The sequence below is a fragment of the Pseudophryne corroboree genome, chromosome 1, assembly GCF_028390025.1.
Source record: "Pseudophryne corroboree isolate aPseCor3 chromosome 1, aPseCor3.hap2, whole genome shotgun sequence".
Lineage (NCBI taxonomy): Eukaryota > Metazoa > Chordata > Amphibia > Anura > Myobatrachidae > Pseudophryne > Pseudophryne corroboree.
The window spans coordinates 52,541,276-52,662,154 of NC_086444.1; the positions used below are offsets into that span (position 1 = coordinate 52,541,276).

General features: G+C 49.1%; 1 protein-coding gene across 1 annotated transcript; it reads left to right on the forward strand.

The window, feature by feature from the left end:
- The first annotated feature begins 19,186 nt into the window (after positions 1-19,186).
- Positions 19,187-83,442, forward strand: NARS1 (asparaginyl-tRNA synthetase 1). Its single transcript, XM_063959629.1, has 15 exons — positions 19,187-19,321; positions 48,041-48,123; positions 50,468-50,533; positions 51,288-51,380; positions 51,467-51,556; positions 64,914-64,992; positions 66,964-67,034; positions 67,144-67,230; positions 68,673-68,894; positions 69,214-69,413; positions 69,838-69,973; positions 70,752-70,865; positions 79,805-79,936; positions 81,124-81,255; positions 82,717-83,442. The coding sequence occupies exons 1-15, from the start codon at positions 19,282-19,284 to the stop codon at positions 82,846-82,848; spliced, it is 1,677 nt and encodes a 558-aa protein (XP_063815699.1). The 5' UTR covers positions 19,187-19,281; the 3' UTR covers positions 82,849-83,442.
- The last annotated feature ends 37,437 nt before the right edge of the window (positions 83,443-120,879 follow it).

Genomic DNA, 120,879 nt, shown 5'->3' on the forward strand with positions numbered 1-120,879 from the left:
TATTCTCCTCAGCACACAGCGCCATTTTCCTGCTCAGCTCCGCTGTGAGGAAGGCTCCCAGTACTCTCCCCTGCACTGCACTACAGAAACAGGGTAAAACAGAGAGGGGGGGCATTTTTTGGCGATATACTGGATATATTTAAGCTGCTATAAGGAACAACACTTATATAAGGTTGTTCCCATATATATTATAGCGCTTGGGTGTGTGCTGGCAAACTCTCCCTCTGTCTCCCCAAAGGGCTAGTGGGGTCCTGTCTTCGATAAGAGCATTCCCTGTGTGTCTGCTGTGTGTCGGTACGTGTGTGTCGACATGTATGAGGACGATGTTGGCGTGGAGGCAGAGCAATTGCCGATAATGGTGATGTCACCCCCCAGGGAGTCGACACCGGAATGGATGGCTTTGTTTATGGAATTACGTGATAATGTCAGCACATTACAAAAATCAGTTGACGACATGAGACGGCCGGCAAACCAGTTAGTACCTGCCCAGGCGTCTCAGACACCGTCAGGGGCTGTAAAGCGCCCTTTACCTCAGTCGGTCGACACAGACCCAGACACAGACACTGAATCTAGTGTCGACGGTGATGAAACAAACGTATTTTCAAGTAGGGCCACACGTTATATGATCACGGCAATGAAGGAGGCTTTGCATATCTCTGATGCTGCAAGTACCACAAAAAGGGGTATTATGTGGGGGGTGAAAAAACTACCTGTAGTTTTTCCTGAATCAGAGGAATTAAATAAAGTGGTTTAACCCAGATAGAAAAATGCTAATTTCAAAAAAGTTATTAGCATTATACCCTTTCCCGCCAGAGGTTAGGGCGCGCTGGGAAACACCCCCTAGGGTGGATAAGGCGCTCACACGCTTATCAAAACAAGTGGCGTTACCGTCTCCGGATACGGCCGCCCTCAAGGATCCAGCAGATAGGAGACTGGAAACTACCCTAAAAAGTATATACACACATACTGGTGTTATACTGCGACCGGCCATCGCCTCAGCCTGGATGTGCAGTGCTGGGGTCGTCTGGTTGGATTCCCTGACTGAAAATATTGATACCCTGGATAGGGACAGTATTTTATTGACTATAGAACAATTAAAGGATGCTTTCCTTTATATGCGAGATGCGCAGAGAGATATTTGCACTCTGGCATCGAGAGTAAATGCGATGTCCATATCTGCCAGAAGGAGTTTATGGACGCGACAGTGGTCAGGTGATGCGGATTCCAAACGACATATGGAAGTATTCCCGTATAAAGGGGAGGAATTATTTGGTGTCGGTCTATCGGATCTGGTGGCCACGGCAACTGCCGGAAAATCCACCTTTTTACCTCAGACCCCCTCCCAACAGAAAAAGACACCGTCTTTTCAGCCGCAGTCCTTTCGGTCCTATAAGAACAAGCGGACAAAAGGACAGTCATATCTGCCTAGGGGCAGAGGAAGGGGTAAGAGAGGGCAGCAAGCAGCCCCTGCCCAGGAACAGAAGCCCTCCCAGGGTTCTGCAAAGCCCTCAGCATGACGCTGGGGCCTTACAAGCGGACTCAGGAACGGTGGGGGGTCGACTCAAGAATTTCAGCGCACAGTGGGCTTGCTCACAGGTGGACCCCTGGATTCTGCAGGTAGTATCTCAGGGTTACAGGTTGGAATTCGAGAAGTCTCCCCCTCGCCGGTTCCTAAAGTCTGCTTTGCCAACGTCTCCCTCAGACAGGGCGACGGTATTGGAAGCCATTCACAAGCTGTTTGCTCAGCAGGTGATAGTCAAGGTACCCCTCCTACAACAGGGAAAGGGGTATTACTCCACGCTATTTGTGGTACCGAAGCCGGACGGCTCGGTAAGACCTATTCTAAATCTGAAATCTTTGAACCTGTACATACAAACATTCAAGTTCAAGATGGAGTCACTCAGAGCAGTGATAGCGAATCTGGAAGAAGGGGACTTTATGGTGTCCCTGGACATAAAGGATGCTTACCTGCATGTCCCAATTTGCCCTTCACATCAAGGGTACCTCAGGTTCGTGGTGCAAAACTGTCATTATCAGTTTCAGACGCTGCCGTTTGGATTGTCCACGGCACCTCGGGTCTTTACCAAGGTAATGGCCGAAATGATGATTCTTCTGCGAAGAAGAGGCGTATTAATTATCCCTTACTTGGACGATCTCCTGATAAGGGCAAGGTCCAGAGAACAGCTGGAGGACGGAGTAGCACTAACCCAAGTAGTGCTGCAACAACACGGGTGGATTCTGAATTTTCCAAAATCTCAGTTGACCCCGACAACACGTCTGCTGTTCCTGGGAATGATTCTGGACACGATTCAGAAAAAGGTGTTTCTTCCGGAGGAGAAAGCCAGGGAGTTATCCGAACTTGTCAGGAACCTCCTAAAACCAGGGACAGTGTCTGTACATCAATGCACAAGAGTCCTGGGAAAGATGGTGGCTTCTTACGAAGCGATTCCATTCGGCAGATTCCACGCACGAACTTTTCAGTGGGATCTGCTGGACAAATGGTCCGGATCGCATCTGCAGATGCATCAGCGGATAACCTTATCGCCACGGACAAGGGTGTCTCTTCTGTGGTGGTTGCAGAGTGCTCAGCTGTTAGAGGGCCGCAGATTCGGCATACAGGACTGGGTCCTGGTGACCACGGATGCCAGTCTGAGAGGCTGGGGAGCGGTCACACAAGGAAGAAACTTCCAGGGAGTATGGTCAAGCCTGGAGATGTCTCTTCACATAAATATACTGGAGCTAAGAGCGATTTACAATGCTCTAAGTCTGGCAAAACCCCTGCTTCAGGGTCAGCCGGTGTTGATCCAGTCGGACAACATCACGGCAGTCGCCCACGTAAACAGACAGGGCGGCACAAGAAGCAGGACAGCAATGGCAGAAGCTGCAAGGATTCTTCGCTGGGCGGAAGATCATGTGATAGCACTGTCAGCAGTATTCATTCCGGGAGTGGACAACTGGGAAGCAGACTTCCTCAGCAGACACGATCTACACCCGGGAGAGTGGGGACTTCATCCAGAAGTCTTCCACATGATTGTGAACCGTTGGGAAAAACCAATGGTGGATATGATGGCGTCCCGCCTCAACAAAAAACTGGACAGGTATTGCGCCAGGTCAAGAGATCCTCAGGCAATAGCTGTGGACGCTCTGGTAACACCGTGGGTGTTCCAGTCAGTGTATGTGTTCCCTCCTCTGCCTCTCATACCAAAAGTACTGAGAATTATACGGCAGAAGGGAGTAAGAACGATACTAGTGGCTCCGGATTGGCCAAGAAGAACTTGGTACCCGGAACTTCAAGAGATGCTCACGGAGGATCCGTGGCCTCTACCTCTAAGACGGGACCTGCTTCAGCAGGGACCGTGTCTATTCCAAGACTTACCGCGGCTGCGTTTGACGGCATGGCGGTTGAACGCCGAATTCTAAAGGAAAAAGGCATTCCGGAAGAGGTCATTCCTACACTGGTAAAAGCCAGGAAGGAGGTGACTGCACAACATTATCACCGCATTTGGAGAAAATATGTTGCGTGGTGTGAGGCCAGGAAGGCCCCCACGGAGGAATTTCAACTGGGTCGATTCCTACATTTCCTGCAAACAGGATTATCTATGGGCCTCAAATTGGGGTCCATTAAGGTTCAAATTTCGGCCCTGTCGATTTTCTTCCAGAAAGAATTGGCTTCAGTTCCTGAAGTCCAGACTTTTGTAAAAGGAGTACTACATATACAGCCCCCGGTTGTGCCCCCAGTGGCACCGTGGGATCTTAATGTAGTCTTGGATTTTCTCAAATCCCATTGGTTTGAGACGCTCAAATCGGTGGAGCTGAAGTATCTCACATGGAAAGTAACCATGCTACTGGCCCTGGCTTCAGCCAGGAGAGTATCAGAATTGGCGGCTTTATCATATAAGAGCCCATATCTGATTTTCCATACGGACAGGGCAGAACTGCGGACGCATCCTCATTTTCTGCCTAAGGTGGTGTCAGCGTTTCACCTGAACCAGCCTATTGTGGTGCCTGCGGCTACTAACGAGTTGGAGGATTCCAAGTTGTTGGACGTGGTCCGGGCATTGAAAATATATATTTCAAGAACGGCTGGAGTCAGAAAGTCTGACTCACTGCTTATATTGTATGCACCCAACAAGATGGGTGCTCCTGCTTCTAAGCAGACGATTGCTCGTTGGATTTGTAGCACAATTCAACTTGCACATTCTGTGGCAGGCTTGCCACAACCTAAATCTGTCAAGGCCCATTCCACAAGGAAAGTGGGCTCATCCTGGGCGGCTGCCCGGGGAGTCTCGGCATTACAACTCTGCCGAGCTGCTACTTGGTCAGGGGCAAATACGTTTGCAAAATTCTACAAATTTGATACCCTGGCTGAGGAGGACCTGGAGTTCTCTCATTCGGTGCTGCAGAGTCATCCGCACTCTCCCGCCCGTTTGGGAGCTTTGGTATAATCCCCATGGTCCTGACGGAGTCCCAGCATCCACTAGGACGTCAGAGAAAATAAGATTTTACTTACCGATAATTCTATTTCTCGTAGTCCGTAGTGGATGCTGGGCGCCCATCCCAAGTGCGGATTGTCTGCAATACTTGTACATAGTTATTGTTACAAAAAAATCGGGTTGTTATTTGTTGTGAGCCGTCTGTTCAGAGGCTCCTACGTTTGTCATACTGTTAACTGGGTTCAGATCACAAGTTATACGGTGTGATTGGTGTGGCTGGTATGAGTCTTACCCGGGGTTCAATATCCTTCCTTATTGTGTACGCTCGTCCGGGCACAGTATCCTAACTGAGGCTTGGAGGAGGGTCATAGGGGGAGGAGCCAGTACACACCACGTGATCCTAAAGCTTTATTTTTGTGCCCTGTCTCCTGCGGAGCCGCTATTCCCCATGGTCCTGACGGAGTCCCCAGCATCCACTACGGACTACGAGAAATAGAATTATCGGTAAGTAAATTCTTATTTTCTGCCAGCCTCACACAGGCCCATAATACCCCTTCATATCAGCCTATCAGGCCCATAATACCCCTTCATATCAGCCTATCAGTCCCTATAAACCAGGGGTAGCCAACCCTGGTCCTCGAGAGCTACCAACAGTGCACGTTTTCCAGGTCTCCTCACAGAGTCACAAGTTAAGTGATTAGCTCCACCTGTGGATCTTTTAAAATGTGTCATTGAGTAATGACTGCATATGTGCACCTGCCAGGCGAGCTGGAAAACGTGAACTGTTGGTAGCTCTCGAGGACCAGGGTTGGCTACCACTGCTATAGACTGTCAGTCATTACGGACAGCTCCCTCTTCCATTGTTCTCTCCTCCTAGCACTATCCCTGTTTCCAGGGTCGGACTGGCCCACAGGGGTACAGGGGAAACCGTCGGTGGGCCCCACTGCCTGTGGGCCCACTCCCTCCTCTAAGGAGGTTCTAGACTGCGCACTTGTATTATACATGATAGATATGTTGCACTACACTGCACAAGACAATAGTGTGTTTCAAGCCTCTGTGAAGGCTGGCCACACCAGTAAGTATTGGCCCCCTATCACAGCATTCCCCCGGTGGGCCCTTCATGTCCCAGTCCGACACTGTTTCCATCTCCCTTTCCCCCACCAGAAACTCTGAACCTGTCTGATCACCCATCAGCGGGTACAGGCTCATTCGGTACATTCTCACCCCTCCAGCCCATCACTGCTGCTTGTACGACCTCCTCTACCTCCCCATACCTCATTGCCCTGCCTTTGGTTGTATCGCTGTGTTCTAGTTATCCTGTGTATTTATGGACACTTTGCTTATTACTGTACGGCACTGCAGACACCTTAAGCATACTCTATAAATAAAAGATAAAACTACAATTGTTGGTAATCATCGTCATCATTCTCATCAGTTACATGTGTACCAGCCCTCCACCAATGGCAGGACATATTCCCGCTGACAGGTGTAATAGTATATGCAGCGGTGTGTAACTGAGACGTCATTACATGAACACGCTCTTACCGCTGGGAGATGCTGGTTGACCTCCAGGTTTCCTAGAACCGCGTAATGGCGAACGATGTTAACTAAACACCTGAGCAATAAAGGTTCATTTTGAGTTATTTTTATATGTAATGCATACTGAAATCAATACAAAAGTCTTGGATATTGAAAACACCATTGAAATAAATGTCACTGTTTTAGGCAATCATTGGTGAGTTTATTTTTTGAGATGTAAAAGGCGATTTACTAAAATGATCTTGGTTACATTTACTATAGTCCCCAATCAATACCTTACACTGCAGAAAATGCTGATTCCAGTGAATTGCCTTTACTAAATTTAACAGAAAAAAAGAACAATTGGGGCCTGAACCTGAATCGGGCGCTGCAGTGTATGCGTTGTGCGTCTTTTATTGGTATTGCTTCTGTAGCTATCTGCAAATACCGCTACAAGCCCTTCCCAGGTGTACATCCGTGCGTCTGACTCTGCAAGGACTGAGTTGTCCAGACCTGTGGCCGGTGCAGATTCTCCATATAAATATGGCCCCTATGTGAATGATTACGCGTCACGTACACAAATAACACTGCAGCGACACTACCATAACACTCCCACAAGGCGGGCCACCTATGTGCTACCGCTAACCCACCTCCCTGTCACCGGCCAGGAACACCCAATACATTTGCACAATATTTCTGAGAGCGCACGTCTCCTGTGGATCTCAATGACAGCGTATGGAATCAGTGCGACTTAGACACCTGTGCGGAATAAAAAGAACGCTTCAATGCATCCAACATGAAAAATTCTCTGAGATTTGCGGCAAGTGGATTCGAGGGACAGAGCTTTATCGCAAACTCAGGGGCAGATGTATTAACCTGGAGAAGGCATAAGGAAGTGATAAAGCAGTGATAAATGCAAGGTGATAAACACACCAGCCAATCAGCTCCCATATGTAAATTAACAGTTAGGAGCCGATTGGCTGGTGCATTATCACCTTGCACTTAACACTACTTTATCACTGGTTTATCACTTCCTTATGCCTTCTCCAGGTTAATACATCTACCCCTCAGTCCCAGCATGCGATAATTCAATTATTTCGTAGCGGATATGGGGCCAGATGTAATAGTGCCCAAGTTCAGCGGCATCCCGCACGGCCGCCGAACTCGGGGCGCTATTACATCAGACCCTTGGTCGTAGTTATCACATCCTGTCCACATCTGAGATATGGATTGTGATAAATATGCACTTAGTACCCCTTTCACATCAGCAAAATAATCCGAGTCGAGGTGCGGTGTGAAAGGGGTATGTTACATTTTCCCAGGTTGACTTACCTGGTATTTCAACCCGGGACTAAAGCAGAGTTATTCCAGGGCTGAAGTGCAGCGTGAACAGGGTTACCAGGTCGATGCAACCAGGGACCTGTTCACACTATAGGGAGAGGCAGCGCTATAGGTAGAGGCAGCGCTTGAAGATCATCTGATCTCCAGGCGCCGCCTCCGCACACGTCACCGCTGACGCCACCAACCAAGCAATATACCAAGTTGCTGCCGCCCGTCGGAAAGGGGTCTCAAGCGGGTCGCACCTGGGAAGGAGACGTGCACAAGTCCCGGGTGCGACCCGCTATTGTATAATGAAATAAGTAACTAGCGATAACACTGAGGCTCCGACACATGAGAAAATATGTAAGATGAAGAGTGTCATATGTATGATATGCCACCAAAAAAGACTTAGGGGGAGAAGTTGACCATGGCAACCAATCAGCTGCTCTGTATAATGTTATAGTATGCAAATTATAAATGTTACTTCAATGCTGATTGGTTGCCATGGGCAACTTCTCCACTGGCTCACTTCTCCACTTTTATCACTGCTTAGTACATCTCCCCCTTAGAGGTCTATTTACTAAGCCTTGAATGGAGATAAAGTACCAGCCAATCGGCTCCTGCCATGCCACAGGCTGAATTTGAAAAATGACAGTTAGGAGCTGATTGGCTGGTACTTTATCTCCGTCCACTTTATCTCAATCCAAGGCTTTAGTAAATAGACCCCTGTACAGTACTATGGGCCGTATTCAGTTTCGGTTGCAAAATTGCAAATGGACCAATTATCAGACAACTCCACATACATCGCAAGTCCGATAGTCTGATATGTATTTGAAATGCGATTGCATGGTCAGCAAAGTGCGATCGCATAGAGAATTCCAGGAAGTGATCGTTTGTGGGAGGTCACATGGCATTTGTGGGGAGCGGTTGGGAAAACGCAGGCGTGCCATGGGCGTTTTTGGGGCATGCATCAGATGTCAGGTGCAATTGCTGATTAAAAATATGGCGCCACTGCGACTGCTGCCGCTTTTATCCTGCGTATGCATGTGTCAACCTGTATTATCGATGGTGCTCGATTTCTGCGTATGCATCGCAATTATTAGACTGTATACACAAATTTGCTAATGCCTCGGTGGACGCCTTTTACCTTTCTGGGCGGCTCTTCACAAGCGTTGTAGCAAAAGCAGGACTGAGAAAATCGCACTTTCTGTCTCAATAGCGATCAGGCTGAATGAAGTCCAATATTATAATCACACACATACAATGATGCAATAATAAACGGTTTATAAAGTGTCATAAAACCATCAAAGTCATATTACATAAGAACCATTAGTGTTTGCCCTCCCTTTTGTACTGCACTCACTCGACAGATATGGATTATGATGCTTCCTGTATTTGCTATTCCTCCCCCTCACACGTAGCCAGATTAAGGGGGGGGCCTCAGAGGATACTGTACCCTGTGCCCCCCTCTGTCAGGGGGGCCCCCTGCTGGAGCACACCGACATCACTAGCTCTGTGTCATGTGTGGCAGCAGAACCAAGTAGTCCTCCTGAGTCCTGTCCCAGTGTGTAAGTAGTACAGAGGCTGCTGCTATTCTTGCATGTGACAAGATAAATTATAGATTTGAATTTTCTATGTGTATTTAAAGTTTAAGTTGTCTTTGTTCCACTACAAGAAAACTTTATAAAATAGGTGGCTCTCAATTAGGTGGAACTATAACCAGTATCCAGGCATCATTAAACTATTCGTTTCAATCTAATATACACCATTGGTTTAAATTGAATATACACAACCCATTCCTTCCAACATGACCCATTCCAGGAGGGACAAAATGATCTCTACCTGGAATTTCCTCTTAATATTATGATTGTAATCACCTGTGCTGAAACACCTTTCTTATCCATTAAATAGTTCAGCACAGGTGATGGCAATCATAATATTAAGAGGAAAGTCCAGTAGCAGAGTATTTGGTCCCTCCTAGAATGGGTCGTGTTGGGAGGTATGCATAATCTAATACCCCCCTTGCCCTGGGCCCCCTTCTCTTAAGTGCACCCAGCCCACCTAAAGGTGGGTACACACGGAGAGAGCCCTGCTTAAAATCTAAGCAATCTGACTAGATTTAGCGGGTCGCTCACTTCAGCGCTGTGTGAAGTAAGCGCCCCCCGTCCCATCCCCCCTCGCTCAGCACACATCTCGCTGAGTGGCGGGGGGGGGAGATGTGTGCTGAGGGGTCTGTGATAGATCGCTCAGCACACATCTCTCTAGTGCAGGGGTGAGGAACCTCAGGCCCGAGGGCCGTATAAGGCCCGCAGAGCCACTTGATCCGGCCCGGCCAGGCTCACCTAGCCAGATGCCCGCTGAGATTTTGTTACTAGCGGGTGCCTGGCTTCTTACCCTCAGTAGCAGCCGGAAGCAGGAGCTCACTCCTGAGCTCCGGCTTCCGTCTCTGGCAGTGTGCGTGTGCTGCTGTGTGATGTTATGGGAGAGACGTCATGACTTCTCTCCCATTGTTCTGAGGAGCGAGCGGCCAGGCGGAGGGCAATGGTCTGGAAGCAGGAGCGGGGCTGGTGAGTATTGTGTTTTTTTTTTTTTTATGTGTGTGTGTGTGTGTGTGTGTGTGTGTGTGTGTGTAGGCGTCGCTACTAGGGGGCATATCTAATGGGGCATAACAACTGATGGGTGGCATATCTAATGGGGCATAACAAGTGACTGGGCATATCTAATGGGGCATAACAAGTGACTGGGGGCATATCTACTGGGGCATAACAACTTACTGGGGGCATAACTACTGGCTGGGGGCATATCTACTGGGGCATAACTACTGGGGGCATATCTAATGGGGGCAGGCTCATTTTTAAGTTGATAATTTTTGTATGGCCCCCAAAGGATTTTATAAATATCCAAATGGCCCTTGGTAGAAAAAAGGTTCCCCACCCCTGCTCTAGTGTGTTCCCCCCTTAAGGCTTAATCCGGCCCTGCCCTCACAGGTAGAATGTGGGAATCTCTCGGCAATCCTTTTCTGACAGACCCGCCTAACCAAAGTTCCGGGTTCTTCTTAATATTTGCTCAATTAAAAATAGTAACAGAGCATTTAAGTGAATACACATATAAAATATTAAACCACAAACCTCCCCTGAAAGTATTCCTACCAGACATTCATGGAAAATAACTTTTCAAATAAAGATATATTTATATTCTATCAGTTATGTATACAGTGTGCAGCCAATATACCAGCTGTGGGGAATCCAGCGTTTAGGAGACCGACGCCGGAATCCTGGCGGCCAGTGAAATACCTGCACTGGGTATTCCCACCGGGTTGGTGGGTCCACACCACCAACCGAGTGGGAATAGAAATTGTGGTGAGCAAAGCTCGCCGTGGGGCCCAATGTGTGTCTCACACAGCGCGCGCGAGGAGACTCGCTTCCTCGCTGCGGGGATTCGCTGTCGGTATACCAACAGCCTGCATCCTGTCTGCCAGTAAAACATACCAGACGCATTTATACAGTGCACACATATTATGCAGCGCTTTCCAAATAATTTGTCAGTCATTCACATAAGTCCCTCCCACAGCGAAGTTTACAATCTATGGGGGTTATTCAGGTATGTTAGCAAACCAAAGAAGTTAGCAATTGGACAAAACCATGGTGGTCATTCCGAGTTGTTCGCTCGTTATTTTTTTGTCGCATCGGAGCGATAAGTCGCTAATGCGCATGCGCAATGTCCGCAGTGCGACTGCGCCAAGTAAATTTGCTATGCAGTTAGGTATTTTACTCACGGCATTACAAGGTTTTTTCTTCGTTCTGGTGATCGTAATGTGATTGACAGGAAGTGGGTGTTTCTGGGCGGAAACTGGCCGTTTTATGGGTGTGTGCGAAAAAAACGTTACCGTTTCTGGGAAAAACGCGGGAGTGGCTGGAGAAACGGAGGAGTGTCTGGGCGAACGCTGGGTGTGTTTGTGACGTCAAACCAGGAACGACAAGCCCTGAACTGATCGCAGATGCCGAGTAAGTCTGGAGCTACTCAGAAACTGCTAAGAAGTGTCTATTCGCAATTCTGCTAATCTTTCGTTCGCAATTTTGATAAGCTAAGATACACTCCCAGTAGGCGGCGGCTTAGCGTGTGCAAAGCTGCTAAAAGCAGCTTGCGAGCGAACAACTCGGAATGAGGGCCCATGTGCACTGCAGGTGGGGCAGATGTATTAGCAGAGGCGGATTGGCCATAGGGCCTACAGGGAAGATCCTCGGTGGGCCGACGCACCCGTGGGGCCTGTTTTGATTGAGGACATGTGGTCCTTTTTATAGACATAATGAATAAGATGCAAAATAATTTGCTTATATGAAAATGTATTTGCCACTTAGCCTGTGATTGCAGATGATCTAGTGCAGGCATGTCCAAACTGCGGCCCTCCAGCTGTTGAGAAACTACACATCCCAGCATGCCCTGACACAGCTTTAGCATTATCTGACAGTAAAACTGTGTCAGGGCATGCTGGGATATGTATATGCTCTGTCTGCCTGCTTGGCTGACATATAAGATTGAGTGAATAGTGATTGGGATACGCGGTTGGTGTAATAAGCAAGAAAATATATCTTTCTAAAGAATGATATCGTTTCCTAAATTCTGAAGGTGTATCATATAATGTGCTCATAATATTTAGTTTTATTTCCTTTTAACTTCCCCCTTGATGTTGGACATCCCCACTATCTGGAAAGTCTTGGGGGGAGGGTGCTGCTGCCATGGCCCATGGCTAGACCTTATACCTCTGGTGCTGCCCATGTGGGGCCACTAGTACAAATTTCTCTTACGTCCTAGAGGATGCTGGGGACTCCGTAAGGACCATGGGGTATAGACGGGCTCCGCAGGAGACATGGGCACTATAAAGAACTTTAGATAGGTGTGCACTGGCTCATCCCTCTATGCCCCTCCTCCAGACCTCAGATCCTGTGCCCAGAGGAGACTGGGTGCACTACAGGGGAGCTCTCCTGAGTTTCTCTGAAAAAGACTTTTGTTAGGTTTTTTTATTTTCAGGGAGCACTGCTGGCAACAGGCTCCCTGCATCGTGGAACTGAGGGGAGAGAAGCAGACCTACTTAAATGATAGGCTCTGCTTCTTAGGCTACTGGACACCATTAGCTCCAGAGGGTCGGAACGCAGGTCTCACCCTCGCCGTTCGTCCTGGACCCGCGCCACCGTCCTCCTCACAGAGCCGGAAGATAGAAGCCGGGTGAGTATAAGAAGAAAAAATACTTCAAAGGCGGCTGAAGACTTCAGATCTTCGCTGAGGTAACGCTGCGCACCATTGCTCCCACACACACACACTTACAGCGGGCACTGAAGGGTGCAGGGCGCAGGGGGGGCGCCCTGGGCAGCAATAATAAACCTCTAGGGACTGGCTAACATATGGATATGCGGCGGAGGCAGTATATTAAATAATCCCCCGCCAGTATTGAAAATTTGAGCGGGACCGAAGCCCGCCGCTGAGGGGGCGGAGCTTGATCCTCCAGCACTAACCAGCGCCATTTTCTCCACAGCACGCTGCAGAGAAGCTGGCTCCCCAGACTCTCCCCTGCTGAACACGGTGACAGAGGGCAGAAAAGTGTGGGGGGGGCACAATTAATTGGCGCAGTGAGTGTATATACATATAGATTTATATAAAAGCGCTGTTAACTGGGAATTTGGTTTCCAGTGTCAGTTGGCGCTGGGTGTGTGCTGGCATACTCTCTCTCTGTCTCTCCAAAGGGCCTTATTGGGAAACTGTCTCCATATAGATATATCCCTGAGTGTGTGGGAGTGTCGGTACGCGCGTGTCGGCATGTCTGAAGCGGAATGCTCATCTAAGGAGGAGGTGGAGCAAATGATTGTGGTGTCTCCGTCAGCAACACTGACACCTGATTGGTTGGATATGTTGAATATTTTAAATACATATGTGTCTTTATTACATCAGAGATTGGACAAAGCAGAGTCCAGGGATAGAACAGGGAGTCAATCCATGGCTTTGACTGTGTCACAGGGCCCTTCAGGGTCTCCGAAACGTCCCCTGTCCCAAGTAGCAGACACTGATACCGACACGGATTCTGACTCCAGTGTCGACTACGATGATGCGAGGTTACACCCAAGGGTGGCCAAAAGTATTCATTATATGATTATTGCAATAAAAGATGTTTTGCATATCACAGATGACCCCTCTGTGCCTGACACGAGGGTGCACATGTTTAAGGAAAAGAAACCTGAGGTAACCTTTCCCCCATCTCATGAGCTGAACGCGTTATTTGAAAAAGCTTGGGAAACTCCAGACAAGAAACTGCAGATTCCCAAGAGAATTCTTATGGCGTATCCTTTCCCGGCACAGGACAGGTTACGGTGGGAATCCTCACCCAGGGTGGACAAGGCGTTAACACGCTTGTCCAAAAAGGTGGCGCTACCGTCTCCAGACATGGCAGCCCTCAAGGATCCTGCTGATCGCAGGCAGGAAACTACCTTAAAATCACTTTATACACATACGGGTGCCTTGCTCAGACCGGCAATAGCGTCGGCTTGGGTTTGTAGCGCTGTAGCGGCTTGAACGGATACTTTGTCAGCTGACATTGATGCCCTGGATAGGGATACCATTTTATTGACCTTGGGTCACATTAAAGACACAGTCTTATATATGAGAGATGCTCAGAGAGACGTTGGTCTGCTAGGTTCGAGAGCCAACGCCATGGCGATTTCTGCTAGGCGAGCCCTGTGGACCCGCCAATGGACGGGTGATACCGACTCAAAGAGGCATATGGAAGTTTTGCCTTACAAAGGTGAGGATTTATTTGGGGAAGGTCTCGCAGACCTGGTCTCCACAGCTACCGCAGGTAAATCTACTTTTTTGCATTATGTTTCCCCACAGCAAAAGAAAACGCCGCAATATCAGATGCAGTCCTTTCGGTCGCATAAGTCCAGAAGAAGTCGGGGCTCTTCCTTCCTCGCCAGAAGTAAGGGTTGAGGGAAAAGACAGCCTGCTACGGCTAGTTTCCAGGAGCAGAAGTCCTCCCCGGCTTCTACTAAATCCACCGCATGACGCTGGGGCTCCTCTGAGGGAGTCCGCGCCGGTGGGGGCACGTCTTCGACTCTTCAGTCACGTCTGGGTTCAGTCAGACATGGATCCTTGGGCAATGGAAATTGTATCCCAAGGTTACAAGCTGGAATTCGAAGACGTGCCTCCTCGCCGGTTTTTCAAATCGGCTCTACCAGGGAGATATTTTTAGCTGCAATTCACAAACTGTGCCAACAACAAGTGGTTGTCGATGTTCCCCTAGTTCAACAGGGGATGGGGTACTATTCAACCCTATTTGTGGTCCCAAAGCCGGATGGCTCGGTCAGACCCATTCTAAATTTAAAATCCCTAAACCTGTACTTGAAAAAGTTCAAATTCAAGATGGAATCGCTCTGGGCAGTTATCTCCAGCCTGGAAGGGGGGGATTTTATGGTGTCACTGGACATAAATGACGCATACCTTCATGTCCCCATATATCCCCCTCATCAGGCGTACCTGAGATTCACTGTACAGGACTGTCATTACCAGTTTCAGACGTTGCCGTTTGGGATTTCCACGGCCCTGAGGATTTTCACCAAGGTAATGGCGGAAATGATGGTGCTCCTGCGCCGGCAGGGAGTCACAATTATCCCGTACTTGGACAATCTCCTGATAAAAGCGAGATCGAGAGATCAGTTGCTGAAAAGCTTGGCGCTCTCCCTGAGAGTGCTGCAGCAACATGGCTGGATTCTGAATCTACCAAAGTCACAGTTGGTTCCAACAGCTATCTTTCTTAGGCATGATTCTGGACACGGAACAAAAGGGGGTGTTTCTCCCCAATGGAAAAAGCCCAGGAACTCCAGAACATGGTCAGAGACCTGTTAAAACCGAAAAGTCCATCAATGCACTCGAGTACTGGGAAAAATGGTGGCAACCTACGAGGCCATCCCCTTCGGCAGGTTTCATGCGAGGACGTTTCAGTGGGACCTTCTGGACAAGTGGTCCGGGTCCCATCTTCAAATTCATCAGAAAATAAGCCTGTCCCCCAGGGCCAGGGTGTCTCTCCTGTGGTGGCTGCAGAGTGCTCACCTTCTCGAGGGTCGCAGATTCGGTATTCAAGACTGGGTTCTGGTGACCACGGATGCGAGCCTCCGAGGATGTGGAGCAGTCACACAAGGAAGAAACTTTCAGGGACTATGGTCAAGCCAGGAGGCTTGTCTACACATCAACGTACTGGAATTGAGGGCCATATACAACAGCCTACGTCAAGCGGAGAATCTTCTTCGCGACCTACCGGTTCTGATTCAATCAGACAACATCACAGCCGTGGCTCATGTAAACCACCAAGGCGGGACAAGGAGCAGAGCGGCAATGGCGGAAGCCACCAGGATTCTTCGCTAGGTGGAAAATCACAGTGGACAACTGGGAAGCAGACTTCCTCAGCAGACACGATCTCCATCCAGGAGAGTGGGGACTTCATCAAGAAGTTTTTGCAGAGATAACAAGTCGTTGGGGACTTCCTCAAATAGACATGATGGCGTCACGCCTCAACAAGAAGCTTCGGAGGTATTGTGCCAGGTCAAGGGACCCTCAGGCAGTAGCAGTAGACACCCTGTTGACACCGTGGGTGTTTCAGTCGGTCTATGTGTTCCCTCCTCCTCCACTCATCTCAAAGATATTTAGAATCATAAGACGAAAAAGCGTGCGGACAATACTCATTGTTCCAGATTGGCCTCGAAGGGCCTGGTATTCAGATCTTCAGGAAATGCTCACAGAAGATCCGTGGCCTCTTCCTCTCAGAGAGGACCTGTTGCAACAGGGGCCCTGCGTGTTCCAAGACTTACCGCGGTTACGTTTGACGGCATGGCGGTTGAACACCGAATCCTAGCTGGGAAAGGCATTCCAGAAGAAGTCATCCCTACTCTGATAAAGGCTAGGAAGGAGGTGACGGCGAAACATTATCACCGTATCTGGAGAAAGTATGTATCTTGGTGTGAAGCCAAGAATGCTCCTACTGAGGAATTCCATCTGGGCCGTTTTCTCCACTTTCTACAGACAGGAGTGGATATGGGCCTAAAATTAGGCTCCATTAAGGTACAGATTTCGGCACTATCAATTTTCTTTCAGAAGGAATTTGGTTCTCTCCCAGAAGTCCAGACTTTTGTAAAGGGAGTGCTGCACATACATCCTCCTTTTGTGCCTCCAGTGGCACCATGGGACCTTAACGTGGTGTTACAGTTCCTAAAATCTCACTGGTTTGAACCTCTTCAAACGGTTGAATTCAAATTTCTCACTTGGAAGTTGGTCATGTTGTTGGCCTTGGCATCTGCAAGGCGGGTGTCCGAATTGGCGGCTTTGTCTCACAAAAGCCCCAATCTGATTTTCCATGTGGATAGAGCGGAATTAAGGACTCGTCCTCAGTTTTTGCCTAAAGTGGTTTCATCGTTTCATATGAACCAACCTATTGTGGTACCTGTGGCTACAGGTGACTTGGAGGATTCCAAGTCCCTTGATGTAGTCAGGGCCTTAAAAATGTATGTAGCCAGGACGGCTCGGTTTAGGAAAACAGAGGCACTGTTTATCCTGTATGCAGCCAACAAGGTTGGCGCTCCTGCTTCTAAGCAGACCATTGCTCGCTGGATCTGTAACACGATTCAGCAGGCTCATTCTACGGCTGGATTGCCGTTACCAAATTCGGTAAAGGCCCATTCCACTAGGAAGGTGGGCTCTTCTTGGGCGGCTGCCCGAGGCGTGTCGGCTTTACAGCTTTGCCGAGCGGCGACTTGTTCGGGTTCAAACACTTTTGCAAAATTCTACAAGTTTGATACCCTGGCTGATGAGGACCTCATGTTTGCTCAATCGGTGCTGCAGAGTCATCCGCACTCTTCCGCCCGGTCTGGAGCTTTGGTATAATCCCCATGGTCCTTACGGAGTCCCCAGCATCCTCTAGAACGTAAGAGAAAATAAGATTTTAAACCTACCAGTAAATCTTTTTCTCCTAGTCCGTAGAGGATGCTGGGCGCCCATCCCAGTGCGGACATATTTCTGCAAGGCTTGTATATAGTTATTGCTTACATAAGGGTTATGTAACAGTTAAGATCAGTCTTTTGGCTGATGCTGTTTTTGTTTATACTGTTGACTGGTTGCGTATATTCCAGGTTATACGGTGTGGATGGTGTGGGCTGGTATGAATCTTGCCCTTAGATTAACAAAAATTCTTTCCTCGTACTGTCCGTCTCCTCTGGGCACAGTTCTCTAGCTGAGGTCTGGAGGAGGGGCATAGAGGGAGGAGCCAATGCACACCATCTAAAGTTCTTTATAGTGCCCATGTCTCCTGCGGAGCCCGTCTATACCCCATGGTCCTTATGGAGTCCCCAGCATCCTCTACTGACTAGGAGAAAAAGATTTACTGGTAGGTTTAAAATCTTATTTTTTGCAGGGCCGCTTTTTGTTCCCAATCCGCCCCTGTGTATTAGCATTCAGTTTGCAATCCATTCACATTCAGCCGGCACCAGTTCCCCATCCTTGTACTGTGTTATGCCTGTATTGCAGGGCCGTAACTACGTGTGTGCCAAGTGGGCTTGGCACACAGCGCAGTTGCCCTGAGGGCGCACGGCCAGCGGCATGTAATGAGTCAAATTGACTCATTACATGCCGCCTCTGCTGTGTGCGCCGCGCTGTGGAGGGAGAAGAGGACCAGCGCCGGGCAGCGGAGAAGGAGGAGGAGGGAGCAGGGAGCCGCAGCAGCGCTATGTCATTGGTAGTAAGCGCCGCTGCAGCATCCCCCTCTCCTTCTGTATTGGCTGCCCGGCGCTGCTGTGGATGCTGGGATGCGGTTCCTCCATCCCAGCATCCACAGCAGCGCCGGGCAGCCAATACGGAAGGAGAGGGGGATGCTGCAGCGGCGCTTACTACCAATGACATAGCGCTGCTGCGGCTCCCTGCTCCCCCCCCCCCTCCTCCTTCTCACCTCACTGCCTGCACCGAGGGAGCTGCACGAGGAGCCTGACTGCCAGCAGGGAGATGGTAAGTTTCTCTCTCTCTCTCTCTCAGGGGGTCACCGTCTGCCGCAATGTGTAAAAAGGGGGCCTGGCTGCCGCAATGTGTAAAAAGGGGGACTGGCTGCCGCAATGTGTAAAAAGGGGTACTGGCTGCCGCAATGTGTAAAGAGGGGGCCCGGCTGCCGCAATGTGTAAAGAGGGGGACTGGCTGCCGCAATGTGTAAATAGGGGGCCTGGCTGCCGCAATGTGTAAAAAGGGGGACTGGCTGCCGCAATGTGTAAAGAGGGGGCCTGGCTGCCGCAATGTGTAAAAAGGGGGACTGGCTGCCGCAATGTGTAAAAAGGGGGACTGGCTGCCGCAATGTGTAAAGAGGGGGCCTGGCTGCCGCAATGTGTAAAAAGGGGGACTGGCTGCCGCAATGTGTAAAAAGGGGGACTGTCTGCTGTAATGTGTAAAAAGGGGGACGCTGTCTGCTGTAATGTATAAAAGGGGCTCTACCTGGTGTAGTGGCGCTCGCTACTGTGCAGCGTAATTTGAATAATGTAGACTACTGTGCACCGTAGTATGAATTGCTATTATTTTGTGGCCACGCCCCTTCCCCATGAAGCCACGCCCTATAAAGTTTTCGCGCACCTTCGGCGCGCACTGCCCCTATCTTACATGGGGGGGCGCCACTGCCGTTTCTTGCACACAGCGCTAAAATGCCTAGTTACGGCACTGGTGTATTGTATCATGCACGACTCCTCTGTCTCTGCGTCTCTCCTCTATCTCTTTATTGAACCGTTGTGTTCTCTATATACTGCCCTCCAACAAAATGGCCGACAACGTCGCCGCACAGGCGACACTATTGCGCCGATTGCCATAGAGTGCTCAGGCCCGCGGCGCCGTGCGTACGGGAGCGTGACGTCAGAGGGGCGAGTCCGCCAGCCTTCTGCGCCTGCGCACTCCGCCGCAGGAAGCCAGACTGATGCAACCGGCTGCCAGCAGCTGCTCTGTATGAGACATGGAGGAGATCAATGCGGGGACAGCGCAGCTGGGGATCGGTGAGAGATGGGACTGGGGACCGCTCAGAGCAGAGTGGGGCCTGTGTGTATGTGTGGGGGGCATACACAGCATTAATATCCCTGGTGTCAGTACTTGCAGGCTGTCATCACACTGTATGATGGTTGACATGTGTATAACATATAACATGTATGTGCCATGCCCTTGCCTGGCCGCCTGCTGCCATGCCCTTGCCTGGCCGCCTGCTGCCATGCACTGTGATAGCCATGTCACACATCCATGAGCACAATTGTCATATATTTATATTTACTGGGACAATGTAGTGTCTGTGTCCTCTGTCTGCAGAGCCATGTGCTGCCTCACCCAGCCCTACCTATATATATATATATATATATATATATATATATATATATATATATATATAAACACAGCTTCTATGGGTTCCTTCATTTACAGATTTACACTTTACTGCAGAATCCCCCCAACCTTGTTTCATCTTCCATTCCTGTATGTTGCTTACAGACCACCTGGCCTGTCGGTCCTCAGTCCTCTGGGACTATTGCAGTATGGCAATCAGCCATCTTCTACTGCAGTGTTGGCTTTCACCTTCTGGGTAGAATAGCCCATATAAAGGGTGAAACATGGCAGTCGCCGGTGCGCCTCCAGTTCTTTGTTAGTCCGTTACGTTTTTGCCACTTCTACATACTGGGAGTCACCCACAGTGATATATCGCTAGCGATTTATCATTGCTCCTATATGCGCTAGAACAACCCTCATACCACGCCATTCTAGGGAGCGACATAAAGGTTGCATCAGAACGGTCCGATGTATCGGTTGTCATCCGGTTCGCCGTACACTTGGCTCGATAGGCACAAAATCGCTAACGATACCGGTAGGTTTGATGTGCAGCACAGACTATCAGCGACGGTCGCCAGCGACCGGTGGGAGCACGCAATCATGCATACACACACACCGAGCGACGTAGGCGATATGTCGTCTTCCTGACATCTCTCCAGTGTGTACCCAGCTCAGTGATGGTTGTAAGTGGCCACTGTCCCTGTGGGAAGTATGGTGGCGGCAGCTGCGGCTATTGCGTATCATAGTGATAACCTTTTTATGTACGTTACCACGTATTGGTTGCTATACCAATGTGGCCACCAGTGTGCCAGCTTTGTGCCCTGTGTTTTGTGTTGTCTAATCATATGGTAATCTCAGGACATCACCATAAACAGTGATTTGTAACATGATGGGCCAGATGTACTAAGCCTGAAAAGTGATAAATATCACAGTGATAAAGTACCAGCCAATCGGCTCCTAACTGTCATTTTTCAAACACAGCCTGTGACATGACAGTTAGGAGCCGATTGGCTGGTGCTTTATCACAGTGATATTTATCCCTTTTCAGGCTTAGTACATCTCCCCCGATGTGTAGAAGTCACGCTATGATTTTTGTGCCACTCTGGGGAACCAATCAGCTTCTTATTGTCATTTCAAACACAGCCTGTAAAATGACAATTAGGAGCTGATTGGTTGGCACTTTATTTTTTTCCACTTTATCTCTCTCTAGGGTAATGGTTATTTATTGGCAAGTACACACGGAGGGCCTGATACTAAGTCACACATTTTGCAAATTTTAGCAAACTGGCATGCGCTTAACCATCTTTGTGTTCATTCTAGCACCCTGCACCTTTTGCAACCCATGCAGTTCCTCTTTCCTGCCTGGAGTGTCGATCTGGTGCTTCTGTCACACTCTGGTCTGTATCTCAGTGACATGATACAGACCAGAGTGTGATAAAAGCACCATAGCAGAAAACGACACCCCAGGCAGGAATGATAAACTGCATGGGTTGTGACAGCTGCAGGGTGCTAGAATGAACACTAGGCTTGGTGGAACTGCCTATACTACTGATGACAGCTGTGGGTGGGAAAACTGTGGGCGCTGCGACTATACGCAGGAAGCCACGTGGATACTGAGATTAGTATAAATCTGACTACTGCAGCTGTCTGCACTTGTTTCCCGCTTTGCATGCGGCTCAGATTCAGACCCTTAAAGCGTAGCCTGTAATCGCTCCTAATTCAAATCACTTACTGTGGGGAGGAGAATAGAGCTGGTGTCACACAAGCACTTCAAAGTGTTAAGCGTTTTGTAAAACGCTGACCGCAGCATTTTGTTTGGACCAGTGGTGAAGCGTTCCATGCAGACTCCTTTCGTTTGATACATTTGGTTTGTACAGATCATTGTCATCGTTCAATATAAAATGGAGATTGATGCTCTGCATTTTTGTAACACTGATATAATTGCTTTATTTATTAATTCATTTTTCTCTAACGTCCTAAGTGGATGCTGGGACTCCGTAAGGACCATGGGGAATAGCGGCTCCGCAGGAGACTGGGCACAAAAGTAAAAGCTTGAACTAGCTGGTGTGCACTGGCTCCTCCCCCTATGACCCTCCTCCAAGCCTCAGTTAGATTTTTGTGCCCGAACGAGAAGGGTGCATGCTAGGTGGCTCTCCTGAGCTGCTTAGAGTAAAAGTTTATTTTAGGTTTTTTATTTTCAGTGAGTCCTGCTGGCAACAGGCTCACTGCATCGTGGGACTAAGGGGAGAAGAAACGAACTCACCTGCGTGCAGAGTGGATTGGGTTTCTTAGGCTACTGGACATTAGCTCCAGAGGGACGATCACAGGTTCAGCCTGGATGGGTCCCGGAGCCGCGCCGCCGGCCCCCTTACAGAGCCAGAAGAACGAAGAGGTCCGGTGAAATCGGCGGCAGAAGACGTTCCTGTCTTCAACTAAGGTAGCGCACAGCACTGCAGCTGTGCGCCATTGCTCTCAGCACACTTCACACTCCGGTCACTGAGGGTGCAGGGCGCTGGGGGGGAGCGCCCTGAGACGCAATAAAAACAGAAATACCTTAGGATGGCAAAAGAAATACATCACATATAGCTCCTGGGCTATATGGATGTATTTAACCCCTGCCAGTTTTCCAGAAAAAAGCGGGAGATAAGGCCGTCGTGAAGGGGCGGAGCCTATCTCCTCAGCACACAAGCGCCATTTTTCCTCACAGTTCCGCTGGAAGGACGGCTCCCTGACTCTCCCCTGCAGTCCCTACAGAATCAGGGTAAAAACGAGAGAGGGGGGGCACTATTGGCAGCTAAATTATAAACAGCAGCTATAAAAGGGAGTAACACTTATATAAGGTTATCCCTATTGATATATATAGCGCTCTGGTGTGTGCTGGCAAACTCTCCCTCTGTCTCCCCAAAGGGCTAGTGGGGTCCTGTCCTCTATCAGAGCATTCCCTGTGTGTGTGCTGGGTGTCGGTACGATTGTGTCGACATGTATGAGGAGAAAAATGATGTGGAAGCAGAGCAATTGCCTGTATTAGTGATGTCACCCCCTAGGGAGTCGACACCTGACTGGATGGTTGTATTTAAAGAACTACGTGACAATGTCAGCACTTTACAAAAAACTGTTGACGACATGAGACAGCCGACAAATCAATTAGTGCCTGTCCAGGCGTCTCAGACACCGTCAGGGGCGATAAAACGCCCGTTACCTCAGTGGGTTGACACAGACCCAGACACGGATACTGAGTCCAGTGTCGACGGTGAGGAGACAAACGTAATGTCCAGTAGGGCCACACGTTACATGATCACGGCAATGAAGGAGGCATTGAACATTTCTGACACTACAAGTACCACAAAGAAGGGTATTATGTGGGGAGTGAAAAAACTACCAGTATCTTTTCCTGAGTCAGATGAATTAAATGAGGTGTGTGATAAAGCGTGGGTTTCCCCCGATAAAAAAGTGCTAATTTCTAATAAATTATTGGCACTATACCCTTTCCCGCCAGAGGTTAGGGCGCGTTGGGAAACACCCCCTAGAGTAGATAAAGCGCTCACACGTTTATCTAAACAAGTAGCGTTACCGTCTCCTGATACGGCCGCCCTCAAAGAACCAGCGGATAGAAGGCTGAAAAATATCCTGAAGGGTATATACACACATACTGGTGTTATACTGCGACCAGCAATCGCATCAGCCTGGATGTGCAGTGCTGGAGTTGCGTGGTCGGATTCCCTGACTGAAAATATTGATACCCTGGATAGGGACAGTATATTACTAACTATAGAGCATTTGAAGGATGCATTACTATATATGCGTGATGCACAGAGGGATATTTGCACCCTGGCATCAAGAGTGAGTGCTATGTCCATTTCTGCCAGAAGAGCGTTATGGACGCGACAGTGGTCAGGGGATGCGGATTCCAAACGACATATGGAAGTATTGCCGTTTAAAGGGGAGGAGTTATTTGGGGCCGGTCTATCGGACCTGGTGGCCACGGCAACGGCCGGAAAGTCCACCTTTTTACCCCAGGTCACCTCTCAGCAGAAAAAGACACCGTCTTTTCAAACTCAGTCCTTTCGTCCCCATAAGTACAGGCGGGCAAAAGGCCACTCATTTCTGCCCCGGGGCAGAGGAAGAGGAAAAAGACTGCACCAGGCAGCCTCTTCACAGGAGCAGAAGCCCTCTTCTGCTTCTGCCAAGTCTTCAGCATGACGCTGGGGCTTTACAAGCGGACTCGGACACGGTGGGGGCCCGTCTCAAAAATTTCAACGCGCAGTGGGCTCACTCGCAAGTGGACCCCTGGATTCTGCAGGTAGTATCACAGGGGTACAAACTGGAATTCGAGACGTCTCCCCCTCGCCGGTTCCTGAAGTCTGCTCTACCAAAGTCTCCCTCCGACAGGGAGGCAGTTTTGGAAGCCATTCACAAGCTGTATTCCCAGCAGGTGATAATCAAGGTACCTCTCCTACAACAGGGAAAGAGGTATTATTCCACGCTGTTTGTGGTACCGAAGCCGGACGGCTCGGTGAGACCAATTTTAAATCTAAAATCCTTGAACACTTACATAAAGAGGTTCAAATTCAAGATGGAGTCACTCAGAGCAGTGATAGCAAACCTGGAAGAAGGGGACTATATGTTGTCTCTGGACATCAAAGATGCTTATCTCCACGTCCCAATCTACCCTTCTCACCAAGGGTACCTCAGGTTTGTAGTACAAAACTGTCATTATCAGTTTCAGACGCTGCCGTTTGGATTGTCCACGGCACCTCGGGTCTTTACCAAGGTAATGGCCGAAATGATGATTCTTCTTCGAAGAAAAGGCGTTTTAATTATCCCTTACTTGGACGATCTCCTGATAAGGGCAAGGTCCAGGGAACAGTTAGAAGTCGGAGTAGCACTATCTCAGTTAGTGTTACGTCAGCACGGGTGGATTCTAAATATTCCAAAATCGCAGCTGATTCCAACGACACGTCTCCTGTTCCTAGGAATGATTCTGGACACAGTCCAGAAAAAGGTGTTTCTCCCAGAGGAGAAGGCCAGGGAGTTATCCGAGCTAGTCAGGAATCTCCTAAAACCAGGCCAGGTGTCAGTGCATCAGTGCACGAGGGTCCTGGGAAAAATGGTGGCTTCTTACGAAGCGATTCCATTCGGAAGATTCCATGCAAGAACGTTTCAGTGGGATCTTCTGGACAAATGGTCCGGATCGCATCTTCAGATGCATCAGCGGATAACCCTGTCGCCAAGGACAAGGGTGTCTCTTCTGTGGTGGCTGCAGAGTGCTCATCTACTAGAGGGCCGCAGATTCGGCATTCAGGATTGGATCCTGGTGACCACAGATGCCAGCCTGAGAGGCTGGGGAGCAGTCACACAGGGACAAAATTTCCAGGGCTTGTGGTCAAGCATGGAAACATCTCTTCATATAAACATTCTGGAACTAAGGGCCATTTACAATGCCCTAACTCAAGCAAAACCCCTGCTTCAGGGTCAGGCGGTATTGATCCAATCGGACAACATCACGTCAGTCGCCCACGTAAACAGACAGGGCGGCACCAGAAGCAGGAGGGCGATGGCAGAAGCTGCAAGGATTCTTCGCTGGGCGGAGAATCATGTGATAGCACTGTCAGCAGTGTTCATTCCGGGAGTGGACAACTGGGAAGCGGACTTCCTCAGCAGACACGACCTTCACCCGGGGGAGTGGGGACTTCATCCAGAAGTCTTCCAAGAGATGGTAAACCGTTGGGAAAAACCAAAGGTGGACATGATGGCGTCCCGTCTCAACAAAAAACTAGACAGATATTGCGCCAGGTCAAGGGACCCTCAGGCAATAGCGGTGGACGCTCTGGTAACACCATGGGTGTACCAGTCAGTGTATGTGTTCCCTCCTCTGCCTCTCATACCAAAAGTACTGAGAATCATAAAAAGGAGAGGAGTAAGAACTATACTCGTGGTTCCGGATTGGCCAAGAAGGACTTGGTACCCGGAACTTCAAGAGATGCTCACGGAGGACCCGTGGCCTCTACCTCTAAGAAAGGACCTGCTCCAGCAGGGACCTTGTCTGTTCCAAGACTTACCGCGGCTGCGTTTGACGGCATGGCGGTTGAATGCCGGATCCTGAAGGAAAAAGGCATTCCAGAAGAAGTCATCCCTACCCTGATAAAGGCCAGGAAGGATGTAACCGCGAAACATTATCACCGCATTTGGCGAAAATATGTTGCGTGGTGTGAGGCCAAAGAGGCCCCTACAGAGGAATTTCAACTGGGTCGCTTCCTACATTTCCTGCAAACAGGACTGTCTATGGGCCTAAAATTAGGGTCCATTAAGGTTCAAATTTCGGCCCTGTCGATTTTCTTCCAAAAAGAACTGGCTTCTGTGCCTGAAGTCCAGACGTTTGTCAAAGGGGTACTGCATATACAGCCTCCTTTTGTGCCCCCGGTGGCACCTTGGGATCTCAATGTGGTTTTGGGGTTCCTAAAATCACATTGGTTTGAACCACTCACCACTGTGGAATTAAAATATCTCACATGGAAGGTGGTAATGCTGTTAGCCCTGGCTTCAGCCAGGCGTGTCTCAGAATTGGCGGCTTTATCTTATAAAAGCCCTTACCTGATTTTTCACACGGATAGGGCAGAATTGAGGACTCGTCCTCAATTTCTCCCAAAGGTGGTTTCAGCGTTTCACGTGAACCAGCCTATTATGGTGCCTGCGGCTACTAGGGACTTGGAGGACTCCAAGTTACTGGACGTAGTCAGGGCCCTGAAAATATATATTTCCAGGACGGCTGGAGTCAGGAAATCTGACTCGCTGTTTATCCTGTATGCACCCAACAAGCTGGGTGCTCCAGCTTCTAAGCAGACGATTGCTCGTTGGATTTGTAGTACAATTCAGCTTGCACATTCTGTGGCAGGCCTGCCACAGCCAAAATCTGTAAAAGCCCATTCCACAAGGAAAGTGGGCTCATCTTGGGCGGCTGCCCGAGGGGTCTCGGCTTTACAACTTTGCCGAGCAGCTACTTGGTCAGGGGCAAACACGTTTGCTAAATTCTACAAATTTGATACCCTGGCTGAGGAGGACCTGGAGTTCTCTCATTCGGTGCTGCAGAGTCATCCGCACTCTCCCGCCCGTTTGGGAGCTTTGGTATAATCCCCATGGTCCTTACGGAGTCCCAGCATCCACTTAGGACGTTAGAGAAAATAAGAATTTACTTACCGATAATTCTATTTCTCATAGTCCGTAGTGGATGCTGGGTGCCCATCCCAAGTGCGGATTGTCTGCAACACTTGTATATAGTTATTGTTACAAAATTCGGGTTATTATGGTTGTGAGCCATCTTTTCAGAGGCTCCTTCGTTTATCATACTGTTAACTGGGTTCAGATCACAGGTTGTACGGTGTGATTGGTGTGGCTGGTATGAGTCTTACCCGGGATTCAATATCCTTCCTTATTATGTACGCTCGTCCGGGCACAGTATCCTAACTGAGGCTTGGAGGAGGGTCATAGGGGGAGGAGCCAGTGCACACCAGGTAGTTCAAGCTTTTACTTTTGTGCCCAGTCTCCTGCGGAGCCGCTATTCCCCATGGTCCTTACGGAGTCCCAGCATCCACTACGGACTATGAGAAATAGAATTATCGGTAAGTAAATTCTTATTATTAACAGTTTCCTATATATTAGCTCCGTTGCGCTTTACAATTGGAAACAGTGATAAACAAAACAGAGTAATAACAGTCCTAGAGGTAGGAGGGCCCTGTTCGCAAGCTTACAATCTATAGGGAAATAGGCATTGATACACAAGGATAGGCGCTATCTATTGCATAGTAGTCCACCAGATTGGAAAGGTTCTTGGTGGGATGTATGATAAGGTCGCACAGCAATGTTGGTCTGGGGTCAGGAGTACGGGATAGTATAGAGAGAGAAAATGTGAGGTTATGTGTGGACTGTAATGTGGGGATATAATCGGATAGGAAAGCTTATGAAAGTTATGTGGGTGGTTCCGGAGTTTACTAAGCTTGCCAGAAGAGATGAGTTTTCAGGGAACACTTGAAGGTTTGGAGACTAGAGGAGAGTCTTATTGTACGTGGTAGGACATTCCGCAGTGGGTGCAGCTCGAACAAAATTCTGCAATCATGCATGGGAGCAAGTAATGAGTGCAGATGAGAGACGCAGATCTTGTGCAGAGCGGAGAGCAGGGTCGTTTCTAACTAATTTGTCTCCCAGTGCGAGATTTAAAAATCCCCCCCCCCCCCCCATTCACATAAGAGAAAATGTGCCCCCCCCCCCATAGATATAAAGAGGAAAAGTATGCGCGTGTCGGCAAGGGGGCGTGACCTCGTTAAAATGGGTGTGGCTTTGTTAAGATGGGTGTGGCCTCATCTGATCTCATCATCACGGCCACCACAGGATAAAAAAATAAAAAAAAGTCCTCATTTTACACATTGCGGCAGGCACGCGACCCCATTTTACACAGCACGGCAGGCAAGTGTCCCCATTTTACACAGCACGGTAGGCAAGTGTCCCCATTTTACACAGCACGGTAGGCAAGTGTCCCCATTTTACACAGCACGCTAGGCAAGTGTCCCCATTTTACAAAGCACGGTAGGCAAGTGTCCCCATTTTACACAGCACGGTAGGCAAGTGTTCACATTTTATACATTGCGGCAGGAAAGTGTCCCCATTTCTCTGACGTCCTAGTGGATGCTGGGGACTCCGTAAGGACCATGGGGAATAAACGGGCTCCGCAGGAGACTGGGCACTCTATAGAAAGATTTAGGACTATCTGGTGTGCACTGGCTCCTCCCCTATGACCCTCCTCCAAGCCTCAGTTAGATTTCTGTGCCCGGCTGAGCTGGATGCACACTAGGGGCTCTCCTGAGCTCCTAGCAGAAAGTATAGTTTAGGTTTTTTATTTTACAGTGAGACCTGCTGGCAACAGGCTCACTGCAACGAGGGACTAAGGGGAGAAGAAGCGAACCTACCTAAGTGGTGGTAGCTTGGGCTTCTTAGGCTACTGGACACCATTAGCTCCAGAGGGATCAAACACAGGACCCGACCTCGTTGCCGTTCCCGGAGCCGCGCCGCCGTCCCCCTTACAGAGCCAGAAACAAGAAGGTGGTCCGGAAAATCGGCGGCTGAAGACTTCTGTCTTCTCCAAGGTAGCTCACAGCACTGCAGCTGTGCGCCATTGCTCCTCATGCACACCACACACTTCTGTCGCTGATGGGTGCAGGGCGCTGGGGGGGGGGCGCCCTGAGCAGCAATAATAACACCTTGGCTGGCAAAACTAACACCATATATAGCCCCAGAGGCTATATAGGTGTATATTAACCCCTGCCAGAAACGATAAAATAGCGGGAGAAAGCCTGCTGAAAAAAGGGCGGAGCCAACTCCCTCAGCACACTGGCGCCATTATTCCCTCACAGTTCCGCTGGAAGGAAGCTCCCTGGCTCTCCCCTGCAGTCCTGCACTACAGAAAGGGTAAAAAAGAGAGGGGGGGGCACAATTTAGGCGCAGTATATATATATATATATATATATATATATATATATATATATATATATAGGCAGCTATATGGGAAAACACTCTGTATAGTGATATCCCTGTGTTATATAGCGCCCTGGTGTGTGCTGGCATACTCTCCCTCTGTCTCCCCAAAGGGCTTTGTGGGGTCCTGTCCTCTGTAAGAGCATTCCCTGTGTGTCTGCTGTGTGTCGGTACTGCTGTGTCGACATGTATGATGAGGATAATGATGTGGAGGCGGAGCAAATGCCTGTGAATGTGATGTCACCCCCTGCGGGGTCGACACCAGTGTGGATGGACTTATGGAAGGAATTACGTGACAGTGTCAGCTCCTTACATAAAAGGTTTGACGACATAGGACAGCCGGCTACTCAGCTTGTGCCTGTCCAAGCGTCTCAAATGTCATCAGGGGCTGTAAAACGCCCGCTACCTCAGATGACAGATACAGATGTCGACACGGATACCGACTCCAGTGTCGACGATGATGAGACGAGTGTACCCTCCAATAGATCCACCCGTTATATGATTGAGGCTATGAAAAATGTATTACACGTTTCTGATGATACCCCAGGTACCACAAAAAAGGGTATTATGTTTGGTGAGAAAAAACTACCAGTAGTTTTTCCTGCATCTGACGAACTAAATGAGGTGTGTGAGGAAACGTGGACTTCCCCAGATAAGAAATTGATAATTTCTAAACGGTTAATGGCTGCGTACCCTTTCCCGCCAGAGGATAGGTCACGCTGGGAAATACCCCCTAGGGTAGATAAAGCGCTGACACGCTTATCAAAGAAGGTGGCACTACCGTCTCCGGATACGGCCGCCCTAAAAGAACCTGCTGATAGAAAGCAGGAAAGTACCCTAAAAGCTATATACACACACACTGGCATTATATTGAGACCCGCTATTGCATCAGCTTGGATGTGCAGTGCTGCTGCTGCGTGGTCAGACTCCCTGTCGGAAAACATTGATACCATGGATAGGGACAATATTTTGCTAACGATTGACCATATAAAAGACGCGGTCTTATACATGCGTGATGCACAGAGGGATATTTGCCGGCTGGCATCAAAAATAAGCGCTATGTCCATTGCCGCCAGACGGGGGTTATGGACTAGGCAATGGTCAGGTGATGCCGACTCCAAGCGGCACATGGAAGTTTTACCCTATAAAGGGGTGGAACTTTTTGGGGAAGGTCTTTCAGACCTCGATTCCACAGCTACTGCTGGGAAATCGACTTTTTTGCCACAGGCTACCCCACAGCAAAAGAAGGCACCGTATTTTCTCTATCGTCCTAGTGGATGCTGGGGTTCCTGAAAGGACCATGGGGAATAGCGGCTCCGCAGGAGACAGGGCACAAAAAGTAAAGCTTTAGGATCAGGTGGTGTGCACTGGCTCCTCCCCCTATGACCCTCCTCCAAGCCAGTTAGATTTTGTGCCCAGCCGAGAAGGCTGCAATCTAGGTGGCTCTCCTAAAGAGCTGCTTAGGAAAGTTTAGCTTAGGTTTTTTATTTTACAGTGAGTCCTGCTGGCAACAGGATCACTGCAACGAGGGACTTAGGGGAGAAGAAGTGAACTCACCTGCGTGCAGGATGGATTGGCTTCTTGGCTACTGGACATCAGCTCCAGAGGGACGATCACAGGTACAGCCTGGATGGTCACCGGAGCCTTGCCGCCGGCCCCCTTGCAGATGCTGAAGTAAGAAGAGGTCCAGAATCGGCGGCAGAAGACTCCTCAGTCTTCTAAAGGTAGCGCACAGCACTGCAGCTGTGCGCCATTTTCCTCTCAGCACACTTCACACGGCAGTCACTGAGGGTGCAGGGCGCTGGGAGGGGGGCGCCCTGGGAGGCAAATGAATACCTATTTTGGCTAAAAATACCTCACATATAGCCTCCGGAGGCTATATGGAGATATTTAACCCCTGCCAGAATCCGTTAAGAGCGGGAGACGAGGCCGCCCGAAAAAGGGGCGGGGCCTATCTCCTCAGCACACAGCGCCATTTTCCCTCACAGAAAGGCTGGAGGGAAGGCTCCCAGGCTCTCCCCTGCACTGCACTACAGAAACAGGGTTAAAACAGAGAGGGGGGGCACTAATTTGGCGATATGCTTATATATATATTAAGATGCTATAAGGGAAAACACTTATATAAGGTTGTCCCTATATAATTATAGCGTTTTTGGTGTGTGCTGGCAAACTCTCCCTCTGTCTCTCCAAAGGGCTAGTGGGTCCTGTCCTCTATCAGAGCATTCCCTGTGTGTGTGCTGTGTGTCGGTACGTGTGTGTCGACAGGTAGGAGGACGATGTTGGTGAGGAGGCGGAGCAATTGCCTGTAATGGTGATGTCACTCTCTAGGGAGTCGACACCGGAATGGATGGCTTATTTAGGAAATTACGTGATAATGTCAACACGCTGCAAGGTCGGTTGACGACATGAGACGGCCGACAAACAATTAGTACGGTCCAGACGTCTCAAAAACACCGTCAAGGGTTTTAAAACGCCCGTTTACTTTAGTCGGTCGACACAGACACAGACAGGGACACTGAATCCAGTGTCGACGGTGAATAAACAAACGTATTCCTTATTAGGGCCACACGTTAAAGGCAATGAAGGAGGTGTTACGTATTTCTGATACTACAAGTACCACAAAAGAGGGTATTATGTGGGATGTGAAAAAACTACCATAGTTTTTCCTGAATCAGATAAATTAAATAAAGTGTGTGATGATGCGTGGGTTCCCCCCGATAGAAAATTATGGGCGGTATACCCTTTCCCGCCAGAAGTTAGGGCGCGTTGGGAAACACCCCTTAAGGTGGATAAGGCGCTCACACGCTTATCAAAACAAGTGGCGGTACCGTCTATAGATAGGGCCGTCCTCAAGGACCAGCTGACAAGGCTGGAAAATATAATAAAAAGTATATACACACATACTGGTGTTATACTGCGGCCAGCGATCGCCTCAGCCTGGATGTGCAGAGCTAGGGTGGCTTGGTCGGATTCCCTGACTAAAAATATTGATACCCTTGACAGGGACAGTATTTTATTGACTATAGAGCATTTCTATATATGCGAGATGCACAGAGGGATATTTGCACTCTGGCATCATGAATAAACGCGATGTCCATAACTGCCAGAAGATGTTATGGACACGACAGTGGTCAGGTGATGCAGATTCCAAACGGCACAGTATGGCCGTATAAAGGAAGAGGACTTGTTTGGGGTCGGTCCATCGGACCTGGTGGTCACGGCAACTGCTGGAAAATCCACCGTTTTTTACCCTAAGTCACATCTCTGCAGAAAAAGACACCGTCTTTTCAGCCTCAGTCCTCTCGTCCCTATAAGATCATATCTGCCCAGGGATAGAGGAAAGGGAAGAAGACTGCAACAGGCAGCCTATTCCCAGGAACAGAAGCGTTCCACCGCGTCTGACAAGTTCTCAGCATGGCGCTGAGACCGTACAGGACCCCTGGATCCTACATGTAGTATCCCGGGGGTACAGATGGGAATGTCGAGACGTTTCCCCTTCGCAGGCTCCTGAAGTCTGCTTTACCAAGTCTCCCTCCGACAAGGAGGTAGTATGGGAAAAAATTCACAAGCTGTGTTCCCAGCAGGTGACAATTAAATTACCCCTCCTACTACAGAAAAGGGGTATTATTCCACACTATATTGTGGTACTGAAGCCAGAAGGCTAGGTGAGACTTATTCTAAAAAAATTTTTTTTTGAACACTTACAAAGGTTCAAATTAAGATGAAGTCACTCAGAGCAGTGATAACGAACCAGGAAGAAGGGGACTATATAGTGTCCCGGGACATCAGGGATGCTTACCTCTATGTCCCAAATTTGCCCTTCTCACTAAGGGTACCTCAGGTTCGTGGTGCAGAACTGTCACTATCCGTTTCAGACGCTGCCGTTTGGATTGTCCACGGCACCCCGGGGTCTTTACCAAGGTAATGGCCGAATTGATGATTCTTCTTCGAAGAAAAGGCGTCTTAATTATCCCTTACTTGGACGATCTCCTGATAGGGGCATAGTCCAGGGAACAGTTGGAGGTCGGAGTAGCACTATCTCGGATACTGCTACAATCAGCACGGGTGGATTCTAAATATTCCAAAATCGCAGCTGATCCCGACGACACGTCTGCTGTGCCTAGGGATGATTCTGGACACAGTCCAGAAAAAGGTGTTTCTCCCGGAAGAGAAAGCCAGGGAGTTATCCGAGCAAGTCAGGAACCTCCTAAAAACAGTGCATCATTGCACAAGGGTCCTGGTAAAAATGGTGGCTTCCTACGAAGCAATTCCATTCGGCAGATTTCACGTAAGAACTTTTCAGTGGGATCTGCTGGACAAATGGTCCGGATCGCATCTTCAGATGCATCAGCGGATAACCCAATATCCAAGGACAAGGGTGTCTCTCCTGTGGTGGTTATAGAGTGCTCATCTTCTAGAGGGCCGCAGATTCGGCATTCAGGATTGGATGCTGGTAACCACGGAGCCCAGCCTGAGAGGCTGGGGAGCAGTCACACAAGGGAAAAATTTCCAGGGAGTGTGATCAAGTATGGAGACTTTTCTCCACATAAATATACTGGAGCTAAGGGTAAATTTATAATGCTCTAAGCTTAGCAAGACCTCTGCTTCAAGGTCAGCCGGTATTGATCCAGTGGGAAAAACATCACGGCAGTCGCCCACGTAAACAGACAGGGCGACACAAGAAGCAGGAGGGCAATGGCAGAAACTGCAAGGACTTTTCGCTGGGCGGAAAATCATGTGATAACACTGTCAGCAGTTTTTCATCCCGGGAATGGAAACTGGGAAGCAGACTTCCTCAGCACGACCTCCACCCGGGAGAGTGGAAACTTCATTGAGAAGTTTTTTCCACATGATTGTAAACCGTTGGGAAATACCAAAGGTGGACATGATGGCGTCCCGTCTGAACAAAAAACGGGACAGGTATTGCGCCAGGTCAAGGGACCCTCAGGCAATAGATGTGGACGTTCTGGTAACACCGTGGGTGTACCAGTCGGTGTATGTGTTCCCTCCTCTGCTTCTCATACCTAAGGTGCTGAGAATTATAAGACGTAGAGGAGTAAGAACTATACTCATGGCTCCGGATTGGCCAAGAAGGACTTGGTACCCGGAACTTCAAGAGATGCTTACAGAGGTCTTATGGCCTCTGCCGCTAAGAAGGGACTTGCTTCAGCAAGTACCATGTCTGTTCCAAGACTTACCGCAGCTGCGTTTGTCGGCATGGCGATGGAAAGCCGGATCCTAAGGGAAAAAAGGCATTCCGGAAGAGGTCATTCCTACCCTGGTCAAAGCCAGAAAGGAGGTGACCGCACAACATTATCACCACGTGTGGCGAAAATTTGTTGCGTGGTGTGAGGCCAGGAAGGCCCCACAAAGAAATTTCAACTCGGTCGTTTCCTGCATTTCCTGCAAACAGGAGTGTCTATGGGCCTCAAATTGGGGTCCATTAAGGTTCAAATTCGGCCCTGTAAATTTTCTTCCAGAAAGAATTGGCTTCAGTTCCTGAAGTCCAGAAGTTTGTCAAGGGAGTATTGCATATACAAACCCCTTTTTTGTGCCTCCAGTGGCACTGTGGGATCTCAACGTAGTTCTGGGATTTCTCAAATCACATTGGTTTAAAACCAGTCAAATATGTGGATTTGCAGCATCTCACATAAAAAGTGACCATGCTCTTGGTCCTGGCCTGGACCAGGCGAGTGTCAAATTGGTGGTTTTTTCTCAAAAAAGCCCATATCTGTTTGTCCATTCGGACAGGGCAGAGCTGCGGACTCGTCCCCAGTTCTCTCCCTAAGGTGGTGTCAGTGTTTCACCTGAACCAGCTTATTGTGGTGCCTTGCACCTACTAGGGACTTGGAGGACTCCAAGTTGCTAGAAGTTGTCAGGGCCCTGAAAATATATTCCAGGACAGCTGGAGTCAGAAAATCTGACTCGCTGTTTATACTGTATGCACCCAACAAGTTGGGTGCGCCTGCTTCTAAGCAGTCGATTGCTCGTTGGATTTGTAACACAATTCAACTTGCACATTCTGAGGCAGGCCTGCCACAGTCTAAATCGGTTAAGGCCCATTCCACAAGGAAGGTGGGCTCATCTTGGGCGGCTGCCCGAGAGGTCTCGGCATTACAACTCTGCCGAGCAGCTACGTGGTCAGGGGAGAACACGTTTGTAAAATTCTACAAATTTGATATCCTGGCAAAAGAGGACCTGGAGTTCTCTCATTCGGTGCTGCAGAGTCATCCGCACTCTCCCGCCCGTTTGGGAGCTTTGGTATAATCCCCATGGTCCTTTCAGGAACCCCAGCATCCACTAGGACGATAGAGAAAATAAGAATTTACTTACCGATAATTCTATTTCTCGGAGTCCGTAGTGGATGCTGGGCGCCCATCCCAAGTGCGGATTATCTGCAATACTTGTACATAGTTACAAAAATCGGGTTATTATTGTTGTGAGCCATCTTTTCAGAGGCTCCGCTGTTATCATACTGTTAACTGGGTTTAGATCACAAGTTGTACGGTGTGATTGGTGTGGCTGGTATGAGTCTTACCCGGGATTCAAAATTCCTCCCTTATTGTGTACGCTCGTCCGGGCACAGTACCTAACTGGCTTGGAGGAGGGTCATAGGGGGAGGAGCCAGTGCACACCACCTGATCCTAAAGCTTTACTTTTTGTGCCCTGTCTCCTGCGGAGCCGCTATTCCCCATGGTCCTTTCAGGAACCCCAGCATCCACTACGGACTCCGAGAAATAGAATTATCGGTAAGTAAATTCTTATTATCAAGTACAGTCCTTTCGGCCCCAGAAAAATAAGCGGGCTAGAGGCTCATCCTTTCTGCCGAGGGGCAGAGGAAGGGGGAAAAAGCTGCAGCACACAGCTAGTTCCCAGGAGCAGAAGTCCTCCCCTGCGTCCGGTAAGTCCACAGCATGACGCTGGGGCTGCTCAGGCGGAATCGGGAACGGTGGGGGCACGTCTCAGGTTTTTCAGCACACAGTGGGCTCTCTCACAAGTGGATCCCTGGGTCCTTCAAGTAGTATCTCAGGGGTACAGGCTGGAATTCGAGACGTCTCCCCCCCCGCCGTTTCCTAAAATCTGCCTTGCCGGCAACTCCCTCTGCCAGGGAGGCAGTGTTGGTGGCTATTCAAAAACTGTATTCACAGAAAGTGATTGTCAAAGTACCCCTCCTTCAGCAAGGAAAGGGTTACTACTCCACAATGTTTGTGGTACCGAAACCGGACGGTTCGGTGAGACCCATCTTAAATTTAAAAGCCTTGAACACTTATATCAAAAGGTTCAAGTTCAAGATGGAATCTCTCAGGGCGGTTATTGCGAGCCTGGAGGAGGGGGATTACATGGTATCCCTGGACATCAAGGATGCGTACCTGCATGTCCCCATTTACCCTCCGCACCAGGAGTACCTCAGATTTGTGGTACAGGACTGTCACTATCAGTTCCAGACGCTGCCATTTGGGTTATCCACGGCACCGAGGGTCTTTACCAAGGTAATGGCCGAAATGATAATACTCCTTCGCAAGAAGGGAGTTTTAATTATCCCATACTTGGACGATCTCCTGATAAAGGCGAGGTCCAAAGAACAGTTGATGGTGGGGGTGGCACTTTCTCAGGAAGTGCTACAACAGCACGGCTGGATTCTAAACATTCCAAAGTCACAGCTGGTCCCGACGACACGTCTTCTGTTCCTGGGAATGATTCTGGACACAGACCAGAAAAGAGTGTTTCTTCCACTGGAAAAAGCCGAGGAATTGTCATCTCTGGTCAGAGACATCCTAAAACCAGGAAAAGTGTCGGTACATCAATGCACACGAGTCCTGGGAAAAATGGTAGCTTCATACGAAGCAATTCCATTCGGAAGGTTCCACGCAAGGACGTTCCAGTGGGACCTGTTGGACAAATGGTCCGGGTCCCATCTCCAGATGCAACAGCGGATAACCCTATCGGCCAGATCCAGGGTGTCGCTGCTGTGGTGGCTGCAGAGGGCTCATCTACTAGAGGGCCGCAGATTCGGAATACAGGACTGGGTCCTGGTGACCACGGATGCCAGCCTTCGGGGCTGGGGGGCAGTCACAAAGGGAAGAAATTTCCAAGGACTGTGGTCAAATCAGGAGATTTCTCTTCACATAAATATCCTGGAGCTAAGGGCCATTTACAATGCCCTAAGCCAGGCAAGACCCCTGCTTCAAAACCAGCCGGTACTGATCCAGTCAGACAACATCACGGCGGTCGCCCATGTAAACAGACAGGGTGGCACGAGAAGCAGGATGGCGATGGCAGAAGCCACAAGGATTCTCAGATGGGCAGAGAATCATGTGTTAGCACTGACGGCAGTGTTCATTCCGGGAGTGGACAACTGGGAAGCAGACTTCCTCAGCAGGCACGACCTCCACCCGGGAGAATGGGGACTTCATCCAGAAGTCTTCCAAATGCTGGTCAACCGGTGGGAAAAACCACAGGTAGACATGATGGCGTCCCGCCTCAACAAGAAGTTGAAAAGATATTGCGCCCTGTCAAGAGACCCTCAGGCGATAGCGGTGGACGCTCTAGTGACACCATGGGTGTACCAGTCGGTTTATGTGTTTCCTCCTCTACCTCTCATACCCAAGGTACTGAGAATAATAAGAAGGCGAGGAGTGAAAACCATACTCGTGGTTCCGGATTGGCCAAGAAGAGCTTGGTACCCGGAACTTCAAGAGATGCTTACAGAGGACCCTTGGCCTCTGCCGCTCAGACAAGACCTGCTGCAGCAGGGACCCTGTCTGTTCCAAGACTTACCGCGGCTGCGTTTGACGGCATGGCGGTTGAACACCGGATCCTGAAGGAAAAGGGTATTCCGGAGGAAGTCATCCCTACCCTGATCAAAGCCAGGAAGGATGTCACCGCAAGACATTATCACCGCATTTGGCGAAAATATGTTGCTTGGTGTGAGGCCATGAAGGCCCCGACGGAGGAATTTCAACTGGGTCGATTCCTGCACTTCCTGCAAGCAGGGGTGACGTTGGGCCTCAAATTGGGGTCCATCAAGGTCCAGATTTCGGCTCTGTCGATTTTCTTCCAAAAAGAACTGGCTTCACTGCCCGAAGTTCAGACTTTTGTCAAAGGAGTACTGCATATTCAGCCTCCTTTTGTGCCCCCAGTGGCACCTTGGGATCTCAATGTGGTTTTGGCATTCCTGAAATCACATTGGTTCGAACCACTTAAGACTGTGGATTTAAAATATCTCACGTGGAAAGTGGTCATGCTGTTGGCCCTGGCGTCGGCCAGGCGGGTTTCAGAATTGGCGGCTTGTCTTGTAAAAGCTCTTATCTGATTTTCCATATGGATAGGGCAGAATTGAGGACTCGTCCTCAGTTTCTCCCAAAGGTGGTCTCAGCTTTTCACTTGAACCAACCTATTGTGGTGCCTGCGGCTACTAGGGACTTGGAGGATTCCAAGTTGCTGGACGTAGTCAGGGCCCTAAAAATGTATATTTCCAGGACGGCTGGAGTCAGAAAGACTGACTCGCTGTTTATCCTGCATGCACCCACCAAGCTTGGTGCTCCTGCTTCTAAGCAGTCTATTGCGCGCTGGATTTGTAGCACTATTCAGCTGGCGCATTCTGCGGTAGGCTTACCGCAGCCTAAATCTGTAAAAGCCCATTCCACACGGAAGGTGGGCTCATCTTGGGCGGCTGCCAGAGGGGTCTCGGCTTTACAACTTTGCCGAGCAGCTACTTGGTCGGGGGCAAACACGTTTGCAAAATTCTACAAATTTGATACCCTGGCTGAGGAGGACCTGGAATTCTCTCATTCGGTGCTGCAGAGTCATCCGCACTCTCCCGCCCGTTTGGGAGCTTTGGTATAATCCCCATGGTCCTTACGGAGTCCCCAGCATCCACTAGGACGTCAGAGAAAATAAGAATTTACTCACCGGTAATTCTATTTCTCGTAGTCCGTAGTGGATGCTGGGCGCCCATCCCAAGTGCGGATTGTCTGCAATACTTGTACATAGTTATTGTTACAAATATCGGGTTTTGTTGTGAGCCATCTCTTCAGAGGCTCCAGTTGTTATCATACTGTTAACCGGGGTTCCTATCACGTGTTACATGGTGTGATTGGTGTGGCTGGTATGAGTCTTACCCGGGATTCAAAAATCCTTCCTTATTGTGTCAGCTCTTCCGGGCACAGTTCCTAACTGAGGCTTGGAGGAGGGTCATAGGGGGAGGAGCCAGTGCACACCAGATAGTCCTAAATCTTTCTATAGAGTGCCCAGTCTCCTGCGGAGCCCGTCTATTCCCCATGGTCCTTACGGAGTCCCCAGCATCCACTACGGACTACGAGAAATAGAATTACCGGTAAATAAATTCTTATTTTTACACATTGCGGCAGGCACGTGCCCCCATTTTACACAGTACGGCAGGAAAGTGTCCCCATTTTACACATAGCATCAGGAAAGTGTCCCCATTTTACACATTGCGGCAGGAAAGTGTCCCCATTTTACACATTGCGGCAGGAAAGTGTCCCCATTTTACACATTGCGGCAGGCACGTGCCCCCATTTTACACAGTACGGCAGGCACGTGCCCCCATTTTACACATTGCGGCAGGAAAGTGTCCCCATTTTACACATTGCGGCAGGAAAGTGTCCCCATTTTACACATTGCGGCAGGAAAGTGTCCCCATTTTACACATTGCGGCAGGAAAGTGTCCCCATTTTACACATTGCGGCAGGAAAGTGTCCCCATTTTACACATTGCGGCAGGAAAGTGTCCCCGTTTTACACATTGCGGCAGGAAAGTGTCCCCATTTTACACAGTACGCTGGCAAGTGTCCCCATTTTACACATTCCGGCAGACAGGTGTCCCCATTTTACACATTCCGGCAAACAAGTGTCCCCATTTTACACATTCCAGCAGACAGGTGTCCCCATTTTACACAGTACGGCAGGTGGTGGTGGGGGGGAGGGATAGAGAGAGAAGGAGAGGGGCTGACTTACATTTGAAGCGGTTCTTCCCGCTCTTCAGCCGCCTCTCCCTCGTCTGCGCAGCGCTGGCTGTCTTGACTCCCCCTTCTCCCTCCTCCCGAGTGCCCAGCTCGGGGGGCGGGGTTTCGCGGAATGACGCCAATGCGTCGTGACGTCACGACGCAAACGCGTCATTCCGCGAAATCCCACCCCCCGAGCTGGGCACTCGGGAGGAGAGGGGAGGGGGGTTTGAAAGTGCTCAGGAAGTGCCGCGGCGGGCGCCCCGTGCGGTTGCACGGCTCGCCCGCCGCAAGAAACGGCACTGGCGGAGAGGTCGGGTAGGGAGATATTTTGAGATAAGAGAAGAGATGTACGTTGGTGTAGTTTGGTTAATGGCCTTGTGTGTGAGTAAAAGTATTTTATATTGAGTACGGGAGAATACAGGTAACCAATGGAGGGACTGACAGAGTTTAATAATTCTGTGTGAGTGATACTGAAGCTGGAAAAGTGTCACACTTGTCATTACATCCTGAGGAAATCTGTAAGTGTAGCAATGTGTAATAGTTGTATGAACATAAGGTAAATCTCACAAGGGTGTACAAAAGTAGACGGTCTGCCAAGTGCATTCAGAAAGTTTAAGTGGGGTATAGATGTGTGCCAGAGATGTGTGCTGAGCGAGGGGGGGGAACCGCTTACTTCACCCAGCGGTGAAATGAGCGTTCTGACTAGATTTGGCATGCATGCAGGCCAATTTAGAGTCAGCGATAGCGATTCACAGGGCCGCACATCACTATTGCTGGGGGGGCATACACATGGAGAGATCCGTGCTTAATTTCTAAGCACATCTCTCCGTGTGTATCCCCCTTTACACTTTGCCATCACCAAGATTGCCAGTTTTCCTTTGCACACCATAGCGGTGCTCATGACATTTGCAGATGTTGGGATACCATATTCTTCTGATGAGACAGCTTATTAAATACCTCCTAAAAGGAAGATTAGTCACCAGATTGTGCAAGAGCCCCGCTGGTTCCGTCTTCACCACGTATGTCTGGTGTGAAACATCATTGGGGTTGATTGAATTCGGCAATTTATGAATAGCGCCGTGCAGTGGCGTAACTAGAAATTTTTCTCCCCCAAGCCAAAAAATCCTTCGGCGCCCCCCCCCCCCCATACACCCCGTAATTGGCACTAGCAAAAGTAGAAAAATGCGCGCGCCGCAGGCGCGCGCTGGCAAAAAGGGGGTGTGGCTTTGTCGGAATGGGCGTGGCATTGCGTGGAGGGCGTGGCATTGCAGGAAAAGACTACCGTATACCCCAGTTTTGCAACCTGCACGCCCAGACGTTGGCCACCACAGGAAAGAAAAATAATCCTGATTCATGCCCCTTACATTATTTGTCATTTTTCCTCCTTATAGTAATGCCCAGTATACATTATTCCACATACTGCAATGGCCCTTAGACATTATTCCACACACAATCAGTGATCGCGCTGAGCCCAAAAAAAAGTGGGTCCCAGGGACCCTTCACTTTTAAAAATTGGGGTCCTACCGGTCTTTTTCTGGGTCCCATCGGAATGAAGGTTCTTATTAATTTTAATCTTGTTTGGACACTACAAAAGTGTTGCAAGATGGGGGGGATGGGGGTGACAATGCTGCTGGGCTGTGTAGCATGCAGGACACCCTGCACCAGAGCTGTAACTAGACATTTTGGTGCCCTTAGGCAGAAAGTGAATTGGTGTTAGACCATAAAGAACAGGTAGTGCGCGCCGTAGGCGCGCTGCAAAATTTTAGGGGCGTGGCTTCATAGGGAAGGGGCGTGACCACATAATAGTGTCAATTCACATTACACCACACAGTAGTGGCGCTTATACACATTGCACCAGGTAGAACCTCCTATGCACACTGATCCAGGTAGATCACGTCATACACTTTGCTCCAGGTACAGCACGTCATACACTTTGCACCAGGTACAGCACGTCATACACTTTGCACCAGGTACAGCACGTCATACACTTTGCACCAGGTACAGCACGTCATACACTTTGCACCAGGTACAGCACGTCATACACTTTGCACCAGGTACAGCACGTTATCATACACATTGCCGCTAGGTAGAGCACGTTATCATACACAGTGCGCCAGGTAGAACACGTTATACACACTGCGCCAGGTAGAGCATGTTATCATACACATTGCGCCAGGTAGAGCATGTTATCATACACATTGCCGCTAGGTAGAGCAAGTTATCATACACATTGCATCAGGTAGAACACGTTATTATACACATTGCGCCAGGTAGAACACGTTATCATACACATTGCGCCAGGTAGAACACGTTATCATACACATTGCGCCAGGTAGAGCACGTTATCATACACATTGCGCCAGGTAGAACACGTTATTATACACATTGCGCCAGGTAGAACACGTTATTATACACATTGCGCCAGGTAGAACACGTTATTATACACAATGCGCCTGGTAGAGCACTGAGGCACATTGCAGTAACCACTCACTTATCACCTCCAGTTGCACGAAGGGGCCGTTTGACACAAGTGGTTCCGCCCCCAGCAGCAACTCACTGACACTCACCATTTTTTCTGACAGCACAGTGCAGTGAGTGCACTGGCACAAGTAGCCAGCCTGCGCCTGTAGTAGCCGCAGCCTGGAGGAGCTCTATGTGAAATCGCAAGCAGAGGCTGTTCTCTGGCAAGAAGGAGCTCGTCCAATCGCTTCCCCTGACGGGCTGGCCACTGCTAAATATACCGATAATCAGTTCCAACTGTGTAAAGTAGTGGAGCCCCAGGTGCAATGGGAAAGTCAGTGTCACTGCACAGCTGTACTGATTACTGGTATATTTAGCAGTGGCCAGCCCGTCAGGGGAAGCGATCGGAGGAGCTCCTTCTTGCCAGCCGCTGCTTGCGATTTCACAGATAGCTCCTTCAAGCTGCGCCGGCTGGCTACTTGTGCCAGTGCACTCACTGCACTGTGCTGTCAGAAAAATGGTGTCAGTGAGGCCCTGACACTCTGAGCGGCCTCACATTGCACACACGGAGCTTGCAGCCCCCGGACATCCCGCATCTGCACCAGCTACTCCAGGTGAAGCGGGGCGATGCAGCACTGTCTACTGCTTACCTACAGCGGGAGCTGCGCAGCCCGGCCGGCTCCTGCTGGAAGGTAGTTGTCGGGTCTCGGTGGGGCGTTGAGCGGGTCCCGGGTAGGGGGGTGGCGGCGGGCAGATCCGGAGCTGTACTCCCAGTCGCAGAGGAGGGTGCTGGCGGGAGAGCGGCAGTGGAGCCGGATGAGCGGGGCCAGTCTGTCAGCCCTGCAGCACAGATTCATGTGCTGGCGGGGAGCAGGATTCAAAGCGGGAGATGCTGCAGGCTGTAATTGGATGGAGACTACAGGAGGTGATTGGCCGAGGAAACAGCCAGTCACCTCCTGCATTCCGCTGACAGGCTCAACACATGCAAACACATATTCAGATGAGCGCGTCCGTTATACATTATGCTACACACTGCAATGCCCCTGATACATTATAGCACATACAATGTCTGTGACACAGTATGACACACACCACAATGATCCTGAGACATTATACCACATACCACAATGCCCGTGACATAGTATGCAACACACCGTAATGCCAGATACATTATGACACACACTGCAATGTCCGTGATACATTATGCCACACACCGTAATGCCCATTACACATTTAAGTTCTACAGTAAGGCTTCTAATTACTTTTAAATTACCTGCTCGTTGCCAGGGGTTTCATGCTCTTGGTTCCATGCACGGTGCCAGGATGTCATGCTCGTTGCCAGGGGTTTCATGCACTGGGTGTCATGCTCATTGCTAGGGGGTAGTGCTTGTTGCTAGGGCCGTGCTCCCAGTGCCACATATGCTCCCAGTGCCAGATATTCCCCCACAGTGCCAGGTATATGCACCCAGTGCCAGATATTCCTCCACAGTGCCAGGTATATGCACCCAGTGCCAGATATTCCCCCACAGTGCCTGCTTCCCCCCCCCCCAGTGCCAGGTATATGCCCCCCCAGTCCCGGGTATATGCCCCCCCAGTGCCGGGTATATGCCCCCCCAGTGCCAGGTATATTCCCCCAGTGCCAGGTATATGCCCCCCCAGTGCCAGCTATATGCCCCCAGTGCCAGGTATATGCCCCCCCAGTGCCAGATATTCTCCCACAGTGCCAGATATTCCCCCCCAGTGCCAGGTATATGCCCCCAGTGCCAGGTATATGCCCCCAGTGCCAGGTATATGCCCCCAGTGCCAGGTATATGCCCCCAGTGCCAGGTACATGCCCCCAGTGCCAGTTATATGCCCCCAGTGCCAGATATTCCCCCCCAGTGCCTGCTTCCCCCCCAGTGCCAGGTATATGCCCCCAGTGCCGGGTATCTGCCCCCCCAGTGCCAGGTATATGCCCCCAGTGCCGGGTATATGTCCCCCCAGTGCCAGGTATATGCCCCCAGTGCCAGGTATATGCCCCCAGTGCCAGGTATATGCCCCCAGTGCCAGGTATATGCCCCCAGTGCCAGGTATATGCCCCCAGTGCCAGGTACATGCCTCCAGTGTCGGGTATAAGCCCCCCCAGTGCCAGGTATAAGCCCCCCCAGTGCCGGGTATATGCCCCCAGTGCCAGGTACATGCCCCCAGTGCCGGGTATATGCCCCCCCAGTGCCAGGTATATGTCCCCAGTGCCAGATCTGCCCCCCCAGTGCCAGGTATATGTCCCCAGTGCCGGGTATATGTCCCCCCAGTGCCGGGTATATGTCCCCCCAGTGCCAGGTACATGCCCCCAGTGCCAGATATTTCCCCCCAGTGCCTGCTTCCCCCCAGTGCCAGGTATATGCCTCCAGTGTCGGGTATAAGCCCCCCCAGTGCCAGGTATAAGCCCCCCCAGTGCCGGGTATATGCCCCCAGTGCCAGGTACATGCCCCCAGTGCCGGGTATATGCCCCCCCAGTGCCAGGTATATGTCCCCAGTGCCAGATCTGCCCCCCCAGTGCCAGGTATATGTCCCCAGTGCCGGGTATATGCCCCAGTGCCTGCTCCCCCGGCCCCCCCCTATGTGTTGGAGGGACACGAGCGCATCGCGCGTCTCTCCTGTGTCCCTCCTGGCTCTCCCCCGGCTGGTCTAATAAAGGAAGTGCCGTTCGTGAGCCAATCAGAGCTCACGAACGGCACATGCTTCCTTAGACCAGCCGGGGGAGAGCCAGGAGGTACACAGGAGAGACGCGCGATGCGCTCGTGTCCCTCCAACACATAGGGGGGGGGGGGGGGGAGGACGGGGGAGCAGGCACCGCAGCAAGGAGGGAGAGGAGACCGCAGATTGACATGCGTCTGTTCTAAATCAGTGGCGCCCTCGCCCCCAAGCCACCGCGAGGACTGCGGGGGCAGTAGTTACGCCACTGGCGCCGTGAATTAGCTCCCGACGCTATTCAATTCCGCTCCAGTTAAGTCTGCGATGGCCCGTTCTCGCCGACTAAATAGGTTGAATTGTCGGGAGAACGGGCATTCTCCGACTTAACTCCCCAGCGCGAGGCTGATTCCCGACAGAATCAGCCTCGCGCCGGCCGCGAGGCAGCACTTTTGTCGGGTTTCTTCTCTCATCCCCCGGGGATGAGAGAAGAATTCCCGACAATTGTGGGTAACTAGCAGCTGAATTGAATAGTGTCAGGAGCTAATTCCCGGCGCTATTCATAAGTTGCCGAATTGAATCGACCCCATTTATTGTGCAGTATAAGCAAAATTAAGTCACGTTTTCTGTACTGTTCTAACCGGAAATGTACTGGACCTCGTGCTTAAATAAGTGTAAATAAAAGCCCCCCTTACCTTGCAGTGACTTTATAGTATATTGATTTCCTAATATGTGTCTATGGCTATAGGACAGACTGACCGCCACATGGCAGTGAGCGCTGTGTAACCTGTAATAGGCCCTGCACACTCGGCGATGTGCCGCCGAGCTGCCCGACCGCCGATACGGGCGACCCCGCGGTGGGGGGCAGTGACGGGGGGAGTGAAGTTTCTTCACTCCCCCCCCCCCCCCCCCCCCCGTCACCCGGCTCCGTAGACTTGCAGGCAAATATGGACAATCTCGTCCATATTGGCCTGCATGCACAGCCGACATGGCACCAGCGCTAGACGAGCGCGGGGCCGCGCATCGTTCATCGCTGGTACCTCCACACTGCACGATATGAACATTATCTCGTTCATTAATGAACGAGATCGTTCATATCATGCAGTGATATCGGCCAGTGTGTAGGGCCCTTAAATGATCATAGTTTTCCTGGTAAAGGAAGTCGGACCGTGCAGCTCAGCCTGTTCTACTGCATGTGTGCACAGTGTGTTTTACTTTCTCTTCCTCTATAACTACAATGACTGCTCGCTCCCATTACACCCAGAAGCTAATAAGTTAGAAAAGCAGATAGAATATTAGGGAGTGTGATGGACGCGTTTCTGCATGATTATAGCTCGGTAATAGTCTGTGTATAATGTACAAATATAACTATATAATTCATGGGCAGTGTTAATATCTGTATAATCCGCTTTGACAGTTAACATTTGCTTTTTACAATTTCTTACATCACTATTAATCAAAGATAGTAGATTTCTCTGTGTCGGCCTGATTCCACCGGAGGTAAGGACAGCACAGCTGAAACGAATTAGTCAGGGAGATTAAGCTGCACTACCTAGTAACAATATATAATTAAACCCATCAAACCTAGGACAAACTTCATGTGGAATCCTGTGGACTGTGGGGCAGATGTATTAAACCTGTAGAAAGGATAAAGCTGTGATAAGTGCATGGTAAAGGGCCCTACTCACTGGCCGAGCTGCCCGACGGCCGAAACGGCCGACGAGCGACCCGGCGGCGGGGGGGGCAGTGACGGGGGGAGTGAAGTTTCTTCACTCCCCCCGTCACGCGGCTGCATTGAAGTGCAGGCAAATATGGACGAGATCGTCCATATTGGTCTGCATGCACAGCCGACGGGAGACCAGCGATGAACGAGCGTGGGGCCGAGCATCGTTCATCGCTGGAGTCTCCACACTGAAAGATATGAACGAGTTCTCGTTCATTTATGAACGAGATCGTTCATATCTTTCAAAAAATCGGCCAGTGTGTAGGGCCTATAACAATGCACCAGCCAATCAGCTCCCAACTGTCAATTTACATATTGGAGCTGACTGGCTGATGCGTTATCACCTTGCACTTATCACTGCTTTATCACTTCTCCTGACTTAATACGTCTGCCCCTCAATGCTTTACCCACTGGGGTATTAAGGGTGTAACACCGACTTGTTTTCACGCAGAATATCCGCAGTATAATAGCCTGTTTCTTGGGCTGCACATGCTTATTAGTGTTCATTCTAGCACCCTGTACCTTTCCAAACCTGTTCAGATCCTCTTTCCTGCCTGGGGTGTCGCTTTCTGCTGTGGTGCTTCTGGTACACTCCGGTCTGTGTCTCGTCACGGATATGCAGACCAGACTGTGCTGGAAGCACCAGAGCAGAGAGCAACACCCCAGGAAGGAAAGAGGAACTGATGGGTTTGGAAAGGTGCAGGGTGCTAGAATTAATACTATGCACTCAGGAGTCCTACAAAGGGTGGAAGAGGTCAGGTAAATGTTCTATGTGCAGTCACTTATGTATACTTGGTTCCGGCATTCACGCAGAGTAAAGACTCGCAGGAGACACACGGCAAAAGGGCTTGCATTAATTATGCGTAAGCCCGCTATTGGGTAAGGCTTTGGATTAAAGTGGTGCCCAGTAATTGGGATGTCCCTGTATGATAGCGCCGTATGATGGCAAACAGACCACGCAGCTGTTAGCACCATGTAACACTGCCGACAGAGGGGCAGCTGCCGGAGCTGTCACCATTGCACTAACCTGGCACTAACTGCACATTGTTCTCCCTTCCACAGCAGAAATGTATGTGTCCGATCGGGAGGGTGATGACGCTACTGGCGATGGAACCAATGAAAAACCGTTTAAAACTGTCCTAAAGGTAATTTTCTAATTGCTAGCAATGTAGCCAAACAGCCAGGTTAATGATAATGTTAGCTGACAAGGAAGCTGTGCACTTTTCCTGTTTCCATCTCATGCATGACGCATCATAGGAAGAGGCGCGCTTATTGGGCCTAATTCTGAGTTGATCGCAGCAGCAAATTTGTTAGCAGTTGGGCAAAACCATGTGCACTGCAGGCGGGGCAGATATAACATGTGCAGAGAGAGTTAGATTTGGGTGGGGTGTGTTCAAACTGAAATCTAAATTGCAGTGTAAAAATAAAGCAGCCAGTATTTACCCTGCACAGAAACAAAATAACCCACCCAAATCTAACTATCTCTGCACATGTTACATCTGCCCCCCCTGCAGTGCACATGGTTTTGCCCAACTGCTAACAAAATTCCTGCTGCGATCAACTCAGAATTACCCCCATTATACGTTACCATGAAGCCCCTGGCTGGCGGTGATTCCAAGATCAGTAGAAAGTCTTCCTGTCTGTTGTGTGATATTTCCGTGGTTATATCGGTAGAAGGTTTTTGGATATATTTTTTTTCCTTCCAGCACCTCGGCAACACCCTGTGTGCTGTCATTTTAAAGTGTTAACGGGGTATGTAGTCATTATATCGACGGTGAACATATTAAGCCCCGTACACACGAGATGTGTGCTGAGTGATCTAGCACAGACCGCTCAGCACACACCTCTCCCCCCACTCAGCGCGGCGTGTGCTGAGCGAGGGGGGGGCTGCTCATTGCACCCAGCGGTGAAATGAGCGATATAACTAGATTTGGCATGCATGCCAAATCTAGAGTCAGCGATAGCGACGCGTAGGGGCGTGCATCGCTATGGGCATACACACGAAGAGATCCGTGCTTAATTTCTGAGCAATCTAGTCAGATTGCTTAGAATTTAGATACGGATGTCTCCGTGTGTACCCCCCTTTAGGTTAGGGTTCTAACACTGGAAAAATGCTACGTGGACATGTCACATATTGACAGTATCCATGGCGACATTACATACCACACACACACACACGGATACACAGTGTACGTTTGTGGAATCTATGAGCCGCATGAGATAATTGGAGATGGGCAGTTATCCCAGTCGTAGACTCTGACACACATTTTTGTTTTGTTCTCGCTGTGAACGGTGGCTGTGGTTCTCCTGCGTGGACCAGTACCATGTGATCAGGAATTGCCTGGGGTCTGCCGCCTGTGTTATCCCACCCAGCAACACAGTGTTCTGCAGGCTCATTCCTAACACAGCATCCTTTAGGGCACAGGGGCTAAATCAGACCGGTTCGTTGCAGCGGCAGCGATCGCAGTCTGAATTACTATGCGCAGTGCGCTAGCGCAGCTAGAGGCATGTCCGGACTGTTGGGGTGGTGGGCTGCGGCGGCGGCTGCGTGACGTCACATGCAGCTTCTGCGACCCAGGACGCGGCCAGTCAGGTACAAAAGCATTTCCGCCGGGGGGGAGGGGGGGTTAGGGCCTGACGTGCGGGGCGGACTAGCCCTGTTCTGGGCGTCCCCCCGCATGTCAGAGTAATTAGCACATCTACGATCAACTCTGAATTACCCCCACGGTTAGGTGGCCCACTCTGAAATACATTGTTTTTCCTCACTCACCGCCCTACTGGGTAATAGTCCAAGCAAGAGTATTGTGTCGCCTGCTCCGGTGGACCAGGGGAGGAGCAACCTGAGCAGCGACAAAAAGTGTCTCGGGGACATCACTGGTTTTTAGGGGCTTCATACCTTGTATTTTCTTTATTATTGGTTATGCTCACAAACCATCTGCCTGTGTTATGTGTGGAACAGATGCGTCCTATAATTATTTTTGTTGAATTTTATCTATTAATTGCACCTGATCTTCATACTGGAGGGCAGCTATTATTTTAGATGTATGTGTGTGTATTCGTGTGACGTGTGTGTATGACATGTGTGGGTATAGGAGTGTGACATGAGAGCAGCCTGGCAGCCCTGGCTTGTAGAATGCCAGGGCAGACCGGGCTGATGTCTGAAAGGGGTCACCCGGGGATTTATCTGGTCTCAGGTGTAATGTGACAGGGAGACAGAAATGAAAAACCCGGTTTGTACGGGGAACTTCCTGGTCGCATGTTTGAAAGTGTACGGGAGTAAGAGCCACAGCCCGTGGTATATAATATATACTTTAAATAATTGTTAAATCACTAGATAAAGGTTGTACAGCGCTCCTGCTTAGGGCAGGCAGTGTCACAGTTTTGCACTTTGGTCCTCCAACCAATGGGGCAGTACTGACACTCTCCTCACACACTGTATTTGGAGGATGTACCCACACACCACTAACCGTTGTCTATTCCTGATTTCAGGCTATGCTGACCGTGGGAAAAGAGCCCTTTCCAGTCTTTTACGTTGATTCCCAGAAGGAGAATGAGGTTGTGTGCCCTATAGTAATCTGTGTGTTTGTATTATAATAATAATAGATATTAATATCTGTGCTTACTCTCATTAAAGCTGACATATCTGTTTCTTTTAAAAAATGTAATTAAACGAAGCACTTGATTTTTAATATTATGGCATTGACTTTTTAGCCACTGGCAAATGTGCAATTTGCCTCCGTAGAGAAACGCTGTATACAGCACCAAGTAGGATATACCACAAGTGGGAGAATGTCACACTGCATCTGACTACATGTGCTGTGCTAGCGGCATCGGCTTGTTCTCCTGACACCAAAGCCACCCCACAGCCTAACTTGATTACATTAATATTAGGGCATGTTGGTAACTGGGGTCTGAGTCTATCGGCTATTTAACCTGCACTAACAGGCACCAGTGAATCCTGGCAATATCTGGCTGACTGGCCCGTGTTGCGAATGTAGAACCCCGTCCAGCTTTACCACCTACATCTGCTTCCTATTTGGGCTGAACTGCTGGACTACCATGCGTGGCCGTAATTTGGCTGTGGCAGTAATTTTCTGCTGCTGAAATCACTCATTATATTCAGTCGCTGTAAGTAGCCGCAGTCAAACAAAGCTGCTATTGAGCTGTGAGTGAAGAATAGACGTGAAAACTGCTTCCCTTCTGCTGCTCTGTATAAAGCCCATTCCGCTAGCATCATATAAATAGTACAGATAGGTTTAGATGCGACTGCTCTTACTAAACTTGTGTATCCTTCATGTGCGTCTTGTAGAGGTGGGACGTGATCTCAAAGACCCAGCTGAAGAACGTCAAGAAGCTCTGGAACCGGGAGCAGATGAAGAACGAGGCCAAAGAAAAGAGAGAGGTGAGAAGGCGCGTCCGCTGGGCTGCAGACACTCCAGGTTCTTCTGTGTTCTTGTTTTGCTGACTGTTATATCCTGCTCCTTACAGGCTGAGGACAACCTTAGACGGGAGAAGAATCTGGAGGAGGCTAATAAAGTAGTCATCCAAAATGACCCCAACCTCCCAGAACCAAAAACTGTAAGTTAGCTGCTTGCTTTTTGAACTTCTTGAGAACTTGTCTACCCTATTTTGTACCTTTGCTCTATAAGGCACAGCGTATCTTTGTGTATATATACATTAAAGCAGAATTTCCTAAACTCCGCCATTACATACCAGGTTTTAAGGCTTGCGTCTGGATGATTAAATCAAATTGACTGAGGCACTAATTAACGTGTGCCCTATCGTGGATATCCTTAAAACCTGGACTGTAATGGTGGAGTTGAAGAAACTCTGCATTAAAGGCTAATAACAGCTTACAGAGAAGAATACTGTGCATATATGTTACATAGTTACACAGTTAATGAGTTTGAAAAGAGGCAAAATGCCCATCGGGTTCAACCTGCAATCTGTCTTAAGCCGAGTTCATTATAATGTCCCAATTGAAATAATGATTTATATTTAGTAAACAACTGGAAATCATGTTCCTCCCAGATTAAAAATGTCAATATTTTAAATGTTATAACCTTGGATATCTTTTTCAGTCAGGAATTTATCCAGTGCGTTTTTAAATGCATATATAGGGGTATATTCAATAAGATTCGGATCCATTCCGACATGCATTTGTCGGAATGGATCCGACACCCCTTATTCAATGGACGGGCAAATCCGACTGTCGGATTTGGCCGTTCCCTGTCAGCGGGGGAGGGGGGAGCTGTCAGCGGCTGGAGATGTTTGCTGCGGGGAGGGGGTGGGTTGCTGACAGCGATCGGCGATGTCTGCCTCGGGGACTGGGGGTGACTCTGCGGCGGAAGATCTCAGCGATCTAAGATGTCTGCTGTGGGGAGGGGGGGGGGTGCGCTGTCAGCCGGATGCTGCGGGAGATCTGCGGCGGGGGGAGGGGAGCTGGCAGCGATCAGAAATGTCTGCTGCGGGGAGGTGGGGTGCGATGTCAGTGGGTGCTGCGGGAGATCTGCGGGGCTGGGGGGGTGGAGCTGGCAGCGATCAGCAGCTGCTGCGGGAGATCTCTGCAGCGGGGGGGGGGGGGGAGCGGGCAGCGCCGGGACCTTGATGTCTGCGGCGGGTGTGATGTCTGGGGTGTGCACTGTCAGCAGCGGGGGGAGATATCTGGGGTGGGGGGCTGCAGCAGGATGTCACTCTGCCGCCCGACCTCACGGCAGCTTCCACCCGGCTCCAGCAGCGTGCTGGAGCCGGGTGGAAGCTGCCGTGAGGTCGGGCGGGTGAGTGACATCCAGCTGCAGCGCTGATCTCCTGTATGCCCGCCACCTGTCCCCCCCCCATCTCCCTACGCCCCCCCCCCCCCACCTCCGGGTCCATCTCATTCCGACATCATTTTCATGTCGGATTGAGATAATCGATAAGGGGGACAAAACCTGTCGGATTTGGCCCCGTTTTCGACATCAACACGTGGATCGGCAGCTATTCCGCCGATCCACATGCTTTTCTCTAACGTCCTAAGTGGATGCTGGGGACTCCGTAAGGACCATGGGGGGGGGTAGCGGCTCCGCAGGAGACTGGGCACATCTAAAGAAAGCTTTAGGACTATGTGGTGTGCACTGGCTCCTCCCCCTATGACCCTCCTCCAAGCCTCAGTTAGATCTCTGTGCCCGAACGAGAAGGGTGCACACTAGGTGGTTCTCCTGAGCTTCTTAGTGAAAGTTTTAGTTTAGGTTTTTTATTTTCAGTGAGACCTGCTGGCAACAGGCTCACTGCATCGAGGGACTAAGGGGAGAAGAAGCGAACTCACCTGCGTGCAGAGTGGATTGGGCTTCTTAGGCTACTGGACACCATTAGCTCCAGAGGGACCGAACACAGGCCCAGCCTCGGAGCTCGGTCCCAGAGCCGCGCCGCCAGACCCCTTACAGAGCCAGAAGACAGAAGAGGTCCGGAAAATCGGCGGCAGAAGACGTCCTGTCTTCAACAAGGTAGCGCACAGCACTGCAGCTGTGCGCCATTGCTCTCAGCACACTTCACACTCCGGTCACTGAGGGTGCAGGGCGCTGGGGGGGGCGCCCCGAGACGCAATAAAAACACCTTGGATGGCAAAAAATGCATCACATATAGCTCCTGGGCTATATGGATGCATTTAACCCCTGCCAGAATACATAGAAAAACGGGAGATAAGGCCGCCGATAAGGGGGCGGAGCCTATCTCCTCAGCACACTGGCGCCATTTTCCCTCACAGCTCCGTTGGAGGGAAGCTCCCTGTCTCTCCCCTGCAGTCACTACACTACAGAAAGAGTTATAAAAGAGAGGGGGGGCACTAATTACGCGCAGTATTAAAGATACAGCAGCTATAAGGGGAAAAACACTTATATAAGGTTATCCCTGTATATATATAGCGCTCTGGTGTGTGCTGGCAAACTCTCCCTCTGTCTCCCCAAAGGGCTAGTGGGGTCCTGTCCTCTATCAGAGCATTCCCTGTGTGTGTGCTGTATGTCGGTACATTTGTGTCGACATGTATGAGGAGAAAAATGATGTGGAGACGGAGCAGATTGCCTGTAATAGTGATGTCACCCCCTAGGGGGTCGACACCTGAGTGGATGAACTGTTGGAAGGAATTACATGACAGTGTCAGCTCTGTATAAAAGACAGTGGTTGACATGAGACAGCCGGCTACTCAGCTTGTGCCTGTCCAGACGTCTCATAGGCCGTCAGGGGCTCTAAAGCGCCCGTTACCTCAGATGGCAGTTATAGACGCCGACACGGATACTGACTCCAGTGTCGACGGTGAAGAGACAAATGTGACTTCCAGTAGGGCCACACGTTACATGATTGAGGCAATGAAAAATGTTATTACACATTTCTCTATCGTCCTAGTGGATGCTGGGGTTCCTGAAAGGACCATGGGGAATAGCGGCTCCGCAGGAGACAGGGCACAAAAAGTAAAGCTTTTTCAGATCAGGTGGTGTGCACTGGCTCCTCCCCCTATGACCCTCCTCCAGACTCCAGTTAGATTTTTGTGCCCGGCCGAGAAGGGTGCAATCTAGGTGGCTCTCCTAAAGAGCTGCTTAGACAAAGTTTAGCTAGGTTTTTTATTTTACAGTGATTCCTGCTGGCAACAGGATCACTGCAGCGAGGGACTGAGGGGAGAAGGAGTCAACTCACCTGCGTGCAGGATGGATTGGCTTCTTGGCTACTGGACATCAAGCTCCAGAGGGACGATCACAGGTACAGCCTGGATGGTCACCGGAGCCGCGCCGCCGGCCCCCTTGCAGATGCTGAAGTCAGAAGAGGTCCAGAATCGGCGGCTGAAGACTCCTGCAGTCTTCTAAAGGTAGCGCACAGCACTGCAGCTGTGCGCCATTTTCCTCTCAGCACACTTCACACGGCAGTCACTGAGGGTGCAGGGCGCTGGGAGGGGGCGCCCTGGGAGGCAAATGAAAACCTATAAAGGCTAAAAATACCTCACATATAGCCCCTAGAGGCTATATGGAGATATTTAACCCCTGCCTGATTTTTCTAAATAGCGGGAGACGAGCCCGCCAGAAAAGGGGCGGGGCCTATCTCCTCAGCACACGGCGCCATTTCCTCTCACAGCTCCGCTGGTCAGGACGGCTCCCAAGTCTCTCCCCTGCACTGCACTACAGAAACAGGGTAAAACAGAGAGGGGGGGGCAAATTTATGGCGATATTTTGATATAACAAAGCAGCTATAAGGGAGCACTTATTATAAGGCTATCCCTGATATATATATAGCGCTTTTGGTGTGTGCTGGCAAACTCTCCCTCTGTCTCCCCAAAGGGCTAGTGGGTCCTGTCTTCGTTAGGAGCATTCCCTGTGTGTCTGCTGTGTGTCGGTACGTGTGTGTCGACATGTATGAGGACGATATTGGTGTGGAGGCGGAGCAATTGCCAAATATGAGGATGTCACCCCCTAGGGAGTCGACACCAGAATGGATGCCTTTATTTATGGAACTACGGGATAGTGTCAACACGCTAAAGCAGTCGTTTGACGACATGAGGCGGCCGGACAATCAATTAGTGCCTGTCCAGGCGACTCAAACACCGTCAGGGGCTGTGAAACGCCCTTTGCCTCAGTCGGTCGACACAGACCCAGACGCAGGCACTGACTCCAGTGGTGACGGTGACGATTCAACCGTATTTTCCAGTAGGGCCACACGTTATATGATTTTGGCAATGAAGGAGGCGTTACATTTAGCTGATACTACAGGTACCACTAAACAGGGTATTATGTGGGGTATGAAAAAACTACCTATAGTTTTTCCTGAATCAGAAGAAGTAAATGACGTGTGTAATGAAGCGTGGGTTGCCCCTGATAAAAAGCTGATAATTTCAAAGAAATTATTGGCATTATACCCTTTCCCGCCAGAGGTTAGGGAGCGCTGGGAAACACCTCCTAGGGTGGACAAGGCGCTAACACGCTTATCTAAACAAGTGGCGTTACCCTCTCCTGAGACGGCCGCACTTAAAGATCCATCAGATAGGCGGATGGAAAATATCCAAAAAAGTATATACACACATGCAGGTGTTATACTACGACCAGCTGTAGCGACTGCCTGGATGGGCAGTGCTGGGGTAGTTTGGTCAGAGTCCCTGATTGAAAATATTGATACCCTGGACAGGGACAATATTTTACTGTCGTTAGAACAAATAAAGGATGCATTTCTTTATATGCGTGATGCACAGAGGGATATCTGCACACTGGCATCACGGGTAAGTGCTATGTCCATTTCGGCCAGAAGAGCTTTATGGACGCGACAGTGGACAGGCGATGCGGATTCAAAACGGCATATGGAAGTTTTGACGTATAAAGGGGAGGAGTTATTTGGAGTCGGTCTATCAGATTTGGTGGCCACGGCTACAGCCGGGAAATCCACCTTTCTACCTCAAGTCACTCCCCAACAGAAAAAGGCACCGACTTTTCAACCGCAGCCCTTTCGTTCCTTTAAAAATAAGAGAGCAAAGGGCTATTCATATCTGCCACGAGGCAGAGGTCGAGGGAAGAGACAGCAACACGCAGCTCCTTCCCAGGAACAGAAGCCCTCCCCGGCTTCTACAAAAGCCTCAGCATGACGCTGGGGCTTCTCAAGCGGACTCGGGGACGGTGGGCGGTCGTCTCAAAAATTACAGCGCGCAGTGGGCTCACTCGCAGGTAGATCCCTGGATCCTGCAGATAATATCTCAAGGGTACAGGTTGGAATTAGAGACAGATCCACCTCGCCGTTTCCTGAAGTCTGCTTTACCAACGTCCCCCTCCGAAAGGGAGACGGTTTTGGAAGCCATTCACAAGCTGTACTCTCAGCAGGTGATAGTCAAGGTACCTCTTCTACAACAAGGGAAGGGGTATTATTCCACTCTTTTTGTGGTACCGAAGCCGGATGGCTCGGTAAGGCCTATTCTAAATCTGAAGTCCTTGAACCTGTACATAAAGAAGTTCAAGTTCAAGATGGAGTCACTCAGAGCAGTGATAGCGAACCTGGAAGAGGGGGACTTTATGGTATCCTTGGACATCAAGGATGCGTATCTCCACGTTCCAATTTACCCCTCACACCAGGGGTACCTCAGGTTCGTTGTACAAAACTGTCACTATCAGTTTCAGACGCTGCCGTTCGGATTGTCCACGGCACCTCGGATCTTTACAAAGGTAATGGCCGAGATGATGATTCTTCTTCGAAGAAAAGGCATATTAATTATCCCATACTTGGACGATCTCCTAATAAGGGCGAGGTCCAGAGAACAGCTAGAGATGGGATTAGCACTGTCTCAAGAAGTGCTAAAACAGCACGGGTGGATTCTGAATATTCCAAAATCCCAGTTAATGCCGACAACTCGTCTGCTGTTCCTAGGGATGATTCTGGACACGGTTCAGAAAAAGGTTTTTCTCCCGGAGGAAAAAGCCAAGGAGTTATCCGACCTTGTCAGGAACCTCCTAAAACCAGGAAAGGTGTCTGTACATCAATGCACAAGAGTCCTGGGAAAAATGGTGGCTTCTTACGAAGCAATTCCATTCGGCAGATTCCACGCAAGAATTTTCCAAAGGGATCTGTTGGACAAATGGTCAGGGTCGCATCTTCAGATGCACCTACGGATAACCCTGTCTCCAAGGACAAGGGTGTCTCTTCTGTGGTGGTTGCAGAGTCCTCATCTATTGGAGGGCCGCAGATTCGGCATACAGGATTGGATCCTGGTGACCACGGACGCCAGCCTGAGAGGCTGGGGAGCAGTCACACAAGGAAGAAACTTCCAGGGAGTATGGACGAGCCTGGAAACGTCTCTTCACATAAACATTCTGGAACTAAGAGCAATATACAATGCTCTAAGCCAGGCAGAACCTCTGCTTCAGGGAAAACCGGTGTTGATCCAGTCGGACAACATCACGGCAGTCGCCCATGTGAACAGACAGGGCGGCACAAGAAGCAGGAGTGCAATGGCAGAAGCTGCAAGGATTCTTCGCTGGGCAGAGAATCATGTGATGGCACTGTCAGCAGTGTTCATCCCGGGAGTGGACAACTGGGAAGCAGACTTCCTCAGCAGACACGATCTTCACCCGGGAGAGTGGGGACTTCATCCAGAAGTCTTCCACATGCTGGTAACCCGTTGGGAAAGACCAATGGTGGACATGATGGCGTCTCGCCTCAACAAAAAACTGGACAGGTATTGCGCCAGGTCAAGAGATCCGCAGGCAATAGCTGTGGACGCGCTGGTAACGCCTTGGGTGTACCAGTCGGTGTATGTGTTTCCTCCTCTGCCTCTCATACCAAAAGTATTGAGAATTATACGGCAAAGAGGCGTAAGAACGATACTAGTGGTTCCGGATTGGCCAAGAAGGACTTGGTACCCGGAACTTCAAGAGATGATCACGGAAGATCCGTGGCCTCTACCTCTAAGGAGGGACTTGCTTCAGCAGGGTCCCTGTCTGTTTCAAGACTTACCGCGGCTGCGTTTGACGGCATGGCGGTTGAACGCCGGATCCTAAAGGAAAAAGGCATGCCGGAAGAAGTCATTCCTACTTTGATTAAAGCAAGGAAGGAAGTAACCGTGCAACATTATCACCGAATTTGGCGAAAATATGTTGCGTGGTGCGAAGATCGGAGTGCTCCGACGGAGGAATTTCAACTGGGTCGATTCCTACATTTCCTGCAATCAGGATTGTCTATGGGTCTCAAATTGGGATCTATTAAGGTTCAAATTTCGGCCCTGTCGATTTTCTTTCAAAAAGAATTGGCTTCAGTCCCTGAAGTCCAGACCTTTGTTAAGGGAGTGCTGCATATACAGCCTCCTGTGGTGCCTCCAGTGGCACCGTGGGATCTCAATGTGGTTTTGGACTTTCTAAAATCTCATTGGTTTGAACCACTAAATAAGGTGGATTTGAAATATCTCACTTGGAAAGTGACCATGCTTCTAGCCCTGGCTTCTGCCAGGAGAGTATCAGAATTGGCAGCTTTATCTTATAAAAGCCCATATCTGATTTTCCATTCGGACAGGGCAGAACTGCGGACTCGTCCGCATTTTCTCCCTAAGGTGGTGTCAGCATTTCATCTGAACCAGCCTATTGTAGTGCCTGCGGCTACAAGTGACTTGGAGGACTCCAAGTTACTGGACGTTGTCAGAGCATTAAAAATATATATTGCAAGGACAGCTGGAGTCAGAAAATCTGACTCGTTGTTTATATTGTATGCACCCAACAAGATGGGTGCTCCTGCGTCTAAGCAGACGATTGCTCGTTGGATCTGTAGCACAATCCAACTTGCACATTCTGTGGCAGGCCTGCCACAGCCTAAATCTGTAAAGGCCCACTCCACAAGGAAGGTGGGCTCATCTTGGGCGGCTGCCCGAGGGGTCTCGGCATTACAACTTTGCCGAGCAGCTACGTGGTCAGGGGAGAACACGTTTGTAAAATTTTACAAATTTGATACTCTGGCTAAGGAGGACCTGGAGTTCTCTCATTCGGTGCTGCAGAGTCATCCGCACTCTCCCGCCCGTTTGGGAGCTTTGGTATAATCCCCATGGTCCTTTCAGGAACCCCAGCATCCACTAGGACGATAGAGAAAATAAGATTTTACTTACCGATAAATCTATTTCTCGGAGTCCGTAGTGGATGCTGGGCGCCCATCCCAAGTGCGGATTATCTGCATAAATTGTACATAGTTATTGTTAACTAATTCGGGTTATTGTTGAAGGAAGCCATCTTTCAGAGGCTCCGCTGTTATCATACTGTTAACTGGGTTTAGATCACAGGTTGTACGGTGTGATTGGTGTGGCTGGTATGAGTCTTACCCGGGATTCAAAATCCTCCCTTATTGTGTACGCTCGTCCGGGCACAGTACCTAACTGGAGTCTGGAGGAGGGTCATAGGGGGAGGAGCCAGTGCACACCACCTGATCTGAAAAAGCTTTACTTTTTGTGCCCTGTCTCCTGCGGAGCCGCTATTCCCCATGGTCCTTTCAGGAACCCCAGCATCCACTACGGACTCCGAGAAATAGATTTATCGGTAAGTAAAATCTTATTTTCTGATAATACGAGTACCACCAAAAAGGGGTATTATGTTCGGTGAGGAAAAACTACCTGTAGTTTTCCTGAATCTGAGAAATTAAATGAGGTGTGTGATGATGCGTGGGTTTCCCCCGATAACAACGGATAATTTCTAAAATGTTATTGGCATTATATCCTTTCCCGCCAGAGGTTAGGGTGCGTTGGGAAACACCCCCTGGGGGGGATAAAGCGCTCACACGCTTGTAAGGGCTCTACCCTCTCCTGAGATGGCCGCCCTTAAGGATCCTGCTGATAGAAAGCAGGAGGGTATCCTAAAATGTATTTACACACATACTGGTGTTATACTGCGACCAGCAATCGCCTCAGCCTGGATGTGCAGTGCTGGGTTGGCGTGGTCGGATTCCCTGACTGAAAATATTGATACCCTAGATAGGGACAGTATATTATTGCCTATAGAGCATTTAAAAGATGCATTTCTATATATGCGTGATGCACAGCGGAATATTTGCCGACTGGCATCAAGTCTAAGTGCGTTGTCCATTTCTGCCAGTAGAGGGTTATGGACACGTCAGTGGTCAGGTGATGCGTATTCCAAACGGCATTTGGAAGTATTGCCTTATTAAAGGGAGGAGTTATTTGGGGTCGGTCTTTCAGACCTGGTGGCCACGGCAACAGCTGGGAAATCCACGTTTGTACCCCAGGTCGCCTCTCAACATGAGAAGACGCCGTATTATCAGGCGCAGTCTTTTCGTGGACAAGCGGGCAAAAGATTCCTCATTTCTGCCCCGTGACAGAGGGAGAGGAAAAAGGCTGCAGAAATCAGCCAGTTCCCAGGAACAGAAACCCTCTCTCGCCTCTGCCAAGCCCTCAGTATGACGCTGGGGCTTTACAAGCAGAATCAGGCACGGTGGGGGGCCCGTCTCAATGAATTTCAGCGCGCAGTGGGCTCACTCGCAAGTAGACCCCTGGATCCTTCAGGTGATATCTCAGGGGTACAAATTAGAATTCGAGACGTCTCCCCCTCGCCGTTTCCTAAAGTCAGCTTTACCAATGTCTCCTTCTGACAGGGAGACTGTTTTGGAAGCCATTCACAAGCTGTATTCCCAGCAGGTGATAACAAGGTACCCCTCCTGCAACAGGGAACGGGGTATTATTCCACACTGTTGTGGTACCGAAGCCGGACGGCTCGGTGAGACCGATTCTAAATCTAAAATCTTTGAACACTTACATACAGAGGTTCAAATTCAAGATTGAGTCACTCAGAGCAGTGATTGCGAACCTGGAAGAAGGGGACTACATGATGTCTCGGGACATCAAGGATGCTTACCTTCATGTCAAAATTTACCCTTCTCATCAAGGGTACCTCAGGTTTATGGTACAGAACTGTCACTATCAGTTCAGACGCTGCCGTATGGATGGTCCACGGCACCCCGGGTCTTTACCAAGGTAATGGCCGAAATGATGATATTCCTTCGAAGGAAGGGAATTTTAGTTATCCTTTACTTGGACGATTCCCTGATAAGGGTAAGATCTAGGGAACAGTTGGAGGTCGGTGTAGCACTATTTCAGGTAGTGTTGCGGCAGCACGATTGGATTCTCAATATTCCAAAATCGCAGCTGGTTCCGACGACTTGTCTTCTGTTCCTAGGGATGATCCTGGACACAGTCCAGAAAAAGGCTTTTCTCCCGGAGGAGAAAGCCAGGGAGTTATCCGAGCTAGTCAGGAACCTCCTAAAACCGAGCCAAGTCTCAGTGCATCAATTCACAAGGGTTCTGGGTAAAATGGTGGCTTCCTGTGAAGCAATCCCATTCGGCAGATTCCACGCAAGAACTTTCCAGTGGGACCTGCTGGACAAATGGTCCGGGTCGCATCTTCAGATGCATCAGCGGATAACCCTGTCACCAAGGACAAGGGTGTCCCTCCTGTGGTGGTTGCAGAGTGCTCATCTTCTAGAGGGACGCAGATTCAGCATTCAGGACTGGGTCCTGGTGACCACGGATGCCAGCCTGCGAGGCTGGGGAGCAGTCACACAGGGAAGGAATATCCAGGGCTTATGGTCAAGTCTGGAGACATCACTTCACATAAATATCCTGAAGCTAAGGGCCATTTACAATGCTCTAAGATTAGCAAGACCTCTGCTTCAAGGTCAGCCGGTGTTGATCCAGTCGGACAACATCACGGCAGTCACCCACGTAAACAGACAGGGTGGCACAAGAAGCAGGAGGGCAATGGCAGAAGCTGCAAGGATTCTTCGCTGGGCGGAAAATCATGTGATAGCACTGTCAGCGGTATTCATTCCGGGAGTGGACAACTGGGAAGCAGACTGCCTCAGCACGACCTCCACCCGGGAGAGTGGGGACTTCACCCAGAAGTCTTCCACATGATTATAAACCGTTGGGAAAAACTCGACAGGTATTGCGCCAGGTCAAGGGACCCTCAGGCAATAGCTGTAGACGTTCTGGTAACACCGTGGGTGTACCAGTCAGTGTATGTGTTCCCTCCTCTGCCTCTCATACCCAAGGTACTGAGATTAATAAGATGGAGAGGAGTAAGCACTATATTCGTGGCTCCGGATTGGCCAAGAAGGACTTGGTAACCGGAATTTCAAGAGATGCTCACGGAGGATCCGTGGCCTCTACCTCTAAGAAGGGACCTGCTCCAGCAAGGACCCTGTCTGTTCCAAGACTTACCGCGGCTGCGTTTGACGGCATGGCGGTTGAACGCCGGATCCTGAAAAGGCATTCCGGATGAAGTCATCCCTATCCTGATCAAAGCCAGGAAGGATGTAACCGCAAAACATTATCACCGCATTTGGCGAAAATATGTTGCGTGGTGCGAGGCCAGTAAGGCCCGACGGAGGAAATTCAACTGGGTCGTTTCCTACATTTCCTGCAAACAGGAGTGTCTATGGGCCTGAAATTGGGGTCCATTAAGGTTCAAATTTCGGCCCTGTCAATTTTCTTCCAAAAAGAACTAGCTTCAGTTCCTGAAGTTCAGACGTTTGTAAAAGGGGTACTGCATATACAGCCTCCTTTTGTGCCTTCAGTGGCACTTTGGGATCTCAATGTAGTTTTTGGGTTCCAAATTCACATGGGTTTGAACCACTTAAATCTGTGGAGTTAAAATATCTCACATGGAATGTGGTCATGCTGTTGGCCCTGGCCTGGGCCAGGCGCGTGTCAGAATTGGCGGCTTTATCCTGTAAAAGCCCTTATCTGATTTTCCATTCGGACAGGGCGGAATTGAGGACTCGTCCTCAGTTTCTCCCTAAGGTGGTTTCAGCGTTTCACCTGAACCAACCTATTGTGGTGCCTGCGGCTACTAGGGACTTGGAGGACTCCAAGTTGCTAGACGCTGTCAGGGCCCTGAAAATATATGTTTCCAGGACGGCTGGAGTCAGGAAAACTGACTCGCTGTTTATCCTGTATGCACCCAACAAGATGGGTGCTCCTGCTTCTAAGCAGACTATTGCTCGTTGGATTTGTAGTACAATTCAGCTTGCACTTTCGGTGGCAGGCCTGCCACAGCCAAAAATCTGTAAATGCCCACTCCACAAGGAAGGTGGGCTCATCTTGGGCGGCTGCCCGAGGGGTCTCGGCTCTACAACTTTGCCGAGCAGCTACTTGGTCAGGAGCAAATACGTTTGTAAAATTCTACAAAATTGATACCCTGGCTGAGGAGGACCTGGAGTTCTCTCATTTGGTGCTGCAGAGTCATCCGCACTCTCCCGCCCGTTTGGGAGCTTTGGTATAATCCCCATGGTCCTTACGGAGTCCCCAGAATCCACTTAGGACGTTAGAGAAAATAAGATTTTACTTACCGATAATTCTATTTCTCGTAGTCCGTAGTGGATGCTGGGCGCCCATCCCAAGTGCGGATTGTCTGCATTACTGGTACATAGTTATTGTTACCAAAAAATCGGGTTATTGCTGTAGTGAGCCATCTTTTCTAGAGGCTACTCTGTTATCATGCTGTTAACTGGGTTCAGATCACAAGTTGTACGGTGTGATTGGTGTGGCTGGTATGAGTCTTACCCGGGATTCAAAATCCTTCCTTATTGTGTACGCTCGTCCGGGCACAGTATCCTGAGGCTTGGAGGAGGGTCATAGGGGGAGGAGCCAGTGCACACCAGGTAGTCCTAAAGCTTTCTTTAGATGTGCCCAGTCTCCTGTGGAGCCGCTACCCCCCCCCCCATGGTCCTTATGGAGTCCCCAGCATCCACTACGGACTACGAGAAATAGAATTATCGGTAAGTAAATTCTTATTTTCGACAAGTCGAATGCCTCGACTTGTCGAAAAGCTCTGAATAGGTCGAATCAGGATTCGACCTCAAAAAGTCGAAAACTGACGTCTTTTCGACAGACGGCAGTTTTCGACTGCAATTGAATATACCCCATAGTGTCCGCCATTACCACCTTCACTGGCAGGGAATTCCGGATCCTTATTGCCCTAACAGCGAAAAACCCTTTCCTATGTAGCGTATGGAATTTTCTCTCCTGAAGCCTCAGCGAGTCACCTCGCATCTTATACAGCGTTCTTTTAATAAACAATTCCTAGGATAACTCTTTGTAATTTCCCTTTATATATTTGAAGGTATTGATAATGTCTCCTCTTAGATTATGTAAATCTATACAAGGCAGGTGTACTTTATCAGGCGTACAACATTAATATCTTTTATATTATGTATTACACAGCTCTCTATAGAGAATGTGTGTGTGCATTCACATGAATCCCTGACCCAGAGGAGCTTACAGTCTATATTCACAACCACACACACAAGTGTTCATTTTGTCAAAAGCCACTTAACAGATCAGTATATCTTTGAGCACTAGCAATGCAAAAATAGTTTTATTATACACGTGAAATCAGAGTTTCTATACGAGCTGCAACATCTCTAATAAGTTTTCGTTCTCCATGTAAAGGCAAAGATTCGGGAGTTGGAAGCGTACCGCGGCCAGAGAGTCAAAGTGTTTGGCTGGGTCCACAGGCTGCGCAGACAAGGTAAAAACTTCTATTTCTTTTATGCACTGCGGGAAAAGGTTTAACATAATGTATTTATTATCGGATAACGTCTGTTTCTTGATACATATTTTCTGCTGACCTATTCATCTAGGCCAGGCATGTCCAAACTGCGGCCCTCCAGCTGTTGTGAAACTACATATCCCAGCATGCCCTGACACAGTTTTGCTGTCAGAGAATGCTAAAGCTGTGTTAGAGCATGCTGGGATGTGTAGTTTCTCAACAGCTGGAGGGCCGCACTTTGGACATGCCTGATCTAGGCAGATCACTTCCCGATAATCACAGGAGAGGGTCTCATTGTGCAGGGAGTAGTAAATATGTACCCCTCTCCATGTGTTAGAAATCAGACTCCATTAGCAGGGGTGTAACACCCACTCACTGGGTTCCGAGCACGCACAACGAAACCCCAAACTATTGTTTGCATGCCCAGGTACGGTAAGTAATGCGGAGGCCTCTGGACGGGAGGGGATGTGCCACAGGGTAACGTTACTTTGGTCCCTGCCTGTTAGCCACAAATGACTTTTCTTCTCATGGACAGCTGGTAGCCTGTACCTCACATTAATATGCTCTTAGTAATCACAGGTCTCTGCACAGGATTATTAATCACAGGTCTACATTTAGTTACCTATAATTACAGAGTGTTTATAGCCAGTGAATGGGAGGGGAGAATCTTCTAGCACCAGCAGATCTGTCACCTAAACACTTCTGCCTGTGATTCTAGCAAATACACTTTTCCAATCTTCAGCCAGCGCAGACAGCTCCCCAAGCCCAAATAACAAAAACTGAGTAGGAAAATGACTGTCCATCTGTAATGAGCCAAACATACAGCATTTTGAGCACGTAATGCCCTACCACAGGTAGAACAGTCTGTGCTGACACAATGTTAGTGTTCTAGCTAGGCTGCTTCAGCGGGGTGCCTCACCCTACCCGATTTTAAAATGAACAGCCTGCCCTCTGCCATTCCCACCTGCAGACTGCAGTGTCCCGCGGATTGGAAAAGTTTTGTTTTAAAGATCAGCACATGGCATCTCTGTAAGTGCCTGGGCATGCCCCCTAGAGAGGTGAACAGGAGGCATTACCAACTTTTCGGAAGTACCTTTTCTGCGCGCAGAAGTCCCCCCTCCCTATTATATAGTATTTGTGTTAATTAAAAAAGGTTATGCTGTATACCTCGTTCCTTTCTGTGTTTGAGAAACATTTAATAAAATGTGCATCACTGTGTGAGGCTTTTACAGAAGCCTATATTTGTGTATCTATTTGCAAAGAACATTCGTAATTCTGTAGTAAGATGCACGGGAGCTGGAAAACTAATGAGGGAGAACATGAATAAGAATAAGAGGGAACTGATCAATTGGGTACATTTTTACGGTTCCACTGATAGCATGAAATACCTATGAAGACAAGGGAATAGTGAGTGTTGGTGGCTTTTCTTTTGCTCTTTAAAATTGCATTTTTCAAGAACACTAATAACCCAAAGTTTGTTTTAAACCACTATGGAGGAGATGTATTAAGCCTTGGAGAGAGAGAAAGTGCCAACCAATCAGCTACTAACGGCCATGTTACATGCAGTGTTTGAAAAATGACAGTTGGGAGCTGATTAGTAGGTAGTTTATCTCTCTCCACTTTATCTTTCCAAGGCTTTAGTACATCTGTCCCTATAACACTTAAATGTTTATGTAATCAGCATATTAGCAAGAACAGATTTTTACTGAGAAAATCACCCAGATAATATAAATGGGCATATACTCTTTGCTCCATGCAGTTTATGTATCTGATAACACACTGCCCAGTTAGCTGGGTGGGTGACGGTGGAAGGTGGATATTAAACAGTGCCGTTACCGGTGTATAATGCAGAAGTGGAATCTGGAGGGAAGTAGGGAGCGTCACGTGGTAATAGGGAGTGGGAATGTGGGGCGCCTGGGCTTTAGTGATACTGTATTTTGTACTTTTCAGGAAAAACCTTAATGTTCATAGTACTGAGAGATGGGACTGGTTACCTACAGTGTGTCCTCAACGATAAACTGGTGAGTGTCCTGGCATACACCGGCGCACATACCTGCTGTGCTTCCCAGGGAGCCGGCCTGATCATAAAGTGTTACAGTGTGTGGCTGATTCTTCTGTTTGTGTTGGCAGTGCCAGTGTTACAATGGGCTCGTCCTCTCTACTGAAAGCACTGTTGCCGTATACGGAACCCTTGAGCTGGTGCCAGAAGGGAAACAGGTACCGATTTTACATCTGGGTAGAATCTGCTTGCCTGCGAGAATAAATGACATGATCAGTACTGGAGGCAAGATCTCCTGAATACATTAACGAACAGGACAGATAAACTGGTGCATGGTCCGTGTTGCTATACGTACCAGGGATACGTAACGGACTCTGCAGTATGTAGACTCTGAAGGAGAGAGGGAGGATGCTAGCCAAGCTTGTAATGTATTCAGGGCTTTACTGAGGAAGAAGAATTTCTATAGAGCAATGCTTCTCAAACTTGCTCCTCAAGACCCACTAACAGCCCAGGTTTTAAGGATATCCGTGCTTGAGCACAGATAGTTAAATATAATGACTGAGGTACTAATTTAGTCACCTGTGCTCGAACATGGATATTCTTAAAACATGGACTGTTGGGGTGCCTTGACGACAGAGTTTGAGCACTGCTACAGAGGAAGGGAAGTATCAGAACTGCAGGACGTGCACAACACTGGATGGGTAGTTAATATTTGGGTACGTCTGAGGAGAAATGACGTTTCGGAAGGGGTAGTAGACAGGTGGATTAGGCTCCCAGCTCAGTAGGGTTGACCATAGGTGGCTGCAGTCCGATGATTCTCCGCCATAGATAGTTTTGTGCTGGTGTTTTAACATCGAGCTCTGGTTGTGGCACTTGTAGTCACAAATAGAATACAAATAACACAGAATTATGAAAGTTGTGGCCATGAAGACTATGTGGTCAAACAACACCACCATTTATAACTGTTTTAGAAGCTTTAATAAATCTACCCCGTAGTGTGCATTTGTGGGATATATAATTAGGTCTGGTAGATCACAAGAAAATGGCTGCCACTCTCCCGTACTAAGGACAAGTGACAGTAAAATCTTATGACCTATATATACTCCCTGTTTATAGTTGGATGCCCAGTCAGATGTCATGCTAGTATTGCTCATGTCGCCAATTCATGGGGTTGCCATAATATCCCACATGAATTACACAGGTTCTGTGGCTGGCTAAATTCAAACCTGCATTTCACTTGGTTTTAATTAGCCCTAGAACCTGTGTAAATCATAGAGGTCCCGGATTAAAGGTATATTATGGTAAGCTTGCCTATTTGGAAAGAGTACAAGTTACAGCTGACAATAATACACGACACAAGTAGCATAAAGAAATAGTAAACACGCACCCAAGTAACACAGGAGGAAAGTGTGACAAAGACTTATAACATCAGTATAATGAACTTCAAGTTTCTTAACGATTAAGATGAATGTTTGAGTGAAACATTGAGTCATGCGGGACCTGGTGCACCGAGAAGGGGTGTTTGGCAATACTGTATGAGGGCACATCTGGAATAGATCGGATGCAGCGCCTTAAGCAGCCGATCTTGCTCTGTAATTCTGCGTGTCAAGCTCCTGCCATGTACAGAGAGCCTGTCTCTCACGATCTGTAATTGTCGCAGGCGCCAGGTGGGCACGAGCTGTGCTGCGATTACTGGGAACTGATTGGCTTGGCCCCCGCTGGCGGCGCTGATAATGTGATCAATGAAGAGTCTGACGTGGATGTTCAGCTGAACAACCGACACATGATGATCAGGGGGGAGAACATGTCTAAGATCTTCAAAGTCCGCTCCACCGTTGTCAACTGCTTCCGCAACCATTTCTTCGACAGCGGATACTATGAGGTACGCTCAGCGATTCGCCCACGCGCTCGTCTCTGGTACAAACGCAAAGGTGTCCTTCATGTCTGTGGAACAAGTACAGCCTTGGGCAGAGTTCTCCTGTAGAACAATTTCTCTTCCTTTTGGTTTGATCATGTTCCGTTATGAACTTGCCCCCTTAAGTCTTTTAGGGAGATCTTGGTCTGCTGGGAGATCTTGGTCTGCTGGGAGATCTTGATCTGCTGCCTTCATTTGAGTATATTGCCCATTGTTGTCCCTTATTTTATATTCCACCTTTGTTTCATCGCATCCTGTACACCAAACCGTATATCGTGTTTCACAGGTGACTCCTCCAACCTTGGTACAAACGCAAGTGGAAGGTGGATCCACTCTCTTCAAGCTGGACTACTTTGGAGAAGAGGCTTATCTCACGCAGTCATCTCAGCTGTACCTGGAGACCTGTATTCCGGCTCTGGGAGACACCTTCTGCATCGCACAGTCCTATCGGGCCGAGCAGTCGAGAACACGGCGGCATTTAGCAGAGTAAGGAAACTGCGTAGAACTAATTTGGCTTCTGTTCCTTTGTGCGATCAAAGAACATTCAGTTGGCTGCTTTACTGTATGATCCGGAACCGCCTAATTTCTGTACATGAAACATCTAGGGCCGGATGTAATGACGCCCTAGTTAGGTGGCTTTGCGGGATGCCTGCCGAGCTTGGACGTTTTTTTTTTTAAAGCGGCAATCATTTAAAGGCCTTGTAAAAGATTTTCCCTTTAAAAAAGTCAGAGTTTTGCCGGCATCCCACAGGTCGAGCAAATCCGGGCGTTATTACATCTGGCCCCTAGTGTGTATAATGCTTCCTGTTACAGTTATAACAGCACTGTTATACGATGGCAGGGAAGCTGGGCTTCTGTAGATTTCCTTGCTCTGATCTGGCTCTGTTTTCGTTGCGCTCTTGCATTTTAGATACACTCACATAGAGGCAGAATGTCCCTTCATCACGTTTGAGGATTTGCTGAGTCGCCTTGAAGACTTGGTGTGCGATGTGGTGGACAGAGTGCTGAAGTCTCCAGTAGCCGCACTGGTCAAGGAGCTGCACCCGGTATGTTCTGTGGATCGCAACGTTGACTTGTCTGATAAATTCCTTTCCCCAATTTACAGAAGCAGCTGCCAAACCTGTTGGGTTTCAGTAGATATTAGTTAATCATTTCTCTTATGTACAATATTTACTTTTTTTTCCTCTTTCTCATTACCTCGTCGTCTGTACATATTTACCCCTGAGATAGAGAACCACATAAAGACTTATATTCCCACCATAGACACTGCCGATGTCGGACGTCGTTAAGCGATTATTCTTGTTATTCCTTATGCATCTAATCCGCACCACACATGCGTCCCGATTGTGTCTATACAGAGTAGCAGTTGCGATTTCAGCCGCACACATGAAAATATGCAGTGAAAATGTAGGTGGTGTTGGCTCCGTTTTATTTGCCGCAGCAGCATCGCGCGACTCATGGGCTGCCGGAAAGTAATTTCACTTTCATCCAGACTTTTAATATCTTGTTTATACACTTGGGCTCTCTGAGGTACAGTACGTGGAGGTGGGATGTTACCTCTCTGACCTTCTGTGACGGTAGGAAGGGATGTTGGTAGCATTATAGGCGTAGTAATTACATGGTGTATTCATTTAGCTTTTCCCCGCAGACGTTACTTTTATTTCTTTAAGTTCTCTTGTGTTCTCCTGCGCTGGCAGCAGCTGGCATTGGCGCGATCTCGCTGTGTAATAATCACCAGTCTGAGGAGCCTGGGAAATGTGCTAAACTGTAATACACCATTGTCTTTTCTCCCATAAAGTATAACCACGCAACATTCTGTTACAGGAGTTCCAGCCACCTAAACGCCCCTTCAGAAGAATGAACTACTCCGAGGCCATCACTTGGCTGAAGGAACATGATGTGAAGAAGGACGACGGGACGTACTATGAGTTTGGGGAGGTGAGATGTCCTGCGTGCTGTTGAGGATAGGTAGCATCATTTCATAGGGCTAATTCTGACACCGTGTCAGTGTTTGCGTGAAGCCGTGGAACTCGCACTTACCTCCTTATGCTAATGTGATCCGTACGGCGATCACCCGCTGCTTTTCTGTCCACAGCGGCAACTTCCATCACTAGCGTAAGCACTTACACCAAGAGATCAGTGAGAATCAGGTTTCCCTTCCCTGTACGCCCCAATCAGAATAGCATGGAAGAATAGCTACACAACCGTGACATTGATGCTGCTTGGTAACACAAAATTCACGCACAGAGGGATACAGCAAAAAATCCTGCCAGCTCGGAACCAAGTGGAGATGGACTAAAGACCCTTCTGCTCTTGTGCTGTGTATGGTAATACTCGCCACCTGCGTCTGTGGAGGTAGAGCCGTCTGTCTCAGAATCAGGCACACAATTAGCGACATCGGGAAGTCTGTAGAGGGCACCATCAACAATGAGCGCGTATGAGGAAGGGGAGCGGTTTAAACCTTGATAGATCCTTAAGGCCAGATGTAATACTAACTGTGGTCGGCGACCACATACGTGATTGTCCCTTTAAGAAAACATCGGAGTTCAGTCGAACTCAGGGGCCATTACAATACATCCGGCCCTTAGTGTCCTAACACGGGTTCAGCTTGTTTCCTGGAATACAGGTTGAGTATCCCATATCCAATATCCAAATATTCCGAAATACTGACTTTTTTGAGTGAGAGTGAGATAGTGAAACCTTTGTTTCTCTAACGTCTTAAGTGGATGCTGGGGACTCCGTAAGGACCATGGGGATTAGCGGCTCCGCAGGAGACTGGGCACAACTATAAAGAAAGCTTTTAGACTACTTGTGTGCACTGGCTCCTCCCACTAAGACCCTCCTCCAGACTTCAGTTAGAATCTTTTGCCCGGCTGAGCTGGATGCACATTAGGGGCTCTCCTGAGCTCCTAGAAAGAAAGTATATTTAGGTTTTTTATTTTACAGTGAGATCTGCTGGCAACAGACTCACTGCAGCGAGGGACTAAGGGGAGAAGAAGCGAACCTACCTAACAGGTGGTAGTTTGGGCTTCTTAGGCTACTGGACACCATTAGCTCCAGAGGGATCGACCGCAGGACCCGACCTTGGTGTTCGTTCCCGGAGCCGCGCCGCCGTCCCCCTTACAGAGCCAGAAGCAACGAAGAGGTCCGGAAAATCGGCGGCAGAAGACTTCGGTCTTCACCAAGGTAGCGCACAGCACTGCAGCTGTGCGCCATTGCTCCTCATGTACACCTCACACTCCGGTCACTGATGGGTGCAGGGCGCTGGGGGGGGGCGCCCTGAGGGCAATATATGACACCTTGGCTGGCAAATCTACATCATATATAGTCCTAGAGGCTATATAGATGTAAAATTACCCCTGCCAGTATTCCAGAAAAAGCGGGAGAAAGTCTGCCGAAAAGGGGGCGGGGCTTCTCCCTCAGCACACTGGCGCCATTTTTCCCTCACAGTTCCGCTGGAAGGAAGCTCCCTGGCTCTCCCCTGCAGTCTGAACACTACAGAAGGGTAAAAAAGAGAGGGGGGGCACTAAATTTAGGCGCAGTATAGATAATATATATATATGATATATATAAAAAAGCAGCTATAAGGGAAAACACTCATTGATAGTGGGATCCCTGTGTTATATAGCGCTCTGGTGTGTGCTGGCATACTCTCTCTCTGTCTCCCAAAAGGGCTTTGTGGGGTCCTGTCCTCTGTCAGAGCATTCCCTGTGTGTTTGCGGTGTGTCGGTACGGCTGTGTCGACATGTTTGATGAGGAGGCTTATGTGGAGGCGGAGCAAATGCCTGTAAACGTGATGTCACCCCCTGCGGGGTCGACACCCTGAGTGGATGGTGCTGTGGAAGGACTTACGCGACAGTGTCGACTCCTTGCATAAAAGGTTTGACGACATACCTATTGTGGGACAGCCGGCTTCTCAGCCTGTGCCTGCCCAGGCGTCTCAAAAGCCATCAGGGGCTCTAAAACGCCCGCTACCTCAGATGGCTGACACAGATGTCGACACGGATACTGACTCCAGTGTCGACGACGATGAGACTAATGTAACTTCCAGTAGGGCCACACGTTACATGATTGAGGCAATGAAAAATGTGTTGCACATTTCTGATGTTACCCCCGGTACCACAAAAAAGGGTATAATGTTTGGAGAGAAAAAACTACCCGTAGCTTTTCCTCCATCTGAAGAGTTAAATGAAGTGTGTGAAGAAGCGTGGGCTTCCCCTGATAAAAAGCTGGTAATTTCTAAGAGGTTACTAATGGCGTACCCTTTCCCGCCAGAGGATAGGTCACGCTGGGAAACATCCCCTAGGGTGGATAAAGCGCTCACACGCTTGTCAAAGAAGGTGGCACTACCGTCTCCGGATACGGCCGCCCTGAAGGAATCTGCTGATAGAAAGCAGGAGGCTATCCTGAAATCTATATATACACACACAGGTGTTATACTGAGACTGGCTATTGCTTCAGCCTGGATGTGCAGTGCTGCTGCTGCGTGGTCAGATTCCCTGTCAGAAAATATAGATACCCTAGACAGGGACGCTATATTGCTAAACGTAGAGCATATAAAAGACGCACTTTTATACATGAGGGATGCACAGAGGGATATTTGCCGGCTGGCATCCAAAATTAGTGCAATGTCCATTTCTGCCAGGAGAGGGTTATGGACTCGGCAGTGGACAGGAGATGCAGATTCCAAACGACACATGGAAGTTCTGCCTTATAAGGGTGAGGAATTGTTCGGGGATGGTCTCTCGGACCTCGTTTCCACAGCAACAGCTGGGAAGTCTACATTTTTACCCCATGTTCCCTCACAACCAAAGAAAGCACCGTATTATCAGGTACAGTCCTTTCGGCCCAATAGGGGCAAGCGGGTTAAAGGCGCGTCCTTTCTGCCCAGAGGCAGAGGTAGGGGAAAGAAGCTGCAGCATACAGCCAGTTCCCAGGAGCAAAAGTCCTCCCCCGCTTCCTCTAAGTCCACAGCATGACGCTGGGGCTTCACAGGCCGAGCCAGGTACGGTGGGGGCCTGTCTCAAAAACTTCAGCAATCAGTGGGCTCGCTCACGGGTGGATCCCTGGATCCTTCAAGTAGTATCTCAGGGGTACAAGCTGGAATTCGAGACGTCTCCCCCCCCGCCGTTTCCTCAAATCTGCCTTGCCAACCACTCCCTCAGGCAGGGAGGCAGTGTTACAGGCAATTCACAAGCTGTATTCACAACAAGTGATAGTAAAGGTGCCCCTACTTCAACAAGGAAGGGGTTACTATTCCACAATGTTTGTGGTACCGAAACCGGACGGTTCGGTGAGACCCATTTTAAATTTGAAATCCTTGAACACATATATAAAAAAATTCAAGTTCAAGATGGAATCGCTCAGCGCGGTTATTGCAAGCCTGGACAAGGGGGATTACATGGTATCACTGGACATCAAGGATGCTTACCTACATGTCCCCATTTACCATCCTCACCAGGAGTACCTCAGATTTGTGGTACAAGATTGTCATTACCAATTCCAGACGTTGCCGTTCGGTCTATCCACGGCTCCGAGGGTCTTTACCAAGGTAATGGCCGAAATGATGATACTCCTTCGAAAGAAGGGAGTTTTAATTATCCCGTACTTGGACGATCTCCTGATAAAGGCGAGGTCCAGAGAGCAGTTGTTGGTAGGGGTAGCACTATCTCGGGAAGTGCTACAACAGCACGGCTGGATTCTAAACATTCCAAAGTCACAGCTGGTCCCTACGACACGTCTGCTGTTCCTAGGGATGGTTCTGGACACAGAACAGAGAAAAGTGTTTCTCCCGGAGGAGAAGGCCAAGGAGCTGTCATCTCTAGTCAGAGGCCTCCTAAAGCCAAAACAGGTGTCTGTGCATCACTGCACGCGGATCCTGGGAAAATGGTAGCTTCCTACGAAGCGATTCCATTCGGCAGGTTTCATGCAAGAACCTTTCAGTGGGACCTGTTGGACAAGTGGTCCGGATCGCATCTTCAGATGCATCGTCTGATAACCCTGTCTCCGAGGACAAGGGTGTCTCTGCTGTGGTGGCTGCAGAGTGCTCATCTTCAAGAAGGCCGCAGATTCGGCATACAGGACTGGGTCCTGGTGACCACGGATGCCAGCCTTCGAGGCTGGGGAGCAGCCACACAGGGAAGAAACTTCCAAGGTTTATGGTCAAGTCAGGAGACTTCCCTGCACATAAATATTCTGGAACTGAGGGCCATTTACAATGCCCTAAGTCAGGCAAAACCCTTGCTTCAAAACCAGCCGGTACTGATCCAGTCAGACAACATCACGGCGGTCGCCCATGTAAATCGACAGGGCGGCACGAGAAGCAGGACGGCAATGGCAGAAGCCACAAGGATTCTCCGATGGGCGGAAAATCACGTGTTAGCACTGTCAGCAGTGTTCATTCCGGGAGTGGACAACTGGGAAGCAGACTTCCTCAGCAGGCACGACCTCCACCCGGGAGAGTGGGGACTTCATCCAGAAGTTTTTCAAATGATTGTAAACCGGTGGAAAAAGCCACAGGTGGACATGATGGCATCCCGCCTAAACAAAAAGCTAGAAAAATATTGCGCCAGGTCGAGAGACCCGCAGGCGATAGCTGTGGACGCTCTAGTAACACCGTGGGTGTACCGATCGGTTTATGTGTTCCCTCCTCTTCCTCTCATACCAAAGGTACTGAGGATAATAAGGAGAAGAGGAGTAAGAACTATACTCATTGTTCCGGATTGGCCAAGAAGAGCTTGGTACCCGGAACTTCAAGAAATGATGTCAGAGGACCCATGGCCTCTACCGCTCAGACAAGACCTGCTGCAGCAGGGGCCCTGTCTGTTCCAAGACTTACCGCGGCTGCGTTTGACGGCATGGCGGTTGAACACCGGATCCTGAAGGAAAAGGGCATTCCGGAGGAAGTCATTCCTACGCTGATTAAAGCGAGGAAAGAAGTAACCGCAAACCATTATCACCGCATATGGCGAAAATATGTTGCGTGGTGTGAGGCCAGGAAGGCCCCAACGGAAGAATTTCAGCTGGGCCGTTTCCTGCACTTCCTACAGTCAGGGGTGACTATGGGCCTTAAATTGGGTTCCATTAAGGTCCAGATTTCGGCTCTATCGATTTTCTTCCAGAGATAACTGGCTTCACTACCTGAAGTTCAGACTTTTGTTAAGGGAGTGCTGCATATTAAGCCCCCTTTTGTGCCTCCAGTGGCACCTTGGGATCTCAACGTGGTGTTGGATTTCCTAAAGTCACATTGGTTTGAGCCACTGAAAACCGTGGATTTGAAATATCTCACGTGGAAAGTGGTCATGTTGTTGGCCTTGGCTTCGGCCAGGCGTGTATCAGAATTGGCGGCTTTGTCATGTAAAAGCCCTTATCTGATTTTCCATATGGATAGGGCAGAATTGAGGACTCGTCCCCAGTTTCTCCCCAAAGTGGTATCAGCTTTTCATCTGAACCAACCTATCGTGGTGCCTGCGGCTACAAATGACTTGGAGGCTTCCAAGTTGTTGGATGTAGTCAGGGCCCTAAAAATCTATGTTTCCAGGACAGCTGGAGTCAGAAAGACTGACTCGCTCTTTATCCTGTATGCGCCCAACAAGTTGGGTGCACCTGCTTCAAAGCAGACTATTGCTCGCTGGATCTGTAGTACGATTCAGCTTGCACATTCTGCGGCTGGACTGCCGCATCCTAAATCAGTAAAAGCCCATTCCACGAGGAAGGTGGGCTCTTCTTGGGCGGCTGCCCGAGGGGTCTCGGCTCTTCAACTTTGCAGAGCAGCTACTTGGTCGGGGTCAAACACGTTTGCTAAATTCTACAAGTTTGACACCCTGGCTGAGGAGGACCTTGAGTTTGCTCATTCGGTGCTGCAGAGTCATCCGCACTCTCCCGCCCGTTTGGGAGCTTTGGTATAATCCCCATGGTCCTTACGGAGTCCCCAGCATCCACTTAGGACGTTAGAGAAAATAAGAATTTACTCACCGGTAATTCTATTTCTCATAGTCCGTAGTGGATGCTGGGCGCCCATCCCAAGTGCGGATTGTCTGCAATACTTGTATATACCGTATATACTCGAGTATAAGCCGACTTTTTCAGCACAGTTTTCTATGCTGAAAAAGCCCCCCTCGGCTTATACTCGAGTCAACGGCTGCAGCAGACGCCGTGGGCTGTGTGGGCGTCCGCTGCAGCCGGCTCCAGGGACAGACACTAGAGGTCATTATTGACCTCTAGTGTCTGTGCGGCGTTGCTATGGGAGAGACGTCATGACGTCTCTCCCATAGAGATGATCGGGTGCCGGGAAGCGGGCGCCGGCGCGGGCGGCCAGACGGAGCGGCGACCAGACGGAGCGGGGATCCAGATGGAGCGGCGGCCAGACGGAGCGGGGATCCAGATGGAGCGGCGGCCAGACGGAGCGGATGAACAGATGGAGCGGCGGCCAGACGGAGCGGAGCAGCGCAGCAGCAGAAGAAGCGGTCGGGAAGCAGGAGCGGGGCAGTGGTAAGTATTGTTTTAGTGTGTGTTTATGTTTGTAAGCTGCAAAGGGGGCACAGTAACAGGGGGCAAAACAACTACTGGGGGCAAAGAAAGGGGGCACAACAACTACTGGGGGCAAAGAAAGGGGGCACCACAACTACTGGGGCAAAGAAAGAGGGGTCATAACTACTGTGGGCAATGAAAGAGGGGGCACAATACTGGGGGCAAAGAAGGGGCATAACTACTGGGGGCAAAGCAACGGGGGCATGTTTTTATCTGTCACTGGGGGTATATGTGGCACTGGGGGCACAACCCTAGAAACAAACATTACCCCCTGGCAACAAGCATAACACCTACCGCATAAAATCCCTGGCAACGAGCATGACACCCTGAGCATGAAAACCCCTGGCACCGTGCATTTCCCACCCTAGGCTTATACTAGAGTCAGTAATTTTTCCCAGTTTTTTGTGGTAAAATTAGGTGCCTCGGCTTATATTCGGGTCGACTTATACTCGAGTATATACGGTAGTTATTGCTTAACTAAAGGGTTATTGTTGAGCCATCTGTTTCAGAGGCTCAGTTGTTATCATGCTGTTAACTGGGTGTAGTATCACGAGTTATACGGTGTGATTGATGTTGCTGGTATGAGTCTTACCCGGGATTCAAAATCCTTCCTTATTGTGTCAGCTCTTCCGGGCACAGTATCCTAACTGAAGTCTGGAGGAGGGTCTTAGTGGGAGGAGCCAGTGCACACCAGTAGTCTAAAAGCTTTCTTTATAGTTGTGCCCAGTCTCCTGCGGAGCCGCTAATCCCCATGGTCCTTACGGAGTCGCCAGCATCCACTACGGACTATGAGAAATAGAATTCCCGGTGAGTAAATTCTTATTTTTTTGATGGCTCAATGTACACAAACTTTGTTTAATACACAAAGTTATTAAAACTATTGTATTAAATGACCTTCAGGCTGTGTGTATAAGGTGTATATGAAACATAAATGAATTGTGTGAATGTACACACACTTTGTTTAATGCACAAAGTTACCAAAAATATTGGCTAAAATTACCTTCCGGCTATGTGTATAAGGTGTATATATAACAAAAATGCATTCTGTGCTTAGATTTAGGTCCTATCACCATGATATCTCATTAGGGTATGCAATTATTCCAAAATACGGAAAAATACGATATCCAAAATACCTCTGGTCCCAAGCATTTTGGATAAGGGATACTCAACCTGTACTACTTTTAGATGCCTTTTGAGTAGTCGTTGGTGGTAAAGATTGGACTATTGAGTGATTGCTGCAGTTCTCATTTATTCCCACAAGATGGAGCCAGAATGACTAATTTCTCATTGTCTGAGTCTGTTAAGGTTGTTAGAAGTAACTGGTACTGTAGCGTTAATACAGCTGCATGTAACCTTTTCTGTACACAGCACTACAAGTAAAAGGCAGAATTAAGTGAGAATTCTCACAGGCGTGGATGTAGAAGTTGTTGAGTGAGGCTGTTAAAGGAGAAGCCAGAGCGTTCTATAGTCCAAGCAGATCTGCCATTGTGACACGAGTGTACATACAGATGTATTCTCATACATGTTGTGCTTTTGCGCTACTTAGATGCCGACTCACGGATAACGTATTTTGTACTTTTGCATTTGAGCACCTTTCGCACTGCTCTTTTTGCACTAGGGATTGCACTTTTCCTGGAATCATGCCAGTATCCTGCTTTTTTTTCTGAGCTTCGTGTCTTTTGCACACAGCTATAGGGCCTAATTCAGACCTGATCGCATCAGCAAAGTTGTTGTCTAATGGGCAAAACCATGTGCGCTGCAGCTTGGGTCGGTGTAACGTGTGCAGAGAGAGTTAGATTTGCGTGGGGTGTGTTTAAACTGAAATCTAAATTGCAGTGTAAAAATAAAGCAGCCAGTATTTACCCTGCACAGAAACAAAATAACCCACCCAAATCTAACTCTCTCTGCACATGTTATATCTGCAGTGCACATGGTTTTGTCCATTAGAGAACAATTTTGCTGCTGCGATCAGGTCTGAATTAGGCCCATAGTCTGCAGATGTACTAGTGGTGTAAAGGGTACGCCTGCCTTGGGCTTGTATCACATATACAGTACATTGCATACAGACACAGATTGACTTTATCGAGCAAAAAAGATGCATGGCTCGGATTAGTCCTATATTTCGAGGATGTTTGGATTAGTCCGTTTCGTGCCGAAATAGCCCCATTGGAGGACAGGTTAGTGCGGACACTTTTCTGTTATGATACCACACATAAACAGTTCTACGAGGGGATTCCGCGTTCATGCACAAAACGTGTAATTACAGCTGGTTGTTGTGACTGTACGTTGCTGATGTCTGAGATGGGTTTAACCATACTTATGGGGTTTCTGTACTCTCTTTCATTTAGGATATCCCAGAAGCCCCGGAGAGACTTATGACCGACGCCATCAATGAACCAATCTTGCTCTGCCGCTTTCCAGCTGAGATTAAGTCTTTCTACATGCCGCGCTGTGCCGAGGACCGGCGTCTCACCGAATCCGTGAGTTGCTCAGCGGGGGTGCCTCTCGGGACACTTGTCCTGTTCTTTTAAGGTGTTTAAATAAAAAGATTTTATATATATATATATATATATATATATATATATATATATATATATATATATATAATTATTATTTTTTAAGTAAAATAGTTTTTATTTTACACGTATTAGCTTAAAAAAAAGCATTTTTTTGTGTAAATTATCCACTTTATATTAAAGAACACAAATGTGCTTAGTAAATACGCTGAATTATCACGAGGAGATCTGTTACGAGTCGTGGGAGACTTGAATGCGTCTCTCAGTTCTGTTACTGCTCAAATAAAAAACTGGAGCTACTATGGCAGACCCAGCTAGCAGGAGGTAAACTGTAGTGATTTCACCTGAGGTTTGTGTGCCTATACGGAGGTGCTCCAGTACCTCTGTGCTTTACAGCCGAAATCAGGAGATGAGGAGGGGGTTCATGTAGTGTCCACGCTAGGCTGTTTTACCGGCGCCCTGCTTAAAACCGCCTGCCACCACCTGAATATTAAAGAGAGAGCTTGGGGGAAGCCCAGCACCTCCGTAATTGCTGGGCACTCCCCATTAGTGACGCCGGCGGCTGAGCATGCCCCCGTTTGTGACGATGACTGGTCCACACCGCCACCAGTAGTGACGCCAGTGGGGCCGCGGCCAGCCTCCCAGCCCGGCAGGGCACCCTTTTCGAACGAGGTGCGTGCGACCATACTTGGCCTCTGCACCCTGCCCGCACTAGTTCATGGATGAGTTGGATCCTGCACCCTATAAAACACAATCTCTTTGGGGACTATTAGAAACATAGCTCTTCAGAATAAAACCACCAGATGGGTTTCTAGACGTCATTTTGTGTGAGGGGCTAATCCGTGGGACACACATCCTTTATAGACATCTTGTTATCTCATTCCCCTCAGCCAGTCCTCCTCTTTAGTGTAAAGGTTCCCTTATCTAGAGTGACCATATTATCCCTGTTACCTGGGACGTTCATGGATTACACAGGTTCTGTGGCTGATTAAAACCAGCTGTAATGTAGGCTTGAAGTCAGCCAGCCACAGAACCTGTGTAATCCATGAGCGTCCCAGGTAGAAGGGATAATATGGCCACCCTACTTGCCTCTCCTCATGTTCTTGTAGACCGTTTTCCTGACTCCTCACATTGTCTGGTCACTTTGTCAGGTGGACGTACTCATGCCCAACGTGGGCGAGATAGTCGGAGGTTCCATGCGTATCTGGGACAGCGAGGAGCTGCTGGAAGGATACAAGAGAGAGGGGATAGATCCTACACCCTATTACTGGTATACAGATCAGGTATGACACCGGGGCTTTCTATTATTCCACGTGTTAGTACTGACGTGTCGTAAGTGAGATGGATAATACAATCTTATTATATTCTATATTAAACGTATATTGTAAAGATAAATGGGTAGTACGGTTGGTGTAATGGTTAGCATTACTGCCTCACCGGGCAGAACGGTGTGGAGTTTGTATGTTCTCCATTTGCTTGCGTGGGTTTCCTCCAGACCGGCCCAACCGGCCATCAGACCTTTTGGCATTTTGCAGGCCTGGTATGAGGCCACATCTGTATTCTCTGTACAGCGCTGCAGACTATGTATGCGCTATATAAAGAACTGTTAATATTGAGAGTGTAGTTACAGTAAAAGATAACAGGAACATGAGGTTATTACCACCCTATCAGTAACTAATCTCTCAGTGATCTAACCCTACATCCTTCAGCGCCTGACGCAAGGAAAGCGACGCCCAGGGGCGGAGCCACGGTGACACAATCTCTCGCACCAGACTGTCAGTTGAGGGGGGTACTCACGGAGCGATCGCTGCTTAAAATCTCTCGCAGAGATAGCTGCGCATCGCTATCGCTGGTGCTAGATTGGCTGAAATGAGCGCCCCCCCCCGCTCAGCACAGATCGCGCTGTGCTGAGCGGGGGGAGAGATGTGTGGTGAGCGGTTCGCTCAGCACACATCTCTCCCTAGATCTGCCCGTGAATACGGGCCTTTAGGCTTAAGGGGGGTGCACACGGAGAGATCCTTGTTTAAAATCTAAGCAATCGGACTAGATTGCTTAGATTTCAAGCACGGATCTGCCGTGTGTATGCCCCCCAGCGATTGCGATGCGCGGCCCCGCGCATTGCTATCGCCGGTGCTAGATGCGGGTCGCTCACTTCAGCGCTGTGTGAAGTGAGCGGCCCCCCATCGTCGCCCCCCCTCACTCAGCACATCGCGCTGTGCTGAGCGGGGGGAGAGATGTGCGCTGAGCGGTCTGTGTTAAGATCGCTCAGCACACTTCTCTCCCATCAGTACCCCCCTTAATACCTGGTGTTGGAATGTAATGTGACATCTCGGTATGAAGTCTCTGTTTAAATTAAAAAGAAAAACTTCATACATTTGGTTATTTAAGGAAGGAAAGAATTGAAGTGAAAACTAATTGTATTTTCTGCAGTTTTTTTTTTTACCATGTAACTGTGAAATAATAATGACTTTGCTGTTGACATAAAATTGTGTTGTGTTGCTGACATCGCACCATACAAATGACTTGGAAATTGGGTCCTTGCATAACACAAGTGTCGCATTATCAGACCTTAATCCGCCCTAGCACATGATTAGCTGTGCTGGAGTAAGTGGAATTTTCAGTCATTACAGAGGATTTGTGGCCACCAGCTTATATATATTTATTTTAATTCTCCTACATAAGTTAGAAACGTCGGCTCTAGCGACAAGTATTATAATAACCTAATTTTCTCTCTTGCTCCACAGCGTAAGTTCGGCACGTGTCCGCATGGGGGCTACGGTTTAGGTTTGGAGAGATTCCTTACCTGGATCCTGAACAGACACCACATCCGGGACGTATGTCTGTATCCGCGATTCGTCCAGCGCTGTAAACCTTAACCCCCCTCCCCTACCAATGTCACAGTCCTCCGCCACCAATCTGTAAGAATGATGGGGTCGAGGGAAACTAGTCACCTACCTGCCTGCTGCTGCTGCTTTTATCCGGACACTTACACAATCGAAGTGTTCGTAATTTGTAACGTCACCATTCAGTTTCAAGTGATTCTGTCAAATATTCATTCAATTAAGATTGCACAGGTTGCCTAGGACGGTAATCTCGGATTCCATTCATACATGTGACGTATTCTTATTCCGTAACGATTCCGTACATTCTGTGTCAATATTCCGGTTACTATGGATGTCCCTAACGGACCACAAGGCTTACATCTGTACATGGTGGGGCAGCCAGTCCTGCAAAGGTTTAAAGAGTTAATTGTATGAACAATCAACACAGTTTAAAGGGGCTGATTCTCCATTTTATAATTACACCACCATCCCCATGTTATCTATTCCACACCCAGCTGTCTGTTCCACATCCAGGCAGTGAGAATTAAGAGTAACACTCAGACCATCCAATGGGATATGTGCCACTACGTAATATATCTGTTATATGCCGGGGACCGATCATAATAAACTTGTGAAACTGGACTTTAACGATCTCTCAGTTTGTCATTTTATACCAACGATCGCTTTAGGGGTTGATGATACCGCCCCGTAGCATTTATGCGCTTGGGAAAAGGGGGTGCGGTCACAGCTCACAGGGGCGTGGGCTCAGGGCACGCCTTCCCCCCTCCTCTATATTTGTATGCTGCGTTGCTGAGCAGAGCCCCAGGAGGCTGCACTACTCGGCCAGCCGTCTCTCTCTGTGTGGCCAGACCGGCCCATCAGACCATTGGCCATTCTGGCGTTTGCCAAAACCACCAGATAGGCAGTCCGGCCCTGCAAGTGACCCGTTGTATCTACATTACACCTGTTCTACATTACACCTGTTCTACACACAGGAGGCTCTGGAGCAACAGGCGTAACAATCCAGCCTACCGATGGTATCACTGTGGCAAGTCAGAAAGGGTGTGGATCATAGAGTCGATCAGACTTAGGCCGACTTTGTCTAGGTCGACCCCTATTGGTCCACAGTAACTAGGTCGACACAATCATTAGGCCGACGTACAAGGTTGACATGACAAAAGGTCGACATTAATTTTATATATTTATTTTTTTTGGGTGTCGTTTTCTTTGTAGAGTGATTGGAAACCCCAATTAGTGCACCGTGTCCCCTCGCATGGCTCGCTTCGGGCAAGGTGCCTCGCTGCGCTCGGCACAGATTACCGTTCCCAATCATAATCCACGTGGATCGTTAAGTATGAAAAAGTTCAAAAAATGTGAAAAACTCATGTCGACTTTTTGTCATGTCAACCATGTCGATCAATAGTGGTCGACCTAGACACTGTCGACCTAGAGACCGGATACCGTCAGAAAAACATTGACTTCTGTCATGTGACTAGATATTAGAGAATTGATAAGTATTTCTTCAGTCCTCACAATGGCTGCCTCCGATCTGGGTCCTGATTCGCAGCTGCAGACTTGTGTGCAGCAACTTTGTGACAATAACCAGATGTCGCAGCTGCCTGGATTTGTATTGAGATGCCCACCGGTGGCTTTGCAAATCCCAGCGGCTGCGTACAAAGAGGCGGCGTCGCTCGCTGATCAGACTGTTCTCAAAGTTGATAGTTGCCCTAAGGTCACGCAGCGTGGCTGCAGCAAGTAAGACGCTGTCTGCGCACGGAATCGCAGTCTTGAAACATGCCCCTAAAATGGTCGCAGAACGTCTGCACTTTTGCCACTGCTGTCCATTACCTTCCCAGACGCTCACTGACTGTCAGCCACTTTGCAAATAAATCGTGTTTGCGATCGCTGACGCAAGATCATCACAGCTCACGTGCAATGCAACTTATATGCGTGCGCAGTGGCAAAGAATCCCTCCACTGCGTACAACATCGTCATTACGCCCCCTGTGTACGCAAAAGGTGCACATTACAACACCATAGCCTGATGAAGACTTCAGGGAGCCCCAGACATACTGATATGAAGCCCCTTCTTATGCTTTAAAATGAGGTTGGGGGGGTTGGTCTTGGCAAAATCACTGGTGTTTACAGCCGCCCAATCCGCACCAAATGCTGCCCAATTGCAGATACAATATAACCAAATGCTCCACGTACAATCTTCCGATAATGACCCAGTCCGTCCTCCTGCGTTTCCACTTGATACGTGAATTTCTTTCTTCATTCACAAGAATAGTGCTTCTTTGGTGAGGAAATCTCACACCAGAATCGGCAAATGGGACAAAATACCATACTCGCTTTAAGGAAAAGTGGAATCCTGCACATAAAGGTATCTTTATCTCCACCTTGTGGCACTATAATGTATGACACCGACCCGACTATCCACACCATGCACAAGATAGAAGGGGCGCACCCCACTCACTATAATCAGTAGTAACCAAAGCATGTAAAGGTATCTTTATAAAGACTGCAGGCTTCTGTTAGGGTAAGCATACCAAACTCGCAGCAAAGATAAGTGGATCTCTCCTATAAAGGTTTCTTTATAGTAATCTTTCTCTATCGTCCTAGTGGATGCTGGGGTTCCTGAAAGGACCATGGGGAATAGCGGCTCCGCAGGAGACAGGGCACAAAAAGTAAAGCTTTAGGATCAGGTGGTGTGCACTGGCTCCTCCCCCTATGACCCTCCTCCAAGCCTCAGTTAGATTTTTGTGCCCGGCCGAGAAGGGTGCAATCTAGGTGGCTCTCCTAAAGAGCTGCTTAGAAAAGTTTAGCTTAGGTTTTTTATTTTACAGTGAGTCCTGCTGGCAACAGGATCACTGCAACGAGGGACTTAGGGGAGAAGAAGTGAACTCACCTGCGTGCAGGATGGATTGGCTTCTTGGCTACTGGACATTAGCTCCAGAGGGACGATCACAGGTACAGCCTGGATGGTCACCGGAGCCTCGCCGCCGGCCCCCTTGCAGATGCTGAAACGAGAAGAGGTCCAGAATCGGCGGCAGAAGACTCCTCAGTCTTCTTAAGGTAGCGCACAGCACTGCAGCTGTGCGCCATTTTCCTCTCAGCACACTTCACACGGCAGTCACTGAGGGTGCAGGGCGCTGGGAGGGGGGCGCCCTGGGAGGCAAATGAAAACCTTTTTTGGCTAAAAATACCTCACATATAGCCTCCGGGGGCTATATGGAGATATTTAACCCCTGCCAGAATCCGTTAAGAGCGGGAGACGAGGCCGCCGAAAAAGGGGCGGGGCCTATCTCCTCAGCACACAGCGCCATTTTCCCTCACAGAAAGGCTGGAGGGAAGGCTCCCAGGCTCTCCCCTGCACTGCACTACAGAAACAGGGTTAAAACAGAGTGGGGGGGCACTAATTTGGCGTTAGAAATATATAAAAAAGATGCTATAAGGGAAAACACTTATATAAGGTTGTCCCTATATAATTATAGCGTTTTTGGTGTGTGCTGGCAAACTCTCCCTCTGTCTCTCCAAAGGGCTAGTAGGTCCTGTCCTCTATCAGAGCATTCCCTGTGTGTGTGCTGTGTGTCGGTACGTGTGTGTCGACATGTATGAGGACGATGTTGGTGAGGAGGCGGAGCAATTGCCTGTAATGGTGATGTCACTCTCTAGGGAGTCGACACCGGAATGGATGGCTTATTTAGGGAATTACGTGATAATGTCAACACGCGCCAAGGTCGGTTGACGACATGAGACGGCCGACAAACGATTAGTACCGGTCCAGACGTCTCAAAAACACCGTCAGGGGTTTTAAAACGCCCGTTTACTTTAGTCGGTCGACACAGACACAGACAGGGACACTGAATCCAGTGTCGACGGTGAATAAACAAACGTATTCCTTATTAGGGCCACACGTTAAGGGCAATGAAGGAGGTGTTACATATTTCTGATACTACAAGTACCACAAAAGAGGGTATTATGTGGGATGTGAAAAAACTACCGTAGTTTTTCCTGAATCAGATAAATTAAATGAAGTGTGTGATGATGCGTGGGTTCCCCCCGATAGAAAATATGGGCGGTATACCCTTTCCCGCCAGAAGTTAGGGCGCGTTGGGAAACACCCCTTAGGGTGGATAAGGCGCTCACACGCTTATCAGAACAAGTGGCGGTACCGTCTATAGATAGGGCCGTCCTCAAGGAGCCAGCTGACAGGAGGCTGGAAAAATATCATAAAAAGTATATACACACATACTGGTGTTATACTGCGACCAGCGATCGCCTCAGCCTGGATGTGCAGAGCTGGGGTGGCTTGGTCGGATTCCCTGACTAAAAATATTGATACCCTTGACAGGGACAGTATTTTATTGACTATAGAGCATTTAAAGGATGTATTTCTATATATGCGAGATGCACAGAGGGATATTTGCACTCTGGCATCAAGAGTAAGTGCGATGTCCATATCTGCCAGAAGATGTTTATGGACACGACAGTGGTCAGGTGATGCAGATTCCAAACGGCACAAAGGTGTATTGCCGTATAAAGGAAGAGGAGTTATTTGGGGTCGGTCCATCGGACCTGGTGGCCACGGCAACTGCTGGAAAATCCACCGTTTTTACCCTAAGTCACATCTCTGCAGAAAAAGACACCGTCTTTTCAGCTTCAGTCCTTTCGTCCCTATAAGAGTCATATCTGCCCAGGGATAGAGGAAAGGGAAGAAGACTGCAGCAGGCAGCCCATTCCCAGGAACAGAAGCGTTCCACCGCTTCTGACAAGCTCTCAGCATGACGCTGAGACCGTACAGGACCCCTGGATCCTACAAGTAGTATCCCAGGGGTACAGTTTGGAATGTCGAGACGTTTCCCCTGCGCAGGCTCCTGAAGGCTGCTTTACCAAGGTCTCCCTCCGACAAGGAGGCAGTATGGGAAAAAATTCACGAGCTGTATTCCCAGCAGGTGATAATTAAATTACCCCTCCTACAACAAGAAAAGGGGTATTATTCCACACTATATTGTGGTACTGAAGCCAGAAGGCTAGGTGAGACCTATTCTAAATCTAAAAAAATTTGAACACTTACAAAGGTTCAAATCAAGATGGAGTCACTCAGAGCAGTGATAACGAACCGGGAAGAAGGGGACTATCTGGTGTCCCGAGACATCAGGGATGCTTACCTCCATGTCCCAAATTTGCCCTTATCACTAAGGGTACCTCAGGTTCGTGGTACAGAACTGTCACTATCAGTTTCAGACGCTGCCGTTTGGATTGTCTACGGCACCCCGGGTCTTTACCAAGGTAATGGCCGAAATGATGGTTCTTCTTCGAAGAAAAGGCGTCTTAATTATCCCTTACTTGGACGATCTCCTGATAAGGGCAAAGTCCAGGGAACAGTTGGAGGTCGGAGTAGCACTATCTCGGATACTGTTACAACAGCAGGGGTGGATTCTAAAGATTCCAAAATCGCAGCTGATCCCGACAACAAGTCTCCTGTGCTTAGGGATGATTCTGGACACAGTCCAGAAAAAGGTGTTTCTCCCGGAAGAGAAAGCCAGGGAGTTATCCGAGCTAGTCAGGAACCTCCTAAAATCAGTGCATCATTGCACAAGGGCCATGGTAAAAAAATGGTGACTTCCTTCGAAGCAATTCCAGTCGGCAGATTTCATGCAAGAACTTTTCAGTGGGATCTGCTGGACAAATGGTCCGGATCGCATCTTCAGATGCATCAGCGGATAACCCTATATCCAAGGACAAGGGTGTCTCTCCTGTGGTGGTTACAGAGTGCTCATCTTCTAGAGGGCCGCAGATTCGGCATTCAGTTTTGGATGTTGGTGACCACGGAGGCCAGCCCGAGAGGCTGGGGAGCAGTCGCAGAAGGAAAAAATTTCCAGGGAATGTGATCAAGTCTGGAGATTTTTCTCCACATAAATATAGCTAAGGGTAAATTTATAATGCTCTAAGCTTAGCAAGACCTCTGCTTCAAGGTCAGCCGGTATTGATCCAGTGGGATAAAACATCACGGCAGTCGCCCACGTAAATAGACAGGGCGGCACAAGAAGCAGGAGGGCAGTGGCAAAAACTGCAAGGACTTTTCGCTGGGCGGAAAATCATGTGATAGCACTGTCAGCAGTGTTTCATTCCGGGAATGGAAACTGGGAAGCAGACTTCCTCAGTAGGCACGACCTCCACCCGGCAGAGTGGGAACTTCATGGGGAAGTTTTCCACATAATTGTAAACCGTTGGGAATTACCAAAGGTGGACATGATGGCGTCCCGTCTGAACAAAAAACGGGACAGGTATTGCGCCAGGTTAAGAGACCCTCAGGCAATAGCTGTGGACGTTCTGGTAACACCGTGGGTGTACCAGTCGGTGTATGTGTTCCATCCTCTGCTTTTCATACCTAAGGTACTGAGAATTATAAGACGTAGAGGAGTAAGAACTATACTCATGGCTCCGGATTGGCCAAGAAGGACTTGGTACCCGGAACTTCAAGAGATGCTCACAGAGGACTTATGGCCTCTGCCGCTAAGAAGGGACTTGTTTCAGCAAGTACCATGTCTGTTCCAAGACTTACCGCAGCTGCGTTTGACGGCATGGCGGTGGAACGCCGGATCCTAAGGGAAAAGGCATTCAGGAAGAGGTCATTCCTACCCTGGTCAAAGCCAGAAAGGAGGTGACCGCACAACATTATCACCACATGTGGCGAAAATATGTTGCGTGGTGTGAGGCCAGGAAGGCCCCACGAAGAAATTTCAACTCGGTCGATTCCTGCATTTCTTGCAAACAGGAGTGTCTATGGGCCTCAAATTGGGGTCCATTAAGGTTCAAATTTCGGCCCTGTCGATTTTTCTTCCAGAAAGAATTGGCTTCAGTTCCTGAAGTCCAGAAGTTTGTCAAGGGAGTATTGCATATACAACCCCCTTTTGTGCCTCCAGTGGCACTGTGGGATCTCAACGTAGTTCTGGGATTCCTCAAAACACATTGGTTTAAAACCAGTCAAATCTGTGGATTTGAAGCATCTCACATGAAAAGTGAACATGCTCTTGGACCTGGCCTGGACCAGGCGAGTGTCAAATTGGTGGTTTTTTTCTCAAAAAAGCCCATATCTGTTTGTCCATTCGGACAGGGCAGAGCTGCGGACTCGTCCCCAGTTCTCTCCCTAAGGTGGTGTCAGTGTTTCACCTGAACCAGCTTATTGTGGTGTCTTGCGCCTACTAGGGACTTGGAGGACTCCAAGTTGCTAGATGTGGTCAGGGCCCTGAAAATATAGGTTCCAGGACGGCTGGAGTCAGGAAAACTGACTTGCTGTTATCCTGTATGCACCCAACAAACTGGGTGCTCTTGCTTTTAAGCAGACTTTTGCTAGTTGGATGTGTAATACAATTCAGCTTGCACATTCTGTGGCAGGCCTGCCACAGCCAAAATATGTAAATGCCCATTCCACAAGGAAGGTGGGCTCATCTTGGGCGGCTGCCCGAGGGGTCTCGGCTTTACAACTTTGCCGAGCGGCTATTTAGTCAGGGGCAAACACGTTTGTAAAATCCTACAAATTTGATACCCTGGCTAAGGAGGACCTGGAGTTCTCTCATTCGGTGCTGCAGAGTCATCCGCACTCTCCCGCCCGTTTGGGAGCTTTGGTATAATCCCCATGGTCCTTTCAGGAACCCCAGCATCCACTAGGACGATAGAGAAAATAAGAATTTACTTACCGATAATTCTATTTCTCGGAGTCCGTAGTGGATGCTGGGCGCCCATCCCAAGTGCGGATTATCTGCATTACTTGTACATAGTTACAAAAATCGGGTTATTATTGTTGTGAGCCATCTTTTCAGAGGCTCCGCTGTTATCATACTGTTAACTGGGTTCAGATCACAGGTTGTACAGTGTGATTGGTGTGGCTGGTATGAGTCTTACCCGGGATTCATAAATCCTTCCTTATTGTGTACGCTCGTCCGGGCACAGTACCTAACTGAGGCTTGGAGGAGGGTCATAGGGGGAGGAGCCAGTGCACACCACCTGATCCTAAAGCTTTACTTTTTGTGCCCTGTCTCCTGCGGAGCCGCTATTCCCCATGGTCCTTTCAGGAACCCCAGCATCCACTACGGACTCCGAGAAATAGAATTATCGGTAAGTAAATTCTTATTTTATTCAATCAATCTTCATTCACTTTTTTTATAGTTCTAAGGCCAAAATCCAGAATAATAATGAAACTATTTATTTAAAACTTCCCTAAAATACACTAGGGAATAGGACTAGGGAATCAGAGGTAATCCATTGATACCTCTCCGTCCAAATTCTATTCAGGCTTTACAGCCCGGATGCCTAGGCTGGTGTGAGGTGTGACTGGCTGGGGCTCTTGTGTCCGTGTGTCCTTTCACTGGAGGTACATTTTATCCATTCTGTGCTTTATTTTCTAGAAAAAAGGATCCCTACACATTGTTGCTTTTCTGTTTTATTTTCATTTAATTGCATAGTGGAAAAGAAAGAAACACAAGTAACGAGTGGAAACTCAGGACGCACTGGGTGATTATAGGAAGATTCTATCTGGAGCATTTGGTTATATTTTATCTGCAGTATATACTGTATAATAGTGATAATGGGGTGCAGTTCCTTTGATACCTACCTACATTTTCTTTACACTTTGTCTAAAATACATAAACACAGGCCAGACGTACCCGGCTCCTAGATGGAACCTGGATTGCCTAATAGTTACTCTTTGCTACAGCTCATTACACTGTATGTAAACTTGATTTGGGAAGTATATCACCGTGACACTGAGCGATTCGCCATGTGGTAGCTGAGGTCTCTCGGACAGATGGAGTGGGAGGAATAAAATGCAGGCCGCACCTTCCTAACGCACCAGAGAGCCTTCCCCAAATGTCTCTGTTGGATAGATGTGCAAGAACTCTGTAATATACATCGGTGCACCGCATTCTCACCTCCATGGTACAAATACAGTGTATGTCATAACTGCTACATGATGAGGCAGGAAGATACAGGTTAATTGAAAGTCGTAGAAGTGGATGAGAGCTGATGAACTGGGGAGAGATGGGAGATAAGAAATAACGGCATATTAGAAGTAATACAGTACAGCGCATCCGGAAAGTATTCACAGCGCTTCACTTTTTCCACATTTTGTTATGTTACAGCCTTATTCCAAACTGGAATACATTAATTTTTCCCCTCAAAATTCTACACACAATACCCCATAATGACAATGTGAAATTTTTTTTTTTAGATTTTTGCAAATTTATTAAAAATAAAAAACTAAGAAATCACATGTACATAAGTATTCACAGCCTTTGCCATAAAGCTCAACATCGAGCTCAGGTGCATCCTGTTTCCACTGATCATCCTTGAGATGTTCCTACAGCTGAATTGGAGTCCACCTGTGGTAAAGTCCGTTGATTGGACATGATTTGGAAAGGCGCACACCTGTCTATATAAGGTTCCACACTTGACAGTGCATGTCTGAGTACAAACCAAGCATGAAGTCAAAGAAATTGTCTGTAGACCTTCGAGACAGGATTGTCTCAAGACACAAATCTGGGGAAGGGTACAGAAAATATCTGCTGCTTTAAAGGTCCCAATGAGCACAGCGGACTCCATCATCCGTAAGTGGAAGAAGTTTGGAACCACCAGGATTTTTGCTAGAGCTGTCCGCCTGTCTAAACTGAGTGATCGGGGGAGAAGGGCCCTGGTCAGGGAGGTGACCAAGAACCCGATGGTCACTCTGTCAGAGCTACAGCATTCCTCTGTGGAGAGAGGAGAGCCTTCCAGAAGGACAACCATCTCTGCAGCAATCCACCAATCAGGCCTGTATGGTAGAGTGGCCAGACGGAAGCCACTCCTTAGTAAAAAGCACATGGCAGCCTGCCTGGAGTTTGCCAAATTGCACCTAAAGGTCTCTCAGACCATGAGAAACAACATTTTCTGGTCTGATGAGACAAAGATTAAACTCTTTGGCGTGAATGTCAGGCATCATGTTTGGAGGAAACCAGGCACTGCTCATCACTAGGCCAATACCATCCCTAAAGTAAAGCATGGTGGTGGCAGCATCATGCTGTGGGGATGTTTTTTAGTGGCAGGGACTGGTAGACTAGTCAGGATCGAGGGAAAGATGAATGCAGGAATGTACAGAGACGTCCTGGATGAAAACTTGCTCCAGAGCGCTCTTGACCTCAGACTGGGGCGACGGTTCATCTTTCAGCAGGACAATGACCCTAAGCACACAGCCATGATATCAAAGGAGTGGCTTCAGGACAACTCTGTGAATTTCCTTGAGTGGCCCAGACTTGAATCCGACCGATTGAACATCTCTGGAGAGATTTGAAAATGGCTGTGCACCGACGCTTCCCATCCAACCTGATGGAGCTTGAGAGGTACTGCAAAGAGGAATGGGGGAAACTGCCCAAAGATAGGTGTGCCAAGCTTGTGGCATCATATTCAAAAAGACTTGAGGCTGTAATTACTGCCAAAGGTGCATCAACAAAGTATTGAGCAAAGGCTGTGAATACTTATGTACTGTACATGTGATTTCTTAGTTTTTATTTTGAATAAATTAGCAAAAATCTCAAACACTTTTTTCACGTTGTCATTATGGGGTACTGGGGGTCATTCCGAGTTGATCGCACGTAGTAACTTTTTGCTGCCCGTGCGATCAACTAGACGCCGCCTATGGGGGAGTGTATTTCTGCATAGTAGGGCTGCGATCGCTTGTGCAGCCCTGCTATGCTAAAAAAGTTTCCTGTAAAAGACGACCAGGGTAAGAGTTACTTACCCTGTGCGATCGATCCAGCGATGCAGGTTACAGAATTGACGTCAGACATCCGCCCTCCAAACACCTGGACACGCCTGCGTTGGACTCGCCACTCCCCGAAAACAGTGAGTTTCCGCCCGGTTCCACCTTCCTCCTGTCATTCTTCTTGCGGTCACCGCTGTGACCACTTTCTTCGCTTGCGGCGTCACAGCCTGGCGACGGCGCGCCTGCGCAATGCGGCCGCCATGCATGCACAGTTCCGACCCGATCGCACGGCTGCGAGGAAGCGCAGCGTGCGATCGGGTCGGAATGACCCCCTTTGTGTGTAGAATTTTGAGGGCCAAAATTAATTTATTCCAGTCTGGAATACAAAATGTGGAAAAAGCGAAGCGCTGGAATACATTCCGGATGCACTCTATATATGTGTCCCATGCTTCTGGCTATACATGCTGTATGTGTGGTACATAGTAGAGCAGGCCTGGCCAACCTGTGGCTCTCCTGTTGTGAAACTACAAGTCCCAGCATGCTCTGCTACACTTTTGTTATTAGGTAATGCTAAAACGGAGTCAGAGCATGCTGGGATGTGTAGTTTCACAACAGCTGGAGAGCCACAGGCCTGTACAAGAGACTGAAATCTGATGCAAGGCACAGTGCAACAGTAGTCAGCGGCCGCCTAACACGCTGAATACTGAGTGGCAGCATGGTTCTCCTCAGGCCCAGATGCAGGGTGCTTCATCTGCTTGCACCAAAAAGATGTGTGGTTTTCTGTCTGCTAGCTGGGGGCAGCCTATCAGTAACATGAGACATCTTGGGTGGACATCTGCTGCACGGTCAGGGTCTGCTAGGATGCCGGGTCGCTGTGTTCTGTGACCTAGCCTGCCTTGTCTAATCTTTAGTTGTGCTGTGTGTGATCTTCAAAGCTGGGTGTGATCACAATTAGGGGAGTGTCACTACCTAGACCAGGGGTGGGGAACCTTTTTTCTACCGAGGGCCATTTGGATATTTATAAAATCCTTTGGGGGCCGTACAAAAATTCTCAACTTAAAAAATTACCCTGCCCCCCAGTAGGTCTGCCCCTTAGAGGTACTGTGTGTGCGCGCCAAAAAAATGGGTGTGGCTAGTTAAAATGGGACGTGATACACATATGCCCCCAATAGTGCGGTGCCAGATCCACAATTGCCCCCACAGTGCCAGGTATACAAATGCCCCTCACAGTGCCAGGTATACAAATGCCCCTCACAGTGCCAGGTATACAAATGCCCCTCACAGTGCCAGGTATACAAATGCCCCTCACAGTGCCAGGTATACAGATGTCCCCACAGTGCCAGGTATACAGATGCCCCCACAGTGCCAGGTATACAAATGCCCCTTACAGTGCCAGGTATACAGATGCCCCCACAGTGCCAGGTATACAGATGCCCTCCACCCTCCCCTCCGTGCTGCATACCGTGGGACACGGAGGAGAGCGCGGCTGTCGGGTGGGAGCGGCGGCGTGTAGTACTTCAAACCAGCCGCGGTTCGAGAGCCAATCAGAGCTCGCGGACCGGCAGCCGCGGCTCCTGATTGGCTGCCGGTCCGCGAGCTCTGATTGGCTCACGGACCGGCGGCTGGTTTGCAGTACTACACGCCTCCGCTCCCACTCGACAGCCGCGCTCTCCTCAGTCTCCCTGTTCTGACAGCTGAGACACGCTGCCGCCGGACTGAGCGGCAGCGTGTCTCACTGACACCAGCTGGTGGGCCGGACCAAACGGCTTCGCAGGCCGTATACGGCCCGCGGGCCGGAGGTTCCCCACCCCTGACCTAGACGGTGGGCTTTTGTTTTAGCCTTTTCAGCCTTCATTTAATGCTGAGTGCTTCAGAAACCACCCGACTGGTAATTTATCTTCCTCTTGGCAGAAACGTTGGCAGCCTCTGTGCCGACAGTTGTCGCTGTTTGATGACAGACTTCATGATCTAATGACATTTCTCTGACGTCCTAGTGGATGCTGGGGACTCCGTAAGGACCAGGGGGATATAGCGGCTCCGCAGGAGACAGGGCACAATAATAAAAGCTTTAGGATCAGGTGGTGTGCACTGGCTCCTCCCCCTATGACCCTCCTCCAAGCCTCAGTTAGATTTTTGTGCCCGGCCGAGAAGGGTGCAATCTAGGTGGCTCTCCTGAGCTGCTTAGAATAAAAGTTTAAGTTAGGTTTTTTTCTTTCAGTGAGACCTGCTGGCAACAGGCTCACTGCTACGAGGGACTTAGGGGAGAGAAGTAAACTCACCTGCGTGCAGGATGGATTTGCTTCTTAGGCTACTGGACACCATTAGCTCCAGAGGGAGTCGGAACACAGGTCTCACCCTGGGGTTCGTCCCGGAGCCGTGCCGCCGACCCCCCTTGCAGATGCCGAAGTTGAAGAGGTCCAGAGGTCCAGAAACAGGCGGCAGAAGACTTTCAGTCTTCATAAGGTAGCGCACAGCACTGCAGCTGTGCGCCATTGTTGTCAGCACACTTCACCAACAGTCACCAACTGTCACTGAGGGTGCAGGGCGCTGGGGGGGGCGCCCTGGGCAGCAATGTATAATACCTTTTTATGGCTAAAATACATCACATATAGCCCTTGAGGCTATATGGATGTATTTAACCCCTGCCAGATCTCACAAACTCCGGGAGAAGAGCCCGCCGAAAAGGGGGCGGGGCCTATTCTCCTCAGCACACGGCGCCATTTTCCTGCTCAGCTCTGCTGTGAGGAAGGCTCCCAGGCTCTCCCCTGCACTGCACTACAGAAACAGGGTTAAAACAGAGAGGGGGGCACTTATTTGGCGATATGATTACATATATAAAAATGCTATAAGGGAAAACACTTGTATAAGGGGTTGTCCCTGTATAATTATAGCGTTTTTGGTGTGTGCTGGCAAACTCTCCCTCTGTCTCCCCAAAGGGCTAGTGGGGTCCTGTCCTCTATCAGAGCATTCCCTGTGTGTGTGCTGTGTGTCGGTACGTGTGTGTCGACATGTAGGAGGACGATGTTGGTGAGGAGGCGGAGCAAATTGCCTGTATTGGTGATGTCACTCTCTAGGGAGTCGACACTGGAATGGATGGCTTATTTAGGAATTACGTGATAATGTCAACACGCTGCAAGGTCGGTTGACGACATGAGACGGCCGGCAAACAAATTAGTACCTGTCCAGGCGTCTCAGACACCGTCAGGGGCTTGTAAAAACGCCCATTTACCTCAGTCGGTTGACACAGACACAGACACGGACACTGACTCCAGTGTCGACGGTGAATAAACAAACGTATTTTCCTTTAGGGCCACACGTTTCATGTTAAGGGCAATGAAGGAGGTGTTACATATTTCTGATACTACAAGTACCACAAATAAGGGTATTATGTAGGGTGTGAATAAACTACTTGTAGTTTTTCCTGAATCAGATAAATTAAATGAAGTGTGTGACGTGGGTTTCCTCCGATAGAAAATTATTGGCGGTATACCCTTTCCCGCCAGAAGTTAGGGCGAGTTGGGAAACACACCTTAGGGTGGATAAGGCGCTCACACGCTTATAAAAACAAGGGGCGTTACCGTCTCCAGATACGGCAGCCCTCAAGGAGCCAGCTGATAGGAAGCTGAAAAATATCCTAAAAGTATATACACACATACTGGTGTTATACTACGACCAGCAATCGCCTCAGCCTGGATGTGCAGCGCTGAGGGGGCTTGGTCGGATTTCCTGACTGAAAATATTGATACCCTTGACAGGGACAAGATTTTATTGACTATAGATGCATTTCTATATATGCGAGATGCGCAGAGGGATATTTGCATTCTGGCATCAAGAGTAAATGTGATGTCCATATCTGCCAGACGAAGACACGACAGTGGTCAGGTGATGCAGATTCCAGACGGCACATGGAAGTATTGCCGTATAAAGGGGCGGTCCATCGGACCTGGTGGCCATGGCAACAGCTGAAAAATCCACCTTTTGTTACCCCAAGTCACATCTCAGCAGAAAAGGACACAGTCTTTTCAGTCTCAGTCCTTTCGTCCCCATAAGGGCAGGCGGGCAAAAGGGCCAGTCATATCTGCCCAGGGGTAGAGGAAAGGGAAGAAGACTGCAGCAGGCAGCCCATTCCCAGGAACAGAAGCCCTCCACAGCTTCTGCCAAGTCCGCAGCATGACGCTGGGGCAGTACAAGCGGACTCAGGTGCGGTAGGGGGTCATCTCAAGAGTTTCAGCACGCAGGGGGCTCACTCACAAATGGACTCCTGGATCCTACACGTAGTATCCCAGGTGTACATTGGAAATTCGAGACGTCTCCCCCTCACAAGTTCCTGAAGTCTGCTTTACCAACGTCTCCCTCCGACAGGGAGGCAGTATTGGGAACAATTCACAGGCTGTATTCCCAGCAGGTGATAATCAAAGTACCCCTTCTACAACAAGGGAAGGGGTATTATTCCACACTATATTGTGGTACTGAAGCCAGACGGCTCGGTGAGATCTGAAATATTTGAACACTTACATACAAGCGTTCAAATCAAGATGGAGTCACTCAGAGTAGTGATAGCGAACCAGGAAGAAGGGGACGATATGGTGTCACTGGATATCAGGGACGCTTACCTACATGTCCAAATTTGCCTTCTCACCAAGGGTACCTCAGGTTCGTGGTACAGAACTGTCACTATCAGTTCAGACGCTGCCGTTTGGATTGTCCACGGCACCCCGGGTCTTTACCAAGGTAATGGCCGAAATGATGATTCTTCTTAAAAGAAATATGGACGCTTTCCTGATAAAGGCAAGGTCCAGAGAACAGTTGGAGGTCGGAGTAGCACTATCTTAAGTAGTTCTACGACAGCACGAGTGGATTCTAAATATTCCAAAATCGCAGTTTTTTCCGACGACACGTCTACTGTTCCTAGGGATGATTCTGGACACAGTCCAGAAAAGGATGTTTTCTCCCGGAGAAGAAAGCCAGGGAGTTATCCGAGCTAGTCAGGAACCTCCTAAAACCAGGAAAAGTATCAGTGCATCATTGCACAAGGATCCTGTGAAAAATGGTGGTTTCTTACAAAGCGATCCCATTCGGTAGATTTCACGCAAGAACCTTTCCGTGGGATCTGCTGGAAAAATGGTCTTGATCGCATCTTCAGATGCATCAGCGGATAACCCTGTCTCCAAGGACAAGGGTGTTTCTTCTGCGGTGGCTGCAGAGTGCTCATCTATGAAAGGGCCGCAGATTCGGCATTCAGGACTGGGTCCTGGTGACCACGGATGCCAGCCTGAGTGGCTGGGGAGCAGTCACACAAAGAAAAAATTTCCAGAGAGTGTGATCAAGTCTGGAGACTTCTCTCCACATAAATATACTGGAGCTAAGGGCAATTTACAATGCTCTAAGCTTAGCAAGACCTCTGCTTCAAGGTCAGCCGGTATTGATCCAGTGGGACAACATCACGGCAGTCGCCCACGTAAACAGGGCGGCACAAGAAGCAGGAGGGAAATGGCAGAAACTACAAGGATTCTTCGCTGGGCGAAAAATCATGTGATAACACTCTCAGCAGTGTTCATTCCGGGAGTGGAAAACTGGGAAGCAGACTTCCTCAGCAGGCATGACCTCTACCCGGGAGAGTGGGGACTTCATCGGGAAGTCTTCCACATGATTGTAAACCGTTGGGAAAAACCAAAGGTGGACATGATGGCGTCCCGCCTGAACAAAAAACTAGACAGATATTGCGCCAGGTCAAGGGACCCTCAGGCAATAGCGGTGGACGCTCTGGTAACACTGTGGGTGTACCAGTCAGAGTATGTGTTCCCTCCTATGCCTCTCATACCAAAAGTACTGAGAATCATAAGAGGGAGATGAGTAAGAACGATACTCGTGGTTCCGGATTGGCCAAGAAGGACTTGGTACCCGAAACTTCAAGAGATGTTCACGGAAGACCCGTGGCCTCTACCTTTAAGAAAGGACCTGCTCCAGCAGGGGCCTTGTCTGTTCCAAGACTTACCGCGGCCGCGTTTGACGGCATGGCGGTTGAACGCCGGATCCTGAAAGGGCATTCCAGATGAAGTCATCCCTACCCTGGTCGAAGACAGGAAGGATGTAACCGCAAAACATTTTCACCGCATTTGGTGAAGATATGTTGCGTGGTGTGAGGCCAAGAAGGCCCCTACAGAGGAATTCCAACTGGGTCGTTTCCTACATTTCCTGAAAACAGGACTGTCTATGGGCCTAAAATTAGGGTCCATTAAGGTTCAAATTTCGGCCCTGTCGAATTTCTTCCAGAAAGAACTGGCTTTAGTGCCTGACGTTCAGATGTTTGTAAAAGGGGTACTGCATATACAGCCTCATTTTGTGCCCCAGTGGCACCTTGGGATCTCAATGTTGTTTTGAGTTTCCTAAAGTCACATTGGTTTGAACCACTCACCACTGTGGACTTAAAATATCTCACATGGAAGGTGACGATGCTATTAGCCCTGGCTTCAGCCAGGCGTGTGTCAGAATTGGCGGCTTTATCATATATAAAGCCCTTACTTAATTTTTCATTCTGACAGGGCAGAATTGAGGACTCGTCCTCAATTTCTCCTTAAGGTGTTTTCTGTTTTTCACATGAACCAACCTATTGTGGTACCTGCGGGTACTAGGGACTTGGAGGACTCCAAGTTACTTGACGTTGTCAGGGCCCTGAAAAATATGTTTCCAGGACGGCTGGAGTCAGAAAATCTGACTCGCTGTTTAGCCTGTATGCACCCAACAAGATGGGTGCTCCTGCTTCTAAGCAGACGATTGCTCGCTGGATTTGTAATACAATTCAGTTTACACATTCTGTGGCAGGCCTGCCACAGCCAAAATCTGTAAAAGCCCATTCCAAAAGGAAGGGGGCTCATCTTGGGCGACTGCCCGAGGGGTCTCGGCTTTACAACTTTGCCGAGCAGTTACTTGGTCAGGGGCAAACACGTTTGCTAAATTCTACAAATTTGATACCCTGGCTGAGGAGGACATGGAGTCTCTCATTCGGTGCTGCAGGGTCATCCGCACTCTCCCGCCCGTTTGGGAGCTTTGGTATAATCCCCATGGTCCTTACGGAGTCCCCAGCATCCACTAGGACGTCAGAGAAAATAAGATTTTACTTACCGATAAATCTATTTCTCGTAGTCCGTAGTGGATGCTGGGCGCCCATCCCAAGTGCGGATTGTCTGCAATACTTGTACATAGTTATTGTTACAAAAATCGGGTTATTCTTGTTGTGAGCCATCTTGTCAGAGGCTCCTTCGTTGTTATCATACTGTTAACTGGGTTCAGATCACAGGTTGTACGGTGTAATTGGTGTGGCTGGTATGAGTCTTACCCGGGATTCAATATCCTTCCTTATTATGCACGCTCGTCCGGGCACAGTATCCTAACTGAGGCTTGGAGGAGGGTCATAGGGGGAGGAGCCAGTGCACACCACCTGATCCTAAAGCTTTTATTATTGTGCCCTGTCTCCTGCGGAGCCGCTATATCCCCCTGGTCCTTACGGAGTCCCCAGCATCCACTACGAACTACGAGAAATAGATTTATCGGTAAGTAAAATCTTATTATTTGTAAAGTTTCTCCAACACCATGGCCCGTGTCGGAATTGTACACCTCCATCCAGCCGCTGGTGAAAGCAGTCATGTTCACTATCAGTGTGCGTGTGCATCAGCGCTGACCTGGTGCAAAAGACCTATCCGCATAGCCTGCAGCTTCGGCCACAACAAGCCCTCGAAACTTAATGATATATACATGGTTACAGTTTACACTATTTTGGGTGGAAGATGGTTTGGGTGGAAGATGGTGTTTGGGTGGTGCATTTGGTTTTTTTTTTGTTTTTTTCCTCATGCAACAAAAAAAAAAGCAAGCAGTGATTCAGTGGTAAAGTATAAATAAAAATACCGAAAAGCTTCCATATTTTGGTGCTTTTGCTTTAAAGAGTCGGGATCCCAGGCTGCCTGTGCAGAGGAGAGGTGCAAAGAGGGAGAAACAGATTCCCTTGTCCCTTTCCAGTCTGGTTTCCGTCCTCAGCACTCCACTGAAACTGTCCTCACGAAGGTCTGCAATGACCTCCTTGCTGCTAAATCCAGGGGTCACTACTCTCTGCTAATTCTTCTTGACCTCTCTGCTGCTTTTGACACTCTAAACCAGAGGTTCTCAAACTCGGTCCTCGGGAGCCCACACAGTGCATGTTTTGCAGGTAACCCAGCAGGTGCACAGGTGTATTAATTACTCACTGACACATTTTAAAAGGTCCACAGGTGGAGCTAATTATTTCACTTGCGATTCTGTGAGGAGACCTGCAAAACATGCACTGTGTGTGCCCCCGAGGACCGAGTTTGAGAACCTCTGCTCTAAACCACCCTCTCCACCTGCAAATCCTTCACTCCCTTGGTTTGCGTGATCCTGCTCTCTCCTGGCTGTCCTCCTACCTTTCTGACCGTTCCTTCTGTCTCCTCTCATGACTCCACTTCCCCCCACACTTCCTCTACCAGTAGGTCCCCCAAGGTTCTGTTTTTGGGCCTCTCCTTTTCTCTCTCTACACATCCTCATTAGGTGAGCTCATTAGCTCTTTTGACTTACAATATCATCTCTATGCTGACAATACTCAAATCTACCTTTCCTCCCGTGACCTCTCCCCTGCTCTCCTCACTCGTATCTCCAACTGTCTCTCTGCTATCTCCTCCTGGATATCCCAGCGCTTTCTTAAACTTAATATGTCTAAGACTGAGCTGATCATCTTCCCTCCCTCCCGCATAACCTCACCTCCCACAATATCATTATCTATCGATGGCACAACTATCTCCTCTAGCCCCCAAGTGCGATGTCTTGGAGTAATCCTTGACTCCTCCCTCTCCTTCAAACCACACATTCAGTAGCTCTCAAAAACATCTCCAGGATCCGACCCTCTCTCACCCAGGATGCTGCTAAGACCCTCATCTACTCACTGGTCATCTCCAGATTGGACTACTGCAATCTCCTCCTATCTGGCCTCCCTCAAAAATGCCTCTCTCCACTTCAATCTATCCTCAATGCTGCTGCCCGTCTCATCTTCCTCACCAAACGTACTACATCCACATCCCCTCTCTTGCAGGACCTTCACTGGCTCCCCTTCCCATTCAGAATCCAATTCAAGCTTCTCACATTCACCTACAAAGTCCTCACCCACTCTTCTCCGGTCTTCAGTATGCCGGCTGCCGGAATCCCGACAGCCGGCATACCTACACTTATTCTCCCTCATGGGGGTCCACGACCCCCCTGGAGGGAGAATAAATAAGATTTTACTCACCGGTAAATCTATTTCTCGTAGTCCGTAGTGGATGCTGGGAACTCCGTAAGGACCATGGGGAATAGACGGGCTCCGCAGGAGACTGGGCACTCTAAAAGAAAGATTAGGTACTATCTGGTGTGCACTTGCTCCTCCCACTATGACCCTCCTCCAGACCTCAGTTAGGATACTGTGCCCGGAAGAGCTGACACAATAAGGAAGGATTTTGAATCCCGGGTAAGACTCATACCAGCCACACCAATCACACCGTATAACTCGTGATACTATACCCAGTTAACAGTATGAAATATAACTGAGCCTCTCAACAGATGGCTCAACAATAACCCTTAGTTAGGCAATAACTACATACAAGTATTGCAGACAATCCGCACTTGGGATGGGCGCCCAGCATCCACTACGGACTACGAGAAATAGATTTACCGGTGAGTAAAATCTTATTTTCTCTGACGTCCTAGTGGATGCTGGGAACTCCGTAAGGACCATGGGGATTATACCAAAGCTCCCAAACGGGCGGGAGAGTGCGGATGACTCTGCAGCACCGAATGAGAGAATTCAAGGTCCTCCTCAGCCAGGGTATCAAATTTGTAGAGTTTAGCAAACGTGTTTGCCCCTGACCAAGTTGCAGCTCGGCAAAGTTGTAAAGCCGAGACCCCTCGGGCAGCCGCCCAAGATGAGCCCACTTTCCTCGTGGAATGGGCTTTTACTGATTTAGGATGCGGCAATCCAGCCGCAGAATGCTCCAGCTGAATTGTGCTACAAATTCAGCGAGCAATAGTCTGCTTAGAAGCAGGAGCACCTATTTTGTTGGGTGCCTACAGGATAAAAAGCGAGTCAGTGTTCCTGACTCCAGCCGTCCTGGAAATATAAATTTTTAAGGCCCTGACTACGTCCAGTAACTTGGAATCTTCCAAGTCCCTAGTAGCCGCAGGCACTACAATAGGTTGGTTCAAGTGAAAAGCTGATACCACCTTAGGGAGAAACTGGGGACGAGTCCTCAATTCTGCCCTATCCATATGGAAAATCAGATAAGGGCTTTTACATGACAAAGCCGCCAATTCTGACACACGCCTGGCCGAAGCCAAGGCCAATAACATGACCACTTTCCACGTGAGATATTTCAAATCCACAGTTTTAAGTGGCTCAAACCAATGTGATTTTAAGAAACTCAACACCACGTTGAGATCCCAAGGTGCCACAGGAGGCACAAAAGGGGGCTGAATATGTAGCACTCCCTTTACAAATGTCTGAACTCCAGGCAGTGAAGCCAGTTCTTTCTGGAAGAAAATCGACAGAGCCGAAATCTGGACCTTAATGGAACCCAAGTTTAGGCCCATAGTCACTCCTGACTGTAGGAAGTGCAGAAAACGACCCAGCTGAAATTCCTCTGTTGGGGCCTTCCTGGCCTCACACCACGCAACATATTTTCGCCAAATACGGTGATAATGGTTTGCGGTTACTTCTTTCCTGGCTTTTATCAGCGTAGGAATGACTTCCTCCGGAATGCCCTTTTCCTTTAGGATCCGGAATTCAACCGCCATGCCGTCAAACGCAGCCGCGGTAAGTCTTGGAACAGACAGGGCCCCTGCTGTAGCAGATCCTGTCTGAGCGGTAGAGGCCATGGGTCCTCTGATATCATTTCTTGAAGTTCTGGGTACCAAGCTCTTCTTGGCCCATCCGGAACCACGAGTATCGTTCTTACTCCTCGTTTTCCTATTATTCTCAGTACCTTTGGTATGAGAGGCAGAGGAGGGAATACATAAACCGACTGGTACACCCACGGTGTCACTAGAGCGTCCACAGCTATTGCCTGAGGGTCCCTTGACCTGGCGCAATATCTAGTTTTTTGTTTAGGCGGGACGCCATCATGTCCACCTGTGGCCTTTCCCAACGGTTTACCAACAGTTGGAAGACTTCTGGATGAAGTCCCCACTCTCCCGGGTGTAGGTCGTGTCTGCTAAGGAAGTCTGCTTCCCAGTTGTCCACTTCCGGAATGAATACTGCTGACAGTGCTAAGACGTGATTTTCCGCCCATCGGAGAATCCTTGTGGCTTCTGCCATCGCCATCCTGCTTCTTGTGCCGCCCTGTCGGTTTACATGGGCGAGCACCGTGATGTTGTCTGATTGGATCAGTACCGGCTGGTTTTGAAGCAGAGGCCTTGCCAGACTTAGGGCATTGTAAATGGCCCTCAGTTCCAGAATATTTATGTGTAGGGACGACTCCTGACTTGACCAAAGTCCTTGGAATTTTCTTCCCTGTGTGACTGCCCCCCAGCCTCGAAGGCTGGCATCCGTGGTTACCAGGACCCAGTCCTGTATGTCGAATCTGCGGCCCTCTTGAAGATGAGCACTCTGCAACCACCACAGTAGAGATACCCTGGTCCTTGGAGACAGGGTTATCAGCCGATGCATCTGAAGATGCGATCCCGACCACTTGTCCAAGAGGTCCCACTGAAAGGTTCTTGCATGGAACCTGCCGAATGGAATTTTGCTTCGTAAGAAGCTACCATTTTTCCCAGGACTCGTGTGCAGTGATGCACCGATACCTGTTTTTGGTTTCAGGAGGTCTCTGACTAGAGATGACAGCTCCTTGGCTTTCTCCTGCGGGAGAAACACTTTTTTCTGTTCTGTGTCCAGAACCATCCCCAGGAACAGTAGGCGTGTGGTAGGAACCAGCTGTGACTTTGGAATGTATAGAATCCATCCGTGCTGTTGTAGCACTTCCCGAGATAGTGCTACTCCGACCAACAACTGCTCCTTGGACCTCGCCTGTATAAGGAGATCGTCCAAGTACGGGATAATTAAAACTCCCTTTTTTCGAAGGAGTATCATCATTTCTGCCATTACCTTGGTAAAGACCCTCGGTGCCGTGGACAGTCCAAACGGCAGTGTTTGGAATTGGTAATGGCAATCCTGTACCACAAATCTGAGGTACTCCTGGTGAGGATGGTAAATGGGGACATGTAGGTAAGCATCCTTGATGTCCAGGGATACCATGTAATCCCCCTCCTCCAGGCTTGCAATAACCGCCCTGAGCAATTCCATCTTGAACTTGAATTTTTTATGTATGTGTTCAAGGATTCCAAATTTAAAATGGGTCTCACCGAACCGTCCGGTTTCGGTACCACAAACATTGTGGAATAGTAACCCCGTCCTTGTTGAAGTAGGGGCACCTTGACTATCACCTGCTGGGAATACAGCTTGTGAATTGCCTCTAGCACAGCCTCCCTGCCTGAGGGAGTTGTCGGCAAGGCAGATTTGAGGAAACGGCGGGGGGGAGACGCCTCGAATTCCAGCTTGTACCCCTGAGATACTACTTGAAGGATCCAGGGATCCACCTGTGAGCGAGCCCGCTGATCGCTGAAATTTTTGAGGCGGCCCCCCACCGTACCTGGCTACGCCTGTGGAGCCCCTGCGTCATGCGGTGGACTCAGAGGAAGCGGGGGAAGAATTTTGATTCTGGGAACTGGCTGACTGGTGCAGCTTTTTCCCTCTTCCCTTGTCTCTGCGCAGAAAGGCCACGCCTTTGACCCGATTGCTTTTCTGAAGCCGAAAGGACTGTACCTGATAATACAGTGCTTTCTTAGGCTGTGAGGAAACCTGAGGTAAAAAAATTTCTTCTCAGCTGTTGCTGTGGATACGAGGTCCCAGAGACCATCCCCAAACATTTCCTCACCCTTATAAGGCTCTATGTGCCTTTTAAAGTCAGCATCACCTGTCCAGTGTGGGGTCTCTAATACCCTCCTGACAGAATGGCCATTGCATTAATTCTGGATGCCAGCCGGCAAAATATCCCTCTGTGCATCCCTCATATATAAGACGACGACTTATCTTCGCAAAATAGTATCCCTGTTTGACAGGGTCACCGACCACGCTGCAGCAGCACTATCTGCAGGTCTCAGTCTAGTACCTGAGTGTGTAAATACAGACTTTAGGATAGCCTCCTGTTTTTTATCAACAGGTACCTTCAAAGTGGCCGTATCCTAAGACGGCAGTGCCACCTTTTTTGACAAACGTGTGAGCGCCTTATCCACCCTAGGGGATATCTCCCAACGTGACCTATCCTCTGGCGGGAACAGGGCCGGCAACAGATATCTTGGGGCCCGGTACAAAAGATATCTCTGGGGCCCCCAGAACCCTCCTTGACCCCTATTTTAATGCAGAGGGTGGTATTAAACAAATAGTGTGTGTGTGTGTGTGTGTGTGTGTGTGTGTGTGTGTGTGTGTGTGTGTGTGTGTATATGTGTATATATATATATATATATATATATATATAGCCACCACAGTAATTCTTCTCTGATCTGACATTTATCCATGACAGGTGCCCAAACCAAACCCCCAAACTCCTGGAGAGCTGAGCGCACACGCTTACCGACACACAGCCGCCGGACCAGGCTCCGAGTCCCCACAACAAGCTGCCAGCCAGCCTGCCTGAGTGTGTCTGCGCGCCGGCCCTGCAGTCTCTGGCCACAGTCCCGCTCCTACTTTGCAGCTCCTCACAGCAGAGACAGGGCGGCGGAGAGGAGGGGAGAACGCAGCGACGTGCACAGCACTACGTCACTGCACACGGGTACTGGCTGCCGAAGTTCCGGACAGCTGACCTGGGGGCTTGGCGGGGGCAGTGGGGGGGTACCACAGGGGGGGGCCGGTGAATGACGAAAAAAGCTATTAGTAAAAGCTTTTAACTACACAGTGGGTAGGCCGCGGCCAGTGCGCTGCCTTGATTTATACAATTATTTAAATCCATGCCATACTGCTGCTGCCGTACTGCCGCAGCTTGACCCTGAGGCCCCTCACAACATCGGGGCCCGGGACAAGTGTCCCCTTTGACCCCCCCTGTCGCCGGGCCTGGGCGGGAAAGGGTACGCCATCAGTAACTTTTTAGAAATTACCACTTTCTTATCGGGGGAACCCACACTTCTTCACACTTCATTCACTCATTTGATGGGGGAACAAAACACTGGCTGCTTTTTTTCCCCACACATAAAACCCTTTTTTAGTGGTACTTGGGTTAATGTCAGAAATGTGTAACACATTTTTTATTGCCGGGATCATGTAACGGATGTTCCTAGTGGATTGTGTATATGTCTCAACCTCGTCGACACTGGAGTCAGACTCTGTGTCGACATCTGTGTCTGCCATCTGAGGGAGCGGGCGTTTTTGAGCCCCTGATGGCCTTTGAGACGCCTGGGCAGGCGCGGGCTGAGAAGCCGGCTGTCCCATAGCTGTTAAGTCATCACACAGCCCTTTGGGGAGACAGAGAGAGTATGCCAGCACACACCAGAGCGCTATATAATTTAGGGATTAACACTATATTGAGTGAATTTTTCCCAATAGCTGCTTGTATATACAATATTGCGCCTAAATTTAGTGCCCCCCTCTCTTTTTAACCCTTTGAGCCTGCAAACTACAGGGGAGAGCCTGGGGAGCTGTCTTCCAGCTGCACTGTGAAGAGAAAATGGCTGCAGTGTGCTGAAGGAGATAGCTCCGCCCCTTTTTCGCTGACTTTTCTCCCGCTTTTTTATGGATTCTGGCAGGGGTATTTATCACATATATAGCCTCTGGGGCTATATATTGTGATATATTTGCCAGCCAAGGTGTTTTTATTGCTGCTCAGGGCGCCCCCCCCCCTTCCAGCGCCCTGCTCCCTCAGTGACCGGAGTGTGAAGTGTGCATGAGGAGCAATGGCGCACAGCTGCAGTGCTGTGCGCTACCTTGGTGAAGACTGATGTCTTCTGCCGCCGATTTTCCGGACCTCTTCTTGCTTCTGGCTCTGTAAGGGGGACGGCGGCGCAGCTCCGGGAACGAACACCAAGGCCAGTTCCATGCGGTCGATCTCTCTGGAGCTAATGGTGTCCAGTAGCCTAAGAAGCCCAAGCTAGCTGCAAGCAGGTAGGTTCGCTTCTTCTCCCCTTAGTCCCTCGATGCAGTGAGCCTGTTGCCAGCAGGTCTCACTGTAAAATAAAAAACCTAAAATAAACTTTCTTTCTAGGAGCTCAGGAGAGCCCCTAGTGTGCATCCAGCTCGGCCGGGCACAGAAATCTAACTGAGGTCTGGAGGAGGGTCATAGTGGGAGGAGCCAGTGCACACCAGATAGTACCTAATCTTTCTTTTAGAGTGCCCAGTCTCCTGCAGAGCTCTGCTCTGAGAGGCAGTGCAGAGCTCGCACCTGTGATCAGCCTTGTGTGTCTAAATGAACCACAAACTGATCACTCAAGAAAATAAATAGTTGCAATATAAAAATAAGAATTTACTCACCGGTAATTCTATTTCTCGTAGTCCGTAGTGGATGCTGGGTACTCCGTAAGGACCATGGGGAATAGACGGGCTCCGCAGGAGACTGGGCACTCTTAAAAGAAAGATTAGGTACTATATCTGGTGTGCACTGGCTCCTCCCTCTATGCCCCTCCTCCAGACCTCAGTTAGGGAAACTGTGCCCGGAAGAGCTGACATTACTAGGAAAGGATTTGGAATCCAGGGTAAGACTCATACCAGCCACACCAATCACACCGTACAACTTGTGATAACTATACCCAGTTAACAGTATGAACAACAACTGAGCCTCATTCAACAGATGGCTCAGAACAATAACCCTATAGTTAACAATAACTATATACAAGTATTGCAGAAAGTCCGCACTTGGGACGGGCTCCCAGCATCCACTACGGACTACGAGAAATAGAATTACCGGTGAGTAAATTCTTATTTTCTCTGACGTCCTAGTGGATGCTGGGTACTCCGTAAGGACCATGGGGATTATACCAAAGCTCCCAAACGGGCGGGAGAGTGCGGATGACTCTGCAGCACCGAATGAGCAAACTCAAGGTCCTCCTCAGCCAGGGTATCAAACTTGTAGAATTTTGCAAAAGTGTTTGATCCCGACCAAGTAGCAGCTCGGCAAAGTTGTAAAGCCGAGACCCCTCGGGCAGCCGCCCAAGAAGAGCCCACCTTCCTCGTGGAATGGGCTTTTACTGATTTAGGATGCGGCAGTCCAGCCGCAGAAAGTGCAAGTTGAATCGTGCTACAGATCCAGCGAGCAATAGTCTGCTTTGAAGCAGGAGCACCCAGCTTGTTGGGTGCATGCAGGATAAACAGCGAGTCAGTTTTTCTGACTCTAGCCGTCCTGGAAACATAGATTTTCAGGGCCCGGACTACGTCCAGCAACTTGGAATCCTCCAAGTCCTGAGTAGCCGCAGGCACCACAATAGGTTGGTTCAAATGAAACGCTGATACCACCTTTGGGACAAATTGGGGACGAGTCCTCAATTCTGCCCTGTCCATATGGAAAATCAGATATGGGCTTTTACAGGACAAAGCCGCCAATTCTGACACACGCCTAGCTGAGGCCAAGGCCAACAGCATGACTACCTTCCACGTGAGATACTACAACTCCACGGCCTGAAGTGGCTCAAACCAATGTGATTTTAGGAAATCCAACACTACTGTGAGATCCCAAGGTGCCACTGGAGGCACAAAAGGGGGCTGAATATGCAGCACTCCCTTAACAAACGTCTGAACTTCAGGCAGTGAAGCCAGTTCTTTTTGAAAGAAAATAGACAGGGCCGAAATCTGGACTTTAATGGATCCCAATTTTAGGCCCATAGTCACTCCTGACTGTAGGAAGTGCAGAAATCGACCCAGCTGAAATTCCTCTGTTGGGGCCTTCATGGCCTCACACCAAGCAACATATTTTCGCCATATGCGGTGATAATGTTTTGCTGTCACATCCTTCCTAGCTTTTATCAGCGTAGGAATGACTTCAACCGGAATGCCCTTTTCCATTAGGATCCGGCGTTCAACCGTCATGCCGTCAAACGCAGCCGCGGTAAGTCTTGGAACAGACAGGGCCCCTGCTGTAGCAGGTCCTGTCGGAGCGGCAGAGGCCAAGGGTCCTCTGAGATCATTTCTTGTAGTTTCGGGTACCAAGTTCTTCTTGGCAAATCCGGAACGATGAGTATAGTTCTTACTCCTCTCTTTCTTATTATCCTCAGTACCTTTGGTATGAGAGGAAGAGGAGGGAACACATAAACCGACTGGTACACCCACGGTGTCACTAGAGCGTCCACAGCTATCGCCTGAGGGTCCCTTGACCTGGCGCAATATCTTTTTAGCTTTTTGTTGAGGCGGGACGCCATCATGTCCACCTGTGGCCTTTCCCAACGATTTACAATCAGCTGGAAGACTTCTGGATGAAGTCCCCACTCTCCCGGGTGGAGGTCGTGCCTGCTGAGGAAGTCTGCTTCCCAGTTGTCCACTCCCGGAATGAACACTGCTGACAGTGCTAGCACGTGATTCTCCGTCCATCGGAGAATCCTTGTGGCTTCTGCCATCGCCATCCTGCTTCTTGTGCCGCCCTGTCGGTTTACATGGGCGACAGCCGTGATGTTGTCTGACTGAATCAGCACCGGCTGGTTTTGAAGCAGGGGTTCTGCATTGTAAATGGCCCTTAGTTACAGAATATTTATGTGTAGGGAAGTCTCCTGACTCGACCATTGTCCTTGGAAGTTTCTTCCCTGAGTGACTGCCCCCCAACCTCGGAGGCTTGCATCCGTGGTCACCAGGACCCAGTCCTGAATGCCGAATCTGTGGCCCTCGAGAATATGAGCTCTCTGCAGCCACCACAGCAGAGACACCCTGGCCCTCGGGGACAGGGTGATCAGCCGATGCATCTGAAGATGCGATCCGGACCACTTGTCTAACAGATCCCACTGAAAGATCCTTGCATGGAACCTGCCGAAGGGAATTGCTTCGTAAGAAGCTACCATCTTTCCCAGGACTCGCGTGCAGTGATGCACCGACACCTGTTTTGGTTTCAGGAGGTCTCTGACCAGAGATGACAACTCCTTGGCCTTCTCCTCCGGGAGAAACACCTTCTTCTGTTCTGTGTCCAGAATCATGCCCAAGAACAGCAGACGCGTCGTAGGAACCAGCTGCGACTTTGGGATATTCAGAATCCAGCCGTGCTGTTGTAGCACTTCCTGAGATAGTGCTACTCCCACCAACAACTGCTCCTTGGACCTTGCCTTTATAAGGAGATCGTCCAAGTACGGGAAAATTATAACTCCCTTCTTTCGAAGGAGTATCATCATTTCGGCCATTACCTTGGTAAATACCCTCGGTGCCGTGGACAGACCAAACGGCAACGTCTGGAATTGGTAATGGCAGTCCTGTACCACAAACCTGAGGTACTCCTGGTGAGGTGGGTAAATGGGGACATGTAGGTAAGCATCCTTGATGTCCAGTGACACCATAAAATCCCCCTCTTCCAGGCTTGCAATAACCGCCCTGAGCGATTCCATTTTGAACTTGAACTTCCTTATATAAGTGTTCAATGATTTCAAATTTAGAATGGGTCTTACCGAACCGTCTGGTTTCGGTACCACAAACATTGTGGAATAGTAACCCCGTCCCTGTTGAAGGAGGGGAACTTTGATTATCACCTGCTCAAGGTACAGCTTGTGAATTGCCGCCAGTACTACCTCCCTTTCCTTGGGAGTAGCTGGCAAGGCTGATTTGAGGTAACGGCGAGGGGGAGACGTCTCGAACTCCAGCTTGTATCCCTGAGATACCACTTGTAGAACCCAGAGATCCACCTGTGAGCGAACCCACTGGTCGCTGGAGTTCCGGAGACGGGCCCCCACCGCACCTGGCTCCACCTGTGGAGCCCCAGCGTCTGACCCGCTTGCCTTTCTGAGGCCGAAAGGACTGTACTTGATAATACGGTGCTTTCTTAGGCTGTGAGGGGACCTGAGGTAAAAAAGTCGACTTCCCAGCTGTTGCTGTGGATACGAGGTCCGAGAGACCGTCCCCAAACAATTCCTCACCCTTATAAGGCAAAACTTCCATGTGCCTTTTAGAATCAGCATCACCTGTCCACTGCCGAGTCCATAATACTCTCCTGGCAGAAATGGACATTGCATTAATTCTAGATGCCAGCCGGCAAATGTCCCTCTGTGCATCCCTCATATATAAGACTACGTCTTTAATATGCTCTATGGTTAGCAAAATAGTATCCCTGTCAAGGGAATCAATGTTATCTGACAGGGAATCAGACCATGCTGCTCCAGCACTACACATCCATGCTGAAGCAATAGCAGGTCTCAGTATAGTACCTGAGTGTGTATACACAGACTTCAGGATAGCCTCCTGATTTCTATCTGCAGGCTCCTTTAAGGCGGCCGTATCCTGAGACGGCAGTGCCACCTTCTTTGATAAGCGTGTGAGCGCCTTGTCCACCCTAGGGGATGTTTCCCAACGCAACCTGTCCGTTGGGTACGCCATTAGTAACCTCTTAGAAATCACTAATTTCTTATCTGGGGAACACCACGCTTCTTCACACAATTCATTTAACTCATCAGATGGGGGAAAAGTCACTGGCTGCTTTTTCTCCCCAAACATAATACCCTTTTAGTGGTAACCGGGTTAATGTCAGAAATGTGCAACACATTTTTCATTGCCGTAATCATGCATCGGATGGCCCTTGTGGATTGTACATTTGTCTCATCCTCGTCTACACTGGAGTCAGACTCCGTGTCGACATCTGTGTCTGCCATCTGAGGTAGCGGGCGTTTTTGAGCCCCTGATGGCCTCTGAGACGCTTGGGCAGGCGCGGGCTGAGATGCCGGCTGTCCCAAAGCTGTTACGTCATCGAACCTTTTATGCAAGGAGTTGACATTGTCGGTTAATACCTTCCACATATCCATCCACTCTGGTGTCGGCCCTGCAGGGGGCGACATCACACTTATCGGCTCCTGCTCCGCCTCCACATAAGCGTCCTCATCAAACATGTCGACACAGCCGTACCGACACACCGCACACACACACAGGGAATGCTCTGACTGAGGACAGGACCCCACAAAGTCCTTTGGGGAGACAGAGAGAGAGTATGCCAGCACACACCAGAGCGCTATATAACAGAGGGATTTACACTAATACAAAGTGAATTTTCCCCCCAATAGCTGCTTATATCACCTTTTGCGCCTAAATTTATGTGCCCCCCCCTCTCTTTTTTACCCTTCTTGTAGTGTATACTGCAGGGGAGAGCCTGGGGAGCGTCCTTCCAGCGGAGCTGTGAAGAGAAAATGGCGCTGGCTGTGCTGAGGAAGATAGCCCCGCCCCTTCAGCGGCGGGCTTCTCCCGCTTTTTTAATAATATTTATGGCGGGGGATTAGGCACATATACAGTTTATAACTGTATTATGTGCATTTTGCCAAAAAGGTATACATATTGCAGCCCAGGGCGCCCCCCCCCCCCCAGCGCCCTGCACCCACCAGTGACCGGAGCGTGTGGTGTGCTGTGGGAGCAATGGCGCACAGCTGCAGTGCTGTGCGCTACCTTAGTGAAGACCGGAGTCTTCAGCCGCCGATTATTTCCTGGAATCTTCCGTCTTCTGGCTCTGCAAGGGGGACGGCGGCGCGGCTCCGGGAACGGACGATCGAGGTCGGGCCCTGTGTTCGATCCCTCTGGAGCTAATGGTGTCCAGTAGCCTTAGAAGCACAAGCTAGCTGCAAGCAGGTAGGTTCGCTTCTCTCCCCTAAGTCCCTCGTAGCAGTGAGTCTGTTGCCAACAGATCTCACTGAAAATAAAAAACCTAACAAATACTTTCTTTTTTAGTGAGCTCAGGAGAGCCCCTAGTGTGCATCCAGCTCTGGCCGGGCACAGATTCTAACTGAGGTCTGTAGGAGGGGCATAGAGGGAGGAGCCAGTGCACACCAGATATAGTACCTAATCTTTCTTTTAAGAGTGCCCAGTCTCCTGCGGAGCCCGTCTATTCCCCACGGTCCTTACGGAGTACCCAGCATCCACTAGGACGTCAGAGAAATAATGAAATAAAAATTATCTGCGCGCTGCTGCACCTAGGGATTGCTGCCTGTGAACGGAGATGCTTTGAAACTCCCGGCTGGCGTCTCAGTTTACAGCACCGATTAGATGACCGTGGTCACAGAGCATAAGCACAGCGATCAGATGACCGGACAACAGGGGTGCTCACGGGAGGGGGGTAGACCGTGGTTAACGCACAGGCACAGTCTCCGGGTATCCTGAGAAGTGCGGGGAAGAGATTTGCAGGGATGGAGTTTTCTAGCAAGCTCTGTCCCTGTACGCAATATTTGATACATGGAGAAGCAGATTGTGATAAATACAGATGTAGCCAGGTTATGATAACCAGATATAGGTGAGGCCACAATTGTGGCATCAGCTTCTCCAGCATTTGAACGTGACAGTAAGGAACATTCTAGTAAATCTCACCAGGGTACAGTACACAGGGCCCGATTCAGACCTGATCGTTGCTGTGCGTTTTTGCACAACGGGTGATTGTCGAACTACTGCACATGCGTATGCACCGCAATGCGCATGCGCATCGCCAAACAGCGACGGGATGGTGTGAAAATTTCCATTGCACGACTTTTTGCAAGGTGACTGACAGGAAGCGGACGTTTGTGGGTGGTAACTGGACGTTTTCTGCGAGTGTCTGGAAAAACAAGCGTTTTCAGGGCAGGTGTGTGACGTTAGCTCCGGCCCCGATCAGCCTGATTTCTTCGCACCGGAGAAGTAAGTATTGAGCTCCGCACAGACTGCACACATTCGATGGTGAGTGTGATGTGAACAGTTTTGCAGCTGTCCGCTGACTGAGGGGAATTTTCGCACAGCGTACACATGCGATCGCACACCTGCACGGGGCAAAATTTCACTCCCACTGGGCGGCGACTATCTGATCGCAGGACAGTGTAATTTGCAGCACAGCGATCAGGTCTGAATTAGGCCCACAACACCTATAGCACACTACCTATAGTATAGCTGGCAGGATGTTTCCTTAACCCTAGTTAAAACTGAGCTTTTAGCAGTTCTCAATGTCATGTCAGGGCTGTCTTTTCATATGGGCTCAATGGGCACTTGCTCAAGGGCCGCATGTGTATAAGGGGCCTAAGCAGATAGCTGAGGGTCCCCTCTTTCCAGGGGTACCAGATTTTTTAAAATCTTATCTAAGGAACCAGAGATATCTGACTTCAAAGCAGTGGTCCCCATCCAAGCCTGGTAATTGCTCTTCCCAGCCTGATATCTCAGGTTCTGTCTGACTTAGTTTTACTGAGGGTATACCCTGAAAGCTGGGACTCCCCCCTCTTGGTGGACACTGGCAGCTTGTCTCTACTATGCCCAGAACCAGAGATATCAGCCTTCCAGCAGCTGGTCCCTGCTCCAGCTCCACACGCCTGGTATGCAGTTTTATATTTCCTACAGGCAATTGCTCTGACTCCTGAACTCTGATCCCCAAGTCCCCAGTAACTACTGAAAGGTGGGACTCTCTAGTGTTTATTTCCATTAAAGCTTAGAAATATATCTTAAGGAACTTGAGATATCTGCAGTCAAGCATCTGACCTCCCACCAGAAAATGATGAATATTAAATCATCTCCACTATCCACCCCTCCCCTGCATATTAAACACCCCCTACCACCCTGGAAGTCATGTACCGGGGCCCCTTCATTCAGCCCAATGCCCAGTGGCGTAAATTTGACCCAGTTGCCCGGAGGCAAGGAAAATATTGGTGCCCCTATATATATATATATATATATATATATATACAGGTTGAGTCTCCCTTATCCAATATGCTTGGGACCAGAGGTATTTTGGATATGGGATTTTTCCGTATTTTGGAATAATTGCATACCATAATGAGATATCATGGCGATAGGACCCAAGTCTAAGCACAGAATGCATTTATGTTACATATACACCTTATACACACAGCCTGAAGGTCATTTTAGCCAATATTTTTTATAATTTTGTGCATTAAACAAAGTGTGTCTACATTCACACAATTCATTTATGTTTCATATACACCTTATATACACAGCCTGTAGGTCATTTAATACAATATTTTAATAAATTTGTGTATTAAACAAAGTTTGTGTACATTGAGCCATCAAAAAACAAAGGTTTCACTATCTCACTCTCACTCAAAAAAGTCCGTATTTCGGAATATTCCGTATTTCGGAATATTTGGATATGGGATACTCAACCTGTATATATATATATATATATATATATATATACACAGGTTGAGTATCCCTTATCCAAAATTCAAAATCCCACATTTTTGGTCCCCTACTGAGATAATGACATATATATTATATATTATGTGTATATATAGATATATTATACAGATATAGAATATAATATACACATATATGTGTCATTATCTCAGTAGGGGAACCAAAAATGTGTGATTTTGGATAAGGGATACTCAACCTGTATATATATATATATATATATATATATATATACACACTCTCACTCTCTCTCTCTCTCTCTCCTGCATAGCAAGCCTGCAGATTCTAACTTAGGGGGTCATTCCGAGTTGTTCGCTCTGTAAAAATCTTCGCATCGCAGCGATTTTCCTCTTAATGTGCATGCGCAATGTCCGCACTGCGACTGCGCCAAGTAAATTTGCTATGCACTTAGTAATTTTACTCACGGCTTTTTCATCGTTCTGGCGATCGTAATGTGATTGACAGGAAATGGGTGTTACTGGGCGGAAATAGGCCGTTTTATGGGCGTGTGGGAAAAAACGCTACCGTTTCCGGAAAAAACGCAGGAGTGGCCGGAGAAACGGGGGAGTGTCTGGGCGAACGCTGGGTGTGTTTGTGACGTCAAACCAGGAACGACAAGCAGTGAAATGATCGCAGATGCCGAGTAAGTCTGGAGCTACTCAGAAACTGCTACGAGGTGTGTAATCGCAATATTGCGAATAGATCGTTCGCAATTTTAAGATGCTAAGATACACTCCCAGTAGGCGGCGGCTTAGCATGAGCAAATCTGCTAAAATCCGCTTGCGAGCGAACAACTCGGAATGACCCCCTATATGAAGCTGCTACAAAACCCGTTGCAGCTAGGCAGATCTATGTAGGGGTCCAGCCACACATTACATAGATCTGTTCAGTCACTCACAATGCTGATTATTTCTCTGACAATTAATTTGCAAGTATCATACCCAGGATTAGAACCCTGCTCTTGCATAGGAAGTATGAGAATTCTAACTATATGAAGTTACTTGTAATTGTCAGAGAAATAAGTTAGAATTCTCATGCTTCCTTTATAGGAGCAAATAGCTTCATAAGTAAGTTGTCTGCTTCCAGTGTATCTATAATAAAGAGGGTGTGATTTGTAAGGTGCAGTGAATAGGGGGAAGTCGGCTACGGAAGAGATACCGGCTGCTGTCAATTAACTTAATTGATTAATGTTGCTGAACACATAGAACAGGAGGAGAGGTGCCCCCCTTCAAAGCAGGAGCCCGGCGGCAGCTGACTCCGTTGCCTCCCAGAGTTCTGCCTCTGCCAATGCCCCCTTCTACAGTTTAGTGTTCTCCCTCCCACCCCATCTCCCCATACTTGCCTACTCTCCCGGAATGAAAATTGGGTGACCCTCCCAGCCCCCCGGAAGAGCAGGCAAGTCTCCCGATTTCAGGGGTCCCCCCTGCCCGGCCGCCAACTTGGCGAGTAAAGTGGGCAGTCCGGGCAGGCGATGACGCGATTCTTGTTGAATTGTGTCACCATGGCCAAGCCCCCTGCTGTATAATGCCGGTAATAGTGGCATTACACAGCGGGGGGGGGGGGGGTGGCTTACATGACACGATCCTGCAGCCATGCCCCTGTTCCGCCTCCTCCACGCCCCCGCTCCTCCTCTGGCCCGCCCCCCTCTGCACGTCACGTTACTGCCCGCCCCCCTGCTGAGCCAACCTGGCTGCTCTCTCCCGGAGAGAGCAGCCATAAAGTTGGCAAGTATGCATCTCCCACCATCTGTGCAGTAAAGGAGTAATTAGCAGAAATGACTGCTCCAGGTCCTACATGCTGAGGGGAAGATAGAACACCCCCTACCGCCTGCAGGACATCAAAGCTGCCGCTGATAGCACCCTCCACCCCTACCGCTGGAGGATGACTAGGGGCCCCAGTGCATTGCCCTGCCCAGCGCCCTACACTGCTGTTAAGATGGCTGTGTCATGTACTCCCAAGCCTCCTCGTGAGCTGGGGGGCCATAGTTGCTCCCCCTGCTTCATGATAGTTCTGGTAGGGTCAAGCAAAATGCCATCTATTGGAGATATTGGGGGTCATTCCGACCCGATCGCTCGCTGCGTTTTGTCGCAGTGCAGCGATCGGGTCAGAACAGTGCATGTGCCGGCGCCGCAGTGCGCCGGCGCATGGAAGTCGTCGTTGCCGAGCGATCGCCTCTGAAACAGAGGCGGTCGCTGGGCAGGAGGAGGTTGCACGGCGGCGTTAAGCCGCCGTTTAGGAGGCGCGGTCCGGCCAATGCAGGCGTGGCCGTACTGTTAGGGGGGCGGGCCGCGGCGGCTGCGTGACGTGTCATGCAGCCGCTGCGGCCAGCGGCAACGACAAACAACTCCCGGCCTGCCGCAGGAGCTGCACTGGCCCGGAGTTACTCCAGAAAAACAAAAGCATCGCCGCTGTGCGATGCTTTTGTATTTGTGCGGTGGGGCAGGGCCTGGCATGCAGGGCGGACTAGCCCTCTGCTGGGCGTCCCCCCGCATGTCAGGGAAGATGATCGTAGCTGTGCTAAATTTAGCACAGCTACGATCAACTCAGAATGACTCCCCACTGGGCCTTATTCAGGTTTGTTAGCAAACCAAAAAAGTTAGCAATTGGGCAAAACCATGTTGCACTACAGGTGGGGCAGATGTAACATGTGCAGAGAGAGTTATCTATATTGCAGTGTAGAAATTAAGCAGCCGGTATTTACCCTGCAAAGAAACTATATAACCCACCAAAAATGTAACTCTCTCTGCACATGTTACATCTGCCTCACCTGTAGTGCAACATGGTTTTGCCCAATTGCTAACTTTTTTGGTTTGTCAACAAACCTGAATAACCCCCATTATTCCCTTCCCAACGCTTTCTCTGGAAGTTTTTGAAAGGGTTTAATAAATGGGATGTGGGCCTTTATTAGAGATCATTGAGGGACAACCAACGGCCTTGTGTACTTATGCCAATGCTGAGGTTTTTCACTTTATGAGGGGAATTCAATTGCTGACAAGTTGTTTGCCCAGCCGAATTCCTGCAGGTGCGGGATCTCCCTCAAAAATGTTTGCTACCCCATAGGGTAGCGGGTACTTTTAGGTGAAACGGGCTGAGCGAATTGGGCTGCCGTTGCTGGCGTTTAAACACCACAGCAGCGACAATTCGCCCACAATTGAATTTCCCCCTAATTCTCTAGAAATGTATCCATTATAAACATAAATAAAAATAAATAAAAGTTAAACACACACGCGCACACGCTGATTTGTAGCCCACATTACTTTCTCTAACCCACAATAAATGGCACATTCACAGAGGTGGAAGCTAATGGCACAGCTGTTGCTTCTTTGTATGCAGCAGCTGTGCAAAATTATGCAAAGACGCCCAGCAAAATCACGCTACCGGGGACGCAACCACTGGCCTTGGCGAGTCCAGAAAATGGGGCCAACACACCCCGTTTTCTGAAATGCATCCCGTTGCCGCCCCCAAATGCCAGGTGCATGTCAATCATACTGTAGATTTGGGGCACTGTGAGCGACCTTGCACGTGCGCAGCTCATTAAACATCTGAGATTTACGTAAGTATCGGATTTTTATGTAAAGCTCTGAATCATGCCCTGTCAGGATAGACAGGACAAATGGATATATTTTAAGAATACATTTCTTGGGATAAACTAATAAAAAAAAAAAAACAGAATCATGACAAAGTATATTTTGTCAAATTTTTAATAATATAGTCAATATAATCGTATCGCGTTTTTTTTTTTTATCACCCTTAATCATCCCGCACGAAACCCCCACGTTTTTCAAGCAAAAAATACATAGGTCCTGCGATAAGCCATGGACCAGTGTACTTTAGCGGTACTTATCGCGGTAAAAACACTTACTGCACATTTGGATTTGTCTGCCTCAAGCAGCAGAACCAAACATCCGATAAGTTCCAGGGGGTTGGGGATAATTGGATAGCCCACGGCGAATCCATCAGCTGCGGTAAATTGCTGCAGCTACCTGGATACCAGCCAAGGGGGGTTATTCAGCATC

Excerpts from the sequence above, each read along its gene's own strand:
- NARS1 (XM_063959629.1), top strand. The coding sequence starts at position 19,282 with ATGGAGGAGATCAATGCGGGGACAGCGCAGCTGGGGATCG. Across the intron at positions 51,381-51,466 it reads AGGCCAAAGAAAAGAGAGAG|GCTGAGGACAACCTTAGACG; the intron begins GTGAGAAGGCGC and ends TGCTCCTTACAG. Across the intron at positions 69,414-69,837 it reads ACACGGCGGCATTTAGCAGA|ATACACTCACATAGAGGCAG; the intron begins GTAAGGAAACTG and ends CTTGCATTTTAG.